The following is a 143881-nucleotide window of genomic DNA, read 5'->3' as shown; positions in this document are numbered from 1 at the left end:
CATGGACCTTAAATTCCTGATTAAAGATGCTTCAATACAACAAGAAAACAAACAAACAAACAAACAAAACAAAACAAAACAAAAACAATAGAGATTTCCAATGTAGTGTTGCTTTTTGTGCTGCATTTAGAGAATTACAGAGAAATAAAATAGCAGAAATATCTAAAAACGACTAGCCCTTTAGGCAGATCTTGTGACAAGCAAACACCCACCTTGCTTCCAGCATGGACGACAGAGAGCTCAGCAAAATAGCATGAGCAGCAAATTTTGTCAGGTTTCCAAAAATTGACTGGTAACGCTCACTTTTATTAATTTTAAATAATACACTTTAAATTAATTTCATACTATTAATTTTTAGCCCTTGAAAGTTCAAATTGATTGAAATATAACACAAGAGAAAGCAAACCTCTTTGTAACTCAGTTCATACCTTTGAATAAAAGGTCACAGACAGGGATCTAGCAAGAAGTTGCTTTTATAAAGAACTGCCAGGCAAGATTCTCTCCCTGAGATCTTCACTCCTCATCAACTCTGAGATAAAAATAATGATTGCTGAATCCATAGCAAATATACCCTTTGTTTATTAAGGGTATGGGAAGAAGGTATAGGAGCTCTGGTTGGGAATGTTCAAAATGATTTATGAGACTCCTTACAGTGGTGCTGAAATAGTCTTAACATGAACACCGGTGTATGAAAGCGATCTTTTTAATTTTTGGTTAGTACTGTACATATCTTCTTTAATGTAAGTTCTATCTCAGTTACTACTTTTAAGACAGAAGACATGTTCCATATCTTCAGCCTTAGATTTCACTCGTTCCATGCCTTTTTCAGAATTTTTCAGTGGAAGGTCTAGCAAAGTGCTCTAAGACACTAGGCATGGAAAGGTTTGTTTCTAAACTCACATTGCCTACCTTTCCTGACAGAGACAATGAAATCACTGTTTCAATTATAGGTCTTACACATTGTTGGGCAACAAATCAACTTTCATCTGTTTATTCAAGGGTCAGTAGCATTTGTTTAGCTATAAATTTAGGTATGTTGCAGACACTGATGCTATCCATTGCTCTATGATGTCTGACAAGAAAAATTGTTCCTTGATTATATTCTTTCTCCTACAGAGATTTATTACACAGACAATGCACAACACCGTGGGAGCTATTAAATTAGTGTTTAATGGCTCGAAGCCTGCAGTGTTAAGGGGAAAAAAAAAAAAAAAAGCCATCACTGTTCTCTGAAAGAAGTGAATTTTTAATGGAGTGTCTTTGCTTTTTAATTCAGCAGAGAAATTTTCATTACCATGAAGGGTGATTGAGACATCATGTGCAGAGAGAAAAGGGATCTGTAGGCTGAAAGAGCTAGTTAGACAGCCTCTCACTGACATGCAGGGCAATGCATCCTTTAGTCCTGGTCCCATAATTACTCAGGTCAGCAACTAATGTAGTAGTTATCATTGAGAGATTTTAATCTGTAACTCCTCTTACCTTGTGGTAGGATTCTCTGAGACTTTAAGAATGGAATTACGTATCCTCGCTGGACTTTTCTGAGCTTATGGAAGAAAAATAAAATAAAATAAAAAAGCACTTATATGCAGAGGCTTTGCATCACATAAACATGCAGGCAAAATATGAGATTTTTATGCAGAAATGGCTACCAGTCTGTAGCTATCAACATTTATTTAAATGCAGAATCCTATAGTCCAAGTATCAAAGTAGGGAGTATTCTTTACCATACATACAACATTATTTTTATATTAAATTCTATTTTAAAATCTTTACCATGACTTTCCTCCTTATTCTGTGTGGGAGGGCTTGTGCATGATTCAGTAGCACACATCAAGCTGGACTTGCCAGCGAGCAGGAGGAGAGCTGCACCTGAGAATATCCAAGGTCAGAGCTGGATAAATATAGCCCAGGGGCTAGGCAAGAAGCCTGAAAAAATTTACAGCCTGGTCAAATTTACAGCCCCTGCAAACTGAGGGTCCTGGCATGAAGATCAGTACCACTGATGAAGCTAGGCAAGAAACATTATTAGTGATGTTAATTGCTCCATGATTCTGCCATTAAGTGGTGAAATGAACCAAGGTGTATATTACATTCAAAATCAGTGGCATGGGATGGGCCATCTACAAGGAGTTTTAAATACCAAGAGAAAGACATTTCAGCTTCTCTCATTGATATCATTCCCACCTACATCTTTTCTTCTCAGAGTTTCATCCAGCTGTCTGCTCTATCGCGTAGGTGAATAGCTGTTAGACTTCGTGGAGCTCCAGGTAGAGTATCCTTCAAGCTGTCACCAATTTCCTATTCAAGATCCACAGCAGGAACTGTGGATGGGGGCCAGGATCTTGTCTCTGAATGGCTCAAAAGGAGGAAGAGAGTCTGACAGCAGCCAGCAATAATCAAAACAGTGCAAGAAACTTTGAAAGCAATGCGTGGGAGATGTAAGATGTGTGAGAGGGGAGTGAGCTTGTGGATGCAGCATTTCTCCTTTTATCCTTTTCAAGTTTCTCCATGTTACTCCATTACCTGTACCTCCATTCGCTTCTCTCACAAAACTATTTCAGCTCCCTTACAAAAACCTTAGAGCTTTTTATTAGAAAAAATGCTTCCGTCACCTCTGTCATGTCCAGAAAATAGAAAGAAGTGTGTAGGAGAACCACCCAGCTATAGAAAACAGGGTAAGCTGGTGTAATGGCCTATCCACACCTCTGCTGATTGAAGAGTACAGTGGCTGCCAAATATTTGTGTCCCATCAGGTGTACAACAATGTGCAGAGTGGCAAAGAATTTCACCGCCTTCACCAAACATCTTTTGTTTGTGATCTGAGTTACATTCACACACCCCATTTGACAAATATATCAATACTTTATTTCTCTCTTGCTTGCTTTTTCTCTCCTCTTTCAAACACCACTACAGTATAGTTTTTATATAATAATCAGATTATTTCAAGGATGCTGTTAACATAGCTGGCTCTTAAATCTAAACTCTATAATTTGAAAAATGAATGTATTTAATGCCTAATATCTGTGATGTGTCTTCACTGAGGAGGTCTTCATTCCACCAAATGCCAAGAATCAACAGACAGATCACTTCTGGGGGTTATTTAAACATGGCTATGGTGAGAGTTTAGTATTATGAATAGTCTTTATGTAGTACAGCAATACAGGTCTAATTTACAGGTCTGAATAGTGCTGGACTGAGATTCCAGTCATCAAGCACTGATTACACACTTGTCAAGGTAAGGAAAACCAGAAAACCATTCTGAGTCAAATTGAACGCCTTCATCTTAGCACACTTTGCCATAAAGCTGTCCACAGTAACTCCCTTCTGGGAGATCCTAGTGCTATCTTTTCTCCTTTATTGCCTTGGATTGTACTATTCTTACCAACTACATCATGTACAAAATTCTTTGCAAGGTCTGAAGCCATTTGCTTCCCTTCTAAACAAGTATAAAACCTGTACAATGGAAAGAAACATTTGCCTTACCTTTTAGATTTCTTTTAGTCTCGAGCAGTCATTTTTTTCCTTGAACTGAGCATGGAAACTTCCTCTCATGCTATGCCTTTCCCTTTTCTGTGTCATGACACCAAAAGTTTAAAATCCTGAAGTAAAATTTCTGAAATTAACACCCTTTTCTGGATATGGGCAGCCAGGCCAGCATTACAGTCACCAACAGGACAGAGAAGCAACATGGGCATTGTGATGAATTTGTCTGTTGTTCTTCTAGCTCTTATTCCACTACCTGAATCACACAGAATCAAAAGTTAAGCTTAGAAGGGCCCTCTCGAGGCCATCTGGTCCACCCCCCTGGTAAAGCAGGGGCACCTGGAGCAGGTTGCCCAAAACCGTGTTCAGGCAGCCTTTGAAGATCTCCAAGGGAAACTCCACAACCTGTGGGCACTCCAGTCACCTTCACATTGAAAAAGTGCTTCCTGGTGTTCAGAGAGAGCCTCCTGTGTCCCGGTGTGTGCCCATGGCATCTTGCCTTGTCACTGGGCACCACTGAGAAGAGCCTGGCTCTGCCCTGCACCCTCTGTTCAGGTATTTATGGATATTGATGAGATTCCCCCTGCACCAACCCTTCTCCAGGCAGAGCAGTCTCTCAGCCTCTCCTCACAGGAGAGGTGCTCCAGGCCCTTCACCATCTTGGTGGCCCTTCCTTGGACTCTCCAGCACGTCCATGTCTGTGTTGTACAGGGGGGCCCAGGACTGGGCACAGTACTGCAGGTGGGACCACATCAACACCGAGCAGAGTGGAAGGATCACTTCTCTTTTTTTCTGCAAGCAAGTGCCTAACGCAACCAACCATTAGCCTAATGCGAAGTTGGTGTTGTTGGTGTTGTTGGCTCGCCTTTGGTATACGGAAATTATGGATGAGAGAACTCATTATAGTGGTAGGTACTCTCTGTAATTATTTGAAATCAATAGGGGTAAAGGATACTCAACTGGAAGCATTGTTCAGTAAAGGGTTTGGTCTGTGGCTCTCTGTATCCAAAGTAATCAAACCGCAGAGGAAACCAGAGGCAGCATATAGCCCAGGAATTCATCTCCTTGTTTGACATAAACACATACGTACCCCTCTCTGCCTGAGGGGGCATGTCAGGGTGTGTTTAGTAGGAAGTTAGGTGAGGAGAAAGCAGCCCGTACCTCTGTTATTTTTGGAGTCCTCCAGATGCTGCACATGGGGCTTTGTGAATGACCAGCTCCTTGGACACTGTACGGGGGACATGCTAGTGGCAGGAATGACAGAAATGAGGACTGGCCTACGCAGGAAGTAAAGATCAAAATATCGGATGTAGAATTTAACTCAGCCATGGGTGTGTGGTATCTATTACTGTAAAGCAGTCTTTTATGCCATGTTCTACCTGTAATTAACACATGGGTTATGTTCAGACGATCAGCTGATTTTACATGATCCATCACTGCATGAAATGAGCCCCGTTTTGGCTTGATTGAGGGAGAGCAACTGTCTCTACTGTTGTAGACAAAAGTATAACTTCACAGTAGATGGGATGATGATCATACATTCCCCAGAAACTTTTAGGATGCTTGGATCTTTCTTTGTTCAGTGCCTTTGTTTCAATGCTTATTTCATTACTCCTGATTGACCAGAGGAAGTCTAGACTGCATTGTAGCTCAGGCCTCCTGTTATTTGCAAGTGGTATCAGACACTGTGAATGTTGGGGAACTGGCTCCACCATGTGGGCTATGGAAAGTGAACATTAGAAAGTCTAGCAAGAAACTTTAAGGGACTTCTAAATAATGATGATAAGGAAGCACACTGTATAATTGAATAAAATACAGCAAAATTTTGCCACCCTTTCTCTAGGCTATTTGTTAGTGGTATAGTGACTATGGGAGAGCTACATTCAGAAAAGCAGGCTTTGGTAAGAGAGAAAATTGGGTAGAAAGTTAATACTGCATGAATGCTGAAAACCCATTCTCTTATATATATATATTAAATGAGAGGTACATAAAGTATTCAGTTACTTCTTTGGTGTACCATATCCATAGCTGGATCTTCTCCAGACTGCCTGTTTTACTTGCTTTGGCAGCTTCACATTGCCTCTGGAAATAATGCTTTCCCTGAGACCAAGTGGGTCACATCAGAGGAAGCAGCTCTGCCAAGAGGCCCACAGCACCCAGGAAGCCATACCAGTGAAGTCCTGCAGGGAGCGACGAGGAGAGGCATGGCCAGTCACCAGAGGCGACCAAGGAAAGAGGCTACAAAGGGACTCACACAGAACTGTGTGGTATTTTTTGCAACCTAGCATATGATATGGACATTTCCTGACTCAGAGCAAGCCTGAAGGGAATATTTTCTTAATAAATTTGTTTGAGATACTCACATTTCTATTCTGCCTTTAGTAGACCTGACTTTTGTCTGTTAAAAAGCAAACAAACAAACAAAAACTATTCTACTTTATGTCACGAGACTCACTTTTGGGGTTCTGAGCCTTTTGATGGTGCTCGAAGGAAAAGAGAGACAGTAGAGCCTCCTTTTTCTAATTCCCAACACCTGCATTTGGTTACTCATTTCCACGATAGGGCCTGCAATGTCTGAGCAGTGCTGAATGTGAAGCGAGTCAGTGCTGGAGGCCAGAGCTGATGGCTTCATGAAAATGTTCCTGCAAACCAGTTCCAGTGGATAGGCTTTTGTGCAGCGAAGGTTACATAGCTTGACTCTTTTTGGTAACAAATACAAGCAAGCAAATTACTGTGTCAAGGAGTAAAAGCCTGTATGTAAGTGGTTAATATAGAGTAGCTGATATTAATTATTAACCCAAACCTGTATGCAGGCTCTCACCTCATGGAAGGCAGTTTATCTGCTTTCACTTGCAAAAAATTACCATTGCTTAGCTACTCTGCAATGCTTTTCTGTTTAGAGGCTCTTTTCTTTCTCCTCTTCCATCTTCCTTCACCACTCGTCTGCAGCCTATCGCGAATTCTGAAAATGCAGAAACTTTTCAGCAATCTGTTCCCCTACTCTCCCCAGACTTTTTGTGAAGTCTCCTTCACTTGTAATTGTTCTCTTGTCATTATCATTAATTCAACAGAATAAATCACAGGGTGGCACTGTTTTGCTTTCATGCCTGAGAACAATTGATGGAACTGCCACCTTCAGTGAATGCAGCTTAATTTTGTAGATCACACAAACATGCACGTTAGAAGGGGTCTCCAGAGGTGATTTAGTCCAACCTCCTGCTCCCAGCAGGTCCAGTTAGAGCGTGCTGCTCAACAGCATGTCCACTCAAGGTCTGAGCATCTCCAAATTCAGGTGCCACTGCCCCTTTGGTTTATAGATGTAAATATTTGACCACCCTTGTGTTTTCCTTTTCCTTTTCCTTTTCCTTTTCCTTTTCCTTTTCCTTTTCCTTTTCCTTTTCCTTTTCCTTTTCCTTTTCCTTTTCCTTTTCCTTTTCCTTTTCCTTTTCCTTTTCCTTTTCCTTTTCCTTTTCCTTTTCCTTTCTTTTTTTTATTCTTTTTTCCTTTTCTTTTTCTTTTTCTTTTTCTTTTTTCTTTTTCTTTTTCTTTTTCTTTTTCTTTTTCTTTTTCTTTTTCTTTTTCTTTTTCTTTTTCTTTTTCTTTTTCTTTTTCTTTTTTTTCTTTCTTGTTCTCTTTTCCTTTTCCTTTTCCTTTTCCCTCCTCCTCCTCCTTCTTCTTCTTTTTCTTTCTTTCTCTTTCTTTCTTTCTTTTTCTTTCTTTCTTTCTTTCTTTCTTTCTTTCTTTCTTTCTTTCTTTCTTTCTTTCTTTCTTTCTTTCTTTCTTTCTTTCTTTCTTTCTCTTTCTTTCTCTCTCTCTCTCTCTCTCTCTCTTCCTCTTTCTCTCTCTCTCCTTCTCTCCTTCTTTCTTCCTTTCTCTTTCCCATTATATCTAAAAATTCCCCATGTTCCAGATTCTGCCACTTCTCATCTTCTTGCTGTACATTTTTGGGAAATGTCTAGCTTTTCTCTCCTTTTCTCCAGATTGTTTTAAGGGGTCTCCTTAACCTTCTCAAGTTGTAACAAACCCAGCTCTCTCAGCATCAGGATGCAGTATGTTGTGCTCCAGCCCCCTGAACTGACCTTCCATTGGACTCAGAACACTCTGTTGATGTCATCTCTTTATCTTGGAGTCAAAAACTGGACCCAGTACTCCAGAAGCAGCCTCCCAGCTGCTGAAGAGAAAGATGTTAACACTCCTCTCAACCTGCTGGCTATGCTCTTGCTAAAGCATTTTTGATTAGGGAATAGCAAGTCTTTTCCTCATTTAAGTGCATAGACATTTCTATTCAGTTAACTTGTCTTGACACGAATACTGAAATCTTGCCTTTTTGATATTAAAATCTCTGAGGATGCATTTTCATTTGTTCTTCTTTGTAATTTGAATAGAAGCAAATTGCAATAATCAATGCAAGATTAATTTAAATGACTAGCACATTTACTCACTGTAATTGCATAGAACATTATCTCCCGATGGATCCATGATGAACTGGTAAAGAAATCTGGCATGTGTTACATACAGGATTAAGTGGGTTCTGCATATTCATACAAGTATTTTGATGTCCAGTCCAAATTTAGAAAGACAAAAATTTCCATAACAGTAATCCTTTTGTATGATTATTATTTTTACTATCAGAAGATCTCTATCTGCATTCTAATCTGAATTTTAATGAACATAAAACTTCACAGTCTTTCTGTCTCTCCCTCACAGATGACCCTAAACTGGTCCATTTCATTTTATTGCACTTTTTTTTGCAGATCATACTGATGATCTGTACAGAAGCCCTAAGCTGAAGACACTTTATAAAATGTATTCTTAAGACAAGGTGAGTCAGATTTGTTCTGTAATTCATCATTAACTGTACATGAGCTGTACTTCTTTATGGGAAAATGTTACAATATATTCTATCAAATTCTCATTTTTGGAAATAAAAATAATTCCTGAATGCATGCTTTATATTGCAATATATACAAAGATAAATGGGAGAATTCATGGAGAAGAAAGGCAGATAGATGAGGTGGAACACATACTATATAGATAAATTTGCTGGGGGACAAAAGGCCTCAGGAAGAACCAGATTGTTTTATTTTGTGAAACTGACAAAATGAACATTCTTTAACTCTGATTACTCAAAAGATAAACATAAGCAAGTGAACACAGAACTCTCTCTTAGAGATACAGTAAAAATAATATATACTCTTTGCATTTTGTAGTAGAAATGCATAACCATAACCGCTTGCATATCAACAGTCATACCAGGAATTTATGGTACAGTTTTGAATTTACAGCCAACTGAAAAACAGCCACAGCTTGTGGGAGATTATTTCAGCTAGTAAAAAAGCATTGAAACTGCAGGAATAAACTTCTAATTCTCTAGCAATTGCTCTTGTGAGGTGTGGGATGCTCCAAGGTCTTCAGTGTCTCTCAAAACCTAATAGATGGCAATTTATTTCAGTAATTTCTCTGGACTGCTGAAATTAATGCATTACATACATAAAAGTAATCAACGATTTAGTGCACCATACTGATTAGGATATTTTTTACACTTTTTAAAATTTATGTGTCCACAGGTTTTTTTCTCTGTTTAAGATAGATGAGATAGCAGGATTGTAGTCCACAAAACATATTCTTATTTTGTTACCGATGTTATCAACACCAAACTATGCAATTCATCAGAGGTAGAAAGGCAATGGTACAAGACTATGCACTCCTTATTCTTTGAGACAAATGCAAAAGTCTAAAACATATTTGCAATAATGTTAGTAAATCTGAGGAATAACTGTTTGAAGACAGAATAGAATGAGAGCAAATGCATGGGGGAATAACCTATATTTCAGGCAGGACTTCCCTGTGTGCCAATATACAAAGCATGTATTTGCTGTTGGAGCCACAACTACTGTGCCAGTAGTTGATACACTTCTGTCTATTCTGCCACTCAAGAGCAGTAAAAGAAACACTTAACTAAAGTAAAGGACATCTGATGTGTGGGTAGCAACTGCATAGTGTCATTACAATTAAGATATTATTTCACTTTAAAAAGTTTACTTCGTGTGCTTAAGAAAGTATAAATGAATAAGGAAATTTCAGAATGATGTAACCACTTCAGCTAATTGATGCATGTGCTTCTTCCAAGAAAACCAAAATTAATATTCAAGTTAGTGATATTCAAGATCATACATGAATGCATGAACTTTGGAAAAATATGAGAATATTTGAGTCCAGGCAAAAAATCAAAATAAAAGGGAAACGTGTTTTATCCGATGTCATGTTTTTGAGGATCTGTTTGACTGGATACACAGAAACCATGTTGAGATATTAAAATTAACTACAACAGATGAAAAGGTAGTTACTAGAAGGGCTGTCCATCCTTGTATTACAAGCAAATGCATCAAAGAAAACAGTAGCAAGGTTTTCTAGTAAGTTCTTGTTACTTTCCATCACCACTCAGCATTAACAATAAAACCAAAAAAAACCCAGTTTCTTATGTAAGTCAGTTTATTGGTTCTCGGAAGACAACAAAAGCCATTATTTTAAGTGCAGGCAACTAATCCTGTTTTATTGCCCCAATAATAAGAACTTAAAACATCACAGTCAATGCCTTTTAGGTAGAGAGACTCAAATTCTTGTCTTGGTTATTTATGTAGAAACTCTCTCAACACCAAGATCAACTGCTTAAGGATATGACAAGAAATTTTACATGTAAGACATAGTATAATAGAAAAAGTTGTTTATGAGCTTTCTATAGAAACATTTTTATGTGTTGAGATGTACAGACTCAGAAGTTTAAAGATCCAAGAGACCCCTAAAATTAATGCTGTTGCAAGTGCTGCACTCCTAAAATCAAAAGCTGATCTTCTGATAAGTCAATGCCAAACATTTGTAAACAGGATTCAATCAATACTTCAGTTTCTGCTGACAGGTACTTGTTTCTTAAAATAAAATTGCTTCATACTAAGCAAAACAAGCTTCTAATAAACTGAAACATTAATTCTCAATGAGAATTCAGAAATCATTTGAAAAATTCTAAGTGAGTATAAAGGATCAAAATCCACCTTCCCTGAATTCTCACTGAATTGTGATAGTAATAACAGCAGAATTTAGTCAGTATTGCCTATTCCTTACTTCGCCGCTGGAGCACATCTTTTTCTAGCAAAGATGAAAGGTGAAATAGTGAAGGGAGACTGGAAAATGCCTCTTCTAGCCACTTGTACCCCTGATTTTTTCAAGTTTTGACATATTCCTTATGTATGTCACTGTGAACATGTTTGTTGCAGTATCTCCAGAACTATTTCTGCCACCTATTCATGAGTTAAAGGAAGATAATCCCCAAACTTAAATATCAGGAGACTTTACTTGCCATGACTTTGACTACCCAATCTCCTGATTGGTACCACCCTGAGAAGTCATCCCAATGGTGAATATTAAGATATTTACTCACATATTCTGCATGTGGGATTAACCTAGGTGGTATTTGTGTTACACTGTTCGGGGAGCATGCCAAAACGATAGCATTTTAGCATTGTGAAGGACAGAGGAAGATGTTTCTGTCTGCCAGTCATTCTTTGCTCAGATCGTATGTGCCAGCTGAACTGCCTCCCTAGAAAGTGACAGTGCTAAAGAGACTTCACTTAGAGCCTCCAACTATGCAGAGTCACAGTAAACAAACACTTAGGAGACTTAATCTGGATTTTTTTAGTAGCAGGGAAGACAAATGACACGAGTCATCAGCAAAGACCCTCTCCATATGCAACAAAATCCCTAATAGGTGAAATCATTAATATGTAGACTAAGATGCCAAAAAAATTAAAAATAGGCAGAGGATCAAAGATAAAATCCATCATCCTGAGAGGTAACAGTAGAGCAGCAGGAGGAAGGCACTTCACCCCCCAGCAATCCTAAAGCTGCTGTACTAAATACAAGGCAACCTGATACCAGCAATGCTCTAGGGCTGGATGGGTGAAGTAACAGTAGCAGTGAATCAAGGAAAGATCAATGGGCAGCTGCAGGACATGGCAAAGACAGCAAATGCTGCAATGACAGCAAGGTATGTCTTTTTGTCTTCACACACAGAAGCCAAACATGTCTGATTGTATCCCCAGAATCCTGGACAACAAACTATGAACAAGAGAGGAAAAGAAATATGTGGTACGTTAAAGAGGAGTTTATTCTTTGGATGTTTGCACAATATGGGACATCTGAGGAAGATATCTATTAAAGATGCTGTAGGAGCAGGCATTTTAGCTCCTGTTCATGCACTGTTTGACCAACTGTTATTCCTGCTTTTCTGAGCTACTGGTTCATTTTTATGCCTTTACTACATTTCCTTTGAAATTCATTTTAAATATTGGGACTGAGCCCATTTGTCTTCCAAGACCACATGACAGAAGTGACACTATCACAAATGCTAAAACATTTGTGGTCAAGGAATACATGTGTCTCACATTTCCTCCATAAGGTTAGTGATTGCATAGAGTATCTTCTGCTTTAAAAATCAGATTCAGTTTTACCACTCAGAATGTTAAGCTGAGAAACACAGATCTTGATCCAGAGGAAAAGCAGTAGAGAGCAAAAACTAACTATGCTTTAGAATGCAGGGCTTTTCTCAACTCAGGCTCCACAGAGCTTTACTTGAACGAGGCTCTCACCACCCTGCCCTTCACAGGCTGAGGTGGGCGCCAGTTATCAACCAGTGGGTTCATGGCTTCGTTCTCACCATTCTTGGAAAGGCTACGGAGCTTCGCCATCTGCAAGGAAGAAAAATAAAAGGTGGCCGCGTAAATTCATCTGGAAACAGCACCTTGATGCCTAGAACAAACACTGAGACAGATGAGGAATTTGATTGTACAACCAATACATTAATTTGTATTATCATTAGGATTTACAGGTTCGAGCTAGTTTGGTTCTTCTCACTTACAACTTTTAGGGTGTCAGTAGTTTTCCTGGACCAATAGTTTCTTAAACCTGCTAGACATTACTCTTACTTGCCACTTGATACTGAAGTACAAAGAATGAACTGAGGCTGCTGAGAGGACCGACTTTTGTGCCTCTGGGGCAATTCTGCCTGCACTGGTCTTCAGGATCCCACAAACACTCCTGCTGAAGCTATTCCAGATCATGTCTAGGAAGACAGCCCAATTCTCAAGGCCAGCTCTGCAGTTCAATTCAGCTTAACTCTTTTTGAAGCCAATTTCTCACAGCCTTCGGCTAAAACTCCCCTTATCAAAACATGCAAGGTAACATATGGCTTGCAAATCATTACACTGACATGGTGCATGACTGTTGAGAACTGTTAAAGGAGTAGCAGAACTAGCTGGAGTTTACCTGGTCAGGGCTGACTTCAATGGGCTCCCTCAAGAGAATCCAAGTGATACACTCCTCACAGGGGGGTGTTGTGAATGAACCCTGGTAGGTCCAGTAGTCCCGAGATTTGGGGAAAAGAATTGATGGATCGAAGTGCTGAAAAGGAGCCTCTTTCCCCTTAAAAACAAAACAAAACAAAACAAACAAACAAACAAGAAAAAAAAAAAGAAAAATCAATTAAGTAATTCTAGGCATACACAGCATGAAATACACCAGCATCTTTGTTATAGGGGAAGTAGTTAAATATCAAGATTAATGCAAGAGATCAACCTCCTTTTTGTCTTATTAAGTATCTGCCCTGAAATTAGTAACTGAAATTTTGACTTCATTAATAAATTAACAGAAATTGCAGCCTGAATTGTACAGGACCAAAGCAAATTCATTTCTATATTTTTCTATTCCCTGTGCCCTCAAAACTAATTACTGATTATCAAAATTTGTTTTATTTGGGGTCATTTGGGATAAAAGTTAGGGCTCTGTAGGTTCTGGTACCATTTTTATCCAATAGAACAGTGGCCAAGTGTTTATCCAAGATTCATTCTTCTTCTCTATCTCAAGGAATTTAAATCTGCATCTTTCTTCCCCTGAAACTGTTCTCTACTTACATTGCTATGGTGACACTTTTAATCTTTTTATTGGCACTGTTACACAAAGCAAGAAACTGAAATACTCCCTGGAAGGGTACAGGACCTTGAATGCCTTTTTACTAAAGGTGAGCATCACCAGACAAGGAAGAACAGCAGACACCAGACAACATTTCCTGTTTTCTTTTCTACTAAAGGGCATACTTGAGTATCTCAACAGCAGTGTAATGAGATTTTCTTGTCTCCCCTGCAGGTGGCCAAGAACTAAACAAGAAAGTTTAGTTCTCTACTGGTTTTTAGGAAGCAATTCTGGAAAGCAAAATCTGTTCTTCCAAATTGCTGCTCTTCTAATAGAGAATCTTCTCTAGACAGAAACAGAGAACTACCCTACAAAGTGTAATGGGAGGAACTGAAACCTTTTCCACACTTCCTTGCACAAAATACCACCAGAAGGAATAGCATCAACATTCCAAATGTCTTCCCGACAAAATTATTCTGTAAATTCAAGATGAGTTTGCAAATAGCTTCAAACAAAACTGTGCTTTTTCAGTAAATACAGTACAGTGGCCAAAAAGCTACTCTTTCTGTAATGCATCACAGTGACTGAGACTGCACATGAGATAAATACACTGATGACACCATCCATTAATCTGTCCTGAAAAATAACAGTCTCGGTAAAATGTATGTTATAACAGGAACAGAAAGTTTAAGAAATAAAATACAAGATCTGTATGATTGCACATGGCCTATCTTTCTCTGCTTTTCCCAGAACCAAAACAAACAGTATCTGTAGGAAATCAGATTTCTTCTATTTTTTCTGTTTTGTAGTTAGAAGTCATAAATTCTGCCCACAAGGCAGTCCTGAATATGATGTAATGGGGTGGTTATCACTACCACCTAGTCATAACTATATGAGACACAGTGTTTCAAAGGGCAATTTATACACATTTTTCAACTGTAGCAAAGCTCTTCTGCATGTAAATGGCAAAAAAGGGACGAAAGGGTTACCAGAGGAAGCTCAAACTATATTAAGATTGATATCATTGACAAAGTAGGTGGCATAAAATTGACCTTCAATTCCCTCAGCAGAAAGAAATGAAATGTAATGAAAGCTAAGAAAAGCTAAGCTAAGGTTGAAACATTAAAATTAACAAGACTGAGTGAGGAGATAACAGATTTTAGATTCAGACCCTCACATCAATGGCAGTAAGTATTTACAAACTTACATGCTTTAAGTATTTATATACTTAAAGTAAATGAAAGAAATTCTGCTAAATTTGTGAGAAAATGTTTATAAACTTTGTAAAATCGAGTCCTAGTGATCTGGTGATATGTTCAATATCATATATAAAAATGAGTTTTAGCATCGTTAGATAGAATCATAAGGCTTTTCATGAAGTGGAATGGTAAGGTAGGCCTAGGAGTTAAGTTTATGTTAAATAATGATGTTAAGAAGTAGCATCATAATTCTCTGCAAATAAACTCCCTTGTGCAGTTTAATGTATGTAATAGGTATGGACTTTTGTCCTTGGATAAGCATTTTGTCCTCTGGCCTCAAATTCAAAAAGCTTTTAATTTCTTCTTGGTGTTTGTACACTAGCTTATTTACACACAGCAGTGCCAATAAGATTATCAGCTATGCATGCAAGGACTAACAAAATATCATCCTCAGCATGAATAATTACAGAAGTGAAGAGTTAGATGCTTACTTCGATAAAAAAAAAAAAGTGTCCTGCTTCACAGTCCAATCTATCACCTCCAGTGCTAATGTTAGGTACCAGAATGATGTCAAAAAGAATGAATCTCAACTTCTAATTTCTACTCCTGATGCTTTTCAACTACATTTTATCAAAAAAAAAAAAAAAAAAAGAAAAAAAAAAAAAAGAGTGAGAGAGAGCAAGTTTTGATACCTTGGTTTTAATGTTATCTATTTCTTCAAGAATTCTCTTCATTTCTGGTTTGGGAGTTTTTCCAACCTGTAATGTAAAGCACAAGTATTGTATATTTTTATCATACTCCACGGTATGTAGATGTATATCACATCCATCAAGTTAGGCAGCAGTACCTTTGCAGTCCCAAGTTTAATTATTTAATTAAAAAGGCGTCCATGTGGATTCCAACTCTGTGTGCTTATTGGCAGGGCCCACCGGGCATGAACCTACGGACAACACCCTCAGAGCATCCAAATCAAACTGGCACAAAACTATGTATGTTAAAACAATGTCCAGAATAGAAGACTCTGATGCTAACAGAAAACTGGCTTTGTAATTCAAAAGTGTGCTGTAAGACTCCACAAGACATCTCCCACTGTCTGAGCAACAAACTGTACACCCAGTGTCATCTAGACCCTGCAGGGTCCAGCTCTTGGCTCCTGGTTTGGAAACAACCCACAGTTTCTGTGAGATGTATGGGCACTCAGGAAAGTGCTGGTAATGAAGATACAGGGCTCTCACGGACACAGAATATCCTGCAGCACATATGCAGTCGGATCAGACCTGATGTAAGACATATGATGAGAATAATGTCATGAACCCCTAAAGCTCTGGAATCACTCTATTGCTTGTGTTCATGACATTCAGCACCACCAAAAGCTTTGACATGGCTCTGCATCTAAGAGTAAAGACAGTATGCATAAGACATGTTTTTAATGACGTCTTTTTTAACAAAAAGATTAAATTCCACTATTCAGGAGATAATTCAATCTCTGTTCTAGCAATACTAAAAATTCAGTCATGAAACAAGACAAACCCAGAGCAGAACAATGACTCATGTTAAAGAGCAAGAAAAAAATGAAAGGCCAACGAAGATAGAGTGATACTACTTTCTTTTGTAGACTTTTTAGCTGACCTTAGCATGGTCAATAGGAACATAATGTTATACTTTGTAAGTTGTGCTTTACAAGACAAAACTTTAATCCAGAATAGATCAAAAAAGATGACAAAGGAAAAATAATCAAAGGACATTGTCTAGCAGAATGTGTCCCCGCTCATGTCAGGGGAGTTGGAACTAGATGAACTTTAAGGTCCCTTCCAAACCACTGTGATTCTACGTACTCATAGGGAAGAATCTGTACAGGTGCTGAAATTCTATCACTATCAGTTTAAAATAACTACAAGAAAAAAGGCCAGGCTGGTTCACAGTGTAACAGAATTAAAATGGCATTGGATTTAGTCTGTCCAAGGGCACTGTGGCAAAACTAATTATATCCACTTGCTACATTTGTATGAATACAAATTAGCATTGATTAGGCAATAAAAGGGGGCATATTCTCTGACACTGTGCTCAACCTGGAGATCACACCTGTGGGTACAATGAGAGCAACACATTTGAAGTTTGCATAATTTATCCTACTTGTTTGTTTGCATGTAAGTGCACATACAGGTTTGACACGAGGATTGATTTCTGTCTATAAAAAGATCAATTGCAAAATATCAGTATTGTAATATTTTTTATTAACCTGCTTTATTTCAAGGTTAAGATGTTCAGTGAGCTCCTTTTACTGTCAGTTCTTTCAAGTATTTAGTCTTTTGGAGTAGGTTCCTTGAACTCTCTTTGATTCTCAGCTCATGTTGGGATCATCAAGAGATCAAGGGAGTGAATCAGTCAACATAATCCTGCTGACAGGTAGATATAATAATACCTGTTAGCAGATAAAGGGCAGGAGGAAACACTCCTATATAGAGAGTCCTTCTCACTCAGTACACATCACAGCACAGAGCTGACATAGGGCCCAAGGACATACGTGACTTCAGTCTGTGCATCACTTTGACTGTTTTCCTGTAAAATGATATAGTATAAGGAAAAATAAAGGTAAAATATGGTAAACACAGAAAATATATGAAAACTGAATGTTTACCACTTACTTTCAGAAAAATGCCCACAACAGCCACACCATCAGGTTGTTTCAAAGCTCCAGCAAAATTGCCATGTTTTGGATTCCAGTGTACCATGTGTAACTAAAAATCAATAAAACTTCAGTTATAAATGCGAGAAATTGCCAATGGTGCAGTCTTACAATCTCTTACATTATATTAAGAAATTTCCACTAGACAGCAAGTAAAGGAATGGACATGAAAAAGGAAACTACACATAAGTATCTCCAGTTCATGTTCCCACGCTTCCACGTGCTCACACTTTCTATATATAACACTTTATATACGATTGAAGCATAAAGGAAAGAAAATGGAGTTTACCACACGTCTTTTAAAAATTCATCAGACAATTCAGCTATACACAGTTCAACCCAAGCATGTGACATGCACACATGCAGTGCATATAGCACCTTCTGACATGCACTTCACTCAAGTAGATCTTCAGGTTATGCAGATATCAGCTCTGGGATTTACACTGGGTTTTATCTAGTACATTTGTTATTGCTTTTTATCTCTTACAGTTCTCTGCACATCATACTGGAGAGGAGTAGAGATTGTAACCTGGGGGTTCCTTTGTATTTCTGCTTTCAACAATGCTTTATACTTAAAGGATATACTTTATACTATAAAGGATATACTTTAAGTTTTCTATCTCCTTCCAGAAAAATATCCTGTATATAGCTAGAAGTGCTGCATTGTCTCAAAATAAGCAGTGTCTGGGCCATGGTACCATACAAAACAATAGGAGTCTGGTGAATATTTTGAATGCAAATTCTTAACTTTTTTTTAAAACTATTTTATTTTTTAAATAACAACAAAATAACTTTTCCTGAATACAAACTTGTGTAATGCTGTTTCTTTTCCCTTATGGATAAAGATATAATTGCTAAGGATAATGGTAGAGTAGCCATGTTATCTTTGGCCACATTTTGGCAAAATGTCATGCATTCCAGGCATTCTTCTCTTGTCTATAAATACTCAAATACTGAAAATAGAAAAAAAAAAAAAAAGGCAAAGTAAGAAGTCTGTGCTTGAACTAACCAAAAAGTAGCTTGAGGAAGCAGAATTTGTCTGTAGTCAGTCACAGAAAGTAGAATACTAATGCAATTTGGCTGTGCCTAAGGAATTTGAGAGAAAACAAAAACAAAAACAAAAACAAAAACCATCACCCACAGTCAGTTCTGCAATGTATGTGCATCCTGACCCTGTAAAATATCTACCAGAATTTTCTCCTACGATGGGTGGGCAGAGCCCCTGTAAGCTCTGCACCTCAAGGATATAGGTGATTTACAGTCATAACACACTTTTTTCTACTCATAATGTTTCATGAAACTAAATTAGTAATTCAAGTTATGCCACAAATTATTAACAGCCAACAAAGCATCAGCAGAAAACAGAGTTTTCTATTTGGAAATAATATATCGCTTTGCCTCAAGGATTTTTAAAACGTTCTACAAATACAGCAAAAACTCATTCAATGAGGCAAGTTTCATGTTAGTATTTGAAAAGATATGTTTGTTGTCAGATGCAGCATATTCCACTGCACAGTGATGAATATTCACAAGTTTCACAGACAGAGTTTAGAGAAAAGAATAAAGAGATTTTAGAGAAAAAATAAATGCTTGTAAAAGGGAGAATGGTTAATCTGTTCAGATGCACAACCAAATTCCAGTTAGTATTGAACACCACTGTTAAAACTCAGTCCTACCTCTGCTGCATATTTCACCCCATCTATAACATGCTCAGAGCCATGGTCATCAGATGAACCCCAGTGCAAGTGCAGCTGGCGCAGCCTGTATGCTCCTGTGAGCGGCCCACCTCTCAGCACTGCAATTGATAATCTGCATCAATGCCAGCCTACAAACTAGTCTGTAAGCAAACTATGGTTACAGCATGGTTGGGTGCTTCTAAAAAGAAAAAATGTTCCTAGGCACATAATGCTTACCACATATCAGCAATTTGCATAAACCCTGACTCTCAAAACACCACTCCTGTTCTTCTTGTTAGGTTTGGGGACTTTTTTTTTCAGCAGGGACTGCCTAGAGGACAAGCTCTCAAATGTATTTTTTCATTCATTACCTAAGGCAGGAATGAGACGTGTTTCCTTACACAGAAAGCTGATAATGCAGTTCACAACTGCAGTGCCAGAAGACCTTGCTTAAATAGCATTCAAGTTTGAACTTCTAACAATAGCTTTGAAGTTCAAAGTTAACATATTTAAAACCTCTTGTACCCAATGGTGTCAAATTAATTCTTGATATCACGTGTTTTGGAATACCTACAGATAAAAGATGTGCTAAACACATAACAGAAGGTTTAACTTTGCAGTTTCTCTTTTAAGTTGGTATCTGTCATAGCCATTGACAGAGGGCAGAGAGGCAGAAACAAAGCAGTGCCTCAGGTTTTAGGCATGCCTTCCTCTTACTTTTTTGAGTATGTTAATATATAAGTAGATTATCCTAACTAACTCAATACTGTATAGAGCCCTCAGTAGAAGATGTATCACTTTATTCTTGTTTCACTTTTGAATATAGGAAAAATGGCATAGACTCTGTGGCCCAAATTCTTGATAGTATTTGCTTGCCCTTTTACACGGCAATTTGCACAAGGGACGAACTTTCCTTTAAGAGCTGAATTTGCATTCAACCTACATTTACATACTAAATCAGTATGAGAGTTAGAAAACTCATTTTTCGGTGATTTCTTACTAATGGCATTTCTGAGAAATCAAATACCGTGTAGCGCTTGGAAACGGCACTCCATAATGGTCCAGATATCTCCAGCATAAACAGAAACCTTTCTAACTTAAAAGATTTTTCAATGAGATTAGACCAAAAAAAAGTGTTTCTGAAATTCTTTTTCCTGTTTAGAGCTGTTAAACATTGTATTTGATTCCAACAGGCAAATCTACTACGCAGCAGCCTGCAGAAAATTGGGAGCAGGGAGTTCACATTGTGTGTCCAGAGAAGCAAGAGACATATTGGGGAGGGAAAATGATTTACAGGAAGGGCTACACCCGTCTTGACCGTATCAGGGTCTGTCTCCAACACAATTCCCTGGGCAGACACCTTCTTGAGCAGCCTCTTTCTAAAGATTTCTGCCTTCAGGAATCTGCAAAGAAGACAAATCAGATCCATCCAGAAAGGTTCATAATCAATTTAATTCTTTATATGCTTTTAAGTCATGGGATTGATTTTATGCAGTGCTTGTGGACAAGAATTCCATGTTAAAACAGAAGTGTAATTTATTATTTTTCTAAGGCTTCTATATAGAAGCAGCAGTAATTGGTATTAAAGCACAAAGACATAAAGAGATGGTGCTTGTCCTAAATAGTTTAGATTCTATCTCTGAGATGTGAAAAAATAACACGTAGCTATAATCGTAAACAGAGGAGTCCAAGGAAACAATGGGCTCATCAGAATACACAGGAGTGATATTAACCTTTCAATACACCATTGATGTATATCATTAATTATACAGCTTCCTAAGAACAGAATTACAATAAAAATGCCATCAAAGTTGATGCAAAAAATAAAAATAAAAAAAGGAAACTTATGGTTTTCCATTAATTAGATTGTTTTCCTTCTTGTTAGAAGGAATTCAATATCAATATTGCATACTCTTCAGATGTTTTCACATTATATGGTATGTGAATTTACTTTTAACTTTAACTGCTGCTGCCTGTTTGTATTCAGAACCATAAGCTAATACACCTCTGGAATCCAGTTTTGAAAAATTTAACTTGAGATGCAAGATTGATCTCTCAACTAAGTAGTAAACCCATTTCATGGCTTTTCTGAAGTGACTTCTACAAAGCAGAGGGAAAAAAATCGTTATCAGATGTCAAAGGTTGAGTCAAAAGAGTCTAAACATTTCCAGAACTTGCTGAACAGCTTTGGGATTACCACTCCAAGTAGATAGTCGCAATCATTAAGCTGTGTAGTCTGCATGCAGCATACTTAATGTAGGTGTAATGCTTCTGCAGCACTTTATAGGTGCTGCAGAATATGTACTGAATATTACTGCATGAATATGCAGTAATGATAACTGTCAGGATTTTCATTTAATTGTAGAATTTTTTTCCCTTTTGAACATACAGTTGTAGTTCTGCTGTTTACACAGTTAAAAATTCCATCTTTGGCATTTTGCTTAAGCAGGCATTTCAGGCTTTGGGCTCTGTTTACCTGCTTTGTTCTATTAAAAATAACATTACCATGCTTGTTTTCAGGTAATACTACTCTAGTTCACATAGCTTCAATGACTGTCACTGTTGAAACAAGTATGACCATGATCATCAAGAAAAGCCAAAAAAAATGTCCTATGCAGCGAGAGGTGCTGTAACAAGTTGTTTTTAATTGGTTGCTTCCTTTTGCATTCAAGGAAGTAAGTCTTTACAAATTCTTATAGGACATGGTAACAGCATTTGTGATTTGACTACATCTATTTCTCCAACCTGGAAAAGTCAGTAAAACCTCAGTTTTGGGTAGCTGCTCATACCAAAACAATGTAGCTAACTTTTGCCAAGAAAAGTTATAGATTCAAAGGCTGATTTTTGTGATGTAATGTAAATATATGTAGAAGAGATATCTGCAGAACTAGAAAGAATAGCCAGGACAAGCATGTAGAAGTTTCCCTGTTATACCTAAGACCATTGGATACCTTCCCTGGAAAGAATAACAGTAGTGTCCAAGCATTCAAATATATTGTAACATGGTGAATCTCAAAATCTGAAATAGCCACATCGCTAAACAGACTAACAGGCTAACCTGTCTGCTGAGGATGTGAAGCAAACTGACAAAATCTAGATCAATGCCTGTGACAACATGCAAGTTTTGTGCTTATGAAGTGTCTATGACAGCATATTAAACCCTTCTGGATAAAATTCACTCATTTTACACAACACCTGAGGATTTGGTGTCCATGTAGAAAGTTACTTTTGGGAAGTACTAGCCGTAATACCTGGCTGCTACTCAGTCTCCCTTCTCCACTGAATCTGTGTGACAGGGGTGTCCATGCAGCTGCAGCCTCCCTGCCCAACCTGTGCTCAACCTAAAAAAGGCAGGGTGCACAGAAGTAAACTCTGGACCACATCTCACCTACCCAAATAACTTCTTCCATGTGGGCTAGCTACAGTGGGATGTGTTTTGATTTCAAGCACTATGTAAGCTTTAACTCCTGACAACCCCCAAAAGCCAAAACAAAAGCTGACCTGATCTATCAAAACTGTCATCAAAGACAACTCTGCAGGTCCGCCCGTTGTTCAGGATGGTTTTGGCTGCTCCGGGGTCGTAACTGGCATGCCAAGGAGCGAGCGAAGAGTCGTGCCGCACATCTTTACTGTTGATTTCGATGGGCGACTGCTTGTCTCCTTTGGCCATCGGGTAGTTTTCATGCCAGCGCTCGGGTCCTGGGTGGAAACGCAAGGGCAGGTCACCAACACCTCCCAGCCAGACCCCGGCTCTCAGCGGAGCAATGACCCCCAGCCCCGGGGCTGCCCTCTGGGCTCCCCCCGGGCATTTCAACCCGAGGGAGACCCCGCTCCCCCTCTCACCGTTGTCGCTGTCGTAACCCCACACAGACTGTGCCATGGTGTCGCTGTCTGTCCTATGCCTCGCCCCCCCGGCGGCGCTGGCGGCACGGTGGTCCCGTCTCGCCCTCCCCGGGGTCTTTTTATAGACGGCCGCGGCTTCATGCCCCCCCCCTCCCTCCGAAGCGGGCAGGGCTGGGCTGGGGGCGGTGCGGGGAGAGCGGCGCTGACTCGGCGATACCCGGGGCTGTGTCCTTCGTCCCCGAACCCATCCACAAGCAGGGGTTTAAACGTGATTTTCGTCCCCCCCTTCGCAAGGCAGAGGGATGGCGGCGGCGCCCAGCGAGTCCTCTGGGACTCCGGTGCACAGCGCGCACCGCTCCGCCAGACCTGAGGGGGATGCATCGCCCTGACGGGGGGAGACAGCGGCGGGCGGTGGGGCTGGGGTGGGAAGCCGCGGAGGTGGGCTTGGGCAAGCTGCCGGCGTGGGCACACCTCAGGGCTTCCTCTCAAACTGTTTTCACACATGCTCCCGTATTAACAACCCCAAAAGATGCAATTATAATATGCCTGAAGGGATGTATCATAGTCGGAGAAAAGCCGTGTCATTATGCAAAGCTAGCCTTTGTCAGCTGCAAAATAAACCTATTCCTTACAGTTTGGTCAAATTTGAGTTTGATTTTGTCTGTTTGATTCTCATGTACACAGGGAGCCTTACACCAGGCAGGGTGCAAGACCATGCATTTGCTGGCTGCTGAGCCCGCGGGTGGCTCAGGCATGCAGGGCCTACTAAAAGGTAGGAAATTAGAGGGAAATTTGGTTGGAAATTAGAAGACACTTCTCAGAAAGAGTAGTCAAATATTGGAACAGGTTGCTCAGGGAGGTGGTGGAGTCACTGTCCCTGGGGGTGTTCAAGGAAAGGTTGGACATGGTGCTTGGGGACATGATTTAGTGGGTGATATTGGTGGTAGGGGGATAGTTGGACCAGGTGATCTTGGAGGTCTTTTCCAACCTTAATGATTCTGTGATTCTATGATTCTATGGAAAGGTGCACACTCAAAGGCCGATCCTCCATTCTCCACAGCTATTACCCTCTGCTAACACTGGCAACAAGGAGCATTGGTGAGGCCTAATGGGCTGAAATTCAGCCCGAGTATCTCATAGACTATCACTAAGCATTGGGACAAATCAGAATTGAGGCTCCGTATTTCAGCCTTTAAATGAAAGCAAGCATTTGCCACATTAGGCAACTTGGCAATCTATATTTTGGTCAGGAAAACAGCTGTTATTCAGATAATGGAGAGTTAGTGGTCTTTATGGTGATAGTTGTCTTTCTCCCTCATTTCTCTCCATTTTTGTTGAATGCTCAAAGGTTTTCTTTCAAATGCCACCTTGACTACAATCTCCCATGACTTTGTCACTCTGTGTTAGCAGTACCACAACCATATCGGTCTCCTGCTAAATACTATCTCAAACTGCATACCTCAAGCTAAATAATATCTCAAGCTAAATGTTTGGGGGTCTGCCAAGAGGTGTTGCACACCACGGAGATTTCCAACATAGTTTCAGGGAGATTGCCCAAATGCAGCATGTGCCCATCAGCACTGGAAAGTAGAATGAACATAAAAAACTTCAGCTTAGAGATGGCAAAAATTGTAAAACCCTTGTATTGGTGAGGTACAGGGAAGCGCTTGAGAAGCTACATTATACAGAACGTAAAATTAATTTGGTCATATATTACAACCCACAACCAGCTAGAGGATAAAGTCTCCACACATAACTTACTTACATTGCTGGGTTAATAAATAGGTAAATTTGGACTTATTCAGGGTAACTACAATGATTTATTTAAACTTAATTAGTAAATTCTTCTTGCTCTGAGGTTAATCATAAGTTAATATTCCCTGTTTGAGAGGAAGGTAGGACAAGATCTCTTCTCTTAGCAATCTGCTTCTGAGAAGATTCATGTAGACCTTTATATACTCTCTATGTATCTTTAGAGAAGATTAAAACTTGTGAAATCTTAGAAGCTTATACAGTATTATAAGAGGTGTACCTATCAGCACCTTTAAAGATACAATGATGTGCTCATAACCAAAGTGTCCTTTAAAAAGTGTAGTTTCTCTATCTTTCTTAGACAGAAATAAGAAAATACTAGGAACTGATTTAGAAACAATGGAATATTGGAATGGAATGGAATATTACATCTTTTCAATTTCAAAAAAAAAAAAAAAGAGAGAACTCTGAAACGAAAGAAAATGTAATCTTTTACTCTGTCATCAATCAAATGGATCATGACACATTTGTTTTCAGGGACAGGCATGTAAAATTGACACCTGTTGCAATTTTAATTCAGAAAGCTTAGACGTTAATCCTTTTCAAATGGTTTCTACGTTATCTTCCTAGAGAGAAACATTTGTGAGCTCATGAAATTCTAATTGGAACAGCTTATTTTCTTCCTGTATAAAGAGACAGGTTTAGTAGGCTTGTTTACTGATGGCTCAGTGAGACTTTTAATCAACTTCAGATATACAAGGAGTGCTTTTTGGAGCCATGATTTGTATTACACACTAAAAAGTGCAAGTCAGTGCTTTCCCTAGTGTTCCATTTCATTGTTCTTCATGACATTTTGCACAATCTTCTCTATTAAGGAGTACCATGATGACAGCAAAAGTCATATTTACATCTTCCAGTGAGCTGGACCTGTTGCACACACAGGAGTCGCTTTTTGTCACCTTCTCCAGATGTAAGGCACTGACTTACACACGTAAGTGACAAATGCTAGGATCAGCAACGTGGGTACTTGGAGTCAGCCCCAGACACTGAGTCATATCACATTGTTTCATTGACGTTGTGGTGCTATTATTCTTTTCCTTTAGCTTTCATCATCGAAGGTAGAGCAAGAAGAATTTGTAGTAGCTTTATCTACATTAAAAGGTAATCACAATAAAATGCTCTTAGCATCCCTTAGGATTTATCTTCATATTCATCTTTCTTTTCTGATATTGGCTCAGAAATTCATTATCATCTAACTTGAATAACATCATTTTCTCCAGAAAGTAAATGCATCTGTCATAGAAAAGCCATTATAATCAAGAGAAGCCCACAATTTTATACATCTAAGAACAGTGTTCCTAGTGCATTCAAAACTGCATTGCAGTAATTTCAGTAATTTGTTTCTTTTCTTTTTTTTCTTTTCTTTTCTTACATGTCTAGAGAGCCATCAGACATCTGAAATAGCAAAGGTGAAACTACAAAATCAACCTATATCATTAATGAAAAATATCATGATTTCTGTGAACCCATCTGCAATATGTATACTACACCAGCAGTACAAGTGTGCCACTAATGAATGCATCTTCATAGTATCTTCTGAAAAGGAATTATATTATACCCATTTTTCAGGTGGAATATCAAGGTATGAAATATTTAAGGATGGCATCCGTAAAAGTAGTCCTACATCTCTTGAGCACTTCTTAAAGTCTCACTGAAGTTATTTACCTGTGAGTACAAAAGAGCAGGGAATCCAATAGTCTCTTACTCTATGTTTTCATCATGTCATGCTTATTCCTGAACATATCTACATGCATTAGTACTCAGTGGTAGCACTGTACGACACAGCAAGTTGACATCTATTTCATCAGAAAGATAAAGATTTAAGAAATCAGAGAAGAAAAAGTAAGATGAAAAGACTAGTGAATTGAATCAAACTGACTGAAGCAAATGGCGGATTTCAGCATCAGCATTAGTGGTTCAGACTAAAAAATATTGGTAAAGTCACTACCTGTGATTTTACTTGCAGAAACAAAACTGCGTTTGTTCCAAGTGTTCTGATTTTTTCTTAAAGGTAGAAGTGATCTGAGCATTGATAGGAGACTTCAAGATGAAGTGTAAGGGAAGGCTGAATAAATACTAAATTTGGCTTCTCTTAAAGTGTCTTTATAGAATGGTGCAGGAATACAGCACATATGATGTGAGGACTTAATCAAATAAAAAGCAAGTGACATAGCATGGAAAGTGATTTTATTAAAGAATGTTGCTGATGTTTTAGCTTTGAAAGATAGCTGAGAGAGAGTTTCTTATCCCTGCTGTATCCGTAAATACAAAAATATCAAAAAGTAGAATCCAAACCCAGTGCATATAAACCAGAAATCTTTGTTTTCTGTTACAGTAATAAAATCATGTATGCAAAGTAGACAAGTACCTGCATCACACCTTCCTGTAACTGAAGAAAAATACAGTGGGATGATGTGTGACCAGAAGTGAAAGAATTTACCCCACACAGTAGATGTAGAAACACTCGTCTGAAGCTGACACCCAACCACAGGACCACAGTTTACTTCAAAAGCTTGTCTGGATAAATGGAACATAGTAGCCCTGTTCAATACCTAGGCAAGCAGATGCTGTTCATCCAAAAGATGATTTTGTCTCCTAAATGAGACTGAAAGAGAAGGACCAGTACTAATTAATATGCTATAGCAATGGAACACTTTCTGAGGGACTTGCAGTTCAGATGCAATATTTGCTTCTGCCAGACCAACCAAAGGCATAATCAAGCTCATTTCACTTATGGAGATAAATCTCCTGAGATCAAAGACACTTTATTTGGTAAGGAAAGGAGAAATAAACAGAGTTTGGAAAATGGCTCAGAGCCATGGCTTTATCCAGGGCATAGAAAGCGTGCACAGGAGAATGATGCATGGAAAAGTGACTTACTTCATCAAGCTTTGGACCCCACCAACAATGGCTAGCGTGTCCAATACATTGACATAACTAGAACAACCAAAGTGCTGTTCCACCTCAGTATGCCGATTTCCAGCAGTCTCCAAAGGCCAGCATGACAGCTAGGAATGGCTGACTGTAAGGGGACACACAGAAGTAAATATGCCAGCAGGATGTAATTCAAGAATTCCCCTGCTCAAAGCTAAGCTTTCCAGGTTCCACCATGCTTAGGGCTATTTCCCGTGGGTGATTTCATGCAAAGGGCTTTACCGGACGGAGCACAGAACATGCCCACAATGAGCACATGGTCAAATAAGCAAAAGCATTTACTCAGTCCCTGTGGCCAATCTAAATATAAAATACCTTCCACTATATTTAATAGCTTGTGGAAGAAAACAATACAACAGAAAGGAATCTGATAATACAAAATATGGAAGGGGCAGCAGTGTCTTTTTAACATATTGCACATTGTGTGCCAGGCAGTGCAAAAAAAGCATGTCACTCAGTGATTTTGATTGAGGGATGCCATGGTGGCATCCAGAAAGCCAAATTGTCATATGTCTTCCACTCCACTGAGATGCCATGCTATGGAAAACATTGTAGGCATGAATGGAAACCCCCATTAACAGCCAGACCTATGTTGGAAGACTTGCCAAAGGAAAAAAGAGAGGCATATTTGTTCGATTTCGTTGTTTTTATACACAACAAGTTATTTAGCTACATTAATTTACTTGTTGAAAAACAGAATCTAGCACATCTAGACAAGCATTAGGCAGATTTTTTTTATGTGTACTTCTATTTCAGGAGGCATATGGCTCAGCAGTCTTCAGTTCAGACTCTAGGAATTTGCTTGCAAAATTACATCATTCTCCTGCTACAGTTCAGAACCTACATTACCATTTGCAGAACTTGGTATTTAATCCATGAGGGGAAGTCAACATGAAAACAGTAAACCAGACCAGATCTGGCAAAATGATCTTAAGTTTTCCTTGTGTCAGTCAATTAAAATCAATATGGACTGAATATCATTGGTAAAAATAAGTAAATTAGTAAATTTACTAAATAACATGTATAGATCTGATACAACAAAGACATGCTGCCTTTTTAAGTCATCTCGTCCAGATCTGAAAAACTAAACTGCATAAACTCTGCAGGGAGATGACTCTTCTGTTTTTCTCATAGGAATTTGCTTGTATGGCATTCACACTGAAATCCAAATCTGAGCTGGGCTGTCTACTTTTATACACACTGGCACAGTCTGACTTGAAATAATCCAAGTATGAGAATCTGACCTATACTGTTTGCTTTTATAAGCTGTGGACGTGTCTATTCAGAAATTCCAGCAGATTGGCAACTCTTCTATATCAAGGTAGAGTTTTATGTATGACCTTCGTCTTGTATGATACTTTGGCAGTATCATCTACCTGAGAGCAGTCTTAACCAGACCACAGAAATGCTGAAATGAGGCTGGTGGACTTTATAAGAGCTTTACAAAAGACATCTTGATGATATATGTCACATAGTTAGTGATGCAGAAAATCAGAAATACTTCAGACATATTTTCCAGTGAGACACATCTTGCTAAAAGAGAATTTTATAAGGAAATCATGGGATTTGTTTTCAGCCTTTAAAATATGCCCTCTGCAGACAGCAGAGGTTTCAGCTCTTAATCATCTTCCAAAAATCCCTGGAGAGATGCATGTCCCCCAAAGCCCTGAGAAAGTTATTCCTTTTGAATCCATACCATTTGTGCACTTCTAAAGGTCAGAGCATAGCATCCCATTTCCATCAACACCTGTGGTTCTCTTCACTTTAATGGAGTCAAGATTTCACTCTGAGACCACAAACCCGCTTTGAAGCTTTGAAAACAACATTGGTAGGTCATAAAAAGATGACTTGATGTGTGGAAGTATAAACATTTATGGGTGTGTAGCAAGTGTAAGGAGTGGATAATTATAAAGGAGGCAGTATGAGGAACCCCATGCTTGTCAAGTACACAAATTTCAGCAACACATTGAAGAGCAAGTGTTAGCAGCAGAGAAGAAAAAATACATGCTAAAAAGCCTCCTGTAACTGACAAACACTATAATCTGGAAATGTTAGCGTTCTCAGAAGAACAGTTTAAGAAATTAGCAATATATCAAAAGGTTTTTTTTGGTTTGTTTGTTTTTAAGAAACCCCACAAAAGTATTCTAAAAGAATGATATGCAGTGATCCTCCTATACAATCTTTAAAAATCTATCTGAGGATGCAGTAAGAGAGCAGCACATCATTTTGCAGTTGGTAACCTGCTGCAGTCTTATGGGAAAAATCTTCAGATTCCATTCTCCGTGTTTTAAGTCCTGTTTCTATTAATTGAAACTAGTGCGTCTCCATGGGCTCCTCTACAACATGCAACTTTCTTTAGTATGACCACTTAAGCTCAGGCTGTGCTTTCTACATCACCTTTGCTCTTTAAAGTTGCCAATGTAAGAAACTGTGAAGTGCTGTTGATCTGCCAGTTCAGCCAGTGCAGTGGACTTTCCAGCACAAAAGGTTTTCTTAGTTTCTTTCTCTCTGTTCCTACTCTTCTGTCTTTCTGTTCCTCAGCCTTTCCCTTTTCTTCAACTTTCTCTATGATGTTACTCTCTATTCTCTACAAATGTGTTAGTTGCCCACAACATCTTCACATTATGTGTTTTGAAAAAAAAAAAAAAAAAAAAAAAGGGAAGGGAAGGGAAGGGAAGGGAAGGGAAGGGAAGGGAAGGGAAGGGAAGGGAAGGGAAGGGAAGGGAAGGGAAGGGAAGGGAAGGGAAGGGAAGGGAAGGGAAGGGAAGGGAAGGGAAGGGAAGGGAAGGGAAGGGAAGGGAAGGGAAGGGAAGGGAAGGGAAGGGAAGGGAAGGGAAGGGAAGGGAAGGGAAGGGAAGGGAAGGGAAGGGAAGGGAAGGGAAGGGAAGGGAAGGGAAGGGAAGGGAAGGGAAGGGAAGGGAAGGGAAGGGAAAGACTATTTTTCTCCTGAATCAATGCCAAGACTTCATCTCATATAGTCATTTTAATAACTCTGTTCACATACCCACAGTAGTGCTGGAGTATAGAACTATGTTTGGGATATGGAGACAAAGTACTCAAACCCTTGCAGAACTAAGCTCTTAATTCTTGATCTCAACGGTGTTTCAGTGCTACCTATAAAAGCATTAAAATTATCAATATAATACTTACCTTTTAGTGGAGGTTTCTCTATTAGGAAACTCTTTGTGTCATGGAACTGTTATTTTTAGACAAGGACACTAGTTTCTGGCAGAAACACCCCATATCCTCCTAACTGACCTGCAAATTAAACTTTTAAGGGCCTTGATGTGTTAAGTTAGATACAAATAAGGGAATTATGCTTCATGTTTATGATGAAGACAGTGACTACTATTATTTTGTGCTGCACTTTGTGCTTTTTTTGAAAGCAGTAGCAACATCATACCAAAGAGTGACACTGAGACGTGCCCTCTAGTATTTGCGGCTTCTGCCACTACAATAATGGTCATGGCTTATAATGAACACATTATAAAGCAGCTCAGAAGTAGTGAACACAAACTCTCGTTGATGTTCCAGCTTGCTACCTAGTACTTGGAGCATGCAAGCCCTGTTCTGTAGGAACTACATGAGCAACCTGGAACTACAAACTTTGGCCCTTCCAACAGTAGTGTTTGTGTATCCTCCCTGAACTGTCACAGGTGCAGAACCTAATCACTGTCATCATAGGAGAGCACGATTTTGACTGTGGAAAGCAGATGAGAACACAAATAATTCTCTTTGATTCTTCACATTTGCTGGAAGTGTGGCTGGTGTCTTTTCCCTAGTATTAGTGATTTCAAGAAACGCAGATTTCAAGATTTCCGCAGACTTGAAAAATCATTCTAGACTTCAGGAATGCTTTTGGTTTGAATAAATAAATAAATAAATGACTCCCTTGGGTTCAGAATGCACACTGAGGTGCATTCTCGGATGATATGAACGATGAATCAGTTCACTGCTGCAAAATGGGGCAGCAAAAGGTAACATATGTAATTCTTCAGGATATCTTATTTGCCAGTCTGAAGAAATATGCTGGCCTATAAAAAATAAGGATTAAATATTTGAAAATGCAGATCAGTAAAAACCTACAAGAAGTCTCAAACCAGTCAGTACTAGCAGTTTACATACCCAGGCAATATATGCATATTTCTTTAACATCCCACATAGAAACAACAGATTTCCCAGTTTTTCAGAAAGTAAATTCCTCCAGTATAGCACAACTGCAGTGAAAGGCATATGACAAGAAATGAGAAGCAATTAAATCTAGTCCAGTCTCTGACACTAGTGTCCCCTGAGAACCTGTGGTGTAACTCCCCTCCTGGTGTTAACGTTAGTGTAGTTGTGCAGAGAATTCTGCACTCTACTCTCTGTCTCAAAAGACTTTTAAAAATGAACAATGAGATTTCTGCAAACTTTTTTATTCATCAAAACTGTGCCACAAATGCTACATGCTAAATGTTAGCCACATGCTACTGATGGGGGGCAATATGATCAATACTGAGTGTCCACAACACACATCATCACCAGTCTATTTTTATTTTTTTTTTGTTTTCCTGTAGAGCTGAGGTCTACAAGTAGCATGCTGGGTGGAAAGAAGAGCAGACTATACAGTGGCAACAACCTGAAATTTATTTAGTATGTCTCGGTTTGCTTTTGTAAACATTACTGTTTGTACAGCTAGTTTCATTATTCATTCTTCCGTGTGCCTCTGGCTGGGCATTTTCCCAGCTCAACTACGTGCTTTTTACAAAGGTTCTCTCCAGAAATTATAGCAAAGTATTTTAAGGCCTTAGACATGGAAAATATTTTTCTAACGTTGCATCACTGTATCATTCTTGACAGAGGCAATGAACCCAGTGTTTCAATTATAGGCCTTACACACACAATTGGGCAACAAGCCAACAGTTTTCATCAGTGTATTCCAGGACCAGCAGCATTTGTTTAGCTATAAATTCAGAGATGCTGTTGGTTACGATCTATTGTGACTGGGAAAATAAGTGGCATGATTAAGCTCTTTCTATGAAATTAAGTGTAATTTAATTAATCATAGAATCATAGAATCGTTTGGGTTGAAAAAGACCTCTAGGATCATCTAGTCCAATCTTTAACCTAGCACTGCCAAGTCCACCATTAAACCTTATTACTAAGCTTTACATCTACACGTTTTTGAAGACCTCCAGGGATGGCAACACAACCACTTCCCTGGGCAGCCTGTTCCAATATTTCACAACCCTTCAGTGAAGAAATCTTTCTGAATATCCAACCTAAACCTCTGCTGGCACAACTTAAGGTCATTTCCACTTGTCTTCACTTGGTATTTGGGAGAAGGAATCAATCCCCACTTCTCTACAGCCTCCTTTCTGGTAGTTGTAGAGCACAATAAGGTCTCCCATGAGCCTCCTCTTCTCCAGGCTAAACAACCCCAGCTCCCTCCACCACTCCTCGTAAGACTTGTTCTCTAAACCCTTTACCACCTTCTTTGGACACACTGCAGGGCCTTGATGTCCTTCTTGTAGTGAGGGGCCCAAAACTGAACACAGTATTCAAGGTGTGGCCTCACCAGAGATGAGTTCAGAGGGACAATCACTTCTCTAGTCCTGCTGACCACATTATTTCTGATATAATCTGCTGTTGGCCTCCTTGGCCACCTGAGCATACTACTGGCTCATATTCAGCTGTCTATTGACTAATACCCCCAGGTCCCTTTCTGATGGGAAGCTTTCCAGTCACTCTTCCCCCAGTCTGTGCTATTGAAGTCTTACAGAAGTCTAGGCAGACCACAGCCACAGTCTTTCCGTCATCCACAGAGTTCATCACCTTTTTGTAGGAGATGAGTTTTTTCAAGCAGGACCTGCCTTTGATAAACCCATGCTGATTGGGCCTGATCATCTGGTTGTCCTGTAAATGCTGTGTGATGGCATTGAAGATAATATATCTTTGCATGTGGACATGTCTTCATTTTCTGGTAACAACTTTTCATACACAGAGAACAGGAATATTTGTTTAACCAAAATTTGTTTGCAAATGTGTATAAAAAAACTTCTTAATACTAAATCCCAAGTAATGAAAAATATAAAATCTTGAATAAATATTACTGCTAGCTGAAACAGTACCATTAGTCAAATTATCTGAATTAATAATGTCAGATGTCAGTTGCTAAAAATAAAAATAAAAAAAAATAAAAAAGTAAGAAAAAAGATATCTGGGGTTAATACATTTTTTAAATCCACTTTTATTACTGATGATTTTCATCTTTTGTTTTTTTTTAATTTTGAAAATAAGTTTAATTTGAAAATACAGTGTTACTTGACAAAGAAAATGAATGTACCAAACCAAAGTGATTTATTTTCTAACATTTCTCTCATTCCTTTCAACTATCCCTATCACCAGGTTCAGATCAAACCCACAGTGAGAAACTGCATAAACTACTTGCACGAAAAAAAATAAATAAATAAAATAATAAATAAATAAAATAAAAACCCAGGGATCTCCATGAGATTCCATATAGGCTTATTCTTCTAGGTACAGCAAATGAATGAAGGTCTGTAAACTCAAATACCTGCAGTTAAAGGCACAATGCCCATGCTTAGGTTCTCATTTTTTTTTTACCCAAAACAAACTGTGGAGTTTCTGTAGTAGTGTCCAGTGGGTCTGTTCACATTCTGAAGATGGAATAATGTCAGATGCTGCTTTCTCTCCAGACGATCTGCCAAGTAAACATAGGTCCAGAGATCAAATCACAAGCCTCTTCCTTTGGAAGATGACACCTATAGTTCTCCTGAGCTTTTTGTAGAGTACCAGTGGACCACTGCTGACTCAGAGCAAAGACATTCTCATCTTTGATGAGAACAAAGCTCCTGCTAGCTTACAGGAGGAAATACTCCTCTCACAAACACCTACCTAATATGCTGAAGCATGCAATGCAGTATTTTAGCTTAATAATTTAGTTTTACTCAGCTAGTTGCTGTGGTGCTTCAGATTACCTTGTGATCAATGAAGAAAATGTTTTAAATATTGCCATCATCTGAGATTTTATTTCTGCTTCTTCTGAGTTTAATAAAGGTCTATGTTTAACCACATCCTTCAGTACAACAAATTAAGAAATTGTAACCATGTCAAAAAATTGTGTTTACTACAGTAAAATTACAGACAGCCTACCGAAAGCACAAAAGAAAATATAAAGAAATCCACTTAAATAACTGGTTGCATAGTCTGTGAAGTCAAATGGCCCTTTCTCAACATGATCTCTGTTAAAGTAATGAGGGTTTAAGACACATCATGTGGACTAGAAGTGTTTTTATATCCCAAAACTTTTTTTTAATTATTATTTTTTAAATAGGTATTATATAATAATGTCTTATAATAATAAATCTCTTTTTAGAATCAATATAATCTATTACCATAGTATTTCCTATTTCACACATGACAACTCTTATTGAACCTGGCTGAATTTATCAACTTTGATAGTCACCCATTGCTTATATAATAATATTTGTCTTTCCTTTTCCTTTAGCCTGCTGATTAACTTCTAATAACACTGGCTGCAAAGCATCCTTAAATACCAGGAAGTGGGCATTCTGGATGTGCAGGGTGATTTGATACCCACACTGTCGTTCTGCGTGCATCTGATACGTCTACTGTATTTGACATACAGCAAGGTGAGACTGTGCACGTGAGTACTGCAGTGTGTATAGTAGTTTTGACCCATTCTGCATTTACTGCTCACGCACTGCACAGAGGTAACTGGAGCACACCATGTAGCTTTATTAGACTAAAACCTGACCCATGAGAGGTGCATTTTGTCTTAGGGAGTTGGTTGGGGTTTTTTTGGATCCCTCATACATGGAATGAACACAATTGCCTATTGAAACATTAATTGTCTTTGTCTCCTTACTCTGCTTTTGGGAGGTTTTCTAATTGCACAGTCAATTTAGGAGTTTACTGGTGTTCACAGTCCTCCTCCTGTGACCATACTCACCTTAGGCTGTGGTTCAGGAAGCCCAAAGTCACATACAGGAGTGTTTCACCATCAGAAGTTTACATTTTAATAGTCTCTGTTGCTTACATGCAACACTAAATAAGGAGTGCTGCTAAACATGAATGATGTTGGTATTCCAACTGTGTTGTTGCTTCTCAAACAGAACCATTGGGCACAAACTGATGTCTCTCCTTTGGCAATGACTGCACTGGTGACTCATAGAATCATTTATCATTATTTAGTTTAGAAAAGACCTCTAAGATCATCAAGTCCAATCTTTAACCTAGCACTGCCAAGTCTACCACTAAACCCTGTCCCTGCTCCCCGCAGGCAAGTAGCACTGACATGCTGGAAAAGCCTCCCGTGGTGGGGTTGGATCACATACTAGAATCAGGAAGCATTCTACAAAGATTTGGACACAAACACCAGCAGCTATCAGCTCTGTCTCCTTGTTCTGTGCAGGTGCCCAGAAAGAAGGAAATCTGTGGCCCTGCCAGACATGTGAGGCACTGGCTCCCTATGCTGGGTTTGTGTAATGGGGATCTGGGCACATCCCGCTACGCCATCTGCAAATCTCTTCCTATTTTGCTTCTCCTATACTGAGACTAAAAGGAGTGTTAAAAGCTGTTGCAATCAGTGAGCATTTTGAGAAAATAAAGGACTGAATGAGAACCGAACAGCTTGCAATTCCTGCATATTCTTTTTTTAGACTTGTTATAGGTGTAGGCTCAACAAGACTAAGATTTGCTGGACAGATATTCATTGAGTCATTTATTTCTATTCTACTAAAGCTTTATTTATTAAAATGAGGAAGAGGACTTAGATGGGCTGCTGATACATTGTTACAGTGACAGGTTTGTGCTATGGAGGATGAGATGCTTGCAAGATATCCTCAGCCATTTTTCTGCCCTCCAAATTTGAGGCTAGGACAGTGGCTGGGCAGGTAAGGCACCTGACACTGGCTCAGCCTAGCAAAGAATTTAAGCACATGCAGTGTTTTAACTTTATAGCCAGCTCTGGTGCTTTCACTGTAAAGATGCCTATATAGATACACACAGTTAGGTGAGTATTTTTTATTTTTATTCTTTGTCACAGGTATTGGAGTTTTATTTTAAATAAAAGCACTCTTTTAAAATCCATATATATATATATATATATATATTTTTTTTATTAATATATTTTGAACTTGTTACAGGCGTAGCTTACCAGATTTTTGGGGTGTGCTGGGGTGCATTTAGGGTAATCACACCTTAGCTATATTTAGAAAATGCATCAGCACACCATTTTATTTATGTTCTCCTGTCTTTCTGATGGTACAAACTGCCTCTCCTTTGTAAGACAGCATTTACCACACTCCTTAAAATAAATAAATAAATAAATAAATAAATAAATAAATAAATAAATAAATAAAGCCTTCACACTGCTAGTAGTCCTGCTTCTTCTGTGTTGCTGGCCTCTGTTATCCAAAAGTTTGCAGCAAAGGCCAAGCACCATTTCCCAGTCCTTTATGAGAGGAAAGACCTCTCATGTCCTTATTCTCTACCAGGGTTTGAAGTGTTGCATGTTTCTGTACTTTGAAAACCCCCTGGGGACCAAATGTGATCCATACAGAGCAGGCACAGTCATCCTTCATCAGGTTATTATGTTAATACCATGGATATTAAATAAAGTGGAAATGAGACCACTTCTGAGAAGAGTAAATTTGTTTTTGTGAGATGAATTCTGTTCTCTCCAGTAATCTATCAACTTTCTTAATTTACAGCACAGACTAGAGATTAAAGAAGTGTCATCTGTAGACAGGTAAAGAAAATTGACATAAATTGGTGACACTTAACTGTGATGTGCTTATTATATTCTAATATAGTAAATAAACAGTTCTGCAGAAATCACATCAACATTAAAGAAAAAGTATCTGTTTCAGAGAGCTTACGAGACTGTCCTGAAATAATGGCAGATGATACTATGCTTATAAGATCTACTTCTCTGTCCGCACTTACTACGTGACACTTGATCTCACTATGGTATTGCACTTTGGAATGGAAAACAAACAAACAAACAAAAAACATCAGTTTAGTTAGACTTTTAGGAAGCATTAGCTGATTATAGCTTTTATAATCTCCTTCATTTAGGAGATTATGAAGTCTTCTGCTTGTGATACCTGTGATCATCCCCCTCCTGAAGCATCGCATACTGTCACTTGCTGGATACTCTGTTTTTCCCACAAATATGAAATCCCTCTGAAATCTCAACCCTTTTAATTTATCTTAGTGAAGTAGCAGATTCTGGACTATTTGCTGTTTTACTTTATTAATATAGTAAATAATTTTTAGTAAATAATATAGTTAATATAGTAAATAAAGTATAATAAATTAGTTAATATAGTAAATAATTTTACTATATTATTTTATAGTATATAATTTTACTATATTAACTATATTAAAAAATTCAGACAAAAATTCAGCCTTTTATCCTCATGGTTTTTCTTTGTGTGTCTTAATCCAAATATTATGAATTCTAAAAATCATTGCACAACAATGTTCAAAATTCCCCAGGCTATGCCCACATCTCTGACTCATTCTTCTTATCTTTAACTCTGGATGTATTCTTTATACAACACATTTTTGAGTCCCATATCTGATCTTAGAAAATAAACAGAAAATAATCAAGTTTTGCTGAAACTCAATATACTTCTTATCTAGTGTTCCAATATTTTTCATAGTGACAAGGGAAAAAATTGTAACTTTTTTAGACAAAACTTGAATCACAGAACCATGAAAACATTCAGATTGGAAGGGAACTCAGGGAGCCATCTAGTCCAACCTTCTGCACAAAGAGCAACCCTAAAATATCTGATGTCTTAAAATGATATATATTACTTTCACTTAGCTTATAATTTGTCTACAAAATTTATTCATAAAAAGGCTGCTAAAATCATTCTGATTTCATTGATACAAATTTCGGAAGGAAGTAAAACTAGTGGTCTCAGTAGTCTCTGGATAGAATGAACGTACTTCCAGCATGGTCGGCCATATAAAGATAAATGTATAGGGTTAATGTAAAAGAAATATCCAGGTGCACCATACGCTGATGTTCAAGAAGATAATAGTGAAATAATAAGGGAGAACAATACATTTGAAGTCCAAAGTCTCACATTAGATGAGGTTAACAATTCTACAAGGACAGCTAGTTTTAGTTCAAATGCAACCAACCAGAATATCACGTGGACAATTTAGGAAGCATCCAGAGAACTGCATCTGTAAGAAAAATAGTGAACAGACATTTTGTGTTTGCTGTATTTGGCCATGGGCAATACAAAGATGAGAAAAAGAGGGACCTACCTTCACATAACATGAGCATCTTCATCAAAGTACAAAATGGTTGTTATAAAGGACAGAATTATTTCATTGCTACCACTGAGCAGTACTAAGATAGCCTTGTTCTATGTATCTGAATTAGAGATAATGAAGGCATGCAAGTGAAGGAGCCACAGGCCAGAACTGCTGTCTCACCAACTTCTCCTACACCTGTATTTATTTTCCATCTTCCAGCTCCATTTTGCCCACATTTTATTGTGCACCTCCAAGACTTCTTTTTTGCATCCCTCCCAGCCCAAACCATTCCACAATTCTGTGATTTCTCAGGTCCTCCATTTCCTGTTGGAATGTGATAGCCTCGCCCCCAGGCTCTTCACAGTTTCTTCTTCAGTTTCTAAAATGTAGAACCCAAGGCATCTTTATTTAGAACTGTTTTCTTGTCACCTCAGAAAGCTGACAGAGAGTGTTGCTTACTGCAACCATCTAAGGGGTTTTAATCCTTTACTGAAAAAAAGAGGAGGGTGAAGTCATTTTGAATGAGAACCATTTTGTAAGATACTGATGCTGGGAACTGTGAAAGTGGGAATAAGTGCAAAGAAACACAGAGAATTTAAATTTTTCCAGAAGAAAACATTCAAATTTTCAACCAGCTATCTTTCCAGGAGCAGATGTTCTTCAGAGCTGCAGAGTCTCCCTTGTGGTCTCACAGATCCCCGCTCTGTCAGCACACAGAGTGATGGGAAACAGCCAGGGAAGTGGTAAGGGACAGGGAGATTTTGGCAGGATTTCTTTTTAACTTCTCCAAAGAGGTAAAAGCATGAGTATGAGACTGAGCTAGCATTGACCTCTTTCCCTTCAGTAACACCCCTGCTTTCTGTCTGTTGTCAAGCTGAGATCAGTTCACTGACTCCTTTCCTCCATCTCAGTGTATTTATATCATTTCAGGTTTTCAAGGCCATCTCTGCACAGAAAAGGACTGGAAAACTTTTCTGTTTTTAAGCTGCGAGGAGACCCACAGTCTGCTCTGCTGACCTGGGACTCAGGCAGTTCTCTCTGATCCTTTGCCAGTACACTAGAGTGGTGTAGTGGTTAGGTTGTTTGTTTTTCTGCTTTCTGCTTTTCTTCTGGGAGAGGAGTAGGATAAGTAGGTAGTAGGGGAGTGTGATTTCATGGTGGTAGGAAGCATGGGACACATGGGTAATCTCAACCACTAAGGGAAACTGGGCAAGCAGATCCTGTTTTTGATGTTTTCAAGCTTATCATCCTGTTAGAAATTTGAAAAAAAGCTGCTGTTCATTTAAGAATAGAAAGGACATCATTATTTATCAATTAGAAAACAAAACAAAACAGCAACAACAACCCACTTCCTCTTAACCCCATTTAGCATCATGGGGCTCAGCTCCATCCCAATGAAATGTCTGGTAGTGAACGTGGTTATGAACTAAGTGCTTTTTATTGCTCAATCTCTGTATAATTTGCATTAAATCTTGATCATTCATCACATTCCTGTACTTCTGGTTTACACACTGGGATGCCCCACTTGGGATGTTGTTTGTTTCAGTTCAGTAAGAACTCTACCCAGGGCTAAGGCAAATGCACAAATGTGCAATTTCTTTTAGTACAAAGATACAAATGGTGTGTCTGTAGGTGGCATAATGGTTATGGTGTACTCATGAATACTGTGGCATTCCTGAAGCTATTTCTATTTGTTAACAAATGTGATTTTTAGATTACAGTTGTTACATTACAGTAGGTTTTGAACATGCCCTGATGAAAGAAGAAAGATACTGAAAAATCAGATTTTGTATCAGCTATGCTGCCTACATGCCATCAAACAGCTGGATACATTTGGATACACATAAAAATTGCACTTTTTTCACGAAGTTTAATGTGGAGTTTAAAAAGGGAGAACACTGCTAACAACATCCTTACAATGGAAATAAGTGAAACTACATCTATTTAAATATGCTTTCTTGCTTAGGTACATATCTGAGTCTTAAATTTGTAACAAAACGTGCATGTATTTCCATGCAGGTGTTTTTTTTCAATATTTCAGTAGCACAAAAGAGAAATACTTGCACAAAACAGTTGACACTGGAATTATTATTTTTTCCTATCTATTTGTTATTAAAAACTCTTTATGAAAATGTGGGAAATGATGATAGAACCACTGCATATCTAGAAGGCTCACAGAGATTATTTTTCATTACTATTGTCAATGTGAACAGTAACATTAAAAGCTATACCTAACTAAAGTCAAAATAGCCAGCCAGAAAATAGATCTAAATATAGCCTTGATTCAAGTTTTAAGCAGTATTTAATTAAAAGAGGTTGAACAATTATAAAAATAAGAAGAACCAATCAGTAAGCATATACCTTTTGTTTTTCTATTGTTTTGATAGAGGAGTTAGATCTTCTTACCTCTTCAGTATGAAGAAAGCATGAATTTTATGCTTTATCACTGACAAAAGGAAAAATACTCCTCAAAATTTCTGCTGCTCCAGTGTTTCTCTGCATGGAGTATGGCTTGGATTCTCAAGAGAGCAGAAATAATAATAAAAAAAAAAAAAAAAAAAAAAAAAAAAAAAAAAAAGTATTCTTAATTTGCAAATACAGCTTACAGTAAAACATACATTAACGCTTTCTGTAGCATTTTTTAAAAATCTTTGTATCAGAAATTGTTTTCAGACAAAAACCTTACCCTATAAAAAGAGCTATTTTAAAAGATGTCGCTGAATTGCTTTATTTCACTCAAGTTTCAGGTCAAAAGCATACAAGCCAAATTTCTTACTGGTGCTTTTTCATTGTGCCCAAGCAGGCAGCAGAGGGCACAGCTTCCTGCTGAAACCCTCAGAGCACACAGCTCTGTGACCTTACTTCGTTCTGCTTCAGACTTTTGCTGTCTGTCGGTAGCAATGCTTTGATTAAACCATGGCAGAGTCCACAGCCAGTGAGACCTCTGAAAGAAGGCATTTATATTTCATTATTTATCTAATATTAAATTATGTTCAAAAACATGAGATTTAGTTATGCTAATCGTAATTCCCGGAATATAGGTATTATCACAAATCACTTCAGTAATTATTTATGTACCATGTTGTATACAGAACTCCAAAAAATGAATGCATTTGAAATAAAAAATTCTGGTCACTTTGGACAAACATCTGTTCCCTGCATACAGCTCAAATTTGTGCACAGCCCTAGCAGTAACACTAGGCAAAGCTGTATTCAAATTGATCAGCAACTCCAACTGAAGAGTCCAAATCCTGAAAATTTATCATACAGATAACAATTCCCAATGGTTTACTGGCACAGAAATGTGATTTTCAAATTCTGGCTCCAAATCCCAGGCTCTGTGGATTTTTTTTCAAGGTGACAGACAACAGAGAAAAGCAAGCCTGCTTTCAGTAGGCTTGAATTTTCTGTATTTTTGTTTTGCTGGTAAATGTTTAAGCATTTGAAAATCAAAGGGTTTAAAACCCCTCATGTAGAGCATGTCAGATATACTATCATAGCAGACCATTTTTCTCTTTTATTTATTATATCTATAAGGAAAACTAATTCTGTTGTAGCTATACATGTTTTTTTTTGTTTGTTTGTTTGTTTGTTTTTCCCATCATTTCTAATATAGATTGTTTTATATATCAGTAGAACTGCATATACATGTATATTACATGCAAATTATCAAGTATTTGATATACTACCATGTATATGTATATTGCCGTGCTATCTCCACCATATGAGGTTGACTTTTGTTGTGTGTTTTTTTTTTTTTTAATGCAACTTTATGTTTAAATACATTAAGTCAAATTCAATATATTTCCTGAATATGAGGTACATAATGTGACATTTATAATGCTTTGTTGGTATTCACTTGAAAATACAGACTACCTGGGTTCAGAGAACTCCTGGCAACAAGAAAAGAAAGATACTTTATTATTTGAACCCAACCTTTCTTGCCTGCTTCAGAACTTGGCTGTTCTCATAACTGGGACAGAGAGTAATAGGACAGACGGTTTTATCTTTTATAGGCCTGTCTGCAAATAAAAATAAAGAGATGTATTATCTTTCATCACTTGAAATTAAATGCTCACTACTAAAAGCCTCAAGCTGTGGCCCGTACCAGACAAAACTCCCCAGTTAAGGTGACACTTTTCCCCTCACAGAGAGGGGCCAGGTTTGATCCTGCCCACCCTGGAAAACAGCTGTATCTTTCCCACCAGCAAAGCCCCACACAGAAGGTAATATGAAATGAGGTCTTTCACAACCCTTAGGGTCCTTAGGGTCCTATTAGCTCCCTCCTTCATGCTAGAGGCCAATATTTATTATATCTTATTTTATTTTTAAGGTGATCCCTATCTCTTGAAGCCTGTGCCTGAAACCCTATTCTGGTACACACTCAGCAGCCAGAAACAGCATTAAATTTAAGCCTGGAGTGCCAGTGAAAGTTGAGAATATCCAGTCCTTTGCACAAGGATGGCAATGCCTGATGGCTTGGAAACATCCTCCTTCTCCCAGTTAACTCCAAGACTTTCATAATGGGATAATTTTCCTGCCACAAGTACATCTACAATAGCTATAAGGGAAGATCATCCAATATGTCCTATTTAACATTGACTGCAGCATTGCAAATAACAATATCTCGATTCTCTGTATACATTAACTAAAAAGGAGCACTGTGAAAGCCAGTGAAATATTTTTGAAACCTTTATTATTTGGTAGGATGGTTTTCACAAATGAAATTATTATCAAGATATTTAGTGTTTGACACTCCACAAATGAATGTTTTCCTTTGCATGTTCTTTCAATTTAATGTTTTCCAGAAATGTTTTCTGATATTTATGGGCAATAAAGTAAGGTCAATAGGCACCCTGCTTTGCATAAAGTTAAACCCATCTATAGTGGTTTGCAGATTCAGAGCTTTAGACATTAAAATTTGCCCACACTGATTTGGAAAGCCAGGGATCCACTGCTATTTATACTGTGAAGGCTTTGCCAAGGATATCACATTTCTTTAAACCCAGTTTCCTGGAAAGGTGCTAACACTTTCCCTGCGGAGTGTGGATAGCCTAAAATGTGGAGGCAATAATCAGTGCTTGATGGAATACAGGCTTGTGTTTTAAGAAGCTTGTCCATGATCCTTAGCCTTCTTACACCCTGTGCTGCTGTCACATTTTTTGTGGTTGCTGTTTCAGCATTTTATTCCCAGAGTTCTAATACATTAGTATAATGTGACACTGCCTGGACCACAAATACTCTGGAGGATTCAAAAGGGCCACGAAAATAACGATAAAATGGTTTAAATCATAACATTCAACTTACATTTATAGATATCCTAATTCAATCCCTATTACAATTTATAAGAACCTTTTACAACCTTACACATTAAAGCCTTTAGAAAAAGTTCAGTGCTCCTTGAGTTCAGAAGTCTTTCATCCTAGCATGATGGTGTTGTAAAAAGCTTGGACATGTTTTTTTCTCAGGTAGAAAAGGGAATCATACAGTGCTGTGCAACATGCAATACTGAGCTATCAGCCACCCTTTCTAAGCTGCATCACTTTAGTTCCTGGGACTTTGTCTTCTAAACAAAGGCTGATTGTACAGCCTCATTGTAACTTCAGAAGTTAAAACAAGTGATAAGAGTCTATTCAAAGACATACTGGCTTCTTTTCCTTTGCATTCTGGTTCAAGAGCTCTTAAAATGGCTCCTTCCTAATATTATTTGCTTTATCAATATCCTCACAGCAAAAATATATGTTTTTTGACAGATTTTAATTTAAAATTGTAAGAACCAGCAGTTTAGACTTTAACTAAGGAACACTAGTAATTAAATAATTTAACAACAACGATAGGGTCACAGTTAAAAACTGAACTGCACTTAGTGGGGTATAAAAAGGTGTAAGGGCAGGAATCATAAGCCAGTTGTGTTGGGTTTCAAGAAGCAAACCGGCTGTCGTGTCAGTCACCCACAGTCTGCTGCACTGCTATCAGAGATCTAGAATTACTTCAGAGCCTGGCTGATGAGACAGTAAGAAGGTCATAACTCTGAAATCTGGCTCCTCTTCCAAGAGATCACTTTACTGAATCTGTGCCATGCTCACCTCGCACTGAAAGAATATTTTTCATAGTCAGAAAATTGACATTGATTATCTGATAAAGCAAAAGATACTATGGCAGTTTTTCCATATTATATTCCCCTTGCATCCGTCTAACAAGACAAGATTTATATTTCCCTTCCCTATTATTCCTAAAACCTCATTTCTTTCTTTGTTAGAAAATTCAAAATGATCTCTCCCTAGTGTTCTATATTGTTTGTTTCTGAATTTCTTTATATTATATTGTGCCCATACTCTGCTGGAATGCCCCATCTGTTTCACTCAAACCATACATGATTTCAGGTTTCTATGGATGAGTCGGTCACTTGCTTTTTTCAGTGGTTCTACAGCTAGTTCTTGACCATAGACAAGAAGAGGATCTTTGCTATTGTGTGTATCTCTAACTCTCATTGATCATCACCATCTGCAGATAACTGATAGCAGACAAGGAATTGAGGGCTCTCTGGCTCTTCCAGTCACACTACCATTAGTGTGACTAACTGCAGATGATTTGCTGCTCTGGTTCTCATAGGAGCAAAGGAGATTATCCTGCATTATTACAAAGGAACAGTGATAACTGATGTCAGGATTACCATTCTGCAAAATTTATAGATCTTACTAATGGCTGGTAAATCCACCCAGCCCCCTCCCCCGCTCCCTCCCGCCCTTTCCCCCCCATGCATTCAAAAAGTTCTGATTCTCAAAATGAAAAACTCTTGAGCTTTGAACACCTACGCCCCAGTTCTCCAGGCTTAGATGTCCCTCCAGGACATCAGTCCTAGGGGTCAGGCAGAAAGCTCAGACGCTTACTTGTCACTAACAACCTTTAGCTTGGGACTCAAAATCCAAGCCTTCTCCTGCACCAGCAGAGAGTCTGCCAGTACAAAGTGCCCATGATGAAAGTGGCCTTTCTGGGGCTCCTGGGTTGCCTGCTGTGCAGCTCTAGAGCAGTGGGTTGAATCTTTTTAGCATCTGGTGCCAGATTTAGTTTCCAAAGCCTCAAAACTTAGTCACTGACACCAGCCTGAGTCTGTTTCAACACTAAACAGGGCAGTAATTTATCACAGCCACTCTAGATAGCAGCAGCCAAGCCTGTGTCAGGCCTCCCCCTGGCCCCGCCAGGGTGCTAAGGACTTGTTGCAAGCCCACTTACTGAGCTTCTTCAGCCTCCCTGCTGGAGAACTCCAAGTTTAAACCTGGCCAGACCCAGGATACCTAATGTTTCCAACTGATCTGCTGGTTTTGCTGTTTTCATTTTTCACGTAGTTTACATAGCAAGGTTGTCCAAGAACCATAAATTGTGCACCCTTCACATCAACTGAAATGTGGCGATATAGTGAAACATTGATATAATTTTAGTAATCTGGCTAGGAAATTGGACGGGGACTAAGCAGGTGAAGCTGTCTCTCTTTCAGCTTAAGTTTGCGGTGGTAATTTATCTTTGATGTTTTCCATTCTGATAAGACACAATTTCTGAACAGCAACAAAAATTAACAGAAAACTGCTGTCCATCTATGTCTGAGATACACCTAAAAGCTGTTATATAACTAGGCATCAATGCCACAAGTTCTGTAGGTTACAACTTTACTTGCACAATAGTATCTGAAATTCCTGACGTCAGCTGTGGACATCTGCAAAGGCAGATATCAGTAGTTTCCTATTACTGAGTAGTCTGTAAGAAAAAACAGGAAAATATCAACAGGTTCCATTTTTGCAACTCAGGATGACAAGGCAATGCTTACATAGTCTATGATAACCCTTATTTTATATAGAAATTATTATTATATATGCTCAGTTCAAATGGTTACAAATATAGGTAATAGCACTATTTAACTATGCTGCAGTAATTGTCAAGCACATACTCCTAAAAATACAATCCTGCTTATGAAAGTTTAAGCCAGACAAAATCCCGTATGTATTAGTAGAATTTAGCTTTAAGACAAAGAGAGTCAGGATATCATACCTTACTGCTGGTGAAAGAGGTGATTGTGTGTATTCTTGAACTATGAGACAGGACCTACTTCTGGAGAAAACTGCTCTTTTATTAATGAGAGCATTATCAGTAATATAAATGTAATATTTAAGGATATGCTGACCATTTTGTTTCACATTGACATTTTTCACCACTAAAAGCTACTAAGATTGCTTATTTCTTAGTAAATTACAGAATTTGTTCAAAAATCTGCACAGAAATCTCTTAAATCAGTGACACATTTTCAAAAAGACTGAGCATCTGCTGCACTCCACATACTGTACTTTCATACCAAAATTATCCTTTTTATTGTGAAGATTTACTGTAAAAGTCTTTAGGCAACAGTTGAAAAGTTAGAATAATGTATATTTTAATTTGACATCTAACTTATATCTGTATGAATACGAGAAATGACCAAAAGGTAACCAGACTTCAAGCTGCACCGTTTCCTTATTACAATCCTTTCTTTTATCACAATTTCTCATGCCATTCTGAAATCACATTAAATCAATAAAGGTTGGTTAGACAATATTGCTGTCTATACTGTTCAAGAAGACATTCAAGAACACCAATGGTTTCTTTTCAAAGAAGATAGTACCTTGCAAACAGAAAAAAATGACAAATTTGAACTGGAGTTACCAAGGTAACAATGGTAAAAGCTATCTTTAATAGCAAGACAGATTTATTCATAATATAATAATGTTGCTTTGCTGGAATGAATATTCCAGGTACAGGAAACTTGGAGAGGGAATCTTTATCAGCAAGTGTAGTGATAGGACAAGGAGTAATGGTTTTAAACTTAAAGAGGGTAGCTTCAGATTAGATATTTGGAAGAAATTCTTCACTCTGAGGGTGGTGAGGCACTGTCACAGGTTACCCAGAGAAGCTGTGGATGCCCCATCCTTGGGGCCAGGCTGGATGGGGCTTTGAGCAACCTGGTCTAGTGGGAGGTGGCCCTGCCCATGGCAGGGGGATTGGAATTAGGTGATCTTCAAGGTTCCTTCCAACCCAAACCATTCTGTGATTTCTTTTCATTGTAAAAACTTCAGAATTAAATAGGGTTATTAAGATATCATGTATCTGTGTTATGTATTCAGGTGGTTTCAAGGGAAAGTGTCATGAATTAAGTATTGGTACATAACCTGAAGTAGAAAACTTCAGGTCTTTACTGGTTTTGTTAGGACATGACCACTGGCAGAAGTTATACCCTATTGCCAATGGAGACTGCCAATTGATACTACAACCAAGGAGGTAAAATACTACTACTACTACTACTACTACTACTACTACTAATAATAATAATAATAATAATAATAATAATAAATCTCTGGGGCTTCTCCAGGTCACCTGGAAACCTTCCACATTCAAAGCGATTGTCCATGTTAGATGTTCATTTCATCTGAATTTTGGAACTGTACCTGGGAGACATGCAAATTTACTATAACCAAAGCAGTCTTATAGACAGACCTTGAACTGAGATATTTAATAACTTTTTAATAACTTTTTTTTTCTTATCCATAGGATTAAAAATAATCTAGTATCAAAATATGTTAACTTGCAAATGGGAGAAAATGGCTTGCATGTTATAAAAACTTTGAAGTCTGTGACTTGAGTCACAAAGACTATTGATTCATTATTTTTACCTTACTCCACACATTTGCAATGCTGACTGACAAACCTCTTGTTGGAACCCACAGATTGAGGCAGTTTCATTTCCATTTCCACGGACAAACTGATAAGCAAGGCTTGGAGCACAGAGCGGATGGAGGCAAATACGCCTCAGAGGCAGAGTCAACGAAAAAAAAAAAAGTCGAAGTAGTCAAAGTTACATTTTCAAAGTCCCTTCACATACATCATCCTGGGGGAGAGGAGAAGAAGGGACAGAAAGTATATGCAGATTGTGTTGATAATTATTTTATTTTGCAAAAGCAATTCCATCTCCGCGTGTGCAAAGCTAACTTTGTAAGGGCAAATTAGGATTTTGTGGTCTGTACATATTAAGCTATCTTTTCTCATATACATCTATATTTAAATAATGAAAGAGGGCTGGAAATTGCAGGTACAAAAGTAAGTAACACTAGTGAAATGTTAAGAAGTTCAAATGTGCAAGTACATTCAGCATAATACTAAATCAGCTTCTTTTTGGAGAGTCTGATCAGCCAATGTCCTGCTATAATTGTTGCTGGAGCTCCTCACGGGCTGATTACTGTAAGGTGGGCTTTCTGCCTTTTCAAGAATAGCTAGGAAAAGGGAAACTCAGAAAAAAGTAATGAAGAGAAAGAGGTAGTAAAAATTACCTAATAAGGGCCCCAGCACCTGTCAAGCATGTTAACTGTCTTCAAACAATGAAGCAAGGTCTGTTTTACAGAAAATAGAAAACACCTCTGAAGTAACAGATTTGTGTCTTTGTTCTAATAGTTATCAACATGTCAAAAACAATCCATGCTCAATCCGCATAATGTTATCTTTGGCAGCATTTTAGATTTTAGGAGCATTACAACATGTTAATGTAATGAGGCAGATTATTCGTTTTTAATTTAGGCATGAGGAACATGCAGCCAGAAGTGTGTTCCTAATAGGAAATTTTCCACTGTTGAGAGTGCTAGAGCTATCTCATTCGATACAGCCAAGATAAGAAAGGGGTGTCCCTTTAGAATTGCTTCCTGCCATAAAGAGATAGTGCACTTAAACTGTGTTTAAGCAGCACTATTAAGTGTTTATTAGTTTGTTTTGAATCAATGGTTTAAAGGCTTTAAGGTGAAAAGACAGCAACTCAGTTTTAAAATATACCAGATGACTTTTTCTTTAAATAAGAATTTTAAAATTATGTGCATTATACAATAATTTTCATGTTCTGTCTCTAAATTTTATAATCTCCTCCTTGTTATACAGGAAGTTTTGATACTTTTTTCTGACCACATTGCTGAAACTTTACAAATTATCTCGGACTGTACTATTGCCAGAGACTGTATAGTTGCTAAGAAATTGCTAAGCATATTAATAAGTAAGAAGGTGAATAATTAAAGAAATTATTATGATTTCCATGTTCAGTAAGTTTTGGAAATTATATTTCACACAAAAACCAGCATCAGATATAGTAAACAACATACTAGGCTGAACAAAAGTTCCTTAAAACCGTATTAAAGAAAATACTGCCAAAACTGAAAAGTTGTTGAAAGATTTATGTTGAGTATGTTCATGGCCATACCACCAGTCTTTCACAGTAAAAGGGACTGCTGTGAATAAATCCTGCACCACGTGTAATAAAGTGGTTGTACTCCTCAAAATGCTGTTTAATTAATTACATTTTTAAAGACATGGAAGTGGAGGCATGCACAAGAGACTGTTAGCAGTAGAGTTAGAAAAAATATATATCCCTGTAGGTTGTGATTTCCACATCTTTATGTACTTACCCCTAAATTGCTTTCAGGAATATGTGCAGATCTGCCTACTCGAACATAAAGCCTGGATATGGGCACTGACACTGTCGGAGCAATTCAGCAGAACCCATAAATCAACAGGTGTTTGCAAGCACGTTCTCAGTTTCATGATCAGAGAGATCCCTGAGAGTGCAGAGTAGCATTTGTCAGTATTGTACACAAATTGCAACATTTCTTTGTGATAGAACTAGTAAAAATGATCCTGTTAATTGCTTTTTAGCCTCATCTTTTTCACTCAAGTACTCAAATGTAGCTAAGTCTTTTGATGAGGTGGATGGCATGCCAATTGTAACTGTTTTCCTGAAGGTCAGTTAATAACATACTGAAAACATATGGGTCTCTCTTTCCTTATCAAAACTGTACTCAGTGATGAGGACTGAAAAAAAAAAAAAAAAAAAACAAAAAACATGCAGTGGAGGTGACTGCCTCTTACCCTGACTCAGCCCACATTGCCATCTTTGCCCATGATACTACACTTTCTGCCCCAATCCCCATTTCATTCACGGAGTCTTCGAGAAGAGCTGTGGTTTGTAGGTATGCTTGCTTGTGAGTTTGAGTTTTTTCACCTACTTTTGCAACAGGCAGTGCAAACCTTTTGTGTTTGCTTTCCACTCCATTTATTAAGTGAACTTTCACAGAAAGAATGTTTGAGTCATGTGTGCTGCTACAACCTGACAAGAAAATTTTAAATCATAATTCCAAGAACTCTTGGAGCCATGCACTTGACATATTTGGCAGTTCAAAATCAAATGAGGTAGTAAAAAGAATTCCTTATTATTAAGGAATTCCTGTTAAGGAAATATCATAAAACTATATTATCGCATAGCACCAAAATATAATTACTCATAGTTCTCATTATATAAAGGATACAAGCAAAATGCTCTTTCTGAATTCTTCCACAGTTAATTTCAAGGATAAACACAACTCCTGTAGAACAAAGCAATCATACACTTCCAAACTACGGATTAGTATTCCCACTACAGTTTGTATTACCCTGCCAAACCAAAGTAATAATTATTTCCTCAAAGTTCTAAATTTTATCTCATTCATGGAGGGTTTGCAAAACTAAATTTATCAATATTTGTAAAGATTATTCTTGGTTCTCTTTGAATAAAACTACTGTCAGGCATTAGGATTTTTAAAGTATTTTTTTATTTACAGCTTAGTTCTTGCAATGAAAACCTGAAGGGTATCTTGAAGGTCTTGGATTCAGCAAAGACTAAGGTAAACATCATCACAACCTGATCATTATAATTATACAGAGTAGTTACATTAACATTTATGCCATCTGTCTTCTTGAAGACTTTGCAATAATGCAAGGGTTCAGCTGAAGGAGGCTGTTGAGAAAAGGGGCTGAAAGCATGTTCCTGAGCATGAGTTTATGGGATATCATAAGATATTTTGTATCCTTGGGGCTCCATCCTGTAGACAGCTATGGGTTCTCTTTCTAAGAGTACAAATTCCCTGGTTCCTAACTAATCCTGTGCTTTCACCCATTCCTCTGTCTATTTAAATTTACCCATGGCATCCATCAGCAGCACAGCCTTGCAACTGTAAGTTTTGCTCAGTTGAGGGAAGGAAAAGAGGGAGAAGAAATAACTCCAGAACTGTACTTTTCTTTAATCTTGTAAATTGAGGGCTCAAGATTTACAAAGTAATAGCTGTTAAACCTCTGATAGAGGTACAAAATAATCTGAGATAGGATCTGAATATCTGAGTTTTAGTGAGGCCCATTAAAAACATAATACAGCACTTCCCATAGGATTTTAAAATAGACCATGGATATGCAAACATCAACATGTGTGAATCCTCCCATTAACCTCAACAGGCAGCTGAAAATTAATTTTATACTGAAGTGTTTTGCTTGCTCAGGAGCACAGAGTTCAGCATCTTGAAAACAGAAACCCTTTAGTTAATGATGACTGACCTCTTCAGTATCTGATACTATTGGGGGAAAGGGATAGATGGAAGTTTTTTTGTTTGTTTGTTTGTTTTTTAAAGTAATGCTTCTCATTGTTGTTGCCTCAATGTATCTTAGTGTTAAACTTGTCACTAGGGCAAGTGATTCACCTCTGCTGCTATGAGAAAACACTAGTGTTTTGCAATGACCTCCTGTGATGCAGGAACGTACTCCCCTGCAGCCTGAGATTTTAAGTAAACCATATCTTACTTGTGGGTCTCATTTAACCAGCATATCATCCATAGGGTAAGCAAGCTCAGTTTTCTGATTTTGGTTCTTCAAGCCCACTGCCTAAATCTTTGGATTACTGGACCTACAATTGCTCCCTGACTCATCCTCCCCTCCATGAGAATGTAATCTGGATTATCCTTGAAGAGCCTATTCCTACCGGCTCAGAGCAGGTACAGCACTGCAAAGACCAAGGCCTTTTGTGTCTTTTAGCTTCTGGGACACTATCATGTTAGAATGTATTGCTGCGTTAGGTCAGTTTGTCTCATTTTTATAATAAAATCAGTATAATCTTTATACAGCGTTATTGTTCTTGATAACATTTATGATTCTGCCTCAGCCTGGTTAGGCTACTCATACCTTGCAAAGTCTTGTAGGGACTGAGATAGGGTGACTTCAGATTTGCGGAGTTACTTCCATTGCTCAGGTACAGGTGGTTTGCTTATTTAAACTTCCTTGTATTGCTGCGTCTCCCACAGCAGTAGTCCTTCCCATCTCCATTGCTACAAGACTTCCCAAAAGAAAGTCTCAAAATGCATATTTATATCAAATCTAAACCCCAAACCTGTCTGAGTAGGGGATTTTGTGGTGTGCCACAAGACTAAACGGCCAGGGTGCAGTGCTATAAGGTGTTTAGGAGCTGCACTGGCTGCTTACCATTTCCTAACACTGTCAGACAAGCTAAAACTCCCTCACTAGCCTTACTGAATAAAGTATTCATTCTGCTCTAAACTCTTATGAAACTGTGTTAAATTACTGCCACCTATCTTGCCAAAGGTGTTTGAATTATCTCTCCAGGTAAGGCTAGTTAAGTACTTTGAATCTTTGAAAATAAAAAGCAAGCATGTAAAAATATATTTGGTATATTTCGATATGATCCTTATCTATGATCCTTATTACTCATAGAAGGTTTTATTAATTGAGCTACTCAATGGGTACAGGACACAAGTTGAGTACAAATAACTAGACATAAAAAGCGACGTTTAAAGAATCATAGAATCACCGAATGGTTTGGGTTGGAGGCGACCTTAAAGACCACCTATTGCCAACTCCCCTGTCACAGGCAGGGACACCTCCCACCAGATCAGATTGCCCAAAGCCATATCTGACCTGGCTTTGAAAAAAAGAAATGTTGAATTAGTTTGAAGGTGTTGTTTTTTACTTTCATAACCAGCAATATTTGTAACTTATCAAACCTTTTTACATAGGGGACAGCACAGTGGCAGCAGTGTTTGAATGTTTCTGTGGTAACTCAGCATAGGGGTGAATAGAATACCCAAATCACTCATTCCAGTGTGTAGCAGCATAATTTTTGTTCACCACTGGATTAATTCAATATAATGAAGCTTTATTTATTTTTTAAAAATAAAAAGGTAATTGGGAACTATAACAAGTTCTTTCTGATGTGCAGTATAAAAGCACAAAGCTGCATACATTCTCTCATTCCTCATGGCATTTAGCTGGCCCAGTTCCCCACAATCCTGCCTTTTGCTGAAGGGGAAATACCTTTTCCCATACTGAGCAATCACTGGCAACCCCGTCGCTGAAAGGCAGAGTGCTGAGAGGCTAATTCCAGTCGACCAAAGCAAACCTGGAGAACAGCCTATTCGTCAAAAGCACCACGTCTATAAAAAGGGCCATGGAAAAATCTACCAGAGAAATGAAAACATTCATGTTCTTAACTGCAATATTGCTGTCCTGCCAGGAGCTGTTGTAATTCATTGTACCATTAGGCTAGTGTTTTTACTGAAATTAATCTATACTGTTTTTGTAAGAGGAAACTAATGCGTTTTAATGCATGAAATGTACTTTAATTTTTAATGCGTGAAATTAACTTTATAATTTTTAATTTATCTTCACATTCCTTCTGATGTGCTAAGTAAACCATGGTGATAAGAAGCAAAGTAAATGTTGAGAGTGAAATTAATTGGTACTCAGCATTGCACAAGGAGAGTGTACGCAACCGTATCAGATGTAATTTTTTTGTTTGTTTGTTGCTTTTTTTTTTTTCAATTAAATTGCTTCTGTTAATGGCAATTACTAATGGTTATTGTTTTAGCTAATAAAACTGGTTTCTTTTTCCAGTTTACGTGATATACACTTAATTGAAATTAAATTAATAAATAAAGCACCTTGAAATGAACAGTATTGTACCAGTGCTGTGCTATCATTGTTTTCAAAGAAATTATGCAATAATTACTGTTTTATTCCACCTGCAGCATCTAATGAAGAATTACATATATGCACACACATATGGCCATGTAAAAATAAAGCACCATCAGGTTCACTGTTTCTCAAGGAGAGCAGCACCCAGCTTTGCAAAGGGCTCCACAGTGACAACTGAATTATTTAATAGCCAGCGGTGGCAAAGCTCTGAACAAGATAAGGTCAGACTCTGCAAGGAACAACATGAAGCACTAGAATAGAAATTAGGTTTCCAGGTAGCTCTGTTATGCAACTTGAATGTTATTTAACTGAAATAATGAAGTACCTTCATTAAGCTATGTTAATATTATCTGTGAACAGGAAGATAATAATTTTCATTGCTCTCAGTTCTCAAAAAAAAATGCTTCTGGGAAAAGCAAGGGTAGAAACACCGCCTGATCTGTTGGACTGGTTTCAGAGGAGGTGTTTTCCTCATGATAACAAAAAATTAATAAACTTCACAAAATGATCACAACGGGCATACATTTAAGAAATTGAAACAAATCTATTAGGCAGAGATAAAAGGAGATGTTTTGTTCAGATTCTCTATAAAAGCTCTTTCACAGGTGTTCTGAAGCTGTATCTTGCAATTTCTCAGGTTCAGCATGGGCATGAGACCTGTGGTTTCGATCAGTTGGAGACATTTGCACATGTGAAGAAGGGTGACAGAAGGTGGGCAGCTGGATCTACTGGTTCATCTCAAGCTCATCTCCAACATAAATGACTACACCCTATTTCTTTTTGTGCAACTCCTCTGGAAAATTACTTTAATAAAATACATGTGAAAATATTAAGTAGGAACAACTGTGAAAATCAAATGGATCTACTTACGACAACCAAGAAAATGAATAAGCAATTCATAGTCTATGAAACTGTAAGGCAACGGAAATGTCCTTGATTTGATCAAGGAAAGGCAAACTCATTTCATAGTATCTCTAGACTTTGACTACCAGTGAAGCAGAGCTGTCTTATCTTTAGAACAAAGAAAGAGAACAAAATTCAAACAGGATTATATTTTAAGACATAAAACTATCACTCTGTTGACAACTACTGATACCTGCTGTCAATATAAAAGAGGGAAAGGAAAATTACTTAGTGCAGTAGTTTGAATGGATGATTTCTCAGTGTTAAAGATTTAATAAAACTACATAGAAAAACATAAATAGTTTAAATCTTCTTTTAAGAATAACATTTTCTCTCTCTCTTTTTTTTTTTTTTTTTTTTTTTTTTACCAGAATTAATCATTTTCTTATTTGCTGTTCAATATTTTATCCATACATAAAAATATTAATATCTGTGCAGTGCATCATAGCCAAACTCTACAGTAAATCACTCACAATCCCAAACACAAGTAAATGGCAAGCTACCACTTAAACAACTCTTCTGAAGAACTTCTGCTAAGCATCTCCTCTGCTAAAATAAAGTTCCCTCATAGCTCTACAGCTGTGAAACAGTAGTTCCATTTAGCATTTCACATCTGATCAGCAGAACAGGCTTCAGGTCAGGCTCCAGCAACACCTTTCATCTTGAACTCTGTCAGGCATGTTAACTAGGACTCCTTTTTTGAGTTTATAAGACAAAATTGGAATGATTACTGTTCCGTATTCATTTTTTTTCTTTAGAAAGGCTTTCCTAGTTCAACTTTTCCTTCATGTTGAGGGAACTGATAAAACTTTGTAGATGTGATAGTCTAAGGAGGCCTAAGTAAGACCTTGTCTTATGGGGAATCTTCCACAGCTCTAATCCACGCTATACAAGATACAATAGTGCAGGAACTGTACTGCTAAGCAAGCCCAACAGCACAGGATATGAAACACAGAGTGTGGAGGCAGCTAACAACAACATTGGGTAGTGGAAACATTAGCTGAAAAAATGCCACAAGTATTCATAATGCATTGCTACCTATGTTTGTTTTTGTTTTGTTTTATATTGTATTGGCACAGAGCTCAAATAAAAAGCATTTATTTTAACTGCTTAATCTGTAGGCATTTTGTCTTTTCCAGTTCTATGAGGTAACTGAGAGATAGAACCATAAACACTTTAAAATCAGCAAACAAAATTATACCAAAAACTTCACCATAGTATAGCAAGACCTAAGTCACCTAAAACAGCGTATCTGTAGTAAAAATGCACCTACAGGGTGATGTTCATGCCCATACAGTATACCGTGACTAATTTCTTTAAGAGCTATTGGATACAGTGCTAGGCCAGCCAATGGTCTGAGGTTCCTTAAGAAGGGTGCTGAAGGGTGACAACAAGGCACCTGCTGCCTCAAGGGACCCCTTTGTCACCAAGGTATCCCCAGAGGGCATGCAAGCAGTGGTGCTGCTGTGGGGCTCCCACATCCCAAGGGGTCTGGAGACGCCTGTGCTACTGCAAAACCAGCAACAGCCGCAGTGCTTTCAGTGCATGCAACCCAAAATGGTCGCTTCCCTCACTGCAAAACTATCTCCACCTGATCCCCGCTGTATGCCCGTTACATTCACTTCCTATTTTGTCTGTGAAGCACTACCGCTGGCATTTGGATAAATCTGGGAAATCGAGGGGCTGGAATCTTCGAACAGTGTTCACCCCTCCTCGGGAGCCCTGTGAATTGAAGCCAATGCCACCCAAGCAGGAGAAACCCCAAGGAATGGCAGAGGGGAGACCGAATGTGTCACAGGCCCAGCGGCCCTCAGAGTGTGTCACCCAGGGGGGTGACAGCTGCTGGAGTGACACGTCCGTAACTGAATACAGCAGGGGAAGCAGTGTGATTCCTCCGAAATGGGGCCACAGAGCATGGCCTGAGGGACAGGCCCGTGGCTTATCTCTGCATGGCCCTATCCAGGCCCTGGCTGCAGACATGTGGCTGAATTCAGCCATGGACAAGGCTGCTGGCCACTGGGCTCACCCCTGTGTAGATAAGCACAATGTTGCCAGTGTTAGACAAGGCAGTTTCCTAAACAGTATTTTTGACCTTTTAGTCACAAAAACACTAGCTCTGCACAGGAATCCTGGCAGCATGAGGATGTGCTTTTTTGAGACAGCGCACCTTCATTTTTGGCATCTAATGCTGGACAGTGTTTGTGGCAAGCTGGTTCCCCCCCAGCACACAGGCAGCTGCCCCAGAGGAGGTAAAGCTCTACACTTACACTGCTTTGCCTAATTGATATAATTTATTTCAGTGTTTCCTACATCCTTTTTCCAAATGCATGCTTTGCTCTCAAGTATCTAGATAAGATGGTTCAACAGAAGCTAATAGAGGCTGTCAAAGCTGTGACTCGGACTGCTCTTATTCTCACTGAAATCTGTAGCAAAGCTCATGTTGATTAAAGCTGTATAGGATAAAGCAGTGAATGAGGCTGAAAGACTAGAAAAATAGTGTCTGGCAGGACAAAATCTCATGCAATAAAACCCCATCTCTCTCTGGGACATTCGGTTACCAGACAAATGTAATAACATGGATCAATATGAAAGAGCAAATCACCCACTGCCAATTTTTTAATAAATGGAACCTCTGAATATATTCTCTCCTGTCCTGTTGTAAACTTGCTCCTTCAGCTGGAGGGTTGGGGCAATCTGGTCACCTGGACCACCCCTTACAAGCAAACTGCTTCCTCATGATAAGGAGATGCTAACCTTGGCACACCACCAATGTGCTGTCAGGAAATATTTAGATTTACCCTTGGAAAATGTGTTAGATCAGATCTGGCAGCAGTGGCACCAAGAACCATGAGTAACTGATGCAATAGGACCACTACTGTCTTATGGAGAGGTTTCTCATGAGGAAGACCGAGAAAGAGATATTCACAGCTGCACCTGTGCAAAGAATTTGGCTTCCCTGCAGTCCTCTAGGGAACTTCCCCTCCTTCTTTCACCAAAGAAGTAGTCTTCTATGGATTTGCACTGCTGTGATGTGTGGTCTAATATCCCATAACAAAAACAAACACTTATTTTTTAATTATTTTCATGGTACCATACAGGACATTTCTGCCATGGCAACATTTGCTTGAGGCAAGGTCCAATGTAGCCATCATGTCTTCTATCTAAAAAAAAAAAAAAAAAAAAAGAGACAGAGAGAGAGAGAGAGAGAGAGAGAAATGCAAGTGAAATGCCTGAAATGGTCACTCTCCTTCTACTATTCAGAGTGCTTTCAGCCCTTAAACAAGCCCTGTAGGATTAGGCAAGACTTTACAAGGCTGCTAGCGAACAATGCATTTTGCATTTCCATTACATGTCCCACTGCGAAGTTTGTAACTTGGATTATTTCATCATTTGGTGAAGGGAAAGAAAGGCTCCAGAGAAAGCCTCCAGACAGCTTTATATAATTATTGCAAATGAAAGCTTTGCCAAGACCTACAGAATTGTTTCCTATTTCACTCATTGTACCCTGCTTCTGGCCTCCTAGTTTTCCCTGGTATGAACATTGCTGACCTATCCTCTGATCCCTTAGCCTTCCTTCCAAGTATTTGTTGTATGTGTATTTCTTTCTTCAAGTGACATTTTAACTCATTCAAGCATATTTGATTGATGAGAGGGAGGTGAAGAACAGATGTTTGGCTCAAGCAGTTGAAGACCAGACACTTATGTACAGGAGATCAAGCTATAGGCCAGTCTGAAATCTCATTTCTGTAATAGTACAAGTTGTGAAAAGAACATAGACTGAATTCAAATAAATGCTTCAATATAACAATGCTGTAAGTATAAAATAGTAAATATTAAAACCTAATTGTGGTCAAGGCCATGACATACACAGTATCTATATTCATGTTCTGTAGATCTCCAAGAATAGTGGGATCCAATTACTCCAATGGCGTGGTTAGACAAATGATAAGATTGAGCAACTACCAAACCATTGTTCCCAAAGGTTATGCTTTGAAATCTGTAAGCATAACAAAAAAAGTGACCCGTATTGCTACAGGGATAGAGCTACCATTAAGTAGGAGATTTCTTAGGTAGTCAGTATATCATGGAAATTAAAACCTGGTTTTTAAATGTCTAAACAAGGAGTTAAGTACTAGTTTGAAAATACTGACTTGATGTGACTACTGCAAAGCTACAAAGAAAAATGGTGTGATGTTAGGAAGAGAACAGGGATTCTGCTTAGAGCTCCCATGCTGGAGGTGGCTCAGCCTCCTAGTTCAGACCTACCATTAAAACACAGCTTTCCAAAAACAGCTTTCCAAAAACACCTTCCATCGCTCTCCATGAGACAAATATATGATCTGCCCCTGACCTGAAGTCATGTCTCACACATCCAGGTTTCCAGGCTTTCTGTGAACAGGAAGGCTCCCTCTTTCTTCATAGAGAAAGAAGAGGGTACCCAATTTGTAATTGCTCTCATCTTTCTTAATCTCACCCGCACACTTTGACTGCAGGCTTTGACTGCAGGACCATCTGGTTTTAGTCTGACTGCACACCTAATGAAGATGGTGGCTGTTCATATAGTTAAATCAACACTCATTTATGTGCTGGCTTTTGTGACACAAAAGCCACAAAAAACTTTAAATTTCTGCTGAAAGACAACAGACTTATAAGCAGAACAAGCATTAACAGAAATTTCACAAGTAAGGAGAAGCACAAGAAAGACTTACAACAGGATTTTGAAGACGCATTTTGGCACCTAAAATGAAACCTGGGCTGACTGCTGGTGGCTAAATCCAATAAGAATTCCAAAAAGCATATGCCTGACTCTCTTTTTTACGAGACTGGAATGTGCTGGAATGCTGTGTGCAGTGGTGCCCATGAAGCAGCCAGCTGACAGAGAGTTAAATATCCAGACTGAGTGGGGACAAGTTGTCACACAGGTACTCCACGAGGACTCAGAAAGGAAAGAGGCCACTGGTTAAGTCCCAAGTGGCAGAGCTGTGCAGGGCACTCCTAACAAACACCAGAAATGTTAGCCATGGCCCTTCATATGAGCAACTAGAGAGGGACATGATTTGGCCATGGTTAACTATTGCTAGGAAGCTCCTCAGCACAGTTTTGGAAAATGTCAGCTACAGCGCTCTGTGAGAGAGCCCAGACGTGGTGGAGTCAATGTTCCCAACAGACCATACAGAGGAAGATACCCAGGAATGTTCATCTGCACATGCCTTTTTTCCAGGAGCAGAAAATGGGCCCTAGTTTTTATTTAACATGATAGGCATAGCTGTTAAGTTCTGCTGCAAAGCACAGCAGACATGCTTGATTTTTTTCTCTGAAGGCTTTGAAGGAGTCCATCAGGAGGCATCTGCTACACTGCTTTCAACTTGAACACTTCACTTCTGTAACTGGATAGTATTTACATCGTGTGTGTGATATTGTTCCTCTCTGTGTAAACCCAGAAAATAAAATAAAAGTGATGGTAACAATAATATGAAAAAAACAACAACAACAAAACTTTTTAGCTATCTAGCCATTGATTTGGTTAGTGGTTTTAAACTTTGGCTGGATAACTTTCCCCCTGAGAAACAAGAAAAGTAACACTCACTGCCAGTAAAAAGCATTAGGTAATGTTTGTACAGTGCCTACCAAGGAAAGAGTGCTAAGTACTAGGAGTGAAGCACATCTCAGCACTCAAAGATTTGCATGTTAAATAGTTGACCCGGTGCCCAGACTGGGATGACTACTGACTCCAAAGAGGCTGCAGATAGCCTTAAGCCCTAAGAGAAAAGAAGCCTAGTGCATCTGTACAAGCAACACCATGTAAAACACAAATAAGCAGCAATAAACATTTTCCATAAAAATATGTGGATCTTTCTTTATTTTGATACAAAGAAGTTCAGACAGTCACATTTTCTTTTTGCATCAATTACCATATGCAGAATACATAAGAAAATTCTTGTGTTTAATCTTTGATCTTTCTTAATTTTCAACGAGTTTTAGCAGGAGCTTAGTGCAAGCGACTCCACAACATACAGGGAATTACTTTGTCATAAACTACAAACAAACATCTCCAAACACACTGTCATGATGCAACACACCCTCACTAGTCACTAGGGAAAAATGAAGCACAATCTTGAGGCCTCTACATTATTTAAGCAATATCACACACAAGCAGTGGGTATTCTCGAGTGCTGTTCAGCTCCGATATCTTGGGTGTTCCCACTCTGCTATTAGGTAGCCATGTTGCAGGGCTAGATTACTAGATTACTTCCTGATTGCAGTAACACAGAGATGGGGCTATGTAGGTTGTATATACCCTCCACACACGGCCACCAAAAATGAAACACAGATCAGTGGTGAAAATGCCAGTTATCCAATAAATAATAATGATAATAACACCCCAGAAAGGAACAATTGTTTATTGTCCTGTCCATGCCTACAGCTTCCATCTTTCCGTAACCATACAGATCTATTTCCAGCTAATCCTCATTTGAGGTTTACTTATAGGAACTAAGAAGCATGCCCAGGGCTCTAAAAGTGGTGCTTACATGTCTCATAAATGGGGGAGACAGGTTGGCACGTGCTTTCTGGAATTTCAGAGAATGAGGTGGGAGCTGTGCCACAGCTGAAGGTAGCACCACAGTTTACCTGAATCAGAAAACTGAACCAGAAGCTTTTTTTAAATAGCTGGCCAGATTTTCTAAATGAACTGTCATTGGTACAATTGCAAACAAAATCTGTGCAGGGATAATCATCTGCACTCATTTGTATTTCCTGCATGTGTTTGTCCTTGCACGGAGCTTGCCCCTAGAGCCGCGGCCGCAGTGTCACCTTCTGCCCACATTCTGCCCAGCTGCTTTGGTTGCCACTGCCCAACCAAGTCAAGTCATGGTGGTCCTACAGAACTAGCTTGGTAGTGTTGACCTGTCCAGACAAATTACATATATACACTTCTTTTGATGCCTGGGGGAATAAAATCCAGCTAGAAGGAAACACAAAAAACTTGATCATATAGTGGCTGTTTCTGGAGTACGGTGTGAGGCGTATGTGGCATATGTGGTAACTGCTTACGAGGAACAAGTGAGCATTTAAGTACAGTTTCACCCAAATATGATCCTTTAAATCCACATGGTGCTTTTGGTTTCATCTGAAAGTCATCGTTTAGTTTTAATCTAATCTTTTTCCCTTTTGCGAACGGAAATAAGCCTCAAACTCCGCAAGGTACTGTCACTCCCCTCCTGCCCGCAGGCCATGCCTGGAGGCCGCAGGGTGCTACTGGAGCTGCAGTGCCCACGGACACGTGGCAGCCAAGGCAACGCTTTATTCACAGTGACACCTATCGGCAAGAGCAATCTGCAAAGCAGATCTTTCCCTGAAGAGTATTTTTGGTGGTCATGCTCCTCCTGTCTTCAGCGTTTTTCTTCTCCTTCAGGGCTCCCCACTCAGTTGTTCACATTCAGCTCAACATTTTACACTATTGAATATAATTTAGTCTATATTGGTATTTTCAAACCCAATACCTCTTTCCTCAATTAATCATCCATATATTTCCAGAGCACATGTCAAAAGTGAGTGTTTTTTTTGTTTGTTTGTTTTTTTTTTTTTTGTTTTGTTTTGTTTTGTTTTTAACATTGGCACTGTTTGCCAGTACATGAGAGTGCTGGGCATCCCCAGTGTTCAGGAGACACAGCTTCTGTGGAGGTAGCATAGCATCAACACTGTGCGTTTTTCATTCTTACATACTTGCTTGTTGAATGTAGCTGTCCTGATACTCTCCACAAGCAACACCGAAGCCTCTCTAGGCAGAAATCTAGAAATCTACTTAAATGTAGATTTCAAGAGGCTGATGCGATCCAGTTTCAGCTCAACGCCATAACACTCAACAGAAGCTGCTCTGTTCTAGAGTCATAGAGTCAATCTCCAGCTCTTCCTATAGGGTTTCTGTGTCGATACACATGTAACATGTATATATTATATAAAGCATATATAGATAAGTGTATATACAGAGAGAACATATATCGTTCAGTATTCTTTCTAAACATTTTAGGAACTATATTTAGGAACAGTAATTACATTAACACCATCAGGCAGTACATACAGATGAGACCATTTCAAGAATTTGCTGAGGATACTTGCTGAAAATACCACACACCATGTTACAGCAACTCAAAAAATATTAACAGTTTTACTTTGATTTTGCCATACACAGCCATTACTATGTTTCAGTCAGTTCAAAACTAATTCAAATAAGTTTGCTGCAGCACATATTCAGGAAACGTTTTGTTCTGGGTTTTGCTTCTGTGGTTTGTCAGATCAAGTTTCTATGGACTAGTTTTGAAGATGAGCTAAACTATTTTGAAATGTTGAAATCATTTTTGGGGGCATCAGGCTAGAAGTTCTTTGGCTAGTCTGTGCAAACATTTTTAACAGACTTCAATATAGAATCTGTTGTTGAATAGCGTGGTACTACAACTCTTGTACAGTTAGTTTGATGTCACAATACCAGTAAGAAATTGTTCTTGGTTATATTTGCAATCAAACAGGTAACAGAAATACTATTTAAAACGTCTTCAGCAATTTCTTGGATTCTGCAGACCTGGGGACACAGCATTCTTTTGATTATCCATACCTGGGTCTCTTTTTTTTTGGTATAACAATGGGAATTTTAAAACAATTTTGAAACATAAGTTTGTATGCTTATACCATTAGTGATTTCCAGGTAAATGTTTTACTCATGAAATCAAAAATACATAAGAAGCTGGAGTCTGAATAGGACAAAAGGAAAACAGAAATCAAAAACCAGGCTCTCTGAAAAAAAATGAAAATGTTTTGATCAGCAAGGATACTGTAGTGCTTTGTTTTCCTCAAAAAGGCCAAAGTTGTTTTGTTTTGTTTTTAATTTAATTGAGAACACATTTCAGTCTGTTTTTGCAATTGTAAACAAGAGAAAAATAAAAAGCAAAATGTTGGCGTGGTGCTTTATTCAAAATATTTTCAAATCAGAGACACAGTAAAAAATCTAAATCAGATCTTCACAAAAAGTGCATTTCATCTTTTTGTTCCATGTGACCCATATGATTTACATTTGAAAAACGGAAATGTCAGGATCATTTCGAATTATTCAAATGTATCTACACAAGCATGTGGGTGAAATTTGATAAAATAGAATTGACACAGTAATTGTCTCTGCAGCATGTCAATTCTGTTATGTGGAAGCAGAGAATCTTCTTTTTCCTAAGAGAGTCAGGCACACTCCTTTCAGAGAAGTCTACTGTCTCCAAACTCTGCTGCACAAATGAAGTCAACAAAGATCACATATGGAAATGGTTCACCACAGTGAAACCTTTTACTCTGCATGAATGATGGTGAGGCTGATGGAAATTGGAAACACAATACTAATTTAGAAACGTTTTATTTATGCACTGCAGTGTTATCACCTGTCTCACCAAAATTGCAGACATCCAGAAAAGGCCATCTTTTCATAAAGGAAGAACCTCATGAATAAAAAGTATAGACTTGACAGTATCTAAGAAATTGAGTCATAGACCAAAACTCTGTTAGGTTATATCTGTACAAACAGTGGAAAGAATATGAAAAACAAGCAGATTATCTTAATGCAGAGAGTTGTATGAAATAAAATTCTACCAGATTTTTGTGGGATGATTGCCACAATGCTTTTTTATACTATTTAATACATCATAAAAGAAACAAACTGCTCTAGAGCAGCATTCTTTTGGCACTTATACAAATGCTGCAACTTGCCATAGGTCCCTCAATTGTTTGCAACTTTTAACAACTGAAGGCAAGGTTCATCTCTAGTGGTCTGCTTCATACTTAGCTAAAAGTTTACAAGAATCTGGATCCTGGCTTTCCTCTCTATTAAGTCTATTAAAAATGTATTATATATCTATTTCTATTACATTACTTTATTCATATCCCATGTTCTACTTCAGTAAAATTATTTTAAAACCAAAGACCTGGAAGACTTTTTATTATATATATATATATATATTTATTTATTTATTTTCCCACAATTGGTTCTTTGAATTCTTTTAGGTCCTAGTTCATATCTGGAAGGCCAGCAAAGACCTGTTTGTTAACACAATGGGGAGGGAAATCTCTGCAGGGACAGAACAAGTAGGTGTATGGCAGCAAACAGTTGTCTGCTTCATCTTCAGGCCCCTGTTCTTCAGAAGGAAAGACAGCATACTTCCCAGGTTTTTACTTCAATATAAAGAAAAATATCAGCTGTTGTTAAACTCTGCCTGTGTAATGTGAAAGACATTATAAGCATGACTTGCAAAGGCTATAAACAGCAGAGTGCACCGCTTCCCTCCTGTGCCAAAAACAGCAGAGTTGACCCCAAGGATCTACTACAATTTATTTAATTCTGAGAATAAGTTTATGGGTGGCCAGTCATCCAGCTGTATACAACTTTTGACAGACACTCTTTTCAGCAAATGCCCTATATGTTTTTTTGGTCATTGAGCATTGCATTGTTCTTCGTATAAAGGATCCAAGTGTGTCAGAGGGTAACTAGTTGATCAAAGAAACCTGCAGTTGGGGGAGGAAGGGGGGGGGGGTCAGGGGCCATGACATATTTTAGCATTGTCTGCTCTAAAATCATGTTACAATAGCATAGAACCCACACTTGAGACTTGGCTCCCTGGGAGCACACAGCTAGCGGTCTGGTAGACTCAGTACTACAAGTTGACTGTTGAGTTAGTGACTGGGGATGCAACCCAGTATGCTCAGTGTGCTCAGTGCTAGGACTAGGTCTGACCTGTCAGTCACAGCAGAAAGATAATCTGGGAAGCTGTTCCCAATGGATTTCAGTCAATTGAGAATTTCTTGTCTTTTCAAATGTCACCAGCTTTCAGCCCAGACGTAAAACTGTGCTATGTCAGCCTAATGCAAAAATAGCATCCCCACATTAGAATTACCATGAATAATGTCTTCTAAAACTTATTTGCATAACTCTATATAAATAGTTAGAAGTATAATTGAATGAATGTCTTAACAATGCCAAAAACACTTTAGCTGGAACATAAAAAGATACCTAACGCTAGACTGCCCAAATATAGATTTCAAAGGAGGGATGACATTTTCCAGGTATTTTCCAAAACTAGATCTGCAGTTAAAAAACTGCAGGCTGCTCAGTAAAACTTTAATGTCTTTGTTAGAAAATACAAGACACATTCATAATTTATTTTTTTTTATTTTGATAAAATCCTCATAAATATCAAACCACTGGTCAACTCCACTGTTTTTTAAATACATAAAAAACATGTAAAAGTTTGATTTCTGATATGAAGCAGTAGCCTTGTTACTTTATCTTCTCAGGCAAATAAATTTTATAACCTTCATGCAATTTATAAACATTTTATTCATTTTCTGCAGCTACTTACATGATTGGCAAAATATATCAGATCCAACACTAAATCTAAAAAAGGGTGTGAAAACACACAACACACTCACACTCTCTCCATTCACACCTTGCAGACATCCTTATTCAGAAAGTAGCAGCCTGGGGTCCTTTCAGCTGCATTCTTCTCCCCATGCCAGGAAACAAAAAGTGCTGGCAGGTTTTTCCCTTTTGGTTAATACTTGTATCTGTTGCTGCCAAATGCCTTTTATTTTTCCCCTAGTCTATCTGTGTTCATTCCTTCAGAAAACATTCAGAAGGCACTGAGAGACCTTGCAGCAATAGTACCTGTATTCTGGGTAGGAGAGGACCAAAAAAAATAAAAAATAAACCTATCTCCAACTAAGCTAAAATATCTATGACTATCTATTTTATTCAGTTAAAAGAAGGCATATAAAGTAAATTCTGTCAGTAATTTCCCTCATATTTGTCCAACTAAAATAAAAAGACCTGGCAAGAGGCACAGCATATAAAACCTATGAAAAAAACAACAACAACAACAAAAAAAAGAACAAAAAAAAAAACACAAATTAATGGAGAGCAGTCATGGAAGATGAGGTCAAAGGTACTCCACAGAGTGGTGACAGTCCCTGTCCATGAAACCACCTTCCACTTCTCTCTGGTACTACTGGTTTTCATTATTTAACTCTCACAATCTTAAGGTAATCTACCTATACTAAGCTACATCCTACAGCAAGTTCATTAAAAATAATAAAAATAAGTTTGGCTTGAAACGAATAATTACATTCAAATAACAAAAGCTCCTGAGAGAAACACAGGCTCAAGTCAATCCATAATGACAGACATTTCAAGTTACTATTACAGACTCATCTTTTATTAGATATTGACTTGATTCTGATTTCTTTGGCTGGCTCTAGATGCTATCTTTGGTCTTGGAATAGAAATGCAACCACCCAAGTTCTGCTATGTCAGCAGAACGTCAGCAGGTACCTAGGAGATGCTATGTACCCAAGTAATGCTGTGCTCCAGGCACAACTCGCAGTGTCTTGTGTGAATCAGTCTAAAGCGAGAGCTGTCCCAGTCTCCTGAGTACTCGTTGAAGTAGTAGGAGTTTGATGTTACGTGGATATATTACTACAGTCCCTTATAGTTCATCATAGATGCAACAGACTGGATTTAGGCATGAACTGACAGATCCCTCTGTGACCTTCCACCTTGCATTTTTCAAGGTTAAGGACATTTTCACCACTATATGTGGCAGAATTCACTAATACCTAATCCACCTGACATGATCCCACAATACACCAAATCCTCACTTTTTTTTTTTTTAATATTTGATCAGTACATCATAACTGCTCTGAAGCAGTCAGAACAAAAGAATCATACAGATATGTTTTACCTAAATGCTGTTAGTCACTGCTGCTCTTTGTAGGAAGTTTGGTATGATATCACAGAAGTCAGCAATGAAATTATGTCAGCCTTGAAATGTTTTTCCTATGAGAACTACAGTACAAAGTCTTATAGAAAAGCTAAATGTTATGTTAGATACCACAGGAATAATCCCAGAACATGCTTTAATACAAGGGATCCTCTTAGTGATATGCCATCCTAATTTGGTGGCAAATTCTACACAACTCCTTCACCACATCTAACCCTCATGATAACCCTCTGTGCATGTAACACCGTACCTCTATGCTCCCATATCCATGCACACAAACACATTCGGACCTGCTGACATCATTGATGAAACTACAGAAACTCAGGACATGCTTGTCTGTGAGAAATGACTGCATAGTAACCAATAATTAAACAACACCTATTTGTTATAACAACTCACAAAAAAAAATCACAAAGTATATAACTATCAAAATTAATTCAGCCTTTGGTTTCAGAGGTGGCTCATTCTTGCTTTTCTCCTTCAATTCCTTCTGACTTCTCGTCCCTTTAGAGGCTGGGGAGGCCGATAGTTTCGCAGCAAGCAGCAAGCGACCTCATCTTCAGCAGTGCTCAGGAGGCTGCGGAATTTGGCCAGCTGCAATTAAGAGAGAAGGTTCAACAGGAAGCCCTCATGCTCACACTGATGAAAAAACATGCAGTAAAAACTAAAGATACTTCTCACATTTTTTACACTGGGAAAAATGGAACTGTATTTTTCTATGGCATGTGTGGAATGGCAATTCCACCTTTTCTGTCCTCAAAAATGTACAACAATGACTCACAAGAAAATCACCTGAGATACATGTCAGAATGAAGGGTAACATGTAAGGATTATTTGTTTCCTATAGTGAAGACAGAATAGGCAATTATTTCCATCTAGGCATAAGCTTTTCTGCTTAATCTGATCTCAGGAGAAAACCAGGTCAGAATTCCATGTCTAAACCCTGGGAAATGGGAATCTGAATTAGGGTCTGAAGTTAGTATTTTGTCTAATTTCTAATATTTCCAATACTTCCTTTTTCTATACACCAGCTTACTTTATTTCTTCATTACCAAGGGCAGGATAGCACAAAAATAATTTCATCTTAATAGTGCACTGAGTTTTATGGCACATTGCATCTTAACTGCATTAAGGGCAAAAAGGGTTAATCTTATCTTCCTCCACCCCCCTCTAGAGCTAATATTCAGAATTCTATGTCACTTAGGCTCATTGTAAGTTCCTAAAAACTTAAAATTTATTCTTCACTTCTTTCAATCTGAAAAGTGCACCAAAAAGTGACAAGTAAACTATAAAGTCCCAAAGAAATACACACTTGAGAAATAAAAATAAATGGCCAAACAGTATGAGTCATGGAATGAATCACAATGGCAAACATTACTAAAAAAAATATTTTTAACTCTATGCAGGCTTATATTTATACAAATATAGCACATTTACACTTTAATGCATAAGATATAGCTACTATTTGTGAAATAGTAAAGAATAACTGTATTTTGCATCCTTTCCAATACTGTGTCCTCTGAAGCAGTTACACATGGGTGTATGTATATAATGCTCAATATTTTAGAATATATTAATTTTAGATTAGCCCAAGTAAGAAGCTTTTGACCTGAACAATGGATTGTATTTGGGAAATTCATATCTTGATGCAAATGTTCAAACCTACAGATGAGAAAAATGGAAGCACTGACTGAATACATAATTTAAAATCAGTTAAAAACAAAGTTTGAGGTCTGACTGCATGACTAACAAGAGTCCCTTTCAGTGAACTATTTCAAGATCTTGTGCAAACATCACCAGTTTTGCTGACTATATGGCCTAACGTATTGAATTTTACTGAAGTATTTGTAATATTGACCATGAAATTGACAAATGCTGTGGTGCAAAAATCCTGAGATTTACAGTGAGACCAGCATATGGATCATATCACAGGTGATGTACTTATCAGCTTCCAATATTAAAAGTTGCTGTACTCTGATACACTTCAGCATCTCTCCACTGGGAGAAACAAAGCAAAGATTATCAGTCCACTGGGTGTCACTGTTGCAACATTTATATATATATATATATATATATATATATATATATATGTTGGTTCGTTTTTAAAAATGGATAATCAATAGCTGATACACAAAGAAAGGCAACAAGAAGTCACGATAAATTTGATAGACACATTTTGTCCTTTGAAAATTTGACAAGATACATGTATGCAATGTCAAGGTCTGCACAAATTATGTTCTTATAGAAAAGCAAATATCTATAGCAGTTAGAAAACAAATTGCACCTGTTCGGAACAAACACTTATGGGCTCTCTCAGAACAATCCAGATGACACTTTCAAGAAGAGGTGGAACAGTGAGAGAGCCAAAGTAAGTCCAGTAGTCCAGGGATTTGGGAAGTAGACAGCTAGGATCGAAGTTTGTGAATAGTGCTCTTTTACCCTGGAAATTAAAAGAAGATCGTTGTGGTTCTAGACTAAATATATTTAGCAAATTACTTCTTAAGCAAGATCATCAGTGCCTTACAATCATTAACAATTTAAAAAAACACACAAACAAACAAAAAAACACACTAGTAATATCTAAAATCAAGAGCCCAAGATAAATCACGCCAAAGGGGCAGAGCTTCACCATTATGGGGTGGGCTGACTGCATCCTGGATGATCACAGCATGTGAGGGAATGCCCTTTAGATGAGGTCCTACTTCTGTGACAGCTTTGCTGCCTGGGTCTTTGATGCTAGCAGGACACTATCAAAGGAGTCATGTTAGCACAGAATCGCCATAGCTACAAAAGATTGCAGGATGAAGTTTTGAGGAAGAGGTGAGAAAATGTTAGACATCCAATGTGTTCTTTTTGGCGCTAGCATAATAACCCCACAGGTGTTATCCCCCACTCACTCTTCCCAGGCTTACTACTACTTCCCCCTATTTGGGCTACTAGGCCAGAGATGCCTGTATGAAATGTGATGCTGCAAGCCTGGTTGATTTCTTTATCACAAACAATAGCTTTTTTCTCACCCTGTACCTCAGCAAAATACAGGAGGAAACTTTTCCTTCCTCGTTTTTCACAGCTTCCCATGACGCATATTCCTTTCCTGTTAATATTCTCACAGCAATGGGTTGGCCAAAGACTACATTCTGTGCCTTTCCTTCTGATCTCTGACTGTATAAAAATATTTTTTGTTTACTGGTTTTCAACTTACTTAGCAAGAAATTTCCTAAACTGTCCCAAGTCAGAGTTAGATATGAATAGCTATGAAAGGAAGGTGTAGGGAACTTGAAGTTGAAGGGATTAGCAGCCAGGTTACCAAAAACAAAACTAAAGCAACCATCTAAAGCAGGAGTGCTTTAGAACCACTTGTTCACCTTGATTCTGATGGTGTCCAGGCGGTCAGTAATTTTCTTCAGCTGAGGGTTGCATTCACCAATCTATTAAACAAGGGAGATAAAAAAGTAATGCTAGAGCTATGGAGAAAATTTGCAAAAATAAATGATCAGAAAGCAAACATACTGAAACAGTTTCATATGGCTTTGCTTAAGTGACTGTGAGATCTGATGGATTTTGCAAGAATGAGGCTTTGACTAGCTGACTCTTAGAGACTGGATGCAGAGAAGATCCACTCCCTTGCTGACAGTATTTACCTCTGGCCAATCATAGTAACTAGTTAAGCTACGAAAGACCTACAAACATTACAATGCAGGGACATTAAAGATTTTTTTTAATGTTCTATATGGAGAAACTTTAAGGTTTCAGGCTTTTATCAGAAGTTGGAATTACTTAAAACAGCAAGAAATTTAGAAACATTGTTATGCATGCTGAGCAGAAATTGTGTGCTAAGAAATCTAGTGAAACCTTCCAGTTTACATTATAATGATTCAAGGAAAGACAGAGTTACTACAGCAGTTCTTTGCAACTGCTGCTGCATGTAATTGATGACTGCCTTCACCACAGCACCTGCACTAGCTGCCCCACAGGACTACCTGTCCCCAGGAAACTGAAGTCACCAGGCAGAAACCACGGATTTTATGAAAACCCTATCCTTTGTTGTGGATGGTGTGCCTTTTCCATCTGTTTCTTCATACAGAGGCCAATGAAGCTGTTGCAAGGTTTGAACTTCATCTCAGAATATGTGCAGGAGGCAAAGATGTATATAACAATCAGAAGGAAATTCTCCGTTTTATTTTAATTTTGTTCATTTAATTATTATTCAGAAGAAATAAACCAAACCAAATTAGATTAGATTAGATTGGCATCCAAACCAAATTAGATTACCCTTTTAAAGAAACATGTTAGGCAAGCACAAGTTACTGTGATCTAGATAGAGGCAGCTAAATTATGTTCTACAGCTTACATTGTACAGGAGGGCAGACTAGGCCAACTGAAGGGTCTCACTGTCCTGAAGATCTGTTAATCTATTTTTAATATTAAAGGAAGTACAGCTTTCTATATTGGAAGTAAATAATACTTCATGTATTATGAAGGAAACACTACAATTAAATGCCCATACAAAACAAACATTTCTTTTGCAATAATTACACCATCACTGTTATGCCTTTGGGTTCATATTGCAGATTTATTTGGGGGCTGAAGTATATTTTTCTTACCTTCAGAAATACAGCCATGACTGCCAATCCATCTGACTGACGAGCTGCCTCAACAAAACTGGAATATTTTTCTGCGTTCCAGTGAACCACGTGAAGCTGAAAAGCAAGAGGCACAGACAGCATCAACTCTCGCTGAACTGAAAGAGTCATAAATTAATACTAGAACTTTTTATGGTGTTAACACTCTACTTTTCTTATTTGTATTCAGAGCCATTCAGTTTTCTAATTGCAAGTATTTATTGAAATTGGTAATCATATAGTTCACACAAATGGCAACAAGCATTGCCAGTGGTGGGAATTATTCAAAATTTAGCAACAATCAGCACAGCACTGTGTCTGACAAACTGCTGTCGGATCCCTAGGTTGTGAATAGAGAGGCTAAGGCAAGACATCCCATGGTTATGTAACTAAAGCTAAGATTTTAAACCTATTTCTAGTACAGCTGATTTTAAGAAGTGATTGAAAAACATGAACATGGCATTAGTATTTTGCTCCTTTTTTTTCTTAATTAAGCTTTCAGAAAATCAGCCACATAAATAGCTAGCAAATGGGCAGAGGAAGATGCATTAAACTTGCACTGACATCCTGTGTTAAGTTTAAGATGACTATCAAAATTTCATCTTTGGCAAATGTTTTTTTCTATGATTACTAGTAACTAGCAACTTAAAAGTGGCTTGATATGCTCAGGCGAGCATTTGCATTTCCAACATGTATTTTTCCAGAACTGTCCTATGGCAGTTTCTTAGGTGAAGACACCTTACTGCAAGATGGGGTGTAGATGACTTGCTACCTGTCTTCTAGCCAGGTGGAGAAAGACAAAGATCATGAGGTCTACCCCCATACCACTTTGGTTCCTCCTGCTAAGCCAGGTTTCCTAAATCCTGCCCATGCTCCATGCTGAGAGCTCAGGAAGCACCAGGACATCCCAGCCTTGAGCAATAGTCCAACTGCTGAACTGAAGAGAGCACAAACACTCATGCAGAGTTTAAGATTAAGTACTTCACAAATGTTAATTCCTCTCACAAATCCTCAGTGGATTAGTAAATCTTATTACCTGCAGTTTTAAAATAAAGAAATAGAGGCTCAGAAGCAGGGCATTTTTTCCAAAATTGATGACCATCTTTTCAGACTTTGAACTTTACTCCTTAGGAGTGCTAAAAAGCAACTCCACTGATGACCTAAACTGGGATGAACCCCTGAAAAAAAGGCTTGCATTTGAAATACAACACTTTAAAACCCCCAAGTAAGAGCAGTTTAGGAAAGCTGGCATTTAAATAAAGTATTTGTATGGGATACAACATAACTACATGGTTGAAATACAGGCCTAGGAAAGTGAAGATTTTGACTCCACACCTCAGTCTTTGCCTAGCCTCTGTGAGCTTCAGTTTACCATATCCGTAGCACAGAGCTGTTCCTTGGTGTTACAGCATGTAACGGGGTGTTTGCTGAGTGCTTGGCTCTCAATGGCCAAGACACTACTTTCAAGTAAGGAATCCCACTGAAATCAATAATACACATATGCACACAATGAAACACATGCTGGCTCACAGCTTCAGAATCCATGAAGGAAAGTTGCTACAACTATAATTAATTAAACCAGGAGGAGAACAGAATTCATTAAACCATTCTTGGCTGCACTGCTATCCTGGAGCTCAGTGCCTGCACCACTCATCATTATAGGTTCAAAGAAACTATGTTGAACAACTTTTGAATTATAACATTTTTACATACACAGAAAGGAAACAGATACTCTCAGTCAGAATTGACTTTATTGTGGATTTTAAAAAAGCAAAAAAAAAAAGCAACAAAGAACAAAAAGCAAAATTCCCACAACTAAATGAGGCCCCCTCCCACTCCCTCATCACTTTGCCAAAAACCCCAAACCAACCCCCCCAAATTCAAAAGAAACAAGAGCTGTGAAACACTTTTGGGTACAGCCCCATTCTCAATGGCTTGTGACTTCTCTTTTAAGGAATATATACCGTCTTACCACCGCTCTGTCACTGCAGCTTGAGAGGAGACCTTGATCAGACCATACGTTGCCACAAAGAATGGAGTCATGGATGCCTTCTGCTTCCCGTTGGGTTCAAGGGGCTGAACCTTGAAGTCTTCTTTACCTGTATGCTACTTTCTTCAATATGGTTGATGTTTTTTCTTGAAATCTTACACTTCTTCCACATGAAGGTGAACAATGAAACCATCTTCACTTCTCTTTCTGAGGTATTTTCTTTTGTGTGAACAGTGGTCAGAAGCCTTGGTCTGAATTCTGGGTTTCTTATCCCAAAGCCAAAATAACTTCAAGAGAGCTTCTTGTGGAGGGTTACCCAACCACCAGGTAACGGAAAGCTTTTTAGACTGGCTAGAAATTCACAGATATTTTCTCCTTCCATTTGGTTTCTTAGATGGTATACATATATATATTTTCTCAGCTACAAATTTGGTTTTGGCACTTAATGGTTTTAAAGCACCTCTATTAATTCTTTATATTCCATCTCACCTGGTTCCTGTGGAAAACATAAGCCTTTAAACACTGCAAATGTCACTTTTCCCCATTAGTGTTAGAAAAATGATTTTTTTTTTTCTGACCACTGTCTCATAGCATTTCCAGCAAAATCTGATCACACCACTGTGCATACATTTCAACTTTTTTTTTTCTTCTTTAGTACTACAAGCCTTCTATTTTTCCATTAGCATTTATGCTTATATTTTTTTTTTACTTCTTTTTAACCCCAGAAAATTCTTCACTGTCTGAACTACATGCTGTTAAAAGATCTCAGTCCCATCAAAATACTTCTTGTTACTTCTGTTTTCAAAGAGGAATCAGAAACTGCCAGACTGAATACTTTTGGACATTTGGACTACTCCAAGGCACCGAAGGAGACAGAAAGGACCAAACGCGAAACACTTCAGGAAGACTGCTTGTCTTTTGATAAAATGGGGGGAGAAGGAAAAGCGGGGAGAGGAGGGGAAAAATTATTCTCACAATGGAAAGCTAGTCACAAGCTTAGAGGAACAGATGACTCCACAGAGAGCCTTACCTCTGCTGCATACTTCATCCCGTCCACCGCGTGCTCAGAGCCAGCTTCATCGTTGGACCCCCAGTGGAAGTGAATCTGGCGCAGCCTGTAGGTCCCACTGAGCGGCCCCCCGGTCAGCACTACAAACCCAAACACAAGAAAGAGGTTTCACTGCAGGAACAGGAGCTGCTGCCCACATCCTCTAAATTCACACCAGGCTTCGGTCTTCAGATATTGCCCTGTTTCTTCTCAAAAGCTGTCTTGGATGGACCCTCCTTTCTTTGAAGTATTATACAGGAATCCTTGATTGTCTAGGATATGACTTCCAAAATTGCACTAATGTGTAGATTAGTGGGTTACTGCCCACTAAATAGTTACCACCAGGTTATCACCAGGTGTGTCTTGCTATGGACTGGATATTTCTCAGGAGGAATGGTTTTAAACAAACAAAAAAAAATGGTAGATTTAGATTAGATATTGGGAAGAAATTCTTTGATCTGAGGGTGGTGAGCACTGGAACAGGTTGACCAGAAAGGCTGTGGATGTCCCATCCCTGGAGGTGTTCAGGGCCAGGTTGGATAGGGCTTTGGGCAACCTGGTCTGGTGGGAGGTGTCCCTGCCCATGGCGGAGAGGTTGGAAACAGATGATCTTAATCAGTAACTGATAAATGAAGCTTAAATAGAGATTTTATGAACAAAGGGGAGGATCAGAAAAATAAAATGTGAACATAATTTTTTCTCCTCCTTGAAATTTTGAGGAAAGTAGTTGGATTATAATATTTTTCAAGGCTCTTTCCTTCTTTTGCATCCAGATCCAGTCACAGTAGACTGAAGTCTGAAAAACAGGAGTGTATACTGAACAGAAATATATATCCATTGTCCAAGTACAATATTATGGACACTTTAGCCATTTATTTCAACTAAGTACCCATATGGGTGGGCTTTTGATTTTATAAGTGCTTATCTCTTTCTAATCAGTTGGACAGACTCAAACCATCCCTGTCAAGTCTGCACAGAGACTTGAACATGAATCGGATTCAGAAAGATTCCTTACTTATTGCAAAACAGATCACCCCACTTTCCCTGCTCCATTCACACCTCCTTGGAGGGACTGGAGATTAGTATGAGATGTTTTACTGGTTCATTATAGAGATTTTAAGGAGAAAAGATGGGAGGTTCAACCAGATGGCTTTTAAATTAAGAGCTCTGGGAAGGAAAAGAGTCATTTTTAGCTCTTCTAGATTTAGTCCAAAACTTAAATTTTGATAGGAGCAAAATGCCACCAAGTAATGTTAAAAAGAATTCCTTAACTTGCCTATCTGCTGACACAAGTAGCCTGGGTAATGGAAAGGAACTGGAGGCAAAAATATTTGACCTTCTTAACTTTAGCTCAAAAATGTACTTTTAGAGAGCTTATAAACCTAGTGAATGAAGGGGATGGGGAAGTGGTACTCCTAAAACAAATTATTTATTTCAAGGACTGAGAACTTGCAGGCAAATGATCCTAAAAAATGCGTAAAGATCAGTGTTCAAACTGGCTGAGGAAAAATAATTATGCAGAAATACATCAGCAGCATACAGTGAAAATTTTCTGCTGAAAAATATGAAAATGGCCTGATGATGGTTTTGTGTCACGTCATATAGTGATGGTAAAAATCTTCCACTCAAACAGAAATTTAGGAAGAAGTTAATCAGAAACTATTTGAAGCAAACATTAGTATCTCAAAGTTGAAAAGAGCTGGAAGAAGAGGTATTTGAAATGTTAATAAACCAATTTAAGGGAATGGAGCTAAAGTGGTACCAAAGAGGATAAACAAAATTACACAATTACAGGCCTGACAGCCCAACTTCAGTGCTGCTTGAAGTAAAGAAATAGTTCACACTGAATTCAGTTACTAATGTATTAAAAGATTTCAATGTATTTTGTACTTTGTACAATGTACTTTGGGTTTGGTTTTTATTTTTTTTTTTATTCTCATAAAACTACCATATGGCAGGAGTGCTTACTTCACAAGGGTGCCCCAGAGGCCAAATTTTGGCCCTAGAAAATTCAGGTTTTTTTGATCAATGACCTGAAAGAAAACAAAAACATTACTGATAAAGTTTGTCAGTGACAAATATTAGGGAAAATAATGAATAATTCAGTTTACAGCTACAGAAGGACTTTGTTTGTTTGATTGCTTTTGATAAGCAATGAGTGAAAATGGACAAAATGTAAAGCCATGCATGTACAGCTGAAGAATGTCCTTTATACATAGAAGATATTGAGTTTCCTGGAAATGACTGGGGATTATATTTGTTAATTATCTAATCAACAGCTGCCAGAGCTTTATTGTAACTTGGGCTTTATCCCTGGATATATGGCCTGAGGAAAGTAGTAGGAAGAGGATCACATTACTACTGCTTTGGTACCAATATAAGCCTACAAAAACACGATCAGGACCTATCACTTCATGGATGGAGTTAGAAAGAGGAAGAGGTTCTTGCTATACTCATGTTCATTTTGTTTGTTTGTTTGTTTGTTTGTTTAAGAAAAGGAATTTAAAGGATTTAAACTCACACTAAAAATAAAGTGTGATTTTGATTTAATTGTGAGGGTAATTAACAATTAGAAAAACTTACCAAAGGTGGTGGTAGATTCGTCATCGCTGGAAATTTTGAAATCAAGATTGTATGTTTTTGTAAGAGGTGTGCTTTAGTTCACCCACACCTACTAGACTTGAAGCAGAGATTAATTCTGGGAAGTCGCTTGGCCTCTGAGACACACGAGGTCAGACTAGATCACTGATGGTCAGCTGGTGGTTTTCAGGCAATACCATGTTGCACATATCAACAGGAAATTTAAGAGTTAAACTAAGACTGTCCAGGAAAGCAAAGTATGATGTCCATCTATGTCTATAGCCACTACAAGCCAATAGGTCCTCAGGACTAATGGACAGGATGATCATGAATTAGTTCCCTTCTGGCTCTGATTCTTGTGTATGCATGACATTGGCTTGGATCCTCAGCTAAGCCTCATGTAGCCACAAAAGGATTTTATTGCTTCAAGAAACTGCATTCATGCAGTTTCAGTGGACGGGTGCTAGCTCGCCTACCATCCAAGAGACATTTTTAAAGATGAAGGCACTGACATTACAAAGACTACACTAAACCAGAGAATTTCTAAATAAGAATTATTGCTTGCAAAAAGGGAAGATATACACTCCTGTAAAAGACTGGAACAATGACACTTTTCAAAAAAGAAAAGGGATCACTTGGGATGTATTTCATTTGTTCTGTATTGGCTCTTTCCTGACATAAGAAGTCCAGGCATGGGTTATAAAGGAAAAAAAAAAAATAAATATATAACCAAACCTGCAACTAAAGTCAGGTAAGAGACTTGAGCGATTCGGTTGGAATGAACCTGTAATGAGACACAAAGGATTCATCTGCAGTGAGAGAGCAGCATTTGAAAAATGGTACAAAACACCGTTCAAACAGGGGTGCTGGCGCTATCTAGCTGTTTGGGGTGGATCAAACCATCCGTGTGAAGAGGGCATCCTAGCGCTTCCTGAGAAACGCAACCTCGTACTCATCTGGAATTATATCCCCACATTGCAACATGCTGAAAGTCTGGGGAAAAGGGAATCTTGCATCCGGAAGAGTGGAGCTTACTGGTTATGAGGAGGTCACAGCCAGCAGAGAGACAGGCCCAGGCTGTACTACATTCAGGAAATGGTGGAAGGAAATATAGAGCAATAGGAAAGGAACAAACCTGATTTGTTTACGGTGTCATCAAACTCAACACTGGTGGAGTGCCCGTTGTTGAGGATTATTTTAGCAGAGGCCGGGTCGTAATTGGGATTTAGAGGACGGAGAGAGGGGTCATACTTGGTTTCCTCAGTTTTGATGTCAATGGGTGACTGACGGTCTCCATTAGCGACAGGAAAAACCTCCTTCCAGTGGGCAGGCCCTGCAAGGCATGGGAAGAGAAGCTTCATGAGAAAACAGACTGCTTGATTTTTTCTTGTTTACCTTCTTGGGAATTCAAAATGTGTACATCAGAAAACCCTACTTCAAGATATTCAGCTACTTTTGTTGTACTACCTTGCAACAGCAGCTCGTGGGACCCCTTCACCTACCTTGCCTAGTGTATCTAAATGTATTTGGCCTTGAAACAAGGCCATGTCCAGTAGGCCAGTTTTTGATGACACACAGCTAAAACTCAGCTATGCACAAGACATATCCAGCAAGTGTTCTTTCAAATCAAGTATCCCGTATGCAACAGGCACTGTGCACCACTAAATTTTTGATGTGACGTTTTTGCCTGATATCATGTCTCATTACATCTTTAGGGATTCCCTCTTACCCACCTAATGTCCACCCAACCCCAAAGGGTTTTTACATCAGTCACTGGCAGCAAAAGATTTGAGAACACGTCCTCCTGCCAACTATGCTGAATGAGATGGGAAGACGTCAAAAAAAAGACAAAAAGGTGATGTGCAGGCAATTCTGGGGCCTGAAGGCAGTGCTTGTAACAAAACCATCACTGCTCACTGATCACCTCCTCCCAGTGCATCAGCCCTGCGAACCAGCTGTCACACCAGCAGAGAGGGGGCCATCCTCTCGCTAAAATGTCTCCATACGTACATGTGTGCATTGTCTTGTAAATCAGCAATAGGGTTGTGAGAAAAAATGGCAAATATCATTCTGAAGTAGTAAGAAAAGCTTCACAGATAAGAAGTATGAAGTGAACTTCACACAGACATCTCAAATAGAAAACGTGCCATAGCTGAAGCATACTTGAATAATAAACAATATGGAAAGAGGTTGTAAGAAAAAAAATGGGAACAATGTGTTGCTTGGGGAATATGTCCTACCAGGTAAAGGCAGCAAACAAGCTGTAGTGCAGGCAAGAGAAGGGAAGGGAACATGAAAAAGGGGGGAAAAAGATGGAAAAAGGGGAAAAGGGGGACAAAAGAGGGTTAAAGGAAGGAGAAGGGGGGTAAAAGAGGGAAAAAGTGTGGATGGAGGGGGATTGAAGAAGGAGAGAAAGGAGATGGAAGGGAGAAAAAGGGTAGGGGGAAGGGAGGAGAAAATTTGCAGAGCAAATGACCTCTCAGTATTATAAGGAGCATAGGAATTGTTTTTTTCCCTTGGGTTTATCAAAGGTAAGAAGCATAATAACTAAGAGTGACTAGATATTAGAAAAACTTAAATACGAGCTTGTAAAATCTGCACCCCCAGAAATCTTCATTGCTCCCTATATGGAAGGTAACTGATCTCAGTTTAAAAACCAGACTGTTGCTTTGGATCTTTCTCGATGTCTCATCACTTCAATAAACACAATGACAAAAAAAGGAGTAGAATGTAGTATGCTGTGATTAATAGCCTGACATCAAAAGGAGTCAGATAGCTTTCTTTCCTTGACTTCAATAGGAGTGAACATAGCTCAGAAATTTGCAGGTGCTAAAATAGCCCTGGTGCCCCGCAGTAAATCAGGGAGGGCCGAGGGGGAGCAGCCTGCAGAGCCACCTGGGCACGGCCGGGCTGGCCCTGAACAGCACCAAAAAATGCAAGAGGGAAGGAGTAGCTCGCAAAGACCAGATACGTCTCCAGGTAAAACAAGGGCTTTGGGTCTTGAATTTGTTAGAGTAATTTTGCTAATGATTTCATTAACTAAACCCATTAGGCAAACCACTTCTAAGGCAGAAGATAGAAATCTTCCTGGTTTGAAATATAAAGTTGCTTAAACTTAATTCACACTTCACAAATGATGGTCAAAGCCATACAATATTTTAATTAAATACAGTTTAGCATGTGATATAATCTTAATTCTGTTTAGATCCTAGTACTTTCTAGTTGGAGATACAATGTACAATTTTATTCATTGAAGAAGCATTCGCTCTCCATCATTCATACCTAGCTGCTAAAATTCAAGGTGCTTAGAAAAATCCTATTGCTACTTAACTTTAATGCTTAGGATATTCCTAACTTGAGAAAAGGCCAAATATATTTATGTGGTTGACTACTTTGTCCTATTGCTCCATCTCAGCAATAACTATACCTAGCATACAGCAAATAATATGAGTAGCGTGTGATTCTGAATCATTCCACAATAAAGTAAAAAGACTTTTTACTTGCTTTGGTGCTTGTCCTTAGCTCAGATAGCCAAAACTTTTTTTTTTTTTTTTTTACTTTGGTGATTAAGAATCTGTCACTAACACAAGACTGCCAGAAAACTGTCCTTGCAAAATATACAGGAAAATAAAAGAAATTTAAGCTCATTTTGTACCACCTAATTACATCAAGTGGTATTCCTTACTAGATTACCTACCAGCAACCCTACTGCAATTATCCCACTCTTCCTATGCTACGAAAATTGCGTCTCTGTTCATTACTACTGACCCCATCCCAAAGCAAGCACTGTGTATGTCTGTCAGAAAACAAATCATTACTGTTGGAAGACAACAGACATGATGCTCATTTTTTAATTTACTAAAGGAACTTATGAAGTTTCCTCTTGTTGATAGAAAAATGCTCTTTTGCTAGAGGAGGCTAGATAGTAACTCTCAACAATCAAAGTCACTGTAGCCAAGATTTAAGACAAAAACCTGGACCATCTGCTCTGAAGATTGCATACTTTTATTGTGCACACTTTATTTTACAGACACCACTACCTAATGTGATGTACAGCTCTGTCTGTACTTGACTTATGGCAGTCACCAGCATTGCACACATCAATGTATGAATCAGATCTCATAATGAAGGCAGTTATGAATTTGTCAGGAAATGCAGCTTACTGTAGCACCTAACTGCAGTGCTTTTATCCAGCTGAAGTTAAAGGTGATGAGTTTCATCAAAAGGCTGGACTAACTTGAAACAAGCCTAGCGGAGGCAATGCAGTATACGGTTTGGTTTCAGTGAGCCTCTATACCTGCATAAAGAAAACTTCATAATTCATAAGTGTATTATTATTATTATTATTATTATTATTATTATTATTATTATTATTATTATTATTATTATTATTATTATTATTATTATTATTGACAGTTTGGTATTATATGAAGAAACTTTATTGGTCTGACATGGTCTGATCTTTTCAGGAGCACATCCTCAATTCTAAAGAGGATCCATTGTCCAGTTTGTCATATATGAAATGCTTAAACTTATACAGTTAGGCTTGCAAGTAATTTGGTTACATATTAGTTTCTAAAAATATTAGCTCTAGAGAGAACAATCAAAAATTCACAGTGGGTAAAATTAAGTGGAGTTTTCCAATGCAGACATCAAAACTATGTAATTAGTCTTGGTGAGAAAAGAAAAGGAATTCATCTCGTTTTATTTACAAAATAGCTCAGTGTTAGAGTTGTAACAGACCAAGAGACATGTTTGCAGTTAAACACAACACATATACAAACTTTCCATATAATTTATTAAACTTAAATTTATTAAACTCCGTTTATTAAATTTATTAAGAAGTAAACATAAGGCAATTGATTCTCAATTTGTTTTCTAACTGAAGCAGTTCCTGGTTATCTAAGAGGTCTGCTTCTGCAGAGGGTTGAGAGCGTTCCCCCCTGTACTGCAACCTCAAGCAGCTGTGAAAAGCACACATGATGATGCTGCACCAAAACCAGCTTTCAGGATCTCAGTATTATGCCTCTATATGCAAGCACCATCAAAACTGTGAGGTAAGAATAAAGGCAAGAAAACAAAGGCAAAGTTTTGCATAGAAATAAAATAATGCCTCTTAGCATTTCAGAGATACATGCTTCAAAGCAGTGAGGAACATTTCATTCGGTGCATACCAGTCAGCCCTTGTTCTACACAGATATACCATAAAGGCAGACTGGTATTTATAATATTTGACAACTTACTTTATGCACAAAATGATTTACGTTGCACTTATTGCTAAGGGGCAAATGAGTTTTTCCCCAGTTTAAAAAAACAGTGCTTTTATCATTGCAAGTACCAAATGCTGAAGTCGGAATGGATGCAGGTGTCTTTCCAACCCTTCAGAAAGTCAACCCGAATATATGGCTGCATGCAATTCAATTAATTTCAGTCACTGCTACTTCCTCAGTTGGAAAAGCTGAACTTAGTTCCAGGGAAACTGTTTGGGGCCATGCAGAGCAACATTTTTAAAGATTAAGAGCAATTTCATGCATCCGCTATTCGGCAAAAAAAGAAACAAGCAAAACCAATAAACTAAACACACAAAATGAGACAGAGTTAAGAAATAACAGAGATGCTAGGGAAGAGCAGTCAAGTGTTGGGTATCCAAGCCTCTCTCCATTATTCTCTTGTGAGAGGTGAAGGGAAGTGGATAGACTATGGGAAGCTCCCCACCTGTCAGCTGCTGGGGTCTTCGAGGGAGGAGGAGAGAGAGAAAGCTAAACTCCACCCCACATAAGTTATCACAGTAAACAGAGTTTGGTACAGGAGAAAGGGGGCCTCAAGGTCCAGGGCCACACCGATAGAAATTCTGGTGCCCTCCCCTTCCTAGAAGCAGAGGATAGCAAAGGAGGACGGCTAGGATAAGGGAAGGAAAGCAGGTTTCTTATCTGGACCCTGCAGGTGAAGTCCACAGAGCCCATGGAAAACACATGGAGAAACAAACTTGAAAAAAACAAGACCCGTTTACGTCTTAAGGGGAGGGGCAGAGCACGCTGCACAACGGTAGATAAGACGCTAATCGTTGCAACATCACTGCCATCCACCACCACCCAGTTTTTCAGGAAAAGTACATCCATCCAAAAAAAGATTGAACAAAAAGACCAGGAAGGAAAAGCAGCACTTGTGTGAACAGTGCTCCAGACTCCAAGTGATGATACCAACAAAGTGTACTCCTATGTGCACAAGTATGTGTAAATACAGACATGCGTCTTCACCTTTTACTAAACACAGAGTTTTATTTCTCTGTGTAATAAAACAGACAACACAAGTTATTCCATGTGTGTGATCCAAACTGACTCCAGCTTGCAGAAGCACTTTTACTTATTTCTGCCTGCATGAACAGGGAGCCAGTCTGCACACAGGAGCAGCGTTTGCATGACTTACGATGCAAAACAGAGGAAAAGCCTTTATGCCTGCTGATGAGCCCATTTGGGGACTTCAAAGGCCGAGAAGATGAAGGAAACCAAGAAATAACCAAGATCCAAAGGGATCTATCTCCTCTTTGCTGCGCAGTTACGCACTCAGACGACCGACCCCGATGCTTCCCACCGCGGGACGGGAGAGGGACATCACCGGTGGGGTGACCCGGACCGGTGCGTGTCCGAAAAACACCCGGTAACAAAAACACGAGCCCGCGGCTGCCCCAGCGGACGAGGCACCGGCAGCCCCGGGGATACGGGGCCAACACCGGGCTTCCAGCCCCGCGCCGCCCCCTCGCTCGCAGGGGATGCTGCCCGCATCGCTCCCACCCCAAATCCCTCCCGCCCCGTCGGAGCGGAGCCCCGGCGGCACCTCCAGCTGCCGGCAGCTCTCGCACGGAGCTGCCCGAGACGGCTCCGGGAGCGGAGCCGACCCCCGCGACGGCCCGGGTCGCCCCGACGGGAGCCCCCCTGTCCCCAACGGGGGGCTCCGCGCAGCCGCCCCCCTACCGTTGTGCTCGTCGTAGCCCCAGTGCAGCATGGCTCCGGCCTCGGGGCGGCTCGGCGCGGCTTGGCACGGCACGACACGGGTCGGGACGAGACGGGACGGGACAGGACAGCAACAGCGCCCTCGCCGGCACCGCCGCCCGCTTTGAAGGGGCCGGGCGGCGACGCCCCGATGCCCCGCCGCCGATAAGCGGCCCGCAGCGCTCCGCGCCCGCTTAGCCCGGCCCCAGCCCCTCCCGCCCCTCGCCCGGGGCCCCTAAGCCCGTGTCCCTAAGCACCATGTCCCTAAGCACCACGTCCAGCCTTTCCTTCAACACCCCCAGGGACGGTGACTCCACCACCTCCATGGGCAACCCGTCCCAGTGCCTGACTGCTCTTTCTGAGAAGAAATGTCTCCTCATTTCCAACCTGAACCTCCCCTGGCACAACTTGAGGCCATTCCCTCTGGTCCTGTCACTGGTTATCTGCAATCATGATGTAGATAGATCATGGTTGTAGGAAAGACTTCTGGAGCTCTATAAACGTTTCACATGCTCAACTGACACCCTAACAGTTCAAATGAACTGAACACCAGCCTGCCAGAACCCATCTTCCCATCCTCTCTCCGGAAGACGTGATGAGGCTCTCTCCTTTCTTACTTTATGCTTTGGGCCTAGCTGCAAACCATGAAGCCCCCTTGCATACAGAGGTAGGCAGGCACCAGGAGGAAGAACACCAGCAGGGCCTTGCCGCTGGGTGCCATGCAGCCTGCAGGGGTGCCATGGGAGCTCCATCTCCAGCCTCCCCATGAAGGCCAGCCCTGCCCGGCCTGGCCACTGCCTCCTCTGCCACCTGGCTGCCCCATGGGATGGTCCATTAGAGGGCCCTGCCGGGTCACAGAGGCTTGATTTCATATTTTTTTATTTCATTATTTTATTTTATTTCATTATTTTATTTTATTTCATTATTTTATTTTATTTTTATTCTTTTCCTTAATTTATTTTATTATTTCATTTCATCTTATTTCATTTCATTTTTAAAAGTTTTTTTTTACTCATTTTATTTCATTTTATTTTACTTCAGTTAGTTTATTACTTTATTATTTTACTTAATTGTTATTGCTTTTTTATCTTCTCTTTTTTCCTATCTTTTTATTTTATTTTATTTTATTTTATTTTATTTTATTTTATTTTATTTTATTTTATTTTATTTTATTTTATTTTATTTTATTTTATTTTATTTTATTTTATTTTATTTTATTTTATATTTTCCCTTTATCTCACTTCCCAGCATCCCGTCGCACCCCCGCCACACCCCGCCGCCCAACCTCCCTGCATTAGGAGGGCGGGGCGGGGAGGGGAATCCCGGCGCCGTGACGTCGGGGCTTCCCCGGCGCGCGCTGTGACGCCATCAGCGCGCGGCCCGTCCTTTGCTCGGCGGGGGCGATGGGGAAGAGCCGGGCGCGGAAGGCGGCGAAGGCGCCGAGCGTCTTCTGCATCGCCCGCGGCGGCGCCGGCAAAGCCCGCGGGAAGGGCCGGGCGCGGCGCGTCACCTCCGGGCTCAGGAAGGTGAGCGGCGGGCGGGCCTCGTGAACCGAGCCCGGGGGGGTTTGGCTGAACGCGGGGGCACCTCGGTACGGAGGGGCTGGGAGCCTCCCCCTCTGGAGGTACCCGCGCCCCGTCCTGCGCGCCGTGCTCTGGGTGACCCTGCTGGGCAGGGCTGGGACACGGTGGTCTCACAGCCCCCTTTTCCCCCGTTCCGGGACCGTTCTGCTATTTTGGCCGCGGTGAGCTCCACAGCGAGCCGGCGGCTCCTCGTTCCCGACACGTGCAGCCGCAGTCGGGCTTAAGCAGCAGCTCTTTAAAAAAAAAAAAAAAAAAAAAAAAAAAAAAAGGCTTTTGGGATTTTTCCAGGAGAAAAAATCTCAGCCACCAAAGCCACCTGACGGGTTGATCTGGCAGCCGGGAACATAAAAACTTCTGGAAATAGGGAGCCCCAGGAGGATTTCACGTTGCTGGCTTCCGATCTCCGCTTAGTCGGGAGGGTTCTGCACAGCGAAGGGAGGGACAGGCTTAAAAACGCCTTCATGGAAAGTCAGCAGCTTGTTGGGAGTAAAATTCTATTCTGCGTGTTTGAAGCGGTCTTCTTTAATTCAGTGAGCCGTTGGGGATTTAGTTGCCATTAAGCTCAGAATAGGCTTATTCTGTAATAGATTAAAGCCCCTTGTAACTATCCAGACAGCTTTAGATGTGTCCCTAGGATATCAGGCATTAAAACCGACTGGGAAACGCTAACAGGCTCTTACAGGAATCCTAAGCCTTCTGTAAATTGTGTTGCCCACAGCCCCATCCACTCTAATTTGAGCTAGGAGTTGTCTGCATTTCTTAAGTCACTTTATTATAAATTAAATTACTAATCTAAATTGACTTGTTTTTATCATCCTCATGCTCCTGTTTTCTTAATGATTCTCTTGGTCGCTCACCTAGGAATAAATGGGGTTATTGTTAATGTGTACGTGCTCTGAAACGACGGCAGCTTTGAAAGCAAAAGGAATATGTGTTTGCTTCTGCCTGTGCATATTGCTGCGAGGTGAATTACCGTGGTAGCTTTTGGAACAGCACTAGGCAGCCTGAAATTTGGGATTGCCTTAAGATACTTCTGGAACATCTGCAATGTAATATGCCATTATAAGGCTAAGATGCTGTTCAAAGCGTGGTGCTTCAGAAGTAACGCGTGCCAGGGCTGAGATCAGCTGAATCTTGCTCTGCTGCAGTGGTGAAAGAGTTCATGCCTCCAGATCTGCCCTGTTCTTCCACCACAGATTATTGTCCTTGGTGCACTGCGCAATGCACCCACATCTTAGCTCTTGGTGTTCAAAAGCAAGCGTTTTTGCTGAAATAACTTATAAAGGAGGACTTGGAGTAATCAGTGAGGTGTCTGGGGACCAGGCAGGCATCCTGTTCTGCTACAGCTGTGGAAATTTCCTTAAATACCATAGCAAAACTTGGTAAATGTTGTTGGCCAAACCAACAGTATGAATGAATAGGAATGTGAGGTGTGATGTTGAAAGGCAAACTAGATAAAGAAATTCAAACTGGTAAAGTCATTTACACATGAAGTAAGGAGCCCTTCCTGGAACTCCAGCTAAGAGGAGCTAAAGGCTGTGTAGAAGGACCCAGCTGCAACCTGGCTTTTGTTGTGTGTCCCATTTCTGGGCCAGTACTGGCTCCTTTGCCAACAGAGCAAGTACAACTGCTTTAGTAATTCTGGATGTATTAGAACGTTAGTAGTACATGATTGGATGATATAATTAGGTTGTGACAAATTCAAGTATAGAAATACTCCTACTAAAAAGCAATTTTGGAAAATATGCTTGGAATCAGAGAATTGTTAAAGTTTTTTTTTTTTGTTAAAGACCTCCAAGATCATCTGGTCCAACCATCACCATACTACCAATGTCACCCACTAAACCATGTCCCTAGGCACCATGTCCAACCTTTCCTTGAACACCCCCAGGGACCGTGACTCCTCCACCTCCTTGGGCAACCTGTTCCAATGCCTGACTGCTCTTCCTGGGCAGAAATGTCTCCTCATTTCCAACCTAAACCTGCCCTGGTGCAATTTGAGGTCATTTCCTCTGGTCCTATCACTAGTTACCTGTGAGAAGAGGCCGACCCCCAGCTTCCCACACCTTCTTTTCAGGTAGCTGTAGAGAGCAGTAAGGTCTCCCCTGTGCCTCTTCTCCTCCAGACTAAACACCCCCAGTTCCCTCAGCCGTTCCTCATAGGACTTGTGTTCCAGGCCTTTCTCCAGCTTCATAGCTCTTCTCTGGACATGTTCCAGGGCCTCGATGTCCTTCTTGTAGTGAGGGGCCCAAAACTGAGCACAGTACTCAAGGTGCGGCCTCACCAGAGCTGAGTACAGGGGCATGATCACCTCCCTGGTCTTCCTGGCCACACGATTCCTGATACAAGCCAGGGTGCTGTTGGCCTTCTTGGCCACCTGGGCACACTGCCGGCTCAGGTTCAGATGAGTGTTGAGCAACACCCCCACCCAAATCCTTTTCCTCTGCACAGCTTTCCAGCCATTCTCCCCCAAGCCTGTAGTGCTGCATGGGGCTGCTGTGGCCAAAGTGCAGGACCTGACACTTTAGCCATGTTAAACCTCTGCCCATTGACCCATCCAGTCCAGGTCCCTCTGCAGGGCCTTCATATCCTCCAGCAGATTGATACTTTTCCCCAGACTAATACTGACTGCTTAACAATTGTTTTTTTTTTTGTTTTTTTTTAAAAAGTGAAATTTCACGTCAGTGGAATTGCAGTTTAACATACCAATACATGTAAATTTTTTTCTTCCCTACAGATAAACATTGAAAATGCAGACAAAGTAAGCAAGATAAATAAAGCATTTACTGAAATTCAGAAAGAGGTACAGCAGCTATCAAAAGGCCCTGTAGTGGAACCTCAGAAGAATAACCAGGTAATTTCAGTCTGTAAAAATCTGAGGGGGGAATAAACCAAGCTTTATTAATTTAAGGTTTTTTGTTTGTTTGTTTGTTTTTTAACACTGAAATCTAGTTAGCGTATTCAAGTCCTATGTAACTACTAAAGGCAATAGAGAAGAAGGTGGGCAACTAAGCTGCAGTGTGCTTCTACAATGTAAATATTTTTTAATCTATTAAAAAACAGCTAGAACATCATTTAAAAGTTAATTCCCGCTCCAAACCCTCAAGACCTGTCTCTTTATATTTACTTATGAGAAGTAGCAATATCTGAAACACCAGTTCCTGTACTACAACTCTTGCCTGCAGCGCTTGCAGATCAAAACAACATTTTACTTGCTCTCAGCCTAGTTAACAAGGCTGCATGCAGCTTTGAGCATTGACAAGAAATAACTAACCAACTAAATACTGACAGGCTGCTCCTTATGCTGAATTTAAGCTTCTCTTTACAAAATCTTCTTATGCTGATACTTACTGATGCTGCAGGCATGGTTTGGGGGACAGAAAAGGCCGTGGGCCAGTATGAAGAACACAGGTGAATCTGTCCTGGCTGTTGGGGAAATAAGAGGGAACTGGACGGGAGATGAGTAGCATTTACTCTGCCTGGGGTCATCAAGTTTCTGTATGTCTGGAAGTGACATAATGATTGCCAAAAACCTCAAGGAGAGGCTGAAAGGAGAACGAAGCTCAGGTGACAGTGCTGCCAGCACAGTATGAGGCCAAGCAAGGACATTGGTGCCAGTGGCCCTAGTCCTGCTAGCTTGCAGCATATGGCTGCAAACCATGCTATTCCCATGCTAGCAGGGCTCTACATGACATAACATGGTATTTGATCAGTTTCGAAATTATGCTAATGAAAGTATTCCCTGAACTAAAAGCTGTGCCTACTTCCATTTGGCCATGTACATTACTGGCATGATGCTTTGCCTTTCTCTGGCAGCATGAACTACTTCCTGCTTATCTATCAAGTGTAGTGAAGCCTGTAGTTCCCCAAATTACTGAATTATATGACTGCAAAATTAGCCTAAGTTAAATATAATAAAGACAAGCTCATCATCTAGGTAGTATCTTTTTTCCAAACAGTAAAAGTAAATCACTTTCTACTTTACACTGAAACTTTTTTTTTCAGGTTTCTACACAACCAGAAGGTGAACCAGCAAACGTGGATGATGCCACAAGCCTATTATCACAGCTGTAATGAATAACAAAGGGGTTCCAAGAACTGAAGATCACACAGGCTTTGTTTGTACAATTTTATTAAAAAAAAAATCTTGTTAATATACAAGTATTGGCACACTTTAATACAAACTACAAACAGACCTTTCCTATCATCTAGGAAAGTGGAATGTCAGAAGTCAGTGTGAGAAACTTAAAGTGCTAAAACAGAAGGCACTTCACAAAATTGGTTCACTGAAACAATTAAGCATAACTCAAGTTGATATCCTTCACTTTTCAGCTTGGCAGTGAAAGCTTCAAAATTGTTTGAAAGGTCAAAAAGATATAGAAAGCTTCTTGGCAGTAAAGCTTCAAAGAAAATGCTGATAACCGTGAGCAAAGCCTAATCATTTTAAAAAAAATGATCAAAAGGCTATAAAGCATTTTCACTTTCCTTACAAAAGAAAACTCCAAATCATTGGATTACACAAAAGACACTCAGATGAAAAAATGTGTCATAATTCTGAAAAAAGCCCTTTTTTCTGGTGGTTGAATTTGTTTTGTGAAGTAATTAAGGGAAGCAAAAGGAAATATACTCCCAGAGTCAGTGAACTAAGAAGTTATACATTCATTATTCAAATACTTAGGTTATGAAGAAGTCTAGAATGTTATAGTTAGAGGTAGATAAGTAGTCTGGTTGACACAATATCTAATAATTTAGTATCTGCACATCAAAGAGATCACAGACTCCTTCATTATCATCCAGGTTAAAGTTGTAGTCATCTCCGGGAGTAGGAGAGAGTCGTAAGAGAGGAAAAACTGTAAAGCAGGAATAGTTTAGTTTAAATTAAAACACTTGGAATATCAGCCCTAGCTCATAATTCAGTATGTCTGTCATCAGCAGTGCCAGGGTTAGTCTTAAGTAAAATACTGTCTTGATAGTCTGACAAGTATGCTAGGATACATACTGTGAATACCTGTACTGACTTCAAACAGGCGCAATAAGTGACATGTCCACATCTTTTTCCTTAGTATTTTACATAAATTTGCTGGGGTAAAATGATAGCTGTGGAATATGGACATAATCTCTGCTTTTGCAGCAAAGGAGCTCCTGAGCAGATTTCGAAATCTTAACAACTTTCCATCATTTATATTTACACTTCCTTATTCCTGTTACAGTACTGTATGTATCAATCTTCAAGTATTTATTATTTGAGATACATAAACTACCATTTTCCCTATTGTACAGATGAAAAATGGAGGCTGTCCATTTCTCTGTGCACTGCATTTCATGCATGGGCTTGAGGCCATTTTTGGGGAATGCAAGAGAAGCCTTAGCCCTCATTCTGTACTACAGCAACACTAATCTAATGCAAATGAGCTGGGAATGTGTTATGTGCTCTAAAAGAGGAGATTATTTATATTTTAGCTGTGTATTTTATTGGTACGTCCACATAATCCACTCTTCCCTCATGAATCTTGTAATTGCATGGTTCTTTCTAGATAAGCCGCAGATTTGTCTTTTGAAGGGCAGATATTAACACAGGCTGCTCACAGAGCAGCGTAGTTATCGGGAGAGAGGAACAAAGCCAGCTGAGTTCACCTCTGTCTGGCAGCCTGCAGTCTGTGAGATACAGCACGGAGGGAGGCATGGAACAAATGAAATTACTAGCTGTGGCTCAGTTCTGCATTCATATGGCCATGAAGATGCAAGACCAAAAAAGGGTTAGATTTGTTCTGCCAGTGTACCAGACCTGGCCACACATGCAGGCATATAAATATCTTCTGAAATACATGATCAAAGCTCCTGGAAGAAGCCTGAGGAAGATTAGTATTAAGTTTTTGTTTTTGTTTTTTTTTAAGGCAGCACTCTAGTCATCAACCTGTTCTTTCTTTGTTCCAGAATTAAGTACTGCTGGGTTACTCATGCATGTAAGTACTTGCTGGATTAAGACTTTCAGATTTTGACTGTTAAATCAAACTGCTGCAGGGAATGGATAGGGGTGCAAAGACAAGAATGACAAGGATAGAGGAGGCAGTACAGGAGAAAGTAGTAGTTTCATACTGACTCTTGGCATGAGACTTAACAGACACCTCCTAAGAGTACTGTTCATACAAAAGACATGCTACTGCTTTTTTAATAGCCTCAAGTAAAGATACTAAATACTTACCATCAGAAGACATAAGTTCATCAATAATATCCCCACTGATATTTCCTGTGAAAACAGGAACATGCATTATGGAAGTCAACAGATTCTCTGCATTATAACACTGAATTGCAAAAGTACAGTGTGGCTCATGTGCACACTGTAGAAGCTGTGGAGACAGCATGCCACGTATACATAAAATATCTTTGTATCCCCTAGTTTTTCCTAATAAATATCTCCTGTTCTCCTCATGCTGTACAGTTGATCCCTTATAGCCCTAAAGCCATGTGCAATATGTAGCATATTTGATAGCAGCAGAAAATGAGCTTGCTACTTAGACCTGGCTCAATGGCTTCATTAGAATAATAATAAAAAAAGGCCTGTCAGCTCTGTGGGAAAAGTGCTAATCTTTCCCTCTGTGCAACTCATTGGCAACTTGGTCAAAAAAAAAAAAAAAAAGGCTCAAGAAACAATAAAAACGTTGAAATATCAACTCTTTCTTCCTACCTGTGGGCTCATCCATCTTTGCTATGTCAAATGAGTTTGGCTTGAGAATACAGTTAACGTCCAAAGGGAGCAAACCCTGATAGTCATTTGAGCTAGCTGTAGCTTGGGCGACATCTCCTGTAAGGCTGGGGTACAACACCGCATCTGGAATGCTGGAATAAGGAGTTGCTGGAGTTGTACTGTTCTGCTGCAAACTGCTTTCTACAAAGACAGGAAGGCACATTATATAGTCTGTTGTGGTAAAATTAAAAAAAAAAAAAGCACACAAAGCACCTACACCTGGCTTTATCTCTTGAGAAGAACACTGCCAAGGTCTGGGACGAGGTGAGAGGAGTCTGTCTACTCCCCATTCTAAACTCAAAGGCACAATTTAATCAGGACCCCTCAGAACTGTAGTCTGTAATACCGACAGCACTTTCTTAAATACATGTATTTCCTTATTACCCTACTACTGATATGAAAGAAGACCTGATAGGGAGCCTCTCGCTGTGGCTATGTGGAAGTAGGTAAGTGACCTCGTAGCACAAAAGCTGGAACTGGTGCCTATATTATGTTTCATTAAAAGGTACATGTTCAAATCATATACTCCATCAGAGGCTGGCAATTTTGTTCCACACCATTCTGGAAAAGCATCTCAGATTAACAAACAGGATCATATTCAAAACCTCTTTTGTATAAGATGATAAGCTACAAGGGGAGAATCTATTTCACTGGATAGAGGACAGAAGAGGAAGAGGCTTTTCCGTGAACCTCCTGAAAGCTGTTAGTAAGCCCTCGGGCTGGTTTCTTGACAGACACCTGCACTTCTATGCAAATCGTAGATCTGCCTTTCCTTTATCTATCAGCTTTTCTAACAGTTTTTTTTTCCTACCCCCAGTCCTCCCTCACCCATCTTAAGTGGAAAAAACCCACCTGATGGCGTGTCCACAACTGACGTTTGTGGCAACTGTTGTCCCTGGTTAAGACCATGTTGTTCTGGTGGATTTTGAGTAGCTGTAGTAGATTTAAGGGGAGTCACTGGAGCTGCAGGCTGAGATGGGGGCTGTGCAAGATCATCGGGTGGAGGAACTGGAAACACCACGGGCTTGGAGGAGCTTGATTCTTTATTTATAAGCAGTACATGAATAGGTCCTGAATTGCTCTTAAGATTGATCTGGTATTTCTTCTGTCCGTTCTGTCCCTGTAGAGGTGGTGCATTAAGAAAGTTAAAATTCCTTTAGAACGTCAAACTGTACAAAAATACAACAGTAACTGCACAGACTTATTTCTCATAGTAACTAATGAAGATGTTTGAATAGAATTCTCAGATTGATGCACCTTTTACCTCCAGAAGATTGTGCTCTTCTAGTTAAAACACTAGGAGGAACCGATAATTGGCATAAACTTATCAGATCATATGGAGACATGAAAAACAGAAATATTAAAAAAAATACAAATGATCTAACAGGAAACAGATTACAAACCTGCTATGCATTTACTTGGCCACAGCACAGATACAGAAGACACAGATATACTATCTTTCAAAGTGTTTAGGTTATGAATTCAAGTTACATGAAACTTGTAGCAAGACTGCAGCTTATCAGTAACAAAACAGATAAATAATGATTTCTGTGCATTTAAATTTCTTCCTCTTACAAGGAGTTTCAGAATGATCTTTTCTGGGACCGACCATCCCACAACAGTTAAATATCTCACTCAAACCAAGTAGACACTGGATCGTAAGTCAGCAGAAACAATTCTTAGCTAATTTGCTAGGCTTCTTTTTGGTAAGTTATCCTAGCACTTTAGCTAGGAGTATTCCTGTAGTACAGTCTCTGTGAGACCACTGGCTCACAGTGGCTAATCCAGCAAGCAGGTTTTCAGCAAGTATGTTCAAGAAAAAACGAGGATGAGAAAAGTGGAAAAGGTGCCCGGGCAGAGAGGACCCAAAGCAAAACAATCCAATTTCAAGTTGTCAGTGGAAGACTAAAATCAGCTGTTCTTGTCCTCAACAAATAGCCAAAACAGATGCATCACAACTGCTTTGGTCACACAGAGAACCACACCATTGCTTGAACAGTTTTCAGCACAGACGGACAAAGATCCAGTACCACTTGACCAGCTTCACAGTCCTAGCTTTGGATGTTGTTATGATACCAGACTATGTTTAGCCTTACTAAAAATACCTTCTAAAACTTATCTTGTGAACGTCTTCTACAAGTATAGTGGCTATCTTGCTTCATTCAACGCTCTCTCCCAACTATGTAAGATACCAACCCTATTTAAAACTGAGCCTTACAATAAAAATGATTAAAAGATGGATAGAAGTAAGTAGTTTGGCTTTCTACTCTAATCCTGCTCATTAAAGCCCTCAGGCTAAAAAGAAATCCGCAGTCTGTGTTTTCCTACCCAGTCTAGTACCACGTGACTGAACACAACCCACATCTACACTAAAACTACAACTAAACCTAAAAGGCTTTTCTGTAACAGACATGATTTAGCAATACAATAAATGTTAAATTTGACAAACAAAAGTCACTGCTAATTAGTTCTGAAGGGAATTCATAACAATTATACACAATTTGGAAAGCTGCAATTTTTAAGAGAGAAGAGAGGGACAAAAAAACACTATTATGACTTGTTTTCGGTATGAGACGAGTTACCATTACTCTTTCTTTTGTACACCTAATATAGGTGTACAAAAAAAAACACTTTTTCCCACCCAGCCCCTCCATTCTCAACTAAGACAAACTTATATATATATATATGTATTTTTCTCTCATACAGAGAGAAATGCTCAGCTCTAGTGTTGCTCTTCTTCTCCACTGTCCTTCTAGAATACTTAGGTAAACAAGAAATCAGTACATACCATTTCGGGTATAGGTACTTCTAACTGTGTACCACAAGGTGCTTGAATTGCTAGAAGTGTGTCTCCTGGTTAAATAGCAATTTTTAAGAAAGTGTTAACTGTGCATATTTTTCGTACATCTTGCATGGTATCTACTTGAATGAGATAGGAAAATTCTCTAAGGCCTCTTAAAAGACTGCGTAATTCCAGCATAAATAAACTTGTAATGGGACTTGCATAGTCTCTATAAGTTTCAAGATCCAATATTTAACTAGCTTCTTTTTCAGCTACACCAAATCTATGATACAGCATACTTTATGGCTTTGAAGAGAACCTACGCAGGAAAGCAAGAAAATGTTTTAATGATTGTCTTCAGTGCCAACATTTCCAAGTGTCTAAGCTCAAAACTTCTGCAGCATATACAACTCAGATATAACAGTTGACTGTAAAACTCACTAGTGGCGTACTACGTGCACTAAAACTTATTGGTTAAAATTAGGAGATCACAATTACATCAACAGTACTTGCACAACATGCCTTATCTGCACATCAATTCCTCTTCATCCATAACTCGGAATAATGCTCCTTTGCTACCTGAGATATATTTACATGAAGTACAATGTGACTGGTATACTAAATGCCTCCTCCATATTTTGCAGTAACTAACTCTTTTCCGCAACATCTTCTTTTTGTTAAACTCCACAGTAGTCTAACCTTGCATTTTTATTTTTTTTTAATTCAAAAACAAACCCAACCTTCCTTATGGCAAAAAGATGATTTTGAGCACAGCTGGAGGCCGAGCAACAGTCTTCCATTGAGTAACTCAGGATCAGGAAAGGATGTCCAGGGGAAAAATTTCTGCCAGCAAATCTTGGCAACTTGTTCAAACTTCCCATACAGAAAGAATCTTTTTGATTTAGCCAAGTCCCATCTTTGAACTTCAGCTGGCTCCATTTGTATAATATCAAGAATTACCTCTGATTGAAGCTGTCACCAGAAACTTTTATGAAATCTGGTGAATTGGGTCAACATGGTTCTCCCTGGTTCTGTTAGAGCTAGAGGCAAGCTATTACAAAGTATGAATACAGAAGACAACCAAAAAGGGTACTCTGAAAACAGCTGAACTTCTATTCCATCCATTCTGTGACTACAACTAGAAAATGCCAGAACTCATTAGTTGTGAAGACTGTGAGAGGCATCTACTTACTGTGAGAGGCATCTATTTACTACTGATCACTACTGAATACTTATTCTAAATTCAAAATACTCGCAGGGAAAAAGCAGGTTAGCAAGTTAGCTTTCAAGAGGAAGATCAGAAAATCCCTCACTTTAAGAAATACAGCTTTTAGAAACAACTCACCATTGAAGCAGTTACAGATATCTTCATGGGTGACATATGAAAATGTAATTTATGTCAAGGAACATTTTTCTAATGCATGAAATGCATGATTTCTTACCCTTTAAAAGAAGTTTGTCCAAACTGAGCCTAAACTATAAACTTACTACAGGTACTTACAGGTGTAATCAAGGCATGATTTATGATGTTCAGAATAGCTATTTAAAAAATAACACCGTTCCATACTGTAAAAAATAAAAATCTATATACGTAAAAAAATTCCAGAAGAAAAGAATCTGAGTAGCTTGAATCGAGAGATTCTTTTTAAACAGAGAACATGTAAAATCTTGTTTTTAAGAATACCATTTACCTCATCAACTTGACACTATAGAATTCAACAATGTACTGGGATGTCCCAAAATCACATAAAAATACGCTGGAAGGGACGTGAGAGTTCACCCTGCCCCAAGGTAGGATCAACTATTAAGACATTCCAGACAGATGTTTGACTCTCCTGTTCTGGAAAACTTCCAGTGATAGATGATATTCCATCACCTCCCTGGGGGATCAATTCCTGTGTTAGCTCTCCCAGTAATAAGTTTCTCCTCATATCTTACTTAAATCTCATTTCTTATAAAATCCATTTTATAGGTAGAGTTTCTAAAGAGCAACTGCAAGTAACGCTGAGTATTTAGCACTGGTACAATCAATAAGAAGGGCATTTTCCTGTTCCAAATCTCAATACTTGGGCAATATTTTATAAGACAGATAATCACATAATTACAAGCAATGTAGGCAGACCTCTCTGCTTACTGAGTATTTACACACAGGATAGTTTTCCAGTTCCAAACCAAACAAGCTTCAGGACTTTGTTAATTCAATTTATCTTTGGATGATAGCTTAATCTTTTCAAGAGAAGGAAGTAACAGGGAAAAAAAAAGATTCACATATTCGCTAAGAAATATAAATCCAAGTGCGTGAAGGCAATACAATTCATTTTAAACCAGAATTATACTGTGGGCTTAAAAACTGTTGCCATATACACAAGTGCTATATTATTTTCAGGTTACCTTTCATACAGTCAGAGAGCTTAAAAAGTCATGTAAACATGATTTATACTCTTCTTTTTGAACCAAAAAATAAAAAAAAGGTTAGGCCTTCTTTGTTTCTGGATGAAATGGATAACAGTGTGCTTTACCCTTTACCTATGCTTTAACTGCTGTTTTAATACTAGTTCCAAGATGCACACAATTTGTTGAAAAGGATATTGGTTGTTTGTAGAATCATCCATAACGTTCTTGATGCTTTGCTGTAGCCACAGTTTCTGCTGATCCAATTCTTTCTCTTTCAGTTCTAGATCTTCAATTTCGGATTCAAGATACCTCAGCCTGTCTATTACTTCTTTTGTATTGCAGCCAGCACCTACTCCTCTTAAAAAGGTATAAAGGTTTGTGAAACCGCCAAGAAATGAAAATCTAAAAGATCATTTTCTAAGTATGCTTCCAATAATTTGAAAATATACTAATACTCAACATAAAGGAAGCGAATATTTACATGCCTGGCTGTGCTTTAACAGAAGATGAACATTTTTAACTTCAGATCAGGTTTAGAATTTCCCTCTACCCAACTTGATTTTCTTTTGGAATGTAGGTTCTTCTCCATTAGAGATAGTTTGCAGATCACCTTCACCTCCCTCTTAACTCTTCAGTTACACATTCATCTTCAGGAACCAAAGAGAAAATAGGCATGCAATGCAGGTGGGCAGGTAGGTGGAAATACTGTCACCCAATATCTTCCCAGATTTAGCTAGTGTGAATGCTAGTTATAAAGTAGCACTCCAAGTTTCATGAAAGCATCTCTGGTATATGTTTTAAACCTGATTCTATGTATCAAAGATGCAAATTAAAGATAAGACAAATAAAGTTCATTTAAAACTTTACTGTCATTCCAAAATGTTGCATTGCTCATTGGTGAGCCTAATGTTATTCTGTCTTAACTGGTCAGAAGAAGCGGAAGGAGGCAATTTTTGTTGCTCTCGAGCATATGAGGAAATGCAGAATTGAAGCTTACTTCCACTGAATGCTGTTTTTTGACTTCTTCTCAATGAGATCAATCCCCTCCAAAACGTTAGTGATATCATAAATCCTTCTCTTCTGCCTCACAGCAAGGGTATCAGCAGCCTATGAAGAGAAGAGCAATGAGTATCAGTAACCTGCATGCTGAGGGCACACAAAACACACTGTAAATCATTCCCCAAAAACATGCCAAATAGTAATTTAACGTAATTCTGAAAGGAGACGGTTCAGCCCTTCAAGAGCTGGGTGCTCATAGCATCTGCTTCAAATGGCTGACAAGAGTGGCCTCCTGTGGCTGCAGGGATTGCCAGGAAGTGTCACCGTGTCCAAGGAGCCACCCTAACCAGGCAGAAGAGCTCACACAAATTGCCAAGACTGCCCTCAGCACCTGCACCACACGCTATCACCTGCACACAGGAGCTTGAAGCGCCCCTTCTACAATCTAGGAAACAGTAGGGAAGGCAGATGGCAATACCCTGCAATAGAACAAGCCTCTGAGGCCAACTGCACGTTAAGTTCATCATCCCCCCTGCTGATACTCTCTGAGTCAATTTGTGTTGGGATATGGAGGGATTTGGGGGTAATTTCCCAAACTAGCTGAAGGAGAGCTGCATGACTGTAAGCCAGCACTGTCCTGTAAGCCACCATCAGGGAACGAGTGATAGAACATGAGGAAATTGCCTCCAGTTGTGCAAGGGGACGTTTACATTGAGTATCAGGGAAAATTTCTTCACTGAAATGGTGCTGGTGGTGGCATTCCCACCCCTGGAGGTATTTAAGAGACGTGTGGGAATGGTGCTTGAGGCGATGTTTCAGTGGTGGGCTTGCCGTGTTAAGCTGATGGCGGAACTTGATGATCTTACGTGTTTGTTTTTTTTTCATCCTACCTGATCCTATGTTTTTGTAACATTTCACTGCATGAATCCACCGTGTGGGCAGCCGCCCGCTCCGCCTGTGGTAGCGTGCACCAAGAGCTACCTCATGGCCACCAGAACCCCCACGCAGCTCAGGCCAATGCTCGCCCCCGACAAAAAATTTCTCTTTTCAGCTAAGGCTAGCTATGTAGTGCTTTTACTTGCTGTCTCAGCATGCCACCGAAAGCAAAGCATAGTCCAAGTCAGAGGAAAGGCCACTTAATCATTTGTAATTCTGCTCATGAGGACTTTTTTGTACTTGATACAAAGGCTTAAGATAAAATAGCAAACCTGAGCTAGTCACGCCTTCCATATCCTCCTCTTTTTGATGTTGTAAAGTGCCTCAGGTTCAGTGAGTATTAGACAAAAGGATAGAAAAGCAAGGGGGAGTCTGACTGCAACTACTCTGGATGCTCAGATATGTAAAATATAATTGTATTAAATGGATTAAAAGAAATAAAAAGAGAAGGATAGGTGGCAAAAATTTCTGGCTTCCGAATTTGAAGTAATGGGTTAAAGCCAACTAATTTCTTCTATAGGTACACAGAAATTTATTTCAGTTTGTCCAAGTAGCTAATAAATCAATGCTTTTAGCAAAGGAGCCTGTATATAACCTGAGACGACAAAAATGTGGAAGGAAAATTGAATGCATTTTATAGCAAAGTCTGTATTACTCCTTTAACAGTATTTTCTGAACCATAAACAAACTCACTAATCTTCCAAAGAAATGACATTTTCCTATTAGGAAGTTAATTACTAGGACTTAGTCATCCAATTTATATTGGTGAATGTTTTGCTAGGGAAGGGAAATTAAAGGATAAAAAGGAAGAAGAATGAAGATTAAAAAAAAATGTTCTCATAGCCATGAAGCATAAATACTGTTCCTTCTCCTCAACAGTGGCATACCTACTAAACGGTATTTCTACTGACACTGTTATCAACATTTATCTTTTGTATGGTCTTCTCTAACAGTCAGGTAAAAATCTAACAAAACAAACACATGTAAATGCATATAAAATGCATGCTTTAGTTCTCCAAGAACACAGGCTCTTCAAGCCACCCATTTCAGCAGTTATGTGCCTGAAATTTTAATGGCACACATACATACTGTTTACAAAAATGGCAAGTAAAGCCTTCAAAATCTAGGAAGTGACAGAATTGATGCTGCCTGTGCAACATATCACAGAATCACAGAATATCCCAAGTTGGAAGGGACCCATAAGGATCATCAAGTCCAACTTCTGGCACCACACAGGTCTACCCAAAATTTTAAACCATATGACTACGTAGACAGTCCAAATGCTTCTTAAACTCCAACAGGCTTGGAGCAGTGACTACTTACCTGGGGAGCCTGTTCCAGTGTGCGACCACTCTCAGGGAAGAACCTCTTCCTGATGTCTAGCCTAAACCTCCCCTGCCTCAGCTTGACACCATTCCAGTGGGTCCTATTACTGGTGATTAAGGAGATTAGATCGGTGCCTGCCCCTCCACTCCCCCTCGTGAGGAAGCTGTAGGCTGTGATGAGGTCCCACCTCAGCCTCCTCTTTTCCAGGCTGAACAGGCCAAGTGCCCTCAGCCGCTCCTCATACATCTTCCCTTCTTTGCCCTTCACCATCTTTGTCACCCTCCTCTGGACACTCTCCAGTAGTTTCACATCCTTTTTGTACTGAGGTGCCCAGAACTGCACACAGTACTCAAGGTGAGGCCGCACCAGCGCAGAGTAGAGCAGGACAATCACCTCCCTCTATATTTCACAGTCTTCATTAGCACAATTTTTCACATTTCTACAAGATCCCTACATTGTTCTGTGCAAAGAATGCACAGCGTACACTTAATCAGCAGCTATTCAACATCCTGATTAAACTGACTTTTAAAACTTATCATTTTCAGCTTATGTCAAATGGTTGAGACAGATCCAATCAGCACAACAGAGGCACATCTACCACGAGGGCTCTGCTGAAATGGTTGGGTGTAGCTTCCACATATCCTTCTCTGGATAATTTGAATTTGGAATCACTTCATAAAACCTTTTTAATGTAAAGGTGCTACACTCTACTCATTCCTTCTAGTATCTCCTCGCAATTTGAACAGGTATGTATCCCAGACAAGTGCGATATGGTTGTCTCACAGAATGGTTCATGGCAGGGGCGTGGAACTAGATGATCTTTAAGGTCCCTTCCAACCCAAACCATTCTGTGATTCTGTGATCTGGGAAAAAAAACACTTGTCACAGTGCTTGAGATTCCAAGCGTACTCAGATCATGCAACTTTTGCAATACAGATAACGTGCCGTTCAGCACAGTTTGAGTTGCATGTGTGCACACACACAAAGCCCTGCCCAGGAATAAGCCAAACAAACAGAAGGAGGATAATAGAGAGTCGAGGTACATTCTCATGCACAAACTTCTTTGCTCCCTAGGAGCTGACAAAAGGCACTGGGCATTACCAGTGAGCACAGCACACTTAGCGTCAGAGGAATTTGCCAGAGCACTGGGGCAGAGTCATTACTGAGAAGCTTAACAGCGCAGAAGGGTCAGTCAGCAGTGCGTGCTCACTCTCCTTGTGTCAAATGAAAGAAATGCTGCATCTTACAGACTGTGCCCGCAGCAGATGACAACAGCCTTCTCCCAAAGACGACTGTCAACAGCTTGGACGGAGTTTGAAACTGAACAGTGTGTTTGGCAACCAGTGTAAAACTTCTGGAGAGCACTGCATGCATAAAGATTAAACAACTGTAAAATTGAACAAGCAGGCTTTTTTTTGTTGTTGTTGTTGTTCTTTTTTCTTTTTCTCCTGTGGAATAGGGCAAGTTTAAAGCAGTTGTTACTTGCTCCTGATCGATGCACTGCTAAAGGCAGGTGCATGCCCAGGCTAACTGTGCAGAGTTGATGTTGAGGTTAACAAACAGCTCTGTGTAGCTTGTGGTCTCTAAGGAAGCAACTGCTGCCGAGATACATATGAGGCCTGTGGCTAGCACAAAAATGGAGTTTAACATGTTACGGTGGCTAAAATGCTAATGGACTAAAGTCTTTATGAAAGGGAACAGAGATTAGAAATTGTGGAAAACCTAGGGAATTCACCAGTACGGAAGTTCAGTGCTGTTCTGGTTCCTACAGAGTAAATATCCAATGCTTGATCAGACATCAAATGCAGTAAAGTTAAAATCTGAGGGTAGCAGCGACAGCAGGAAAGCAGACTAGGTAATTGGAGTGTCTTTTCCAGTTTTGTTACCATACGCTTCCCTGACTACATCATCTGAGTGACATAAGAAACTGGCTTCTTAAATCTGCACTTCCTAGGCACCTGACAAATTGTTTTGAGTTGTTCCCCTTTTGTTTTCTACATCAGGTAGACGCATCAGATATTAAACACTTAAACAACATGTATGTTTTTAGTTGAAAATTTTGTCCTTGGTAGTTTTTGTTGTCATTTGCTTGTGGTTTTTTTTTGGACTTCCTTTATTAATTTGGAATTTCCAGACATATGAGAGCCTCATCAGAGCATCTGAGCAGTGGCTGCAAATCCAAAATCCCCTATTATTCCCACATTTGCAATGTTTTCTGTCTCTTGTAGCAGAACAGGATAAACGTCAGTAGCAAGCAAGTGTATTTTAGAGTATCTGACGCTTTGCACTGTTAATCAGAAACAATATTTAACCCTGACTAGAACAGGAATGACATTTTGCTATAAGCCAAGTCTACTTAAGAAATTGAAGCAGAATGCTGCTGAAAAGAAGGAACATACTGTGTGCTGGGATGCATTGCAGGTGACTTAGCTCTTACTCACTCATCTTTAATACTTCTCCCTTTCCTGCAATTGGCAGGTTGCTGAACACAGGGACTTTACTTTCATTCCCTTCCATCTCATAGTGTTTGAAGCTTATTTCCTTAACTACATTTGCTTATACAGGGTTACACAGTGACTACTATGCAATTGTTCAAGATCAGCTGTTTAATTTAAAGAATGAGAACCGCAGAAACTAAATTCCCAGTAAAGAAAATCCTAACAACTCAGGGGAGTGGAAGCAAGGTGTTAGCAGTGAAGGGTCGTCCAGCCCTGACACATTTCCAAAGTTCAGCAGGCAGAACTCACAAGGCTCCCTGCACCAACAGCAAGCAGTGAGCACGCACAGGACAACGTGCCACTACCGTTTCTTAATGGGTCAATACACGTGCCCCCAGGTATCATTTTACAGACTGCTTAACCACAGACGTATCCAAAGATCACCAGGAAACATCCTGTAACACTGCCTTTCATTCTCAATTGCTAAATCACAAAGCTGAAAGTACACTGAATAACTCCAAATTGTATTTTCTTCGCAGTGCACTTACGATTTTGCTACAGAAACACTAATCAGCTGCAAGACATCAGATGGTCAATACCTGTAAATAGGATAAGAGACATCTGAAAATCTTCACTGCATGAATCATTTCTTGGAACTCTCTGTTTCGTTTCAAAGAGCATTCTGTTCTTCGGTTTCCTAAGCACACCACCATATGATATGCGTGCTGCTGTTCATTTTGTTCCTAGATGCGTGACTTACTTATGAGAAATAGCAGGTTACAGAAATGTATGGTTTGACTGTTTATGAAAGCTTTAACGATTTACTCACTTCAGTTAGTATTTACTAAAAAAAAAATCCAATATGCTATGTAATTCAGAAACCAGTCTCCAGTAAAGGTTCTGGACAGGGCTTTTTAAGATTTTTGCAATACCCATTTACTTTTCTAGCGTTACTAGAGTTACTAGCGCTTTAACCATCAGCACTACCATTTTCTTTCAATGGGAATATTCCCTTTACTCACAAAAGGGAAACAGAAATGTCAGTCTCATCTAGTCATAGAGCTCAACTTTATTGTTCAAATCCCTCCTCATCAGCTCTTTAAGCCAAGCTTTTTGGCCCAGGGTCTTCCAAATGTAGTGGGGTTTTTTGTGCTTCTCAAACTGACCTGACAGATGGAGTAAGCCACACAACAATCCCCAGTTTGTGGAGTGCTTAGTTACATTTTAGTGAAGACAGAGGCAAATTAAATGTGAATAAATTAACCAACTTGTACAAACCACCCAAGCCCCCAGCACAGCTATGCTGGGTTACAGCCCCTATCAGCATCTTCCCAGCTCCCTCTGGACAGCTTTACCAGCCGCAGGAAGGTTTTAGGCGCTCACTCTCTGCACATGGATGTGTAAAAAAGCTCTGAGCACACGGACTGCCTCCAAGAGCCCTAAAACCTAACAAACAAATAAGTTGAGCTGTCCAGAAAGGGCTGTGAGCACCAAGGCAGCACGTTGCTAAGATCCCCAGCGAGGAGCCAGCCGGCCAAACACCGCCTTACTCCACCCTGTATCTCAACGCGATAAGCCAGGGCGACGCCTGCTGCTGCTTCTCCGACACCCATTTGAGGAAGCCCCGAGTCTCCCGCACCGTCCCGCACGGTGCTGCCAGCGCCACGAGGGCATCAGAACCTGCCTCGAAACTTCCCCACCGGCCCCAGCAGCCCGGCGCTCCCCTCACGACCCGAGAAGCGGCGAGGGGGCCCCCGCCCCGCGGCTGTGCCAGCCGAGCACCCGCGACCTCCGCGCACCGAGGGCCCGCCGCGGGGCCCCGAAGCCCCGGCAGCACGGCGCTGCCCGCCCGCCGCGCACCGCTTTGAGGTCCAGCACGCCGTCCTTGGCCTCCTGCAGCAGCGACACGAACTTGGTGGTCAGCAGCCCCAGGCTCTTCTCGTGACGGCTGCTGCCGCCACCACCCGCCTCGGCCGCCGCGGCCATGCCGCCAGCCCGCCCGCCCGCGGGGCCGCGCCACGTGTGGCCGCCGCCGCAACAGCCCGAGCCCGGAACGGAGCCGGCCCGGGGGCTGCGGCGGGAGGGGCGGCGCCGCAGGAAGTGACGGGACCGCCGTTGCCTGGACACCGGCGTGGTGGGGCCCGCGGGGCGGCCCGGCACCGGGACGGGGCCTGTGGGGGGGTGTGTAGGGGACTGACGAGGGGTGCCCCCCCCCCCTCCTGTACCACGGCTTGTCCGCGGCGAGGCGGAGCCGCTTGGGTTGGGTGTGGGCGCCGGAGCTGCGTCCTTAGTGAACGCGGAGTGCCCCTGCCCCGGCTGCTGCCCGAAGGGGGTCGAGGGGCTGGAGCAATTCTTCTAGAGGGAAAGGCTGAGGGAGCCGGGGGTGGCCCGCCTGGGGAAGAGAAGCTCCGGGGAGACCTCCTTCAGGCCCTTCAGTACTTAAAGGGGCTCGTAAAAAGATGGGGAGTGACTCTGCTCAGTCAGATAACGCCAGGACACGGGGAAACGGTTTTAAACTAAAAGAGGGGAGATTTAGATTAGAGGTTAGGGGAAATTCTTCACTGTGAGGGTGGTGAGGCACTGGCACGGGTTGCCCAGACACGCTGTAGATGCCCCATCCCTGGAGGTGTTCAAAGCCAGGTTGGATGAGGTCCTGGGCAATCTGGTCCAATGGGTGGTATCCACCCATGGCAGGGGGGTTGGAACTGGGTGATGTTTAAGGTCCCTTTTAACCTGAGCTGTCGTATGATTCTAGCAGCTGAGAAACTTTGCTTGAAGCCCTTCACAACCAGCACAGCACCTGTAGCCCCCAAAAAACAGCAGCCCTCCCTGGCTCTCAGACCCCAGCTCAGCCCTAGCTGCTGGAGCAGTCAGGTGAGACAAGACACAGGGCACAGTGATGCTCCAACCAAAGGCACGGCCAGTAGGGGATGCTGACCTTGTCCCTCACACTGGCGTCTGACTGTGTGTGTCAGGAGTCTCCATTCAGATAAGCGTTTTCCTCTACATTGTTATGTTAAAAGTAGAGAAACTTTAGAATTCCTACACTGGGGAGGTTAGAGAAGCACTGCAAGAAGGAAATAGTATTGGAAAAGACCAAAAAAAAAAAAAAAAGAAAAAAGAGGGAAACAATGCCAGAGGGAGAATTAGACCCATGAAAACCAAACAATACAAACACTACCACAGCACGTACATACCCAGGTGCTACGGTATGAGATTTCTGAGCCAAGAACAAAGAACAATAAGAGTTATGGTGAAAAGCAGTAACTCCTCCCTGTGACAAAATCAGGAAATAATTTCAGAATTAAAAGTTTTGGAGGGAAAAAATCTGAAGCTGACATTAATAAATCAAATCAGGGTACAAAGTTCTTTTACCTTGCTGGTGCATCCCCCGTATTCAATTATTTCACTTGAAGTGTAACCTTGTCAGATAGTAAGAAAAACGCCCAAAGAAACACATAAAAGTTGTAACAGAAAATGCTCTGAAGTGCTCCGTGAGTACTGCAACCTTTCTATGTGACATTCATGTAACTGTTATAGAAAGTTTTCCAGATTAGTATTTCTTCACATAACGTGGCTTCTGAAGAAGCCCGTGTGCAGAGCACAAGTTAAGAATGAGAAGACATTTTCTTCTGCGTTTAGGTAGCTTTGAGATACTATCATCAGGGAATCAAGAGATTATTGTGATAGTAGGCAACAAATAAATTAAACTAATTTTAAACTTTACAGCAAGATTTACTAGACTGACACACAATTGCTCTTGCTCCTTGCTGTTACCCCATGTATTCATTACTACATATTATCAGTTATTACATAGATTCAAAGAAGTCAGCCCTTTATCATTACACTTATACATTAGCTGGGAAAGTACATTACCAGAGAGCGGATGACCCATTTTAAGTACTGATGTCTCTGCTCCTTGCTGGTCTCAGTGGCCAGATGCAGGAACCCTTGAATGCAAGGAACCAGCACCAAAGCGGGTGTCTTCTTTCTGCCCCCTCCCACAAGTCTAGGATATTCCTCTTTTATAAGGCAGTACACAATGTCTGAACAATTCCCAGCCCTTGACCTCCACCTTTTTTTTTTTTTTCACTGCAGATTCCTTTCTTAAAGCAAAAGCAGTCTTTTCCCACCTCCCAAGGTTGTGCTTTTTAAAAGATAGCAGCAGCTGTGAGTTGCTCGTGGTGCTGCAGCCTCTGCTTCAGCTTTTGCCCATATTTTCAAGGCCTCTGCTACCATCCCATGCTTAAGCTGTACCTCATAACAAGAAGCAGGTGTTCCAGCCTCTGCTTCATACAGCAAGTTCTCGTAACAAGTTGATAACAAGCCCAACAGGCCTCGCACAATTAACCAAAGGTCTGTGGCCTGTCATTAGCATTATTTTATTTTTTTTTAAATTACCTATACAACATTACAGTGCACATTTGGAGGTTCAGAACAAGCTGATACTGAAGTCAGGTTAGTAGTGTCTGTTGTCACTTGTGCTATCTGACCCTGCTTTAACTACTGTGAGTCGCAAGGTGGGAAGAAATAGCTCCACCTGGTGTACCAACAAATATGACATTATAATTACTACCACAGCACTAAGTACTTCCAGTAGATAGTGCAGTAAAATTAACATTTAGGGGCTTCTGAGCCCCTAAGCGAAATAGATGAAGATGTTGAAGTCTCTATCATGTAAATGTTAGAACAGTCATATTAGCATAAGGCTTATTAGTTGTTTCCATAAAGCCTGGTTAGAAGCCACTTGCTGCAATGAGGGAAGATTAAACATTTTCAGTTAAATTACTGGATCTCTTATTACAAGAATCTCCATCCAGATGAAGGAAACCTTAAAGCTTGTCTTCACATACTTTTGTATTCTTGCATCTAGAAAATCTCGTTTTTACATTCTTTTATTAAGAACATTAATGCCTCATTCATATGATGATGTCAGTAATAGATTGATTCTGATCTAATTTCAGAGAAGAGTAAAAGATAACCAAAGGTTAGAAAAAATATTTATTATGAAAACACTATATAAATATTTGTCTGATTCTCAAACCTTCAAAATTCTTCACAAAGACTTATTCTCTGGAAGCACTTCAAAGCAAACAAGGAAAAAAGTGCACTGTAGTGCATTTGTTTAAATTAATATATACACTAAAAAGTGTATTAATGAAGGACAACTCTCAAATATAAGGCATAAAGCTTCAAAGATCCTGTTGAATGTCGCTCAGAGCAGATGTAATTCGTCTGATTTTATTTTCCATGGCTTTTTTATTGTTTGCCAGTTCCAGTAGAAGCTGACGCATTTCTTCTTCGACACAGTAAACCTGAAAGCATATACAGATCAAATATAATTCTTGCTTTTCCTTAATACACCAATGAACATGTAATCTTGCCAATTTTTAACGCTGATAAGAAATGGAGGAGTTCCATGCTTATGGAACTTAAAGAACTTGTTTTAAACTTTATATTACGGAAAGAAAATATATATTTAACTGTAGTAGTAGTAGTCATAAATAAGTATTTTCTTAAGGAGCTAGATAAAACACCACCAATAAAGACATGACAGGACAAAAATCTCTGGATCAGAAAAAGTCGATGGCATATGGTATCAGACAGTTAAATGAGTATAGCAATTTTGCCCGTAAGCAGAATTTGCAACAGCAGAATTTTGTTTAAAAACTATTAATTTACTAGGAGATTGCTAGTAATGTATCAAAACTAAAATATCTACTTGTATAGAAAAAGTACCAGTCTGTCACATCTAGAAAGAATGCAATATATAGCAAGAGAAACAACTGTTAACACAGGCATGGGTGAGTTAAATGGAGTATCTTGTATAATAAACATTCCTTATCTATACAGGCAAAAATAATAGTAGGGTATCGATTAGTAACAGTGACGCAGTGTACAACTTTGCTTGAACACAGAACCCCATGACAGTACAGTTCTAGGTATTCTCTTAGTGTGCAAAGAAGGATACAAGTAGAATAAACATTTATCTAGTATCAAAATTACTTTTTCATTTGCTGCTTCAATTTGTTTTTGCTTTTCATTTTCCAGCTGCACTAGTTCTGCCTCATGAGCTGCCAACACTGACTCAAGTTGTTTTCTAAAAGCATCATCCATTTCATGAAGCTTTTCCATAGCAATCCTAAAAAATAAAGAAAGGTACACTCTTAAAAACAACCAAAAATATTAAGTATTTTGCTTTGTCTAATTCTACGTTTCATTAAGGATTTACCAACACAGGAACAGAGACAGTTATTTCAATATCTGACTTCAGAAGATATCTTGTTTTCTCCAGTGCACGCTCTAGTTTCATGCACCATATTTAGGGCTTCTGGCATTCTGCTTAACAGAAGCAGTTAATCACCATTAGCTGAAACATTTAATCACTAGCAACAATGCAAAAATTCAGACTTGCTACTGCCAACTAAGAGCTCCATATGTTTTCAAACATATTGGCTTATCATACTTTTGCTTCCTGAGAAAAAAATGACTAGACTATGAGATCCTGTAGACTGCCTGCAGGCTTGAGTTTCACACAAACAAAATAGTATCTACTTCACTGACACTCCTTCACATTTCCTTGATTCCAAGCAATTTGTGCTTTTAGGCACATATATAGAATTATGTGATATTTCTAAAATATGCAGTAACAAAGCAAAGCAACTTATTCCACTACAAAATTACTTTACACCAAATTTTTGAAACAAAATCATTATTTTGGATTAAATTTCAGTTTCATGACTGATTTTGCAACCATTCCAAAAGTGTAACCATTTGCAACCATTTCTTCAGGTGTCGTTGCTGTTTTTTTTTAAATCAGACTTGACTATCAAGGTATTTTCTTTATTTCTTTGATTTATTAATCAGATGACCTTTCTTAATTAATGAAAGAGTGATTAATAAAAGCATTTAATTTAAAAAGCAAAATACCTTAGTCATCGTAGGCCATTCCTTTAGTAAAATGTGGTTATTTCTGCTAGATAAATCTGCAGTCTTCCTAATTAGCTAGTCTTCTCTTAAGAACAGTTGAGAAGAAGAAGGAAAACAAGAGAAAGGGGGCTAAAGTACAAATCCTACTACCAATCTAAGCTTATCACAGGCAGTGTTCTACCATATTTCTCCATAACGCCAGAAGTTAAGCAACTGAGCATCACCTACATCCTAGGTCATTTTCTGGGGTATGGATATTGGTCTCCAGACTGTTACAGACTGTGAGCCTGTGCCTCAAGTGCATGATGATCTTTACTGCATGACTCTGGACAGCACACATGATGACTGTATACCCGTCACTATCACATAAGCGTACTAAGGAGGCATAAGTGTAGGTCTAATAGTTTTCAAATCAAATGGGAATATAGCTAAAAAGTATATAGAACAAATACTGTAACTGAATATCAGGTTCCATGTATTAAAGTTGCCTGTATAGCAAGAATTATTTCTACACACACTGTTCACTGGAAATGAGCTCATCAAGTACTTAAAAAAGCATTGTGCATTCTGTCACTGTATAATAAACATTTTGTATACTTATTAGGACTGCAACTCTATAGTAACTGAGCAATCACAAAATATACTATTAGTGTTAAGGTTTTCACCTCTGAGTTTGAAGACTTTTATTTCTCTCTTCGATCAGCTTCTTCTCTTTGGTATCAAAGCTCTCTTTCATGTGTTTAACTTGCACCTCCAACTGGCTCAACAGCTCCCCTTTACCTTGCCACTTCTTTTTCAGTGCACTGAAAACACATACATTTACAATGAATGCAGATGCCAATTTTTATGAGGACAGAGAAATTTTTTCATGTTTCCATTTTTCCTTCCCTCTCCCCCCCCCTTCTGTGGGTTTTAATAGCAAGTTAGTACTCTATGAACAAAAAAACCCTTCATGGAACTGCTGTATACAATTATGATCCCAAAGAATTATGGTCAATTATGTGCATCACCTGTGTGCTTTCTTAATGTCATCAAGTTCTACTTCTTTTTCTTCTAGCTGTTGCTTTAATTGCTCTTTTCTTTCATTTTGCCTTTCTAATTTTTCCATTAGCTCTTCAAATTCAACAGCTTTTTCATCCAATTGCACTTGTAAAAGCTTCTGAGCTTTCTTATTTTCTTCATGCTGCTTTCTCATTTGTTGATCTTTTTCTTGTAAGCTCTTTAAAAGAGAAACATTTCAGAACACAAAAATGCCCTCCATTTCAACTATTACCCTTAAAAAAAGGGTGTTTAGTCTATGCTAAACAGAACAAAGCAGAACGATGTGATTAATAAGCTAAAGTTTTAAGTTTCTGAATGAGATGAATGGAATAAACTGAGCAAAACATAGGAGCTGCTCTGTTAAAACACTAACACAAGCAGAAGAGATACTTACATTGCAAAATAAACCTGACACAAATTTCGTTTTTTTTTCTAGTAACACAGGAAGAAGTCTTATCCTACTCTTTTCCACTCTCAAAATCATTATAAAGAACAATGAAGCGACGCAAAGAGAAGACAATCTGTACAAACTCAAAGAACATTTCCACATGTTAAGTTAGTACAAGGCCCTCTTCTGCTCCCAGTGAAATCAATTGTCACTGACAGCCTAATCATGCTTTCTGAGTAAAACTAGGAGTGCAGAGCCAGCTTTCATCACTCTTTACCATAACTTTTACTACAAGTCTTAATTTTAAATAAGCACATAAATTGTCACACGTCCAACTTACTTCTTTTAATCGCCTAATTGTTTCTGTCTGGTCATCCACTATCTTGTTTTTAATTCTTATAGTATCGCTGTCCTGTTCCTTTTGCTTTTTTAGTGTCTCAATCTCGTTTGTTAAAACCTCAATTTTTGCCTCCAGCTTTCCCCGATCTTGAGAAAGATGAGCTCCTAGATAAAACAGGATATTTGTACTACAACACTCTGTTAACAGGTAACTTCAAGATATGTTTTGTTTGTTTGTTTTTTAATTTTATTTCCTTTCCATTGACATTACAATATTAAACGAACACAACCACTTCAATCTGCAAGCAGATAATACTTTAAAGGAATGCAGAACTAAAGGTTGGTATTTTATCCTTTGAAAACGTGTCTAACAAAAAATGAACAGTAATTCTTACAAACACAACTGATCTCAAAGAACCCACAAGATGGTGCTAAGAGTCACATGAATCAGGGGGAAAAAAAGGCAAAGCCTTTTTTCATCCTGTATTTAATGCACCATTGTTTATTTTTACAAGTAGTCTACTGAAATTTTCACATTGGACTTCTGATAGACATGCAGTGTTAAATAACACTACAAACACATCCTTTCATAGCTTTGTATCTAAAAGTGTTTTGTATAACATTATGGCATTCGATTTTGACATTTTGGGGATGTAGAATATAACTAAGTGTATTCACAACTAACACAACTGCCGTTAAATTTCTCATAAACAGCCTGTGTACAACAGATCCATTTTTCCATGTCATCTTCACAACTGGTTAAGATAAACAAGACATCCAGATACCCTCTTATGATTACAAATATATTAGGATGTTTACTTGAAAAGTATGATACTGAACACCAGCATTTTTATTGCAATAGAAACAATAATAATAATAAAAAAAAGTTTTACCCTGTTGTGCCAACTCCTGCCCCCATATTTTCCTTTCCATTTTTAATCCATCAATAACAGATTCCTGGGCAGTCAGCTGAGAAATAAGTTTTCCATTTTCCTTCTTCAGAAGTTCCACCTGAACAGCCTTTGCTTTGTCCTGCTCAATCACAGTTTCAAGTTCTTCAGTTCGGCACTGTATGAATATTCATTCAGGGAATGAGAAAAGAAAATAAGATCCTTTAAAATAAGTATTCAAAATTTCAATCAATGCTAGCCACCCAGGAAAGTATTACTGCAAATTAAATGAACTGAGGAATATTCTGCTTGCCTGTAAGCTTCTACCTGATTTAAAAAAAAAAAAAAACTCTTCCCATTAATGAGACACAAACATTTGCTTCAAATAGAAATACTTAAATCCCAGAAAATTGTTTATAAAGCTGTTTTCTTAAATAGCCATCTTAAATTATTAACGCCATTATAAAAAACCATTTACACATTGTAAATGTGCAAGTCAGAAACTTTTGCTGTCATTGGTTCTCTTAAGACATTAAAAACCAATCCAAAAGACAAATGAAGCTGTGATGTTTTGAACTTCCCACGATAAAGATTTATCTTCAATTCCACAAGTTTTTGGTTTATATATTCCTTGTGTTTAATATTACTATAACTGTATTTTGTTTTTCAGCAACAAACATCACTCATTGGCAGAACCATGTTTTGTTTGGACACCACAATATTAATGTGTAGCAAGGAGATTAAAAACAGCTGTGCAGGGGCTGTTATGTAGGACAGGCTGGATACATACATCCACTGGATTACACTTCAAAGTTGTTGAACAGTTAGTTATGTTCCTAAGAGAATAAAGAACTATTTGTGGATAACAGTACTATACTGTACTAGGACAGATTAGTAGTATAAGTTAAAGCAACCATGTCCATGCTATGTAATATTAAAATAAGGCAATTAGCAGGTAAGAACTAATACTGATAATTTTGTTTACCTCTCAGAGGTATTATGCAGATAATGAACGTGCTGCTACAATGGAGTATTTAAGCAGTTTCATTTTTACTTCACAGTGTTCACCTAGTATTTTAGCTGCAGAACCATATTTCGTTATCTTGCATTAATACCCCTGACCTTTTGTAAATTAAGGTTTTTAAATCTCAGTTTAGAGTCACTACTATATTACATATACACCATTAGTGCTCATCGGGGGGGAAGAACTGCACTTTCTCTAAATACATGAATGACTCTGGATTTTGCTATAAGGGTACCATAATGTTTGTACCTTTATGTTTGCTGTGGCTTCCTCATTTGATTTCATTAATTCTGCAATCTTCACTTTCTGTTCTTTCACTATACTTGTCAGGTCTTGGATCAGACTTGTCATCTCTTTTTCCTTTTGTTGAAGATGAAAGAGGTTTTGTTGATGTTCAACTAGATCAGCAGCAGCATTTTCAAAATTCTCTTTAACCTAGAATTTGATAAGAACTCTTAATACTAACATTTGAGAATAAGCATGTATACATACATATAAATGTCATCTTATTTTCAAATAAAGGAAGAAAATAAGTTTAGAAACAATAATGTGAAATTGATCTTCATGGAAGCATAGGAAGCAGACCAGAAAAAAGCAGAGCTCAAAAGACAAAAACACACTCTAAATTGTATGAGGTAAAACAACATTTAAGATCTGGAAATAAGAACTTACAAGGAAAAAATTCAGAATTCAGTTTTAAGAGAGAGATTTGAAGGGTGAAAATAACACTGATTTAAAATGAAGAGAACCCAATTTAAGACAAAACATTTAAAGTTGTATTTATTTCACTTACCATTTAAAATAACATCAACACTAGCCATAGAAGTTATCTAAGGAATTCAGTAAACAAATTTTGATTTTGAATTTCAAAAATCAATTTTGAATTTTTTTCAATTTTGAAACACTAGAGAGCTTAATTATTAAATATACTAATGTACATGTAGCTATAACCTTCTTATCAAGAGACAACAGGACTTTTTACAATAGTATATTCTAATAGAAAAGGAATATTTTTTTTTTTTTAAAGACTACTAAATGGAAGTTTTTCTAATTTCTTTTCATTAACTTTTATTTATGAACAAAAAATGCATTTTTTGCTGTGTGTACACTGACATAGCATTTAGTATCTAGGTTTTCATTATTGATAATTTAAGGTTTACTAGTATATTTATGAGCAATCCTAGTATTTTATATGAAGAATTCTTGGAACAAACACCTTAAGAATCAAAAGAATATGACACGCTTAAGAACACTTAAACAACAGCTCTGTCTAGTTTGAGATCAAATGTTCTTGTGAGCTTACCTCTTTAAACCTTTTCGCTTCAATAGTTAAAGCTAAACGAAATTCATCTTCTAACTCTGTATATTTCTGGTTTAACATATTGATTTTTTCCTGAAATTCTTTAACACGCTGTTCATGCCTCTGCTCCTCTTTAGCCACTTCTTTTGACAAAGCATCTTGAAATTCGGGTCCATGTAAAGCAACTCGGGTTTCGAGTTCTTTCCTGGACATGCAAGCACATGCAAGAACTACAGAGAAAAGAACTACAGTATTTCACAGAGAAAAGAACTACAGTATCTCACAAAGCTACTTCAGTTGGTTTCCTTACTATTTTTAGTAACAAAAACTTTACTAACAAAATGATAAATTATATATTAAAGGGAATATGTTCCTTAGTTCCACTGATAGATCGCAGTCTTCTGTGACAGTGGCCTTGGGATGGGAAAAAGTGCATTAACTACTACTATTAATACTACTACTACCCAGAGAAAGGAACAACTTCACTTTTTAATTCAAACTTCTGTAGGAATCATCCAGTTTTTCTTTTGCTGTTAGCTAGTGTTTGTTTGCTTTGCAGTTAACAAGGAATCACAAAGATCTGGAAAAGATGGTAAATCAGGAAAACTATTGAAACCACAGGAAAACCAGATACCCTATCCTGCATTTATTCTCTTCTCCTTCCTTACCAAACAACTGTTACTCCCCACTCAGACCCCACATTTGAGAAGTAACAGCAATCTAAACAACAACATAAAGAGCTTCAGTATATAAAAAAAGAGCTCCTTCCTGAACAGGAACATCCCCATAAGAGAATGATGAAGAATTACCCTGCACTTTAAGACTACTCTCTTCAACTGCTTTCATGCAAAAACAAGCCTGCTGTCCTTCACATTAAATCTTTTGAAGATTTATAAGGGAACAATCAAAAGGCCTCAAAATGTAGCTATGAGATCTTTCCATCTTCCATTACCTTGACATTTGAATATATGTAATCTTGAAGTCTAGCATGTGTTACCAGCTTTCTTAAAAAATAAAAAATAAATCAATAACCTTCCTCAAATACTAGTATAGAATACACCACGACTTGCTTTAGTTTGTACACATATTTGATTGTACTAGCTCAACAATATAGAACTTCTGCTCAAGTACTCTTCAAAAAAGCAAACTTTGAAGGGAAAGGGGAAAACAGCCAATCAAGCCACCCACCCACCCACCCACACTAACACAAGATGCTATAGAAGCTGACAATTTGGGGAATGCTTTGTATTACTTAAGTATATGCAGACCTTCAGACAACAATTCAAATGTGATTTTAATTTTTACCTGATTGTTTCCTAGATTAAAGATCATGTATTTAAAACACAAGAGGGTTCAGCCATATAATAAGTCAAGAATACAAGAACAGAAGGACTAGAAGAACATTTGCCTACATGATCTTGCAAGTCAGGAGTCTAAAAAGCTTTGAAGACATCCTTAAATAGGCATGGGAATGTGTGGGAAGACATCTACTTTTTTTCCTGTTTTAAACAAAGCACATATCTCCCATTAAAAACAAAAAGCCACCCACATGGTTGGTAGAACACATTCAAACCAAACATTTGCAACACTAACATCTCTATTAACTTGTTGGGAAAATAAAATAGAAGATCCCATACCTTTGTTCTTGTACTTTTAATATAAGAAGTTCATGTAGTTGTTTTACCTTCTCCCTCTGCTGTCTAAGAGATATTCGGAGTAACTGTACTTCTCTTTCATTTGCTGATGCTTTAAGTTCTGCTTCTTGCACGTGTTTCATCTGTATAGAATTCATAAAAACAAGAGGAACAAGATTCTTAAAACTATCATCTGTTCTTTAGATCTTGTACTAGAATAAAAATGAGCAGGTGCTTTAATATAAGCATCATGCATGTCTACCCAGGCCGTTATGTTTACATCATGCTCCAAAACTGACAGTATTTTCACAAGATTTTATGGAATTTTATTATGTTACCTCCCCAGGCAAAAGATATTTTTTACTTAATAAACTGTTACATGTGCAGAAATTGAAGACTAAATGTTTAAAATCTAAGTGTTAGCTTATCTTACTACAAAACAAAAAATCTCTCATAGTAATACCTGTATTGGTTTCAAGCAAAACATTTATAGTTGTATTTGGTATCACTATTTTACTTTAAATACTCCAAATCCAAACATCTTAAATCTTACAGTTTAAAGTTGCTGAACAGAGCTGCTTTCTAGTGATTTTACACAAAATGGAGATGCAGTATAAACAGCAGATGGAATACTCCACTTTTTCCATGAAGCATTCATGAAGAATTCTGTTTTATAATCTGAAGCCTTTTACATAAAAAAGAAAAAAAGAAAAAAAATATTTTCTGTCTTGGCAAGCAGAAAAAAAAAAAGAAAATAGTTATAAAAAAAGTTTTAATTACTCATGAAATGGTAATTCAGAATCAAGATGCTTCAGAAGTTACACTGCTACAGAAACAGTGGAAGTGATGTTAACGCTGGTATTCTTGCTCCTTAGGAGTGCTTCATGAATTCATCTCATTAGTTGTGTGCTCAAGTGGTGTTAATAACTTAACTACCCTGTCAGTCTGTCCTCCTAAGCAAAGCAATGGACTCAGCATCTCTCTCCAAATTCTGTACTAGCACAATTCTAATCTGTTTGCTTTCAAGAGTAATGAAGCTGTGAAAGGTTAATAGACTACAAGATTACTTTATGCATTAGTTATCTAATGGCAGAACTAAACGCAATCAAGACAACCTAGTTTAATTTCCAACTCCCACCAGAAACAAACAGAAAATTTAACCTCCACAAAACAAGATGCAAAACAAAATGATTTTCTTTCTGAATTCCTTCAAAATTCTCCTTTCAACTTCATATTTAACTATCAAAATCTAAAAAAAATAAAGAAAAGCTATACAGCATATCCTATTGAGTTAGAAAAAAACATTATTAAGGGAGACAGCAGCCACTGGAAGCAATACGTGCTTCTGCATAACTTTCAGTTTGAGAAAACTGGAAATATCTACAGTTTATATGCTAACTTCAGCTGTATGAATACCACTGTACTATTGTGAGGCATGTGTAAGAAAACAAATCTCCATGTTCTAAATGCTAAGCCCCTTCAAAGAGAATTTAGACGCAGCCCATTGTATCCCTCTTGTTTTGTGGATGAAAGGAGGTAATTGCCTCCTAAATTGAAAAATAATAAAAAAAAAATATAATCAAATGAGAACACTTGCAAATTTAAACAGTGACAGAAAACAGGGTAAAAATTCAGATGCATGGAATCTTGAACCCTTTACAGAAATAATCTAGTCATGCTGACTGAAAACCTTATACAGTGACTGCATAGAGAAATGATAATTTACCACTGATGGCAGTAAGCGTCTTGCTTGGAAGATACTAGCCTATACTATAAGAAAGCTCTATAAAGTATTCTAGAATTCATTATTCCTAGAGTTGATGAAATGAGGAGAAGTTATATTAAATCTGTTTGTTCAAAATGAGAATTTGGCTGTATGCACACTCCCCAGTTCTCTGCTTACTTTTTGGGTATCTGATTGACAGAACTGAGCACCGTACACTGGCAGTTCAGAGACTTTTGAGGATGGTTTTATTAAGATTCAGTTTCTGTAAGTGGACACATTCAGAAACACAAATGAGCTGATATATGAATATATTCTAACAAAAAAAAAAAAGATAGTGGGGGAGCTGCATTTAGCCACTGAAAATTCACCAATGAATTACTCAGTCAGAAACAGTGGCATATAAGAATAAAAAACAGAACTACAAGCAAATAAATACTCCAAGCAAACAAAAAAAAATAAAACACAACGGAGTTTTAAAATCAATTTTCTTTGGTTATGATTAAAAGCATTTAATTTTTAACCAACAAAACAAACAGAACCATCAAGTTTCTCTCTCATTAGTACTATAAGATCTTTATTGATTTCAGCCACATTTTAAAAAATCGTTCTCCTTTCTTTGTATCTTCAGAAAGATATCAATTCTTAGTCTTATGTACATAAGACTTGTTCTCTTTTATCTTAAGAACATGCCACATGACATTTCTATTGCTAAAGACATTAGTTGACAATTAAAATGGATGCTTGTTATTAACTACCACAATATAGAAAAAACAGCTTTACTGTGGAAAACTAAGACTGCAGTCTAAAGTTGTGTTTATTAATACCTACCAGTATAGTAGCTATCCAGTTTGAGTAATATTTACTCATGAAAAATATTTACCTCTATTGCTCGTTGCTGCAGTCTCTGTGTCTCCATCTTGGAGAGTGTTTCTTCTAAAGCTTGCATAGCCTTCTGATGTTCTGCTTCTTTATTTTTTGCTTTATTTAACTCATTAGTAAGTCTTTCAGTTTCACCTTTCAGCTGCTGGATGTCTGCTTGTAATCTTGTTTTAGCATCTCTCTCTTTCAGTATCAATTCCTTCAACCTGAGAATAAACGCAATCAAGTTGCATGGCAAACATTTTTTAATTTAGTCAATTATGGCAATGTTTATTAATTGGCGTAGCACTGCATCTTGCACTTCTTTGCATTACTGCACTGAGCTTCATTTTAACTGAAACTAAGCTGAAGACCACCTCATTAATAGGTCATTAAGGAAAATACATTCCAAATATCATTTTGCTTAATATTTAAGTTGTACCTACAGTATCAATTTCTGATTTGATACTTTTCTTTCAAAAACTTAGCTCTTCTATAGAAAATATTAGAATAGCTAAGGACATTTAAATCTCAGAAGGAATAAAATAATACTCATATCCAAAATGGCAACAAAGAAAGGTGGGAAGGGAACCTGGAGAAACAAGGAAAAAAATGGGAAACAGAATGCATCATAGAATGGTTTGGGTTGGAAAGGACCTCGGAGATCATCTAGTTCTAGCCCCCCTGCCATGGGCAGGTGCACCCCCCACCAGACGAGGCTGCTTAAAGCCCCATCCGGCCTGGCCTTCAACACCTCCAGAAATGGGGCATCCACAACCTGTGCCAGAGCCTCACCACCTTCATAATAATCAGTCAATCATGGATGGTAGCTCAGGAAGCACTTGTAAGCAAACGCACCTGATCCATAAAGTGCAATTGAGAAAGACAAACATAAGAGACATCTCTGAATAAAGTGTTGTTTGTTGACAACTACGTTAGAAAAGAGAAATTCTGAAAAATAGGAAGAAGTTGTTCAGACATTGAAGGATTAGGATAGTGGTCTATATGAAGTCACACTAGACCTGACCTGCACAACACGCTGTCTACTTGCCAACTCTGGCCTACCAAAAACTTTTGTGCACACATGGGAAAAAAAGCCAGTGTGTATAGGTGGAAAAAGAGCCTGGGAATTGCAAGCTTCAAGTATGACATAACACAAAATACAGTTAACTAGACCTTCAGCTGAAAGTACAATTACAACACAGATTAGTTAGAAAGTAGAGGGCTAGAACTGGAATTCAGTGGCATACTGTTACAATTCTGAGATACAAAGAGGAAGACTTGGGCACTAAGCACTGACAGAAATTTCTCGTTTCCCTCTTTCTTCTTGAGCAAGCATTGACAACCCATCAGGTCTTGCCACATACTGGATTTATAGCAGAGCTGCAGAAAGGAATTTCATTAGGCAACACAGATGTTTGAACAGAACTTCATGACACATCATTTTTCAAGTATAGTTTTTTAAACCTTTTATCATTTCTTGAGCCTATAAACTCAATTAAAGAAGAAAACGCATATACTACAGCACTTAATTTCCCTACCTCTCTGTAGTATATACAGCCATACTCTGAATATTCTTTTCTTCTTTTGCATGTTTCTGTAGTTCTTTGACATGCTCTGTTAACTTTTTCTCTGCTTGTTCTGCTTTCCACCTCCTCTCTTTCTCCTGATCCAGTTCCTGAATCAGCGCCTTAGCAAGAATGTGGTAAGCATCAACTTATTTGGAAATACTCAAGTGTAGCCAAAAAAGCTGAACAATATTCACAATTGTACAACAAGGTTACTTGGTCTTTCTTGAATCCAGAGAAAAGTTCAAGTGATTTACCCCCCTTCCTCCCCAAGTAAAATCAAACAAATTATCTTACAGTTGACACTATAAAGAACTTCACTATTTTTACCATTTTTTAATAACTATCTACATGTAATTATTTTTGTCACCTCCAATTTTAGAGTTCCACCAGGAGACATACATTTGACTTCCAGAAAAGACACACTCATACTTGAAACGATGCAAAACATACTCTGTATGTGGATTCCTCTGTGGCATTTGAATTCATTTCATCCACTTTTTCTAAATTGCTCTGTCTTCCAGTTAGTATTTCAGCTCTTCTTCCCACTACTTCCAAATCTGGAGCATCCGATGATGAATTGAGGTTAGAATCTCTCTGATGGGAATGAGGACACTTTGAGGAACTCCTCTCTTCCCTATAATGGCATGGGATCAAGATATACTTAACATGGAGAGTCTAAACATCTCTTCAAACACCATCATAAAAAGTGCAAGGGATTCAGATACGTTAACTGTGAAAGTATAGAAGTTGAACAAGAGTTCAAAGCCACCTAGAAAATAATTTATAAGCATGTCATGAAGCAAGCAGCTAAACTCAAATCTTCAGTTGTAAAAATATGCAGTACTGGTAGGTGCTATTGGAAATATATCTTATGATCAGATAGATAGGAAAGAGTTTTTGAAGAAGCAGAGCAGCTAACTAATGTAGTCCAATTTATATCATCTTCTGTTGCTCACTTCTGATATACACTATATAATCAAATTACTATAATGTCCTCAGTGTCAGCACAAAAATTGGACAGTTGTATTTTTTATGACTGTTATGACATCATGATTTTTTTAAAAAACTCAAGCAGTGATGCATTTTCATAATGAAATTCCGTCGCTATAATTTAAAAAGATAAAATATAGATGAAAAAGTTTTTCTGAATTCTCAGTTCAATTTCCTTTTTACCTAAAGACTCACATGAAATGCTCATATAGGGAAATGACTGACTGAGTGAAGAACGAATTTAAAAAAATTAAATAACACGTAGGCATCATTTCTATACAAGTACAAAGATGTGTTACCGTTTCAAAATACAAGGCACATAAAAGACTAATACTGAAAAATAAGGATGCAAGAGTTTATATAAACAGTCAGACTAAGAAAAAAAGGGGCTTGGACATCTATCAGCTGGGCCAGCTAACAAATATTTCATTTTCTTTCCGCAACTCCCAAGAATAAACTTCAGAAATTTGACACAATTGTTTTCCTAATCAATAAATTTGTTGTAAAGCCTCAGTAGCTAATGATTTTTAGGGCATTATTAACAGGAAACTAGTTTATTCAACCTACCACTTTCATAAAATATTTCAGGACAAACTACATTCTCCCTGACAACATTCAGCTTAATTATTTCTTCCTTTATAGGGCAAACGTGGACATACCTGTTAGTTACCTTGCTTTTAGGATGATTTGAATGACATCTAGTAGATAAGGTAGTTCTACGGTAAGTAGGGATCTTGCTTCTTTTCACAACCTTTTTATTGCTCTCTTTCCCACTCTCATGATCGCTCTCAGAAGTTGGATCTGTGTCTCTTTTAGGTTTAACAACATTTGGAGGGGCTTCCCTTCTTGAGGCTTCAGATACCTAAGAACAAATCGAGTTTTTATTTGTACGTTTTACAATGTCTAATTAACTAAATTCTAACACTTTTCTAGATGTTGTTTTTGGAAAGCTAACACAAAATAATTTTCATTAAGTAGATAATTGCTTCTAAACTACCCCTTCCCTCCTTGCTAAAACAATTCAATAATTTACATATAACAAACCCAACAGAACTGCATGCTTGCAATATGTAAGTGTATCTTTTTGAAATGCCTGAAGTTTCTTAAAAAATGATTAGGCACAGAAGCTTGGTGCAAAATGTAAAACACAGTACAAAAAAAGTAATTACATGTTTGCAAGGCACAGCATAAACTGTTATCAAAGTACATGAAAATAAACCCGACAAACATATCAGACCAACTTGACCTATTACTTAGCAAAATAAACTTCTACAAAATCTATAATGCAGCTGTTTTGCTACATTTCATATTTCACTCAAGTTCAGTTACATATAGTGTAACTATAACTTTGGAGTGGGGAAAAAAACAGAAAATTGTTTTCTGTATTCTATGTAATATATTATGATCAGATAGTTCTTCCAATCACATATACTAGTTTTTAGTCAGTACAAAATTTTCCATAATTCAACGTTCAATTTCCAGCTTTGAAGTGTTGTGTTTTTTTTTTTTTTTAAACTTACTCTCAGTTTTTCAACATTACTAGATACATGTTATTATGAAGTCAGCACACACATAACCAGTATAAATCATGTCTATCATGGTGAACTTTTGCAGTATAATAAAGTACATCTCATTTTATGAACAAAACTTTCTGTGCAATCATAGAAAAAAATCACCTTCTGCAGTATTTCTGAAATCTGATCTTCTATTTTTTTAATCCTCATCTCACTCTGTATTTTATCAAGTATGGCCTTCTCTGGTTCTGAAGATGAAACAAGCTCTGTAGAGGAGCTGACAGAACTCTGTGCTGGTACTTTTGTACGCTGACGAAAATATGCTAATGCCTGGTCGATATGTGGTGTCACCACTGGTAACACAACATCATTCTGTCAAAAGAAAAGACAACCCCTGTAACATTAATGAGTTGCATGCAGTATAAAAAAAATATATAATAAAATCTATAAATTTTAAATTCAGTACACACAAACTATGGCACCTGATGTTTGGATGAAGGGGACCCAGGTGAAACCAAACAGTCCAAAATGTCTTCTAAACATTGCAAATTGTTCAAATTTCCTTCTTCCAGGTCGACTGGTTCACCATAAACACTTATTCCATCTAGAACCATCAGCTGGGGCAAAGTCTGAAGAAGAGTTTCTCTGTAACCTTAAGGAAAAGACTGGATTGAAATTAATCTCAAAAAAAAAAAAAAAAAAAAAAAGGGGGTGAAAAAAGGATTTGTAGTGTATTTTAGGTACCTTGTCATCATTGCAAAAGTAGTGAGTTATCTACATGTGTCTCACCAATCCCCTACTCATGAAGGCTTTCAACAGAAAACATTAAAAAAAAACAACAGAACTGGGAAGGCGCCTGCACAGCCCTGGTCTACACTGAGATTTCCCCACCACTACCGGCAGTTGCAAAGACAACTTTTTCATATAGACCTACTGCACCAGAACAACTGGTGCAAATACAATGATACACAAATGTAATGAAAAGCAAGTTCTGAAAGGACTACCCCTAACTGTCATTTTTCAGTAAATGAGAAAGCCACTTCTATTAACAACTTACATGCAGTGTCTTACAATCTGCCTGTCACTGCTTACCGATGCTGTGGGAAAAGGAGGAAAGGTTAATAGTGCTTATATCTCATCTTCCTCTTGCTGCAATTTGCTTTTTGTCCACCTCCTGCCTTAACCTAAAGTAAGGGTTAACCTTAAGGCACTTTATGTGCCTTAATCATGTAGTTGAACCTTATCAACGCGTACAAGATTTACAACTTTGAGAATATACTTTAAGAAAATAAAAGACTGCTCTATGGGAAACAAATTCATTTTGACAGAACTTCATTTAACAGAAATTTATTTTGACAGACTGGCCAGCTTACAAATGAATTTGCAAGCTTCAGAACCTGGTCAACAGTTTAAAGGAAATTACTGACCAATAAAGTTAGTAATTATCTACTACAAATCATCTACCTGACGTGAGATCCATACCTGCTGTCTGACAAACTGGATTGGTCTTTCCATTTTTTTCCAGTGTCAGATTGGTCAAACAGTGCAGCCCCTTTAAGCAGTGAAGTAAATGATTAATATCGTTTATGCAGTTGCTGTGAAGATCAATACAGCTAAGCTTATAACTGGTTCCGTGAAGGCACTGGAATCCTATAAGTTTAAGAAAAAAAAAAGGATTCCTGCTATGACTCTAGACTACAGGGATTAGACCAAATTACATCTTGTTGAAAAATATTCAGTAAACAGTATATCATAATTGGAAACAATGTATCAACGTTTGATAAAATAAATTTTGATAAAATAAACATGTTGCTCAAAGTTCCTTTTCATAACTTAGCTCATTAACAAAAGTTGTTACAAACACCCTTCAATTTCTACTACAAACTCCCTTCGTTCTACAGCTTAATATCTTAGATAGAAACAATGACTGACCATTTCAACAAAAAAGATTTAGAATTTCCCCATCATACCCAAAGTTGTATTTTTGTCCTATAAGAAGGGAAGATGGGAATCTTTTGGAAGCATCTTCCAGAAGCATTGGATTTTTCACTTTGGAAATAAGTTTGAAATGTTTACTGTACATTGCTGTGAACAGAACAGGGAGTTCAATACACTGACACAGTACAAAACCATGACACAGATTTGGCAAAATTCATACATTATACATATGACAATTACTAATATCTCTTTAAGTTTTATTTCTCTAGCACAGTAAAGAAGTAGAATTCTGTTCTCTGCGAAAGGAGAAAACTCTGCTTTCTTCACCCATTTTACTTACAATACTTTTAATTCAAGTAAAGAACATAAAATCAAAACATTTGTTCATCAAATTAGTAGCTACAGTTACTGGGCTTCCAGATTTACTCAGTCCAGACTACTATAGATCATACAAGTGAGAAAAATATAGCCTGTCTCTTTTTGTAAACCATTGCACATTGTTAAAAATAAAAATCTTCATGCTTCACAGTTCTTGATGGGAATTTTACAGGTGCTCTGAGCAGTTACAATTTGTAAACCCACTGTTCAGCAACACCAGATGTTGCAGGCAGACTTTTTTTTTTTTACCCCTGTTCCTATGCAGCTAAACAGAAGTACCTATAAACTGCTATGGTCAAGTTTACAGACATGAAGGTCAGCCTTGCCAAACACATTAGAACTAATTCGAGTTCATGCACAAGCCAGGAAAGAAGAAAATTTAAAGCTGCCACCTTTAGCAGCATTATTTAGTCAATTGGCTGAACTACTAGAAACCTCTGCAAATCCACCTGGTCTTTTTTAATTGAAGTGATGCACATGCCCAGGCTACTTACCAGAGAGATCGTGTATATGATTATATGACAAATTCAGTGCAGTTAAATTAAAGAGCTTTTCCAGTCCTAAACAAAGTGAGGGAAAAAGAGAAAGTCAGATTTCCAGTAAAATGCTCTGCTTTGTCGAGTCAAGACTTGCAGAGTAAGTCAGTCTTTTAAAAAATCATTGCTACAAATTATAGCAATAAACTGTGATCATAATATAAAGGAAAAAGAGACAGTTTTTTCTTCCATTCAAAGGCATCTTTCTATGATGTTTACAGACAGCACACACATATTTTATAGTTTACACAACAGGGCTAGCAGTTTGTATTAACTCAGCAGAGCCTCAGTAGAGGCATACTGCCCAGAAGAAAGCTTTACCACAGCTCTTATAAAAGCTTCCTACGCTGCCAAACGGACTGAAACAAACACTGCCGACCCTCCACTTTCGTTATCAGGTTGCCGGACAGATTCAGGGTGCGCAGGCTCCCCAGGGCGCTCAGCCCCTCGATGCGGCGGATGCGGTTCGCGGACAGGTCCAGGTGCTGCAGGCCCCGCAGGCGGCCGAGCCCCTCGATCCTGGCGATGCGGCGGCGGCTGGCGTCCAGCGTCTGCGGCTCCGAGCCCCGGGCGACGTCCAGGAGGCTGCGGGGAAAGGCACCCGCCGTCAAGCCGGGCACGGCCACTGCTTCCCCTCGCCCCTCAGGGCCCGCTACCCCCCCTCAGGGCGCCCCCCTCACCTCTGCCCGCCGCCCTCCGCGAGGCCGGGCTGCCCGGGGCCGCCCCGCTCCGCCGCCATCCCGCTTCGAACTTCCCTCCGCTCCTCACGGCGCCGTTACGACAGCCCTGCCGCAAAGCGACGCCCCGCCCGTTGCCATGGGCACGGCGCATAGCGAGAAAGGGTCCTGTGGGAGGGGGAAGGAGAGGGGGAGGGGGCAGCTCGGAGCATGCGCACTGCGGTAGGTGACGCCGCGGCTTGCCCGTTGTGGGGCCGCCATTGACGCGGTTGCCCTTAGAAGCTTAGAAACGTCTAGGTTGGGAGAGACCTTCAAGGTCATCTAAACAATGAAAAAGAAAAAAGTCAACAAGTGAACAAGTGAAAAGCAATGTTGTGGTTTAACCTGGGGGGCAGCTAAGCACCACACAGCCGTTCGCTCACACTCTCCCCTGCCTTTTTGGGATAGGGGAATTGTGGAAAAAAGTGAAAGCCTGTGGGTTGAGATAAGGACAGTTTATGGGGACAGAAAAGAAAGGATAATAACAAAAATAAAATTAATAAAAATGTAATAATGTGTACAAAACAAGTGATGCACAATGCAATTGCTCATCATCTGCTGACTGATGCCAAGCCTCTCCCCGAGTAGCTGGTCCCCCCGCCCCAGCCAGCCCCCCCATATGAATTGTTCAATATGATCCCACATGGTATGGAATATCCCTTTGGCCATTTTGGGTCAGCTGTCCTGGGTCTGTCCCCTCCCAGCTCCTGCTGCACCCCTAGCCTGCTCACTGTCAGGACAGTGTGAGAAGCCAAAAAGTCCTTGGCTTAGTGTAAGCACTGCTCTGCAACAATTAAAACATCAGTGTGTTATCCGCACTCTTCTCATCCTAATCCAAAACATAGCACCCTACCAGCTACTAGGAGGAAAATTAACTCAATCCTAGCCAAAACCAGGACAAACAAAAAAAGATACATTCATCTGCCATCTCCTTCCCCCCAGCCCTTTTCCTCATAGCCAGCTGCCCTCCCAGCCCTCCTCAGTCCCTGTGAGTAAATGGGGAAGGGATGGCTGCAGTCACTAACAGCATCTCGCTGCTGCTCTCATGCTTTTACCTCCTCCACCATGGGCCTCTCCACAGGATGCAGGGAAATCTTTGCTCTGCCACTAGAGCACTTCCTCCACTGTTTCTTCAATTACCTTGGTGCTCTCACTGCTGTTTCTTACACTTTTTGTTCCCTTTTCTTCTGCCTGTGCAGTGTTTTCTGCCCTTTCTTAAGTGCATTTTGCCAGAGGTGCCACCAGTTTCACTGCCAGGCTCAGCTGTGTCTTGTAGTGGGTCTTTTGGAGGTGACCATGGCACACACAGAAACCACCTCCACAACCTCCCTTGTTACCAAAACCCTGCCATTTACACCCAACGCAGCTGGGTTTGGGGTTGGTGACATGTAATGAGAAGAGACCTTCCTGCAGACCAGGAGTGCCCAGACACGAGTATCATATATTCATGCAATTGTGGAGTATCTGGAGATTGAAGGTACCATACAGGGGTCATTGAGTCCATCTCCTGGCTCCACACAGGGCCACCTAAAAAATCAGACCATGTGTTTAAGAGCATTGTCCAAATGCTTCTTGAACTCCAACAGGGTGGGTACTGTGACCACTGCCCTGTAGAGCCGGTTCCAGTGCTTAGTGACAATGATGAGGTCACACTTCTGCCTTCTCTAAGCTGGACAAACCAAGTGACTTTAACCACTCCTCATATGTCTTCCCCTCTAAACCTCTTCCCTTCTTGGTTCCCCTTCTCTGGATGCTCTTTAACAGGTTTAAGCCACAATATTGTGGCAAACTGCACACAGTGCTTGAGGTGACGCTTCATCAGTGCAGAGCGGAGCGGGACAATCCTTTCCCTCGATGGCTGGGGGTGATGGGCCTGAGGCACCCCAGGGTAGGGTTGGCCCCTCTGGCTGCCAGGGCAAACTTGGCTCTTATTCAACTTGTCATCAAACAGAACCCCCAAATCTCTTTACATGTGTCTACTCTCCAGCCCCTCATCCCCCAGGCTGTACGTATATCCATGTTTACCCCACCCTGGTGCAGAATCTAGCACTTGCTCTTGTTAAATTTCATACAGTTGGTGATTGCCCAGCCCTCTAATTTAAGATCTTTCTGCAAGTCCTTTCTGCTCTTAAAGGATTTAACAGCTTCTCGTAATTTAGTATAATCTGCAAATTTACTTAATATGCATTTGCATCCTGCAACCAGGCCATGTATGAAAACATAGAGGAAGAATGGCTCTAAAACAGAGCCTTGTGGAACCCCACTTGTGACTGGCCTCCATCCTGATGTAATCCCATTTATTGTGACCCTTTGAGCCAGACCCGTCAGCCAATTCATCCATCATATTCACCCATCATATTATGTATTTGTGTAGCTGTGTGCTGGACTGAGCTTATAAATTGGAGAGCACTGAATTCTCTTCAGGGAGGTGTTCTGGCACTTCAATTACTATTTATTTTATTTATTTATTTATTTATAGGACTGATACAGTATTAAGAGTTTACTACAGTGGTGGCTCAAAGCTCACCACTCAGGCAGGCCTGGGTGGTGGCCACTGCTGGGACATGGTTTTTAATGACTGTTTACAATACTACACTGACATTTATTCATGGATGTTTTTATTCTAAAGGGCACTGTAGCATCAGTTTATAAACTTACGTTGCAACACACAGTATTTGATGTAGAAAATGCAAACCTGTCCCCCATAAAGGGGGACAGATTTATCTAACTGTCAAAAAGCAGAAGGAGAATTACTTCCAGTGGGCAATTCATGCAGCTGTTTGTTCCTGGGATGACTCTTTTCTCATCTCTCACTATATATTATGGGAGAAGCCTAAGAAAGTTTAGACACTTGATTTTTGAATGGCTGCATAGGAGTAGTTAATTGCTGTTCTTGGCCATACTTACCAGCCAGTAATTACGAATACCTGTTGCTGCACAAAAACACACTGTACTTTTCTTTACACTTTAGAACCCAGTAGAGAGTGTTTATAGTAGGCAAACACCTACATATTGATATTTTGACAAACTGTGGAAAACCTTTAGAGAAATACACTTCGTGGTTAATATGAACATTTGTATTAGATGGGAGAACAAACATGGTAGCATGTGACAAAAAAGTGGCTTTTCCTATGTTTTTTGATTTGTCATTAACCAACTGTTATGTGGAGTTTCTTTCTTAATTAGTAGCAAAAGTGGAATAATATGTATGTCAGTAAAACAAACAGATTCATAAATCTTTCAGTAAAAGGCAGATATATAAAAGTTTTGATAGATAGCAGGAAAAAATAATCTTGCTAAGGCAGTAGATTGTTATGCGCCTGAAGGTGCAATCCCATTTTCTAAAGAAAACAGTCATAAAGTCGTAGAATCATAAAATACCTGGGTTGGAAGAGATCCGCAAGGATCATCAAGTCCAACTCCTGGGTCCCCAAAGGGCTACCCAAGAGAAATAAATAAATAAATAAATAGAAACAAATCACATGTTTGAGGGCATTGTCCAAACACTTGAACTCCAGAAGGCTCGGTGCAGTGACCACCTCCCTGGGCAGCCTGTCCCAGTGCCCAAACACCCTCTGGGTGCAGAACCTTTCCCTAACCCCCAGCCTGACCCTCCCCTGTCCCAGCTCCATGCTGTTCCCTCGGGTCCTGTCGCTGACCCCAGAGAGCAGATCTCAGTGCCTGCCCCTCCGCTCCCCTCGTGAGGGAGCTGCAGGCCGCCATGAGGCCTCCCCTCAGCCTGCTCTGCTCTGGGCTGAACAAACAAAGGGACCTCAGCTGCTCCTCATGTGTCTTGCCCTCTAGACACCTCACCATCTTCATTGCCTTCCTTTGGACACTCTATAACAGTTTTTATCTTTCTTATATTGTGGCACCCAAAACTGCACACAGTACTCAAACTCAGTTTGTGAATACATCATGAGGTCCTGTGAAGCACTGGTCAACTGGCTTCTATCTAATATGACTTGCTTGGATAGCTGTTGAGCTCCTTCCAGAAGGCAAGATAAAGAAAACTACTTTAAAATGACGTTTCCCACAAAAGGTGAGCTAAAGAAGAGTGGAAAAGAAGGAAGAATATATATTTTTGTCAATCATATTAAACATGACATGTCCTTTGTTGACATATGCCAAGAAAAATTAATTATGTTTATTTATTTATTTATTTTCCCTAGAAACTCTCTTCATGTTTTGCTTTGTTCTTTTGCTTCTTTATCCTTGGTCTGTCAATGTCAGCAGTAGCAAACTTCTTCAGAGAAAACACAGAATATTTATTGAAAGTTTGCAAGACAAATTGGCTTCTAATTTTTGCTCCATCTTCTCCCTTAAAGGATTTTGGATGATGCAGATCTAAGTCAATACAATGCTGGAAGTGCTGAGAAATTAATTAAAAAGGAGCTAAATAAATATTTTAAAATCTTTTGTTGTTTAGACAGATAGTCTTCTTTCTTGTCCATCTAATCTGTGAGTGGATCATAAGAAAGACTTAGGGAGTACACACAGAAAATTATTGCAAAAACATTCAGGACTCCTTATTGAAGTACATTGAAATTCAGTTAATTACAATTAGGAGATAATGCATATCCAGTCCAGGCAGCCAAAATGTTCTTCCATTGCTTTTTGGTATAGGCTTCTTTCTTAAATCTGCAGAACCTACAGTGATTAAAAGAGATCAGTCATGATAAGCACTGACATTCATGACAGTGAAAACCTTGACATTGAAGGCTAAAGGGATTTGGAAAGTCAGAAAATTAAAAGGGAAACCTCAGTGCTAGGAGAAGTAGAAATGAACAGTTGAAGTTTTAGGATCAATCTTAAGTGTTTTATAGCACTCTCTTGACCTTATTTTACCGTCAAAGAGAACTCAGTAGTTGGCACTCACAAGAAATGTGGTTGTTCTCCGCTGAGTATAAAAATTGTGGTACTAAGGCATTTTATTTTGATGATGATATAACCTTTCAGCCTGCTCCAAGTGTCAGGGGAATCTCAGTCTTGTCTTACAAACACGTCTAGGTAATTTTAATAATTTATCTTTGCCTTATATTCAGCAGTTGAGTCTCAGTATGTCTCCAAAGTGAGTGTGACCAGGTATCTAATACATAGATGTGTGTGAAGCAGCAGACACTGACATGAGACCTTGAAATAATCATATATATAGGGGCAATTTATCCTCTCAGCCAGAGGGAGATGTTAGACATGTTACAGAAAACCTTGAAAGTGAATATTTATGATGTGCTTCATAAGACTCTGGCCTGTTATAGCAGTGTAAAAAAAAAAAAAGGAAAAAAAAAAAAAAGAGGAAAAAAGCAGTTTGGCTGAAGACTATCTGTTGTTGTATAACCAGCTGTGTTTCAGTGAATTCTTCCCTGGTAATGCTCACATGAATATACTGTTTCCAGAACTTCAGATTTTGTTGGATTTGTAGGAATGTTCTTATTATCTCTGTTCTTACTTACCTTCTATTCTGGCAACAAAACACGAAAATGAAAAACGTACTTTGCATAAATCTCAAAAGCATTCCACTGAAAGTCTAGAAACATTTATCTGAGATAGACAGAAAGCACACACAAGAAAGTAATAATCTCAGTGGGGTTTTCTGAAATCAGTCAGCTTTGTAAGAAGTAAAAAATCCTTATTAATCTGCTTCTTGGGGAGATTTTGGAAATACCTCTATTATACCAGAAATTAACATACTTTAGCACGAACAGTGTAACAGTTGCATCTGTACTTTAAGCTGCTATTTAATGTATTTATATATTTGTTTTTAGAATAGTAATCTAAATCCAGCTGTATGTGGCATCACCCACAAAATAAAGAGTTTGAAGATTACTGGGAATTAAAAAATGTGTATGCATTCACTGAGAAGGAAGATCAGAAAAGGCACTGAAATAAAACAGTTGTAGAAATTTATATATTTTAGCCTTTTAGAACATTTTTCACACTTAATTTCCAGTTCCTGAATAGTGATGAATAAATACTTTGAATTATTATGAATTATTCATAGCACATGGTAAATGCATATATGAACTTAAATATACGTTGCAATTTATAAATTGAATAAATAAAATTTAAAATATACAAAAAAATTTCTAACTAGAATTTTTGTAGTCTGTATGATGACTTTTTTTCAAAGGTGAAAATATAATGGGTGGTGCAGTGATTTGCAGAAGATGGAAGAATTGTCTTGTTTAAGTGCTATTCTGAACCTGTTTATTCTGTCACTGACTATTCTATGTTTCTTTGTGATGATGGACGCGCACTTTAACGAAGCTTTTCAGTGTTGCTTACCAAGGTGGCATTTAGTTGCCTAGGTGGCAGGTGGCTAGTGCCACTTTAGATACCCAGCATAGCTGTTAGCTGCCACTCCAGAAGGGCATGAATATCCTCTAGATCTTGTGTCATATTCGTCATATTCCCATGTCTGTTTTAGCTAAAGATCTTGTATATGATAGAATATTAAATAAACCTAATCTTTCAGAAACATTTTTTTTATATGTGACTGAAAGTCCATCTGTTCAGGACCAATCTGAACCATTGTCTCTTTCAAGATGGGACATGTCAAAGCCATGCTTTGTTCACTGTGTTACTAAGCTTTGACAATTTGGAGAAAATAATTCTGCAACTTGACTGGCAAAAAGTAAGACCTTTGCAGCTTGTAGTTTTGGTACTGCTCCTTAACAGCCCTAAAGGTATGCGCTGAACTTATTTCTCAGTATCCTTCTTTCTTCCTATTTTTCTCTACATCTTCTGAAAAGAATAAATATGTTTTTCTTGGGGAAATATCTATGACAATGGTCTACCCACATCCAGTCATAGAGAAGCTCCTTCTCCATAGTATGAACATAAAATATGCTGAAGAAATGTATAGAAAAATGCATTTCTAAGCAGAAATTTTCAGAAAAATCAGTGGCCACAGCTTGAAAGGCACACACCAAACTAGTGGGAATTTGTTCCACAGCCCATATATATACTATGGAAGTTAAAACATGGCCCCCCACCTTTGCAGTAGTGCTTGAAGATTAGTGACTGCTTATGAAGTTCTTGCATAGTACTATAATGAATACTCTAGAAAAACTAGGAATAAACTGATAATGCTTTTTCTAGAGCAGTGTTTAATAAGTGAAGTATAAACAAGCTTCGGTATACGCTGTGACTGATAGGGGTTTGGCAAAACATACTGGTATTCACCACTGATCACTGTTCTTTTTATATACTGACTGTAGGAAAATATACCTGCCTGTTCAACTCATGTCTGCATCAATGTCCATAGCATAAAGAGGGCTGATTTTTTGCTTCATGCTGCCATGTCATTCCCCTTTCCCTAGGTCTAATGCAGAGGTGACATTTCCCCACCTCACACAGTTGTCTCTGAAGACATGTAAATAATATGGAAATCCTTTGATGAAAATCAGCAGAGAAATGAAAAGCATCTCCTGAGTATTATTTGTTATGCCAATTTCCTAAAAACTATCCCCGGACCTGAATAATTTCTGAAGTACATATTAAACCAACATGTCCATGATTTGCCAGCATTCCTTTAAGCATCTGGTTAATCATCTTCACACACAAGACATCCAAACCCAAAGTATGCTCTCCTTTCTGAATGATTAAGCCAGGCTTCCCATAACATTTCACTGTCAAGTAGGGCCATGACAATGAGTTAACAGCAAAGTGAAAGGAAAATACATATAATCAAGCCTCTCAAGTCATAGAATCTGCTGTGAAAAATAAGAAAAAAAATGGGAAAAGGAAAGAGCGATGATGCCAAAGTGGTGAAAAGAAAAGGAAATACCAAGATGCAACTCAAAAGAAATATAGGTTATTTTGATGGGGTAAGTTTTATTATAGGATCAATAGTAGGGGCAGGCATCTTTGTGTCTCCCACAGGGGTGTTAAAGCATTCCCTGCTTAATGTCGGTGTTGCACTAGTGATCTGGACTGCTTCTGGACTGGTTTCTCTGATGGGTTCCCTCTGCTACGCAGAGCTGGGCACCGCTCTGCCATTTTCCGGGGGGGAATACAGCCACATTAAAAGAGGTCTTGGATCCTTGCCTGCCTTCGTGTTCATCTGGACGTCGGTGTTCACCAAGCCAGCATCAAACGCTGCTCGAGCCTTGCTGTTTGCTGAATATGCCACCCAGCCCTTCTACGGCGTTTGCCCTGCACCAGAAGTGCTGAAGAAATGCTTGGCCTTGGCCGTCCTCTGGTCCCTGGGGATCCTGAATGGCCGCAGCGTTAAAATGGCTGCCTGGGTGCAGACGGTTTTCACCCTGCTGAAGATGATGGCGTTGTCTGTAATTGCTGTCAGTGGCATAGTTCTCCTCGCTGGCGGGAGAAAGGAGACCCTGTCCAGGTTTGAGGACATGTTCAGCTCAGAGATGCCCAACGTGTCACAGATCGCTGAAGCCTTTTTCCAAGGACTGTATGCATACGGTGGTTGGTGGTCCCTCAACTACATGGCAGGTATATCACTTTTTCTTTAGAATTCATTCTGCAGTAGCAATTTTTAATGCTTCTCAGCTCATGTTAGAAGAATTTGCATCTTCTTCAAGGCAAGAGGGTCTGTAAAGATACACATTTTACAGTGCAAACTATCCACCAGTCCTGCATTTGATGGGGCTGGTAAAAGGCATTCTTCTGTATGGAAGTTCTTTGCTTCTTGTACAGTTCCCAGAATCAAACTGACATTTAAAAATGACTACAAGAGAAATTTAGGAGGTTTATTTAAAATCTTATATGTCAATAGAATCTTTCATACTTTAAAAAAATAAATCTTGAGTTTCTTGGTGTCAGTGCATTTTTAGAAAATGATGCTTATATTAGTGGCTTACATAGTGGCAATCTATTTGTGCACTAAGGATCAACCAATGATCAACTAACACGTAACTAAACATCTATACCTTCTCTCAGATTGTCCAGTTGATTTGTACATGGACAAATTAATATTAAATTGTATTAAAATACAGCAGCTTTAAGGGGTATGTAGGATAGCCCATCTGCGATAGTTCCTTGTAAAAATACAGTTTTGCACAGAAGGTGAAAAGAATGTAAGGAAAACAGTATAAATCCTTTCATATAACTTTTCATTTACCTTCTATATCTGTTAATATGTAGCAGTAACAAACAGAGCAGTTTTTCATGAAAGCTGCTCATGATGTTATGCACTTCACAATGAGTTAAATGAATAACATGCTATAGTATCACCAGATTTACAGAATTTAGTTGTAAGCAAATGGATGGAGTTGTTATATCTTTAACCCTATTCATCCATTGACCTCTACGACATGTAAAACATTAAATAGACCCAATGTGTGAAACGTGTAACACAAAGTTCAATGGTGAGAACAGTGTGAAAATTGGGTTAATGTTTAAAAAATGACAGTTTTTATTACAATCCAGTAATTTCTGCATCAAGAATATGCTGTAATAAAAAAGGTAATAAAAATCAGAAAATAGCACTTTGAAATCTTAAGATTGCCTTAAAGGCAAGCATTTAGCTTTGTAAGACCAATAAAAAACAGAATATTTCATATAAGTCCTATTTTATGAGCAGTTACCAGTAGTAATAAATATAATACACTAATAATAAATACAATATACTAGGCAGTACAGCTGTTTAGACAGATGCAGCTATGCATTTGTCCTCTGCTAAACTGAATTTCCTGTTCTTCAGCAATAACTTTAATTCCTGTGAGCTTCTGCTAAAGAATCAGGTGCCAGCTGGATGGCAGAACTATTACTAGCAACAAAACAAGTAGAAAGATAAATTCAAAATGGCAATTTGGGTGATTGTCCCCGTCTGTGCTCAAAACTATCAAGTGCATTCCCTCCATTTTAAATAAATCCCAAACTTATCTCCAATAGACTGTATCTGCATTTCCCTGTTGTTCTCAATCAATCCCTCTGGTCTGTGCACTGCATCCTGGAATGAGGCAGGGTCAAAGCTGATGATATGGGCAGGAGGCTGAGATAGTATTTGGGGGAGAAAAAATATTCTCCCTTCTATGCAGAGTTTGTGTAAATTGTACTCTAATTTGACTTTTTGCTTGGTGAGTTACCTTTTCATAAAGCTCAGGAAGTCTTTTGTAATGCTGAGGGAAGTAGGAACAGGTAAGGAAGAGAAGGGGTGAAGGAGTGAAAGAGAAGAAATAAACCTTTTTTTTTTTTTTTTTTTTTTTTTTTTTTTTTTTTTTTTTTTTCCCAAGCCTCTTTCACTAAGGTAAGGATGAGTTATTAGGGTTCTGGAAATCAACTCCATCTTTTCTGGGATTATCTCAGTTAGGAATGTGTGGCAGCACCGCGGTTGTTCAGATATCAAATTTGGAGCTTTTCCTTACGTAGATAAGAGTAGTTTTAAGCTAAGATACCAGGCTTAGCACTAAACTATTTTTCTCCACCAGATTGGCCGTGGAAATCATAATTACAGCAGAATCCAGCTGGAAATGGCCCTGTTTTAAAGCCACTGCATTACTGCTCTTCTGTCAATACCTTCAGTCTTTCCTGTTATATTTTCTGTATATACTGATGTAAGAGCAAAGAAATGTTTTGGGTAGGAAAATACACTCAAAAAATTTTGCATCAGGACTCATGAAATGATGAAAGAATAAATAACTGACTTTACAGTCTCACATTCAATCTTCTTATTTAAAAATATGGCTACTTGAAATTTTCTTAACAAATTGATATTCTGAAGTACAGTCATATATCTGTTTATCCAAATCAGACAAAATTTAACAGTCCTTTTGACATTTTTTATCATTCTGTCAAGAGTCTATTGCTCCCTTTTTTCCAAGATACTTGATAGTTTAAGAAAAATTTAAAGGTTAAAAATATTTTATTTAGGCTTCTTTGATGATAAACTATTTGAAAAGCACTGCAGGAGCTCACAAACAGTGTAGTTTAGGAGTCATGGTTAGTGTTGGAGCTCCAACCTAGAAGTTGCTTGCTTTATTAGTTTTGTTTTTTTTTTCTTCTTTATTTGTATTTTTTAGAAGAGATGAAAAACCCTAGCAGAAATATCCCCTTAACTGTGATGACTGCTGTTCCTGCAGTAATTGTGTTTTATTTACTGGTGAACATCTCATATCTGACTGTCCTCACACCGAAGGAAATTGTCTCCTCAGGTATGAGTTTGATATTTTTGTTAAAAAGGTGTCATCCATTGGCAGACCCATTTTATATCAATGTACTGGGTTATTTGTGTTCACCTAACTTCACAGTCAGGAAGGGAAGTGTGGGTTTCAGTCTAAGTTTTAATTCTCATTTAATTTTACTGCAAGGCAAAGTTGGACTGAATTCAGACAGATGATATTAGGTATTGAAAATATTTGCTTACACCTGCACTGGCTAAAAGGAAGTCAGAAGTGCATTGAAACCTGGAAAATCAAGTGAAGATCAGGTGTCTGTTTAATGTAGGACTTTGTTTTTCTGCATTTTTAATCCTCTCTCCTCCTTCCTTCCCTACCTCATGGTGTCTATGGCTGAAGTCCTTACTATGTAGGAGCTAGACAAGTCATCTGTCAAAGTAACCTGTTGTGATAAATAATATAGAAATGGCTATAGACACAAAAGTATAGCCATTTTGGGTTGAAGAGGGGTATTCTATGTAATTATATAGAATATTTATAAAATATATAATTGAATATAATATATATTATTTATATCAATATATGAATATTGATAAGTATTCCTATTCCTTAGAAGACCCTATACAAAAGTCCAGTTTCTGTAAATCTTCCCTCAGGTGCTATGCCAATAAACTATGCATAAAAAAAGGCTGAGAAGAATTGTATTTCTCCTTGATTGTCCAAACAACAACTTTTAAATCTCACCCTAATGAGACAGCTGTCAGACCTTGCCTCCAGGAGTAACAAAGAACATACCTCATTTAGATGTTTGTGTTTTTGTGTGTGTGTGTTTTTTTTTTTAATATATATATATTTATTTATTTTTCTGTGAATGCAGCTCACTAACATAAATGGCACTGGTGTAGCTGTCACTCAGCAACCCCATGTTGTTGCTCAGCCCACGATCAGGCTATCTGCTGGGAGAGACGCATACATTTGAAAATCCATTCTGGAATGAGAACAGCAGCAAATACCAGAACATCACCGAGCAGCAGCTGCCCTGCTGGCACGAGCAGTTCCTAATGTGCCACACGGGAGCTGAACTAATTTACGTCAGCTGAGGAGAAAACCTTAAAATTATATCTCTCATTTCAAGCTTTGCTATATATTGCTGCAGTTCTTATTCATTCACTGCATTTTTTTGTTTGTTTTATTTTGTTTTCCCCTACCCTGATGACTTTTTATGCTGCGCAGATCACTGCAAGACCTATAGTCCTCGTGGCACTTTGTTAGAGGCCTGTACACACATTTGTGTTGGCAGTGTCCTCCTAACAATAGGTCATGTCACCACTGTGGTCATGCAGGGGACTAATACCTTCATTTTCTTTCCCCAAACAGCCCTGCCCATGCATGCACATTTGTGATTCATGATTGTGAGACACAGCTGTGCTGCTTGCTGCCACTGGTCCTTTCTTTGTGAGTGGGCCACCAGAGCTTCACCCAGCCTTTGGTGGTGGACAGGAGTCCTCCTTGCTCTCACCCACCTCATGCCAATTTTTAGCTCCTGAGTTAAATACCCATAGAATTAGATTAGTCCCATCTGATTGTTGCAAATAATGCCAGGCATTTGTGATAAATAATAGGTATTTCATGCATTTTAAGTTTCCTTTCTGTTGAGTCTGTTGGTAATTCAGAGCATGGTACCTATGCCACTACTGATGCTTTGTTTTCTTGCAGTTGCTGTGGCAGTAACTTGGGCTGATCGAGTGATCCCCTCTGTTGCCTGGATCATTCCTCTCTCTGTTGCTGTCTCAATATTTGGTGCCCTCAACAGCAGCATGTTCACATTAGGTCGATTAAGCTACGCTGGAAGTCAGGCGGGACATTTACCTGTTTTAATCTCCATGCTCAATGTCCACACTTGTACACCAGCTCCAGCCATGATTTTTTCAACCACCATTGCATCCATTTTTATAATCCCCTCTGACCTTCTTATGTTAACAAATTACTTTGGATTTTCTGCCTGGCTTATGATTGGATTGACTTGTGCAAGCCTGATTGTACTTCGATACCGGGAACCTAATCTACATCGACCATACAAAGTAATTGGAAATAAGTTATAAAATATTGTTATGGCTTTTTTAAGTCATGTGTAGTGTGCGAAAGTTATGAACAAGTGCAAGACAAAAGTAGATAGTCATTACAAAAATACAGATTGTAATCTTGATGTTTAGAGCCTTATTTGTGATCCAGAACAAGTCTGCTTCACACTGAAGAGGGAAAAGGAAAAAACAGATGGTCCTTGCCCCAGAGATACACCTGAAAACAAGGGATGGATATGTGCATAATGGGGAACAAGGAACAAGAAACTGTGTGAGCATGGAGCACTGACAGGAACCATGTGGAATCCAGGCTGACAGTTCATGGTTAATGAGACATTGGTCTACCCTCATCTTTCCTGACACAACCATAGCCATTATGGCTAGGTTTAATTTCATCTCAATCTAGCTGTCAGAAAGCTGGGTTGGAGGTGTAGATTAATCATCAAGGCTTCTTCTAGGCACCCAACCCTGAACTTATTGTAGATGCCTGTAATATCCGAAATAGGTGAATGGCTTTCAGGTTCTGCCTATCTCTTCTCCATGACAAGAGAGGGACCCTGAAAAAGTATTCTAGACAATTTGAGGTCAGTTATCTCTCATCCTGGGTGAGATTTCAACAGCATAAGAAGTGGTATTATAGTGTTGCAAGGAATGCCATATTATTCCTAGGAATGATGCATGAAATCACAGTTGTTGGTTTTATTTCCTAAAACATTTTTTTTTCTTTCTCTTGCAGGTGTTTCTACCAGTTCCATTTTTGATGGTGGCAATGTCATTCTTCTTAGTTTTAGCTCCTATAGTTTGGTCTCCAAACCTGCAATACATTTATGCTTTCTTGTTTATGCTGGGGAGTTTTATTGTTTATATTCCCTTTGTATATTTTAAAATGCATTTTGCATTTCTGGATAAAATTACTTGCCACTTACAGCTACTGCTGGAAGTTTCTCCTCCTGATGGATCTGCAGAGGGCAAACACGAATAATGGCAAATGTTTAATCCCAGTGCAACTGACAGCCAACGGAGGATTTTCTTTAACTGATATATACACTTATGTGTATATATATAATTGTGTGTATATATACATGCATATATGCAGATATGCAAATTTAATAGGTGCAAAGAATCTTTTTTTAAAAAAGGGTAAAATCTGTAAAATGATCCCTCTTGCTCCTGAAGGCAACCATTAAAGTTGCATATATAATTTAAGTAACAGAAATAAAACTAAATTACAACACCAATACTTGCCATAATACCAGCACTAATATTATCATAAATAAATAAATGCATAGTTGTCAGCATCATTATATAATACATTTTTAGTCTCCAAAGTTGTCTGGATTATTTCTACTTCTTAATAGTTGGTGTATTGGAACTTCTGTTTTTAAAGGCTTTATACTTCTGTTCATCTGCTAACTTTTTTTTTTTTTTTTTGTCTGCATTTATTTCTAATAAAAAACTTTGAAGAACATTGTGGAATTGACTGAGATTTCTTTTTAATCACAAGAAAATTGTATATGGTGTGCCTTGGCTATTTTAGACCAACACATACAAATGCAGGGTAAAATCATAGTAAAAAAATCATAGTAAGTATGAAATAAAGAATTAAATAAGAATTATTTATATTGTTTGTCACACAAATAAAATTCAAGATATCTAAATTATTTTGCTAGATTTTTTAATTAAGCATTAATATCTTTTTTTTTTCCTTTACTTCCTTTGCTGTGTTAGAGACGAGAGTTTTTGTCCTCCTCCTCTCAATTTTTCTTTTTTATGAAAACAAGATAGATAAAGTATTGACTTTTTACTTTTATTTTTATTTTTATTTTTTTAATGTTGAGAATTGGGCCACATTAAGTCCACTGAGTATTTAGGCTTAAAAACCCATAACCAGTAGACAGGAAACATCACATACTTAAGTGTTTAATCTATTAATACATGTTGTTTTTATAATTATGATAGGATTATATGTTTAAAGTGTGTTTTCACATCTGCCTATGTAATGCTCACCAGTACAACCAGTAGATGGCTCCAGACCAACACCTCTCTTACACAGGTATAT

General features: G+C 38.9%; 6 protein-coding genes and 1 long non-coding RNA gene across 11 annotated transcripts; 3 read left to right on the top strand and 4 right to left on the bottom strand.

The window, feature by feature from the left end:
* Positions 1 to 9173: 9173 nt before the first annotated feature.
* LOC137851252 (carbonic anhydrase 3-like) lies at positions 9174 to 22998 on the bottom strand. 2 transcript variants are annotated; one of them, XM_068672204.1, is made up of 7 exons: positions 22848 to 22998; positions 22506 to 22703; positions 19005 to 19123; positions 17288 to 17380; positions 15335 to 15400; positions 12802 to 12957; positions 9174 to 12224 (listed from the first exon to the last, which is right to left on the bottom strand). In XM_068672204.1, exons 1-7 carry the CDS (start codon positions 22882 to 22884, stop codon positions 12105 to 12107), a joined length of 789 nt encoding a protein of 262 aa, XP_068528305.1. In that variant the 5' UTR covers positions 22885 to 22998; the 3' UTR covers positions 9174 to 12104. The 2 variants fall into 2 exon arrangements, with proteins under 2 accessions (XP_068528305.1, XP_068528306.1); XM_068672205.1 differs by lacking the exons at positions 19005 to 19123; positions 22848 to 22998 and having other exon boundaries at positions 22506 to 22672.
* A 27813-nt stretch (positions 22999 to 50811) lies between these two features.
* Positions 50812 to 55865, top strand: LOC137851826 (uncharacterized). The gene is made up of 4 exons (XR_011093506.1): positions 50812 to 50923; positions 51551 to 51613; positions 52595 to 52750; positions 55381 to 55865. It is a non-coding gene; the product is annotated as an uncharacterized lncRNA (long non-coding RNA).
* Positions 55866 to 66833: 10968 nt separating this feature from the next.
* On the bottom strand, positions 66834 to 85832 carry LOC137851251 (carbonic anhydrase 13-like). 2 transcript variants are annotated; one of them, XM_068672202.1, is made up of 9 exons: positions 85664 to 85832; positions 79828 to 80025; positions 79428 to 79476; positions 78696 to 78721; positions 76095 to 76213; positions 73057 to 73152; positions 71818 to 71880; positions 70737 to 70892; positions 66834 to 69046 (listed from the first exon to the last, which is right to left on the bottom strand). In XM_068672202.1, the coding sequence occupies exons 1-9, from the start codon at positions 85692 to 85694 to the stop codon at positions 68933 to 68935; spliced, it is 852 nt and encodes a 283-aa protein (XP_068528303.1). In that variant the 5' UTR covers positions 85695 to 85832; the 3' UTR covers positions 66834 to 68932. The 2 variants fall into 2 exon arrangements, with proteins under 2 accessions (XP_068528303.1, XP_068528304.1); XM_068672203.1 differs by lacking the exons at positions 78696 to 78721; positions 79428 to 79476.
* Positions 85833 to 87031: 1199 nt separating this feature from the next.
* Positions 87032 to 91425, top strand: RBIS (ribosomal biogenesis factor). The gene is made up of 3 exons (XM_068672199.1): positions 87032 to 87207; positions 90002 to 90118; positions 91270 to 91425. Exons 1-3 carry the CDS (start codon positions 87085 to 87087, stop codon positions 91336 to 91338), a joined length of 309 nt encoding a protein of 102 aa, XP_068528300.1. The 5' UTR covers positions 87032 to 87084; the 3' UTR covers positions 91339 to 91425.
* On the bottom strand, positions 91380 to 106992 carry E2F5 (E2F transcription factor 5). Its single transcript, XM_068672200.1, has 9 exons — positions 106745 to 106992; positions 100183 to 100292; positions 99381 to 99542; positions 98137 to 98180; positions 96798 to 96862; positions 94862 to 95129; positions 93950 to 94150; positions 93467 to 93511; positions 91380 to 92114 (listed from the first exon to the last, which is right to left on the bottom strand). Exons 1-9 carry the CDS (start codon positions 106868 to 106870, stop codon positions 92005 to 92007), a joined length of 1131 nt encoding a protein of 376 aa, XP_068528301.1. The 5' UTR covers positions 106871 to 106992; the 3' UTR covers positions 91380 to 92004.
* Positions 106993 to 109867: 2875 nt separating this feature from the next.
* LRRCC1 (leucine rich repeat and coiled-coil centrosomal protein 1) lies at positions 109868 to 128758 on the bottom strand. Of its 2 annotated transcripts, XM_068672197.1 has the most exons (19): positions 128622 to 128758; positions 128321 to 128526; positions 127900 to 127965; positions 126572 to 126739; positions 125572 to 125741; positions 125252 to 125461; positions 124235 to 124437; positions 123036 to 123219; positions 122556 to 122704; positions 121037 to 121241; positions 118434 to 118573; positions 116800 to 117001; positions 115746 to 115931; positions 114476 to 114650; positions 113584 to 113747; positions 112825 to 113033; positions 112480 to 112617; positions 110891 to 111026; positions 109868 to 110199 (listed from the first exon to the last, which is right to left on the bottom strand). In XM_068672197.1, the coding sequence occupies exons 1-19, from the start codon at positions 128678 to 128680 to the stop codon at positions 110077 to 110079; spliced, it is 3093 nt and encodes a 1030-aa protein (XP_068528298.1). In that variant the 5' UTR covers positions 128681 to 128758; the 3' UTR covers positions 109868 to 110076. The 2 variants fall into 2 exon arrangements, with proteins under 2 accessions (XP_068528298.1, XP_068528299.1); XM_068672198.1 differs by lacking the exon at positions 128622 to 128758 and having other exon boundaries at positions 126572 to 126641; positions 128321 to 128363.
* Positions 128759 to 136256: 7498 nt separating this feature from the next.
* SLC7A13 (solute carrier family 7 member 13) lies at positions 136257 to 143292 on the top strand. 2 transcript variants are annotated; one of them, XM_068672195.1, is made up of 4 exons: positions 136258 to 137117; positions 139646 to 139777; positions 141458 to 141822; positions 142559 to 143292. In XM_068672195.1, the coding sequence occupies exons 1-4, from the start codon at positions 136394 to 136396 to the stop codon at positions 142802 to 142804; spliced, it is 1467 nt and encodes a 488-aa protein (XP_068528296.1). In that variant the 5' UTR covers positions 136258 to 136393; the 3' UTR covers positions 142805 to 143292. The 2 variants fall into 2 exon arrangements, with proteins under 2 accessions (XP_068528297.1, XP_068528296.1); XM_068672196.1 differs by lacking the exon at positions 139646 to 139777 and having other exon boundaries at positions 136257 to 137117.
* Positions 143293 to 143881: the final 589 nt, after the last annotated feature.

Source organism: Anas acuta, chromosome 2 (genome assembly GCF_963932015.1).
Source record: "Anas acuta chromosome 2, bAnaAcu1.1, whole genome shotgun sequence".
In the NCBI taxonomy this organism is placed as follows: Eukaryota; Metazoa; Chordata; class Aves; order Anseriformes; family Anatidae; genus Anas; species Anas acuta.
Note: the sequence above shows the minus strand (reverse complement) of the source record. Positions and strands in the feature narration are given on the sequence as shown.

What these genes read in the sequence shown, in the direction of transcription:
- RBIS (XM_068672199.1), top strand. Translation starts at nt 87,085, where the DNA reads ATGGGGAAGAGCCGGGCGCGGAAGGCGGCGAAGGCGCCGAGCGTCTTC. An exon ending in TCACCTCCGGGCTCAGGAAG is followed by an intron (nt 87,208 to 90,001) that starts GTGAGCGGCGGG and finishes TCTTCCCTACAG; the next exon opens with ATAAACATTGAAAATGCAGA. An exon ending in AACCTCAGAAGAATAACCAG is followed by an intron (nt 90,119 to 91,269) that starts GTAATTTCAGTC and finishes TTTTTTTTTCAG; the next exon opens with GTTTCTACACAACCAGAAGG.
- LOC137851252 (XM_068672204.1), bottom strand. Translation starts at nt 22,884, where the DNA reads ATGGCACAGTCTGTGTGGGGTTACGACAGCGACAACG. An exon ending in GGGTTACGACAGCGACAACG is followed by an intron (nt 22,704 to 22,847) that starts GTGAGAGGGGGA and finishes GTTTCCACCCAG; the next exon opens with GACCCGAGCGCTGGCATGAA. An exon ending in TGACAGTTTTGATAGATCAG is followed by an intron (nt 19,124 to 22,505) that starts GTCAGCTTTTGT and finishes TATCAATTGCAG; the next exon opens with TGCTGAGAGGTGGGCCGCTC.
- LRRCC1 (XM_068672197.1), bottom strand. Translation starts at nt 128,680, where the DNA reads ATGGCGGCGGAGCGGGGCGGCCCCGGGCAGCCCGGCCTCGCGGAGGGC. An exon ending in CCCCTTCATCCAAACATCAG is followed by an intron (nt 125,462 to 125,571) that starts GTGCCATAGTTT and finishes TTCTTTTGACAG; the next exon opens with AATGATGTTGTGTTACCAGT. An exon ending in TTGAAGCAGCAAATGAAAAA is followed by an intron (nt 110,200 to 110,890) that starts GTAATTTTGATA and finishes ATATGCTTTCAG; the next exon opens with GTTTACTGTGTCGAAGAAGA.
- E2F5 (XM_068672200.1), bottom strand. Translation starts at nt 106,870, where the DNA reads ATGGCCGCGGCGGCCGAGGCGGGTGGTGGCGGCAGCAGCCGTCACGAG. An exon ending in AAAAACAGCATTCAGTGGAA is followed by an intron (nt 99,543 to 100,182) that starts GTAAGCTTCAAT and finishes TACCTTTTTAAG; the next exon opens with AGGAGTAGGTGCTGGCTGCA. An exon ending in AAAGATGGATGAGCCCACAG is followed by an intron (nt 93,512 to 93,949) that starts GTAGGAAGAAAG and finishes CTGTTTTCACAG; the next exon opens with GAAATATCAGTGGGGATATT.
- LOC137851251 (XM_068672202.1), bottom strand. Translation starts at nt 85,694, where the DNA reads ATGCTGCACTGGGGCTACGACGAGCACAACG. An exon ending in GGGCTACGACGAGCACAACG is followed by an intron (nt 80,026 to 85,663) that starts GTAGGGGGGCGG and finishes CATGCCTTGCAG; the next exon opens with GGCCTGCCCACTGGAAGGAG. An exon ending in TGACACCGTAAACAAATCAG is followed by an intron (nt 79,477 to 79,827) that starts GTTTGTTCCTTT and finishes GTCTCATTACAG; the next exon opens with GTTCATTCCAACCGAATCGC.
- SLC7A13 (XM_068672195.1), top strand. Translation starts at nt 136,394, where the DNA reads ATGGGAAAAGGAAAGAGCGATGATGCCAAAGTGGTGAAAAGAAAAGGA. An exon ending in GAAGGAAATTGTCTCCTCAG is followed by an intron (nt 139,778 to 141,457) that starts GTATGAGTTTGA and finishes GTTTTCTTGCAG; the next exon opens with TTGCTGTGGCAGTAACTTGG. An exon ending in ATCTACATCGACCATACAAA is followed by an intron (nt 141,823 to 142,558) that starts GTAATTGGAAAT and finishes TTTCTCTTGCAG; the next exon opens with GTGTTTCTACCAGTTCCATT.